Genomic DNA, 144,179 nt, shown 5'->3' on the forward strand with positions numbered 1-144,179 from the left:
GAGCCACTGTGGTTTTCCAGGAAAAGAGTTCACAAATAATTGTGAAACAAAAAGAATTAAATCCCTGAGAAGAGGTGCTTAAGAAGAGAAGTTATTTACTGCAGCAATATCTGAAAAAGTTTTCCCTATGTTCCAGACACTTATTTCTCTAAGGCTAAAATAATTCCACATTCAAATAGACAGTACATGAAGATGGGTTAGCTGTTCAGCAATTTGGGGGAAATATATATCAATTTAGATTCAAGAAAAAATACAAATAAATTTTAGAAGTCAACTGAAAAATAAAACCATAGAAGAGATAGAAGAAAATATAATTATATAGCATTTTACAGAATTTTGGAGGTTGGAGGATATAGTATTAGTTTGCCAGGGCTGCCATAGCAAAGTACTACACACTGGGAGGCTTTTCAACAACAGAAATTTATTTTCACAGTCCTGGAGTCTAGAAGTCATACATCAAGGTGTCAGCAGGGAACGAAACCAATCTTCAGAGGCTTCTCTTCCTGGCTTGTAGATCGCCGTCTTCTCCCTGTGTCTTCACATGGTCCTCCCTCTATGTCTGTCTATGTCTTATCTTGTCTTTTTATAAGCACACCAGTCATATTATCTCATTTTAAATTAATTACCTCTGTAAAGACCCTATCTCCAACTATAGTTATAGTCTGAGATACTGAAGGCGAGGACTTTAATACGAGTTTTGAGGGGACACAATTCAGCCCATAACAGAAGGAAACTGATCTCAAAAGGAATAGAAGAAACCACAAAGGAAAAAAGCAGATACGGTGGCACATGCCTGTAGTCTCAGCTATTTGAAGGCTGAGGCTCAAGAAGATTGCTTGAGCCCAACAATCCAGCCTGGGCAAAATAGCAAGGCCCCATCTCTAAAAAACAAACAAACAAAAAACTAACTTAAAAAAATGAAAAGTAAAGATAAACATTTCAATATGTCACAACAATGTTTAGATGAAAACAAAAATATAGGAGAAAAGAGTTAATATCTTAAAAAATAGTTCATACAAATTAATAATGAAGAAATACTATGGTTCTAATAAACAGGTAAAAAAAAAAAAAAACAGACAATGCTGGCAGTGCTTACCTTCCATTTAACAAGTGATGTCCACTGTTTAATTAATTGTGTAGAAGGAAAGTAAGAGTTTATTCTGGAGCTCAAATTTATTTTAAAACAGTGAAATGAGGCTATGATATAGCATCAAAACAATATAAAAAGTTTGCATAATATGATATTTGGAATTCTTTGATTTTGCACCTAAAAATGCAATTTATTATTTTTAAAGTACATACTATGTTTTGTTTCTAAATGATTAGTAAAGATTTCAAACTACTAGTTTTAAGTATTCCTCAAATAATTAATTAGCAGGGTGAGGAATTTTTATTCACAATAAAGAAAATGTCAAGTTAAATTACCACTGTGTGTCCTCGTTTTAAAGATGTTTTAGGGTATCAGAGATATCTTGGTGGTCTTTATAAAACTCAACAGAAGATGACTGCCTCTCAGACGTGACAAAGACCACTTTAGAGACAAATTTGCAGAATTACCATGCACCTCAGTAATTTATAACCTTATGTTATGGTGCTAAAGCAACCATTATGAGGAAAAGTTAAACGACTCATGGCTAAAAATAAAAGCAATTTAAACTGCATTAAAGTTAAAACCATCAACACGCTAGTGGTGGTCAGCTGAGTGACTGAGTCATGAGTAAAAACATTAGTTTCCCCTAACACATGGTATAAATTTAGAAATTCTCAAACCCTTTTTTAAACTGAACAAAGTTTTAAATACCCATTTTAGATTTTTTTTTGTTGGGGGGGGCGGTTCACTTTGTCACCCAGGCTGGAGTGCAGTAGCGTGAACCAGCTCACTGCAGCCTCAACTTCCTGGGCTCAAGTTATCCTCTCACCCCAGCCTCCTGAGTAGCTGGAACCACAGACACATGCCACCATGCCCAGCTAATTTTTTTTTTTTTGTATTTTTTGTAGAGACAGTTTCACCATGTTGCCCAGCTGGTCTCGAACTCCTGAACTGAAGCCATCGACCTGCTTCAACCTCCCAAAGTGCTGCGATTACAGGTGTGCACCACTGTGCCCAGCCTGATTTTGGGAGGCTGAGGCAGGAGGATCACTTGAGGCCAAAAGTTCAAGACTAGCCTGGACAACATAGTGAGACCCACCTCTAAAAATATATTTTAAAAACTTTATTTAAAAAATTTAAAAAGACACAGAAAGAACGAGTACCACCTTGGATGATGACATTAACCTGCTGAAACACCTCTATGAGCTCCAGGGACTAGGAACCCCTGATGTAGCATAACCCTGTTTGCCTGAACTATTTATGAAGACCAGAGAAGTTGAACGGTTTGTCCCATACCACAGTCATTAGTGTGACTTCAGTTCTCTTTAGACATTGTCCATAAGACAATTTATCTTCCCATTTACAAAAGCTGCTTTCACTTGGCTTGCACATTTGAAATATAAATATATTGACATATTGGGTAAGACAGTTATCCTACATTGTACCAAATTTGCTTTTAATAATCACAACATGTCATTTTCGTTTTTATTGTGCATAAACTCTGTAAAGATAACTGTGTACAATTTTTCAAAGTTTTCTCATTTCAAATCTAAGAACCCAAACTTTTCAACAGATTGTGACTTCCATAAAGTCACGGGTGCTCTGTAAATTCAATACAGCAGGCACTTACAAAGTACCAAACTTTTCAAACAGTAAGAAGCAGTTTGAGTGTTGCTTTCTTTTCTTTATCTGTAACTGAGAAAAAAATAAGAATAGCAAAGAGGTAAAAAAATGAGAGCTGTCCCAAGGAAAAAAGAGTCCTGGGGCTTTGACAATCCTTTAATTAATGTTTTTTTCTATAAAGTTGTTTTTGGTCCTGTTTAAATGCTCCCTTCTCTGAGTTGCCCCAATAAGTTCTTTGAGCTTTGTTTTCCCAACGGTACCTGTTAGAAGTGACTAGGGAAAAGACTTGCTGACCCAGAGCTATCTTTATCCTCAAGTGAAGGACTAATTCTGACAGCAATCCCCTCGACTAATCCTCATCTCAACCGTATGCTACCACATTAATACCTTATGCCTTAGTGTGAGTTCCCTAAAAGCAAAACCTAACAAGATTTGGATGTGGTGACTCACTACGGGATGCTCTCTAGAGAAAGGAAAGGAAGGAAACTCGAAAAGGCAGAGGAAGAATCTAAACCAGGATTTCATCTCAGCTTGAATCTGGCATCACTCTAATCCTTTCAGGAGCTCTGGAGCATGAACTGCACCAAATAGTTGGCCCCACCTTGAGACAAGGGGCCAGCCTTTTGTGCCCCCACCCATCAGTCACTGGCCATGGGGAGGCGGAGGCATCACATCCCCAGCAAGGCTGCTTCTTTTTAGCTGAGGGCAATTCTCCAGGGGAAGCGATTAGCTAGGAACTGGACAGGAGAATCTGGGAGACGGGTGCACTGGTCCAGTAGAGGGCATCTGGGCAGGGCATCAAAAACATCAACCACACTTACTACACCTTGTCATCACACCTTCTTCTGAAACAACACCTTGAAATGAATAAGGAAAAAGATGAAATATTAAAACTATACCAGTTTATACATAGTAAATAAAGAAAAAATGCCTGTTAGCTCTACAGTTGTGAGGGGCATGGACAAAAAAAAAAAAAAAAAGTCAGCTTTTTATCCACATGGTGTGGATACCATGAGGCTTATCTTTATACTTCTCTGATCTTCAGATTCCAAGGATCTTAGGCTGAATGTCCCCAGCTGAATCTGCCACTTTTTCATTCAGCATTTTTTCCAACCCCAAAGAAGAAAATTACAAAATATTCAGTTCCATAGCTATAAGCAAAAACTTTTCACACTTGGAATCCTGGACCATACTATAAAACTATCAGAAACATCTATTATAGAAACTTTGTATCTTTACTATCTTAACATACGGTAACATATAACAATAGAAAAATTCAATATTTTATTCAGTTCTGAGACACAACATAAAGTACATAAAGTTTGAAAAATGTTTAAGACAAATACTCTTAGCATGGCACAAAAGTTAATGAAATGTTCTACAATGGTAGCAAAACATTTATAAAGTTCCTTTCTTAACTCCCAAAAAGTAGAAATTAAGAAATAATCTTTAAAGAACTTTATGTAGTTCCATTTAATACTTATTTCTGTCTTCATGTCTAAAGAGCTTTTCCATGTGACAGCAATGATTTTAAAGTAGCATGTACTTAGTTGGTTTTAAGGACCTCTGAAAATCTTTGAGCTATGATCACAATTCATATTCCTATAAGACTTGACAGCAACTGACTGAAGAGACTCAGGATGTTAAACATAACTCTATGAGAGATTTAAACCTAGCTGGTTAAAAGTACTTTGAGTGTTTTATAGTCTCTGAAGTGACTGGGGAACTTACTGGTCTGTATGCCTTTTCCCATTAAAGTCAAGAGGCATTGCGGATATTACCAGCATTCAGCTCAATTATGTAGTAAGGCATATGTAGATATATCACAATATATTTTATATAGAAAGTGAAATTGGAATCATTTGATAAGAAACAAAGATGTCAATCATTGTAAGCAATGATGGCAAGAAATGCCTCAAAAGGAACTGAAACACACCTGGGGATGCTTGGCCATGTCTTTCCAAGTACGCCCATAGTCATTGCTCTTTCCTATTTCTTCCCATGAGCAGACCCTCCAAAACTCAGCAGGGAGCTCACGGGTGAGATATGAAGTCAGCTGTTGATATCTCATTTAGCATTAAAGCAGCAGAGGCAGAAATTAGATGGTTATAACAAAATGACAACCCTGCATAACCCCCAACTTAAAGGAAAATCACATTACTGAAAAACAACAAACGTAAGTCTAAGACAGAAAGCAAGCAGTCTATATTTTAGAAAAATCTTTAATGTGTTGTTTTAAATAATTCTATGAAACTTAAATATATAACGTAATTATATTTTTCATTAACCCATTTTATTGTTAAATTCTTCACTCAGGGCTCAATGGTTCTAGGATTATCAGTGACACCTAAAATTCTAAGAATGTCTTACCAAGTCATAGCTGGTTGTAAAATTTCTTCAGTTTCTATTAATAAAAAAAAAGATCTCTTCAGAACTTGGACAAGGGAAGGTATGCTACATAGTGAGGACTTTTTATTTTTATTTTGTTGGCAGTTCAGTTCAGTTGATTTCAACATTTATTGAGCACCTACTATGTACCAGGCACTGTACTAGATGCTGGAGACACAAAGATGAATAAGACATGGTCCCTGTCCCCAAGGAACTGATAGTCTCTTGGAGGCAAACAGATAGTGCAAAGATGTGGAGTTTACTCTAAAATGAATAAAAATTTCAATAATATAGTAATATTGGGCTTTTCAACACAATGGTATGTCATTGTAATGTCAAGGCAGACAAATAAAATGCATTTTCATGTGATAAAACAATAAAACCATTAAGAGCTAACTTTTAAAGATTCACATGATAAAGGTAGTTAATACTAAAAATTTACATCATAGTTTTTCAAGTATTTCATACTTAGAAATATTATTGCCCACATTTGTGCTATAGTCAAAGCCAAAACCAGGTTGCTGCATCATTCACATCTCAGCATGCTGGGATTCAGTTTCTCACTAAGTTTATGAATTAGAATGGCTAATTCCTCAGTTGCTTGGCTCTTGTCTTCCAAAAGTTCATAACGAAGGCTGGAAATATCTTGCTTGATTTCTTTTAATTCACCTACAGTATTGATATTAAAAAAATTATTGGTAAGTTGCTCTTTGGATTTAGAAAAGAACAAAGAGTGAAATTCTTACAATATCAATGTATTTGCTTCATAACTTCTCCAAGGTAGCTACTTCAAAGTTTTTTCTTTAAAATATTTAAGAAACATCTGTCTTTAAAGGTATACTGACCTTTGAAAAAAGCTATAAAAATAGCCCAGCTACATGTTTTAATAGTAACACTCAGCTTAAAGTATTGTCCTTTTGTTGACCCACATTTTAACATAAGGTGATTCTCTGTTAACTCATCTATAGCCAAGATACCTCCTTTCTGACTACAAGGGAGTCCCTTTGTTTCTTTCAAGTGTAAAGGTTGACACCTGCATCAAATATCTCCCATTGCTAGGATCAAAGAGAATCCTAGAAAAACTAAATTTTACTAAAAATGAATCAATCTATCTGACAGGCAAATAATTTTAAGGCAAATATGAAGTAAGGGAAAGAAAGAAAAAAGAGTAAGGAGTGTTTATTAGGGAAGGCAATGGCAATGGACATGAAGACATTAGTTTGTCCAGCACAAACGACTAATGCATAAGGAAGTAACAAGCAACAGTGCAATTGAGGAGTTTAGATATGATATCACTGACAATATATTCTTGAAGAGAATAGGAGAGTTTGGGCTATAAAAATAAATTGCTCCCATAATTCAGTTTGGCAGTATTTTGAGCACACGTATACTGCAATTAAAAACTGGATTCTCTTCAAGGAGAGGCAGTATTTGGTTAAAAAAGAAAAGAAAAGAAACACTGGATTCTCTTGCCAGTGACTGTAATGTAGATAAACCACTGACCTTCAAAAGTGAATGTTGGAGCAAGAATTTACCTTGAATCTAAGAAATGATTCTTCAAACCATTGACTTAGCTTTTTATAATAGAATGGCATTTAAAACACACCTTTGATGATATTTCCTGGTATCTTTAACATGCTTTAAAGTATAATTTCAATATTCTTCTATTACATAGAAGTCAGAGCCTTTTTATTTGAAAAGAATTCTAACTCTCAGGAATACATACAAAACATTTGAGGAGCCCTTTCCTGGCAAAAAAAAAAAAAAGTGCTTCCTTTGGCATACGGCAATATAAAAGGAATAAACTGATCTTATTTGAAATCATGAGGCAGACTTCAGTGGAAGGAGTGGATTCTCACACCATTCAGTACTGTAGAGGACCCCCCTGCCCCACTTCACCTTCTACTATCCTTTCTTCCTTGTTTCCGACTCATGGGGAGACTACAACCTATGTGTTGTATTAAATATTTAATCTGCCAATTCAGGAAACACAAGTTACTCAAACTCTTCAGATTTTAGTTTCCTCATTAATTAAATGAGGTTATATGACACACTTTCTTAGTAAGAACTTTGTTCAAAACTCCAAATTCTCATTGACTTTCCTCGTTTGTGCAAGGGCTTGGGAAATGCTTCTTGTTTTTTATGCCGTTTTGGCCATACAATTCTTCCCACTTTGTTCCTCCCTTCCCACCCCCCATGGAGGTTACAGTACAACTCATCAGACTTCTGCTTTCTAAACTACAACCTCATTCCAATCCTTTCTCCTGAGACAGTTTGATTAGGTCACCATGATTAGATTTTTGCTAGTTATCAATTATAAATTCACAGGTTTCTCTTCTACATACATACACTATTGGATTGATTTACATTTAAAATGGATTCCTTGTATTAATCAAGTAATGGCTTCAAAGCCTATGAACAATTTTATTAAGTTTAGCCCTTTCCTCTTTTATCAGTGTAGATAGATTTAGTGGCATCTCATTGGTGTTGGAAGGTACAGTTTCCATTTTTAGGGCAACTTATTTCTCCCTGGTTGATTTCTTTCCAACTCTGGGCCTGTGTTTAGCTCTACCTCCTAGACTTTGGTAAAAAATTTTTATAGTCCAGACAGATGCCCTGTCTCAAATATGCCTTAAAAAAATAAGCTTGCTTAAAGTAAGGAGGCAGGGGGGAAAGTGAAATTCAAAAGAGAAGCACTAGACAAGAAAAACGGGTTAAAAATGTGTTTCTGAACAACAAAACAGAGGTTTTCCTGAAGACATGAATTCTGTTTGAGTCACTGTTCTTTTATCTGCTTAACTGGAAAAATGTTAACACTAATGTGAGCTCATTGAAAATGTAACCACTACTACTGACTACCTTATGTCGGAAGGATTAAAAAACTCCTAGAAAGATATCAGTCTTTACATTCTAAGAATCAGGGCACTATGAGTAGAGATAAATTGCCTCTGATCAATATTGTAAATAACTGTTTATTTTAAAAGATGAAGTTTTAGAAACGTAACATAAGATCCTCCTCCCATCTTAGAGGCATCCAAACTATAACCTGGGATTGGATTTTTAAAATATGCCTCAACACGAAGTTTTCCAGGTTCATTAAGTTAGTTAAAAAAGGATATTTCTTAAGCTGGAGATGCTTACCTTCATTAACTTCATCATTTTCTTTGTCTACTTGTGCTTTCAAAACATACCGCTTTATAAGTCTTTTCATTATCTGCTGTTGGGCAAAAGTAAATGATTAGATCTCCAATGATACACATAAGTGCCCGAATCCTATTTTCCAAAGAGGCTTACATACCTGTAAAGCAAACAACTCAGGGGAGAAAAAAATTTTATAACTATGTATAGAAAAATTACGCAGGTTTCAGAACTTAACTCTCTTAATGCCTTCTACTGAGACTTACTGCATAATCCACCAATACTTTTTTTTTTTGCCTCAGAAATGGAAGAAGCTTTTAAAAAGAAGTTAAACTTGAAGATTTGAATTCATGGCTTCTCTTTCAATTAATAGTTTCTTTTTAAGTTACATTGACACTACATTATCACCCGTAGACACTACCTTATTTCCCAGTATTTAGAAAAATACATCAATGTATACTCTATATAGAGAATTTGGAAAATATACAGAAGAACAAAATAAATAAATGAAATCATTGGCAACCTCACCATCCAAAGATAATCACTGTTTTCATTTTGGTGTACGCCCTTCCAATATCTTTTCTTTAAATTTTGTATATATACTAATTACTGTATTATATTTTATGTTTTCTAAATACCATATATTTTGTTATATTGCAGGCTTTTCTCTAATAGCAATATATAGTGACTATTTTCAGTCTAAATAAATGCTCTTCTAGGATAACTGTTTACCCATATGGAAAAAATTAAATTGGAGCCCTATTTCATACCATGAACACAAAAATTAATTCAATTTGCATCTTAAATGTGAAAGACAAAGCTTCTGAACCCTTAAAAGAATGTATTATATAAGACAGTATATTTACAAATTTGGGGTAGACCTGTATTTTTTTAAAAAACAGGATTAAAACTTCTGATTACAATAGAAAAGTGATAAATTCAACTTCATTACAATTTAAAATTTCTGTTTAAAGAGATACCATAAAGAAAGTGAAAAGGCAAGCCATAGACTGGGAGAAAATATTGGTAATGCTTGTAATTAAAAATAATTTAGATCCAAATATATAAAGAACTTTAATTCAATAAAGAAAAACTCAAATAACCCGATTTTAAAATGGGCAAAAGACAAACAAATGTTTCACAGAAATGGAAACGTGAAGGGTCAACAAGCTTAAGAAACAATTTCAAACTCTGTTGCAGGGAAATACAAATTATGACTAAAAGGAGACACAATTTTACATCTAATAAAGAGAACGATTAATAAATCTGGTTATGCCAAGTATTGGAAAGGATATGGATCAGTGGGGACTTTTATATTTTACTGGCAAGACTGTAGACAACTTTGAAGACAATTTAGTACTATCTTTTTAGTTTTTAAATTGATTTCTATTAAAAAAATTTTAGAGGTGGAGTCTCACTGTATTGCACAGGCTTGCCTCAAACTCCTGGGCTCAATGCTGTCCTCCTGCCTCAGCCTCTCAAACAGCTGGAGCTATATGCATGAGCCACTGCATCCAGGTGGTATTATCTTTTAAAGTTGGACATTTGCATACCCTTTCACCTAGAAAGTCCACTTCTCAGTGTAAGGCCTAGAGAAACCTTGCAGGTATGAACCAAGAGACATACAACAATGTTTGTAGCAACCCTGTCTGAAATTGCAAAACACTGGAAACAATCTAAACAAATATTAACAAGAATAGACAAATTGTAGTATTTTCAATGTAATGTTATTGTGTTCATTAATGAAATTAATGCACCATAACCACACACAACAGCGTGGATGAATCTTAGAAGCATAATGTTGAATGAAAAATTCCAGTTGCAGAAGACCACAAAGTATGAAGCTATTCTTATGAAGCTCAATAACAAGTAAATCTATAGAATATATTTTTAGGAATACTGACACATATAATAAATTATATTTGAAAAGAAAATCAAAGCAAGAAGAGGAGAAACCCAACTTCAAGATAGGGATTAACTCTTAGGTGGAGGCAGAGGAGTAGGTAGGGAGGTGCATATAAGTAGAGGCAATGGACGGATAATGTTATCATTGTCAGGTCAGTGGTGGTTTCATAGGTGTGAATGTAATTATGCTTCATAATTTATTTTACATTATACATATTCTTATGCATGTAACAAATATTGTATATAAAAGATAACAAAGGAAAGGGAAAAGACCTGAACTAAAATGCAGACATAGCGAGAGTAGAAAATATATACTTCAATTTTAAGAAAGTAGAAATTATGCCAAGGTCAAGCAAAAGAGAAGAATCCAGGAAGATTCAAAATGTTATGCAGAGAATAACAACTGAGAGGGCCCATGCTACTGAAAAGGAAAAGCTCATTTTACCAGTCACTGTAAAGACATAAAACCTGTTGAATTTTGTAGAAATCTAGATCCCAGGACAGACTCACAGCTGGATGGATCTTAATCTGGACTGATTCATTCATTCAGCAAATATTTATTGAGAGCCAATTCTGTGGCAGGTACTGTACCAGGTGCTAGGAATACAACAGTGAACACAGTCCCCAGTCCAGTGAAACTTCATGTTGATATGGAACAATTCACAATAATGGGTGAAAATATCAGGGATCTGGTTAAATTTAGGGGACAGTGAAGACAGATTCCTATAAAATGAAAATACAAAGTTACGTGTATCAGTTAAAAGCAGCTTGAAAGGCAGTAATACAAATTGGTGGAAAAGAAATGACTAACAAGTAGTGCTGAGACAAGTTGAGCCTCTGCACAAGGCAAGAAGGTACCTGAGATTAGACAGAAATCAGTTTCCCCACACATGACACTACCTGGTAATAGTCCATCCCTTTGTTCATGTTGGAAAGACAGTTCATGAGAATTCTAAAATGATTTGCAGCTCAGAGAAGGAGACAAAGATTGGCCATCCCCATTCTATTAGGAAGCTTGTCTAGTAAACTCAAGACAGTATTGTGTAATAGGCAACAAAGACTCTTGAGGTCTCTCTCCCCCTATCGCAATAGTTCCCTAATAAAATCTGTTTTTCCTACTTTAGCTGTCTGGCTCTGGTTTTCTTTAACACAGTTGAGACTGTGAGTTGTAAGAACAAATCATGTAGTTTTGAGTTGTGACTCCATCATTCACAAGCTCTGGAACCTTGGTATCTTAATCTGTGTAATGGAAATGCTAGACTGTGTCTTGTAAAAGAGACAGTACATGTAAATTACATAGTAGGTGCTCAAATAATATAACTATTATTCTTTCATTATTATCTATGCTTCTGTAAAGCAAATCTTGATAAATCCATCTTAATGATGGTACCATAAGCAGGGACCATGAAACTCATATGTAACAAGTAAAAGTACCATTTTAAACACTACCTTTAACTAAATTTCCAACTGATTCTTTAATTAAAGCTAGTACCAAAAATTAAACTGACAAATAACAGATTCATCTTTTTACCCTCTTGCTCAAATTGCTAACTAACTAACACAATAGAAGTCCATAGATTAACTTCCACATTCCACAAACCTCCAGAAATTATGTAGCTTTCTTGGTACAAGTCTGTGAGTCACTCTTTAAGGAAGCCATTCTAACTCTATAAAGACTATTGATTTTCTCTGTCCAGGGTATGGAAATCCTAGAGAGAGTTTCCAAAACTGAAATTGAGTGGTAACCAGGTAAAGATCCCAGGTGGTACTTACTTCAAACAGTCCTTCCTGCAAACAAACCCAAGTTCATTTTTCAACCCTCCATTAAGACTGAGAGAAGAAATAAGATGTGGGCGGTTGAGTAGCTGCGGGGTGGTTGGATACCTTCCTTCCCGAAAGGAGTGAAAGCTTTTCTTCTCACTTGGTATTTTTTACTGATTCAAATTCAACTAATAATTGTTAAGCACTCTATCAGGTACTTTTACATTCATTCTCTCACTTAATTCTACAGAGAAGCCAAATTTGACTGTCATTAGTAGATTTTGTACTATAAATTTTAACAATCTAAGAAGTGCAAATGAAGGGTAATAAGACCAATGTAGACAAATAGAAAAAAAACTCAGAATTATAGAGTAAAATTTTAGAATGGAAAAGGACCTTGGGAATCATTGTTTTTCATGTTTTTATACCACTCATGAAACTTTGTAAAAGATTACCATTACACAGGTTCTGTATAAACTTCTGTGATTGAGGGCCTGCTATTTTTCCAGACAGCTGGTTTAATCTATTTTTGGACAACTATAGCTGTTAGAAAACAACTCCTTTGTATTGAAGCCAAAATAACCATCAGCCCAAGTTCTGTTCTTTGGGGCAACAGAGAATAAATTTGTTTTTTCTTCTGCTTCATTGACTTTTACCTGTTACTTTTTTCTGCGTTTTTTTGTTTGTTTGTTTGTTTGTTTTTTTGAAGAGGGAAATGCAAACCTATTGATTGACTTTAAAATATCTTCTCTTCTAGGTTTCCCAGTTCTGTTGACCTAAAGAAAAAATCTGAGGCAAACTAAATATATAAGTAGAGAGTTTATTTGGGCCAAGTTTAAGGACTGCAACCTGGGGAGCACAGATTCAAGTTGCCCTGAATATGTGCTCCAATTCGCTGCAATTATTAGTGGGTTTTTAAAGGAAAAGAAGAGGCAGTTCCTAAGTTGTTTATCAAGGACTTACATTGAAATAACATAAGCTTTTGACTGGTTATACATTGTTCTTTGTATCACAAATTCCAGGTACATGAAGATAACAGGTGAGGCCGCAAGTCAGGAACAAATGAATTTAGACAACTGCCCTCAGGTGTGGGTACAGGTAGGGGGCTGTGACTGAAAGTCTCATACTCATGTTCTCTGGGCCTGCATACTTCACATAGTGCAGACTGCTCTGAGCTATTTTTGTTTTCTCTATTCCCAAACCATTTTATTTATATTTCATTGCATTTATATTTATTTCTATTTCATATATAGGCATTACTATACTACATAGCATATAGTGTTATGTGAATATTTGTTTACTTATTCTTTCCTTTCCTTCCTCCTAACCTCAACACTGCCATTCTACTTCAATGGAGAGATTCTTGAAGGCATGACCTATATCTTTGTATCTGTATAACCTAACATCATATATAACAGGGGTTGTCCCTGAATGTGCCTGAAGCTTACTGTGAGTGGAGTTCAGGAACATCTCATTTTGCCCCATTTAGAGAAAAACTGTCATGTGCTTCCAGTAAAAACAAGCCATCAATGATATCCTTCATGGATTGTACCAGAGTCCACCACCTGGGCCAAAGACTGTCCAATACTGTATTTGTTTGGACCAAGGGTGTTACCAAAGCAAAGTCATCTGTGAAAGCAGATCTGCCAGCAAGAGACAGCAGAGAGAATAAAACTCATGAACGCATAGTCCAGCTCCTGTGGAGTCTCACAATAAATTCCTATTTCTTTACATATCATAGCATATCTGCGTGCTTTTAACTTGAAATAACCAAACACAAATATCGTTATAATAAATAAAATAATGTTAAAATTAGCAGAATTTAATCATGGCCATCCTCCTGAGAATGTTCTTGAGAAAAAATCACACCCAGTTAAAAAAAAATTCTTTACACACATAAAAGAATTACTTCAACAAGCTATTAATAATTAATTTTAATATAAATACCATTATTGATCAAAATATTTTTGGTATTTTTGTCTTTTTTTGAGAGAAAGGGTCTCGCTGTGTCACCAGGGCTGGAGTTCAGTGACATGATCATAGCTCATTGCAGCCTCAAACTCCTGGACTCAAACTGCCCTCCCACATCAGCCTCCCAAAGCACTAGAATTGTAGAAGTGGGCCACCATGTCTGGCCCTGATCAAAACATTTTTGAAACTCTTCTGCTGTGACCCCTTGGGGCATATTTGAATCTCTGTCTTTGAAGAAATTGTTTTGGAGAAAAAAACCCTCATTTGGATATAAAACACATAAGGTGATGACCCTATTGGTGATGGTTGCATGTTTGTTGAAGTTGGATGTGATCATTTTTTTAAAAAATGCAAAGTCATGGCGCTAAGTCTTATTAATAGGAATAATTAGCTAAGTTCAGTAACTAAAAAAAATGAAATATTTTTTGAGTCTTATGGACTAATTATAAAAGTAATTCTTTAAAGATATTCTAAAAATATTCTGAGTTGTGATAGCCTCATTAGAATTAGTACATTCTAAGAGTTATCACTTTGAAAGAAAAATCCCTATTTAGCAGACCAAGTTCTGATTTTTTTTTTTTTTTTTTGTAGTAGAGACAGGGTTTCACCATGTTAACCAGGCTGGTCTCAAACTCTTGACCTCAGGTGATCCACCCACCTTGGCCTCCAAAGTGCTGGGATTATAGGCGTGAGCCACCACGCCCACCCCCAAGTTCTGTAATAGTTTTAAAGGTAAGTCTTACCTATTATAATCAGGCTGCATGAAAAAAATCTCTAACAACTAAACAATTGTTATTATTACTCATTGTTATGAACTGAATGTTTTGTCCACCCCAGACTCATGTGTTCAAATCCTAACCCTCCAATGTGATGGTACTAGGAGGTGATTAGGTTCCACCCTTACAAATGGGATTAGTGCTCTTATAAAAGAGACCTCACAGAACTTCCTTGTCCCTTTTCTGCCATATGAGACAGAGTGAGAAGACAGTTGTCTATGAACCAGGAAGCACTTACAGCCACCTGATTTTCAACAAATGCACCAAGAACATACATTGGGGAAAGGACAGTCTCTTCAATGAATGGTGCTGGGAAAACTGGACATCCACATGCAGAAGGATAAAACTAGACCTCTATCTCTAACCATACACAAAAATCGTTTCAAAATAAAGTCTCAGGTGTAAGACTCAAAATGATAAAACTACTAGAAGAAAACATAGGGGAAATACTTCAGGACACTGGTCTGGGCAAGGAGTTTTTGGATAAGACCTCCAAAACACAGGCAACAAAAGCAAAAATAGGCAAATGGGATTACATCAAGCATATTTTCAAACTATGCATCTGACAAGGGGTTAATATCTAGAATATATAAGAAACTTAAACAACTCAACAGCAAAAAACAAGTAATCCAATTTAAAAATGGACAAAAGACCTGAAGAGACATTTGTCAAAAGAAGACATACAAATGGACAACAGGCATATGAAAAAATGTTCAACATCACTAATCATCAGAGAAATGCAAATCAAAACCACAATAAGATTTCACCTCACCCTAGTTAGGATGGCTATTATCAAACAGACAAAAAATAACAAATGCTGGTATGGATGTGGAGAAAGAGAACTCATACACTATTGATAGGAATGTAAAATTAGTACAGCCATTACAGAAAACAGTATGGAAGTTCCTTAAAAAATTAAAATAGAACTACCATATGATTCAAAAATCCTACTACTGGGTATATATCCAAAGGAAATGAAATCAGTACATTGAATAGATACTTAAAAAATTAAAAATAGAACTACCATATGATCCAGCAATCTCACTACTGGTATATACCTAAAGGAAATGAAATCAGTATGTTGAAGAGACATCTGTACTCCCATGTTTACTGCAGCACTATTCACAATAGCCAAAAATGGAGTCAACCTAACTGTCCATCAGCAAATGAACAGATGAAGAAAGTATGGTTGTATATATACACACAGTGGAATTCTATTCAGCCACAATGACATTTTGTCTTTGTAGCAACACAGATGGACCTGGAGGACATAATGTTAAATGAAATAAGCCAGGTACAGAAAGGCAAACATCATATGATCTCACTCATACGTGACATCTTAAAAAGTTTATCTCATAGAAGTAGAGAGTAGAATAGTGGCTACCAGAAGTTGGAGAGGGCAGGGGGAATAGGAAGTGGGGAGAAGTTGGTCACCAGGTACAAAGTTATAGTTAGATAGAAGAAGTAAGTTAAGGTGTTACAGGGCACAGTAGGGGGACTATAGTTAACAACATTGTATTGTATGTTTTAAAATAGCTAGAAGAGAGGATTTTGAATGGTCTTACCACAAAGAAATGATAAATGAACAAGGTGATGAACATGCCAAATACACTGCTTTGATCCTCACGCAATGTATACATGTATTAAAATATCACATTGTATGCCATAAGTATGCATAATGAGTCAATTAAAAATAAAATTAAAAAATAAAATAAAGTTTGAGAAAAAAGGAGCCAAAAATAGAAATGGATGAAAAATTCAAAACGAATAGGGAAAAAATGATAGATATGGAAGACAGTCAAGAAGAATTCAGTAGGCTTTAAATTGGTGTCTTTGAAGAAGAAATCTAAAATAATGGAGCAGAAAAAATATTTCAAGATATTTCAGTAAAATTATTCAAAAATTAAAAGAAGACTAAACGTACATATTGAAAGGCCATAGTGTGGCCGGGTGCAGTGGCTCATGCTTGTAATACCAGCACTTTGGGGGGCCGAGATGGGCGGATCATGAGGTCAGGAGATCGAGACTATCCTGGCTAACACAATGAAACCCCATCTCTACTAAAAAAATACAAAAACTGACCAGGTGTGGTGGCGGCACCTGTAGTCCCAGCTACTTGGGAGGCTGAGGCAGGACAATCGCTTGAACCTGGGAGGTGGAGGTTGCAGTGAGCCGAGATCACGCCACTGCGCTCCAGCCTGGGCAACACAGCAAGACTCTATCTTAAAAAAAAAATAGAAAGGCCATAGTGTATGCCAGGAAAAACTGATACAGATCCATCTATAGAACAATCAATACCAAGTTGTAGGATTTAAAAGATAAAGATATTTGGGGCATTCAAACTAAAACCTCAGGTCAACTATATGAGGAAAACAATCAGGCTGGCCTCAAACTCTTCCACATCAACATTCCATTCCAGGAGGCTCTGGAGCAACATCTACACATACATTAAAAATAAATTATCACCTAAGTATATTACAGGTAGTCAATATAAACATATCGAAATAGAAACTAATTTAGAACATAAAATAACTCAGAGAACATAGTTCCCATAAACTCTTCTTGAAGGAACTACCAAAAGACAAAGTTAAGCTAAGAAAGAGATAAACAGAAAATTATGGCAAAAAAGACTGGTGGTGAATACTGACTATGTTTAACTGTGGGACTAAAACTAAACGAAATGTTGGCTATAGTCCTGACAAGGTAGTGAAGTGGATCAGAATATGTCACCCCAAAATATGCCATTTTGGCATAAGGATTATTTTGAGCTGAAGGCAATTAAAAAGTAGCAAACACAGAAAGAGTTCTCTGCCCCAACCCATCTGCCTAAAATCAGGACATACATTTCCCTTTGTGAAGGTCTTCCTCCTCTCCCCCTCCCAGATTAGCAGGAGGAAAAACAATCATTACCACTGGGGACAGAAAGTCAACACCAAGGTTGTTCTGCACAAGCAAACCTTACTAAAATAACCTGTATCTTCTATCAGTTTCTCCCACATATTTACCTTCCAACAATTTACTACCTTTAGCAACCCAAACACTTTTTCCTTTGTCATATCACTTCTCCACAAACTTCTTGTCCTTTGTTAAGTTGGTATATAAGCCCCAAATGCTAACTACCCCTTTGAGCCACTCATCACTGAGTTTTTCTAGAGGTATGTGCACTGCATGCATAAATAATCCTTTTTTCCCCCTCCTGTTTATCAGTCATTTGTCAGTTTAATTCATAGCCCCCAGGTACTGAACCTAAAGGGATTAAGAAAATTATTATTCTTCCCCCAACAAACACATTTCTAATAATTTAACAAGCAGGAGCTGGGAGAGGAAGGGGGAAAATGGTGTAAATAAAATACGGATATTGATTTTCTTCATAGTTTAGAGCTGAAGGATCAAAATATAAAACTTGAAACATATCAATCAATTAACAGAGACCTAAGTATGTTTAAAAATATTAAGATAAACACCAAGACATATAGTATAATCCACTTCAGCAGAGACTGCCACTTCTCTTCCACAGCTTTTTAGCTTGGCACATGGCCACTTGATATTAGGACTTTATTTCCCAGGCTCCACTGCAGACAGGTGGTTTGTGCAACTTTACAGAAGTTTCTTATAGGAAGGAACTTTCTTCTCTATCACTTTCTAACTGTATTTTGGAATGTAGAAATAATAAGCAGAGCTCTAGAAGCTTTCTTGGAACATGAGATAATGTTAGACTGAAAGCCATTCATGATGCAGTAATACGATGGAAAAAGCCTGGGTCCCTGACATTGTTAGGTGCCACATTAGGAACATGAGAGAGAAATAAATTTCTATTTTCTTTTAGCCATTTAAAGGTTGGTATATGGTGGTTTTGTGAGAACTGCACCAAATTAATCATAATTAATATAAACAATAAGGGGACTACTTTAAAATGTCACTGAATACACAAAAGCCTTAATAAATCGAAAAGTATCATATCCTTAGAAAAGAAAACACAACATTATAAAACATCAATTTGCCTTAATGCAATCAAAATAAAGATACCAGCAGACAAGCTCACCTTAAAATTCAAATAGAAAAATAAGGAAGAGGTTGGGTGCTGGTGGCTCACACCTGTTATCCTAGCATTTTGGGAGGCCGAGGCAAGTGGATCACTTGAGGTCAGGAGTTCAAGACCAGCCTGGTCAACATAGTAAAACCCAATCTCTACTAAAAATACAAAAATTAGCCGGGTGTGGTGGCGAGCGCCAGTAGTCCCAGCTACTCAGAAGGCTGAGACAGGAGAATTGCTTGAATCCAGGAGGTGGAGGTTGCAGTGAGCCGAGATTGCACCACTGCACTCCAGCCTGGGCAAGAGAGGCAGACTCTGCCACAAAAAAAAAAAAAAAAAGGAAGGAAAAATAATAGGAAATTCTGTAAAATAAAAACTCTTAAGTAAGGATGTGTATGTGTGTGTGCGTGTGCATGTGTATGTACACACGTGCAAGTATGCACATGTATGTGTGTATTGTTTGTTTGATTTTTGTCTTAAACTATAACAATTATGATAATGTGGTTCTACAGCATGAATAGATCAGTGGAACAGAATGAAAAGCCTAGAAATAAATTTATACAGGAATTTAGTAAATTATTAAAGTGGCATTTCAAATCAATAGAAAAGATAGATTATTCAACACATCCAGCTGTACAATAATCTGGAAAGACAACATATTTGGATTCCCATCCTACAGGTTAAATGAAAATATATTCTATATGAATCAAATATTTTCAGAGTCCAAAGAAGTGAAAGAACTAAAGAAATATGAGTTAAAAATATTAAATAATCTCCTATGGTGGAAAAATCTTTCCAAGTAGGACACAAAACCTGACGCCATAAACAATTTGTAATGTTGACTATACAAAAATAAAAAAAGTTGTGGATGGGAAAAAATACTTTAAATATTAAAAAGACACACAATAACCTGGTAAAAACATTCTTAAGTCATAATACAAAGGCTAATATTATTAAAATATGAAGAATTCTTCTTCACTGATAACAAAAAGCCCTTCAAGAAAAGCAAATATATATGGAGACATAAGTATATATAACATTAAACATAAAAAAGAAGGTAAAACTCATTCATGATAAAGAAATGCAAAGCAGCACATTTTAACCTATCTGGTGAAGATAAAAACCTTTGGTAACACACTGTTTGTAAATTAAGGAGGAAATAGGTGCTCTCATATATTTATTGTAAGAATGTAAGTTAGTACAAGCTCCATCAATTTGATAATAGCTAAAAAATTAAAATTCAAATATACTTTAACCAGACAATTCCATGTATTTGTTCATGATTGAGATGTTATATATACAAAATGACTTACTACAGTATTGCTTATAATAGCTAAATATTAGCAATATCCTCTATTTTCATCAATAAAAGAATGATTAAATAAGTATAACCATATGATGGAATACAATGTAACTACTAAAAGTAAAACTTTAACTTTAAAAAGAGACAAAGAAAGGCATTATATAATAATAAGGGGATCAGCTCAGCAAGAGAATATATCATTTATAAATATACATGCACCCAATACCAGAGCACTCGGATATATAAAGCAAATATTATTAAGTCTAAAGGGAGAAATATATCTTAATATAATAATAGTTGGGGACTTCAACCTCACTCTCAGCATTAGACAGATCATTTAGACAGAAAATCAACAAAAAACCATCAGATCTAAACTACACCAAGACCAATGGACCAAAAATACATTTACGGAACATTTTACCCAACAGCTGGAAAGTACACATTCTGGTTTTTTTTTTTTTTTTCTTTTTTGAGACAGTGTCTCACTCCGTCCCCTAGGCTGGAGTGCAGTTGTACAATCATGGCTCACTGCAGTCTCAACTTCTTGGGCTCAAGTGATCCTCCTACCTCATCTTCCCAAGTATCTAGGATTACAGACATGTGCCACTATGCCTGGCTAATTTTTTTCACTTTTGCAGAGACAGGGTCTCACCATGTTGCCCAGGCTGGTCTCAAACTCCTGAGCTTAAGCAATCCTTCTGCCTTGGCCTCCCAAGGCAGGTGTGAGCTACCAGACCCAACCCCAAAACATATATTCTTTTAATCAGCACATGGTACATTCTCTAGGATTGACCATATGTTAGGACATAAAACAAGTCTCAGGAACTTAATAAAATCAAAATTATATCAAGTATTTTATCTGACCACAATGGAATAAAATTAGACATCATAACAAAAGGCACATTTGAAACTATGCAAATACATGAAAATTAAACAACATATTCCTGAATGACCAATGGGTCAAGGAAAAAATTAAGAATGAAATGTTAATATTCCTTGAAATGAGTGAAAATAGAAATACAACATACCAACACCCATGCAACACAGCAAAAGCAGGATTAAGGGGCAAGTTTATAGCAATAAATGCCTACATCCATCAAAAAACTAGAAAGATTTCAAATAAACAATCTAATGATGCACATAAAGGAAAAAAAGCATAAAAAATGCTTGAAAAAGCATGAAAGAAAAACATGAACAAATCAAACCCCAAATTGGTAGAAGAAATAATAAAGACTAGAGCAGAAATAAACAAAATTGAGACTAAAATAAATACAAAAAGTCAACAAAACAAAGTTTTTTTAAAAAAGATAAACAAAATTGACAAATTATTAGCTAGAGTAACTTAAAAACAGAGAGAGAAGACTCAAATAAATAAAATCAGAAAATGAAAAAGGAGACATCACAATGGATAATAGAGAAATATGAAAGATCACTAGAGACTACTATGAATAACCATATGCCAATAAATTAGAAAACCTGGGAAAATAGATAAAATCACAGACACATTCAATCTACCAAGATTGAACCACGAAGAAATAGAAAATCTAAACAGACCAAAAACAGGTAACAAGATTAAATGAGTGCATAAAACATCTTCCAAAAAAAAAATAATAAAGTCCAGGACCAAATGGTTTCACTGCTGAATTCTACTGAAACTTTAAAGAAGAATTAATACTAATTATTCTCAAACTAATCAGAAAAATTAAAACAGAAGGAATTCTTCTTAACTCACTTTATGAGACCAGTATAACCCCAATACCAAAATAAGGACACAATAAAACTACAGGCCAATATCCCTGATGAACATATATGTAAAAATCCTCAATAAAATACTAATAAACCAAATCCAAAATTACATCAAAATCCCACTTGATAGTGGGATTTATCCCAGGAATGTAAGGATGTTTCAACATGCAAAAATCAATAAACATCATACATCACATCAACAGAATGAAAGATAAAAACTGTATGATTATCTCAACAGATGATAAAAGCTTTTCATAAAATTCAATATTCCTTTGTGATAAAAAATCTTAATAAATTAGGTATAGAAAGAAAGAATCTCAATGTAATAAAGGCATATAACAAACCCACAGCTAACATATTACTGAACTGGGAAAAGCTGAAAGCTTTTTTAGAACTGTAACAAGACAAGGATGCCCACTATCACCACTCTTATTCAACATAGTACTGGATGTTCTGGCCAGAACAATTAGGCAAGAGAAAGAAAGAAAGGGTATCCAAATTGGAAAGGAGGAAGTCAAATTGTCCCTGTTTGCAGACAACATGATCGTATACATTGAAAAACCTATAGACTCTACCAAAAAACTTTTAGAACTGGTAAACAAATTCAGTAAAGTTGCAGAATACAAAATTAACATACAAAAATCAGTTGCATTTCTATACACGAGCAACAAACTATTTGAAAAAGAAAATTAAAAAGGCAATGCCATTTACAATACTCAGGAATAAATTAACCAAGGAGATGAAAGACCTCTTCAGGAAAACTACAAAACACTGATGAAAGAAACTGAAGAGGATACAAACAAAGGGAAATGTACTGCATGCTCATGGATCAGAAGAATTACTACTGTTAAAATGACAACAGTACTCAAAGCAATCTACAGATTCAATGCAACTCCCATCAAAATACCAATGACATTATTCACAGAAATAGGAAAAATATCCTAAAATTTGTAGGGAATCATAAAAGACCCCAAATAGCCAAAGCAATCCTGAGCAAAAAGAACAAATCTGGAAGTATAACACAATCGGACCTTAAAATATATTACCAGGCTGTAGAAACCAAAACCACACAGTACTGGCATAAAAGCAGACACATAAACCTATGCAACAGAATTAAGAACTCAGAAATTAATCCCTGTATCTATAACCAACTGAGTTTTTACAAAGATGCCAAAAACACTCGTTGGGAAAAGGACAGTCTCTTCAATAACTGGTGCTGGGAAAACTGGATATCCATATGCAGAAGAATGAAACTAGACTCCCACTTCTCACCTTGTATAAAAATCAGCGCAAAATGGATCAAAGACCTAAATGTAAGACCTGAAATGATAAAACTAATGGAAAAAAAATAGGAGAAATGCTTCAGGACATTGGTCTGGGAAAATATTTTATGAACAAGACCTCAAAAGCACAAGTAACAAAAGCAAAAATAAACACATGGGATCATACCAAACCAAAGGCTTCTGCACAACAAAGGAAACAACAACAGTGAAACGACAGCCTACAAAATGGAGAAAATATTTGCAAATTGCTCATCCAATAGGGGATTAATATCAAGAAAATACAGGGAACTCAATCATCTCAACAGCAAAAAAAAAAAAAAAAAAAAATCCAATTAAAAATGGGCAAATAATCTGAACAGACATTTCTCAAAAGAATACATACAAATGGTCAACAATATATGAAAAAATGCTCGACATCACTAACCAAACCACAATAAGGTATCATCTCATTCCAGTTAGAATGGCTACTATCAAAAAGACAAAAAAAAAAAAAAAATGCTGGCAAGAACACAGAGAAAGGGAACTCTAATATGTTGTTGGTGGGAATGTAAACTAGTACAACCACTACGTAGAACAGTATGGAGGATTTTCCAAAAACTACAAATAGAGCTACCATATGATCCAGCAACCCCACTACTGGGAATTTATCTAAAGGAAAAGAAATCATTATATCAAACAGACAACTGCACCCACGTTTTATTGCAGCACTATTCACAATATTCAAAATATGAAATCAACCTAGGTGTCTAACAGCAGATGAATGTATAAAAAATGCGGTATATATACACAACGGAATGCTATTCAGCTATAAAACAGATTGAAATCCAATTATTTGCAGCAACATGGATGAAACTGGAGGACACTATGTTAAGTGAAATAAGCCAGGAACATAAAGTTAAGCACTGTATGTTCTAACTCATATGTGGAAGCTAAAAAAAGTTGATCTCACAGAGGTAAAATGTAGGACAAAGGATACTAGAGACTGGGAAGGGTAGGGGGTAGGGAGGGATATGGAGAGATTTGTTAAAGGATACAAAATTACCGCTAGATAGGAGGAGTAAGTTCTAGTGTTCTACACCAGGAGTCCCCAACCCTCAGGTGAAGGACTGGCACCTGTCCGTGGCCTGTCAGGAACCAGGCTGCACAGCAGGAGGTGACAGGCTAGCAAGCGAGCATTACCACTTGAGCTCCACCTCTTGTCAGATTAGCAGCAGCATTAGATTCTCCTATTATTGTGAACCCTATTGTGAACTGCACATGTGACAGATCTAGGGTGCGCACTCCTTATGAGAATCTAATGCCTGAAGATCTGAGGTGGAACACTTTCATCCTGAAACCATCACCCCACCCCATCCGTGAAAAAATTGTCTTCCACAAAACTGGTCCCTGGTGCCAAAAAGGTTGGGGACCACTGTTCTATACCACTATAGCATGACCATAGTTAACAATGATATATTAATATTATCTAGTTTCATACAGCTAGAAGGAGGATACTGAATGTTACCAACACAAAGAAATGATAGATGTCTGAGATGATGGATATGCTAATTACCCTGATCTGATTCCTACATATGTATCAAAACATCACTATGTAGACAATGAATAAGTACAATTATTTATCAATTAAAAATAAAGTTAGACAAAACTATTAGTTTTTGTTCTATTAGAACAAAAATAAACAAATATGTAAAATTTACAAAAATTTTCTAAAAAAAAGAAGACTGATAATCAGTGGGCTGAGCCATTTTGCGGTTTCCTGCGTCTAAAAAAATTGGATAAGGAATAGAGCAATACGCAGTAACTGACATCACCAATACATTATAAATTCCTTGATCTTCACTTTTGTGAACTTATACACATCAGAAAGTCAAAGACTTGATGATCGAAATGATCAACGAGATGAAAAACAAAGGGCTATAACTTCCCCTGAGTTGGAGAATAGTGTTCAAATGTCACATCCAGTATCAAAATGCAAAAGATATTTTAAAGTAGTACTCATGAAACAGTATAGCCAAACAATCCATTTAAAAAATGGATCACCTGAAAGAAAAACCTAGAGAAAAAACAAGTTTTCCTGCTGTGGGAGCATTATTCATTCTAACATACTCTGTCTTCTACTGCTTTCTCCAGTTTAAGTTATACATTATTTGGTAATTGTAGCAACACTTTGCTTTCAATATTGTGAGAGGAACTCTTAGTTAAAAAGAAATGAAGGACTTGGACTCTGATTTCTAAAGTCTCCTCCAACTAACATACTATTTTCTTTTATTTTTAATTATTTTTTTAAAAATTTCACAGGTGTTGAATCATTTTCTTTGTCCTGAACTATCCTCATGGTATAATGGTATATCTCAAGAATATAATTCAACTCATGACACACACACAAACACACACGCAGACATATATGGAATCACATAGAGATCAAGAGATACGTCTAATGAATGCTTACCTGATAACGTGTTGGCTGATTGAGAATGCTGTTAAAACTGTGTGATTCAAAAACTCTTGAGTTAGACTGAGTGAAGAGGTTTAACTAGGAAAAAATACAATTAACCTAGTAAATTAGAATACATTCATTTGGAATAAAAAATATAATCCATTTATTCTCCTTGATAACATTTCTGGAGTCAACATTCCCAAGAAACATTTTGTGGAAGTTGAGCTTTGTAAGTGATGTAATATATTCCCAAAGGTTAAAATTACTGTGAGCAATATGCTCACATTTATCAAAATGTTGGCAGGATGTACTGTAATAGAACTATTTAATGGAAAATATATGCTAAAAATTGGCTCATAATAAACATAATTTTTCCTGGGGACCTTGTATACTTCATCAAAATGTACTCAAGGCATCTAGAAGCCAAATTCCATAGAAGTTCGATCTGTTCCTGAGCCTAAGTTCCTTTCCTAGATTTGAATAGAAACACATTGCAGGTTCAGATGGCACCATTTGGTATTTTGCAGCCCTAAAATATTAGCCAAAATAACACATCTTCCAAAGTATCTTGGCCTTATACTGAGCCAGGTTCACAACTTTGGAGAGAATTGGGCTAAAGAATTTTGGTTTCCTTTTCTTTTCTCTCTTTTTAAGGTTTAGCTTTTGAGTGGGTAGGAACAGGAAGCAAGAGGAACACAGGTACTATCTAGTCTTCATGTATATGAGCAGGGCCTCTTATCTGTGGCCAAGCTCTGCCACTGTAAGGTGTGATTCAAACACATGGCCCTCTAGCCAAAGAGATGATTCACCTCACCACCTAACTTCCCACCATTATAACTCAGGAAGGTGTGGGATGCTAAAAGAGAAGGAAGTGGCACTGATAGGCAAGGACCTTCCTTTGTTCTCTTACAATTGTGCCTGGAGAAAACCTTAGCTAACAAAGTTAATTCTTGAATCGGCCACTGGAGGCCAGTATCTGATTGCTGACTGAGGTTAGCTGTCTAGGTTAGCCGGAAAGATTTCTTGAGGCTCCTTCCTCTCTTCTAAAAAAGAGAAATAGAAAAGTATAATTTCTCCAAATTTCTGCTACATTCAATATATGAAGAGTATCTATGAATATGAGTAATATTAAAGAGAGGTAAACAGCTATATGCAAAATTTTAAAAAATGAAATCAAAATTTTATTTATTTATTGTGGCAGTTTTTAACCAGATATGGGAAGAGTGGGAAGTCAAGGAGCAAGCCTCCTGAGAGATCAGTATCCAACTTTCTATTTCCAGCATCTTCTCTGAGAAAAGCTATTCTTTCCTGTCAATAGTACAATACAGGCAGGAGAGGACAGCCTAAATGTAATGCTTCCTTCCTGTTCCTGTGAACAGGCTGTGTTTTCTTTACAGCGGTCTAGGTAGCCGCAAGCCTACTGTGTGTGCTCTTCTCAACCTGACGTTTAGTGTTTCTCCTTCTACATTATGATAATATCAGGAATGAAGTCAGTGAGACCTGTTGCCTACAGAAAGAAAACTCAAGGTGTTCTGTGAAGTGCGAGAGTTGTGAGCTCCCACACTTGAGAGACTTCCTTTTTTGCAATAAAGCCTCAGTTAATAAATCACCAGAAAAACAAAGGTCCCTCAAAGCAAAGTCAATTTCAGTAGCAGCAGGAGCGCCCAGGATGACAACTAGAGCCTGGCTCCTTTAAGAGACCAGCTGCCGCACAGCTGAAGGTACACCTCGCTGAGAGGAAGTGGGCCGGTAACCAAGGGTGGACTCAGGTGCTGAACATGAGGCATCCAGGTGCCGCAGAGAGAGCGAGGCATCTGATGCTAAAATACTTGAATTCTGCACCTACCCCACACTGGTCAGTTAATGTGACCTTGCATAAGCAAATTATCTGAATAGCTTCAATTGTCTTATCTATAAAATGGGAATAATGATAATACCTACCTCACAGCCTTGCATGAGGTTCAAATGTACAGGAAAGCACTTTGTAAACTGTGAGTGAGGAAGGGCACTGATATTTGTTGAGGCTGGAACTTTGTAGATCTCATATAATCCTCATAACAACTCTACAAAGTTAGACAATGGTCTACAATTGGTGGACAATTAAGGCTCAGAGTAGTGAAGTGATTTATCCATGTTCCTTGTTAATAAGCCCTAAGTGCCACAGTTCAAATCCAGGTCTAATGTCGAAGCTCTCTTCTTTGTGTTACACTGCTTCTCACTGCATACATGAGGTATTATTTTAAATCATGGGCTGTCACAACCAATCGCTGACTTGTAACTCAATAGCCTTAAGAGCCCATATCCAGGTCAAACAAAAAAACATTTAAAAGGTCACTTTCTTAAAGAATACAATTCTTGAAGATTCACAACAATTTTAAAAGGCAATAAATTAAATTGCACGAATCTTAACTTTTTCACCTAGTTTCAACTGAGAAAAAATATCTACCTTCGCTCAGGAAGGCCTATGCTTTATGGCGATAATGTTGACATCTCGTAGGCTTTCAGGATGTTATAGCTACAGACCATTTTCACAATTTTAGAAAAAGTTGTATTTTAACTCTATACATTTGTTCCTGTCTGCCTCATTCCCTATTATTTAGGTTCACTCACATCCTTCTATCTATATCATTCTATCTCTGAAAGTTAGTTCATGATAACAAAGTATGATCATGAAAATTACCTTCTTTGTTAAAGTTAAAGTATGACTCAACTGAGATAACTCAAGGGTTTCTTGCTTATTTATAAAATGAGTACTTATGGTTATTTGAGGATGCTCTTGGGCCTGTATCTATTTTGTGACACTAATGGAAAAAAGATTATTTAGCCAAATAAAAAGTTTCTACAAAAAAGGAGAATATGGTGGTGGTGAACTATACATAAATCAAGAGGAAGGCTGGAAGTTTAAACTATTTAACTTCAGAATAACAGTTGAGAAGCATGGAACACACAAAAACAAAGTGGTTTCTAACAGTGACTTTTCTGGTTACTTTTAACAAGTTAAAGGCTTTTTTGTTTGTTTTTAATCTGGCAGTTTATATGATGTTCTGATCAAAAGCAGGGCCTCGACTCAGTGACTTCTTGAAACATCATGAAAATATTTAGTATTAGTCTGTGAAAGACTGTGGACTAGACAGTTACTTTTAACATCTTCTAAGTTCACACATAAAAATTATTGAACAAACATCAAAAGACAAGAAAAAAAAGACAGAACATTTATTTTAAGGTCTTCGTAAGTTTTCGATACCTACCCTGGACTTTGAGTTACCCATTCCCATTTCTATATCCTTCTGAAGCCTTCTCCTTCTGCATTTGGGAAAGTTAACGATTCGCATGATGAAATAAACAAACGATTTTGGACTCGGAACTAGACTGAAAGGTGGAGGTAATGTTTTTCCATCATCAAAATAGGATAACCAAAGTTTTGAACGAGCAAACTTCCATTCTACATCACTGTCATCCTGTGTCACAAAAATAGAAAAAATCTAATTTTAAAAGCTAAATATTCTAGTGACTGATGCTAATAGGTTTTTTACAATGAATCTAAGTTATGTTTTTGAAATAGATAACTTATACACATTTATCTACATATATTCTATAGACCTACATAATATTCTCATTTTTCAAATAAAAGATACTCATTCTTTTTCATATGCCTCTACCTGTACCCACTGAAATTTAACCAGAACTTCCTGTCTACCATCCAAAAACAAGGCAAAAAAGACAAGAAAAATAGAGTGCCAAGGAAAGATAAAAAGATTAATTCCTCCCTCTGTCCCCCATCCAGTTAATTCTGCATGTTTGACAATAGTTGCCTATTTCCCATCCTCCTTCCTCACCTATACCTATCCAAGCCAGGTTGTAGACACAGCATATTATATTTCAAGGGCAAGGGGAAAAATGATTCTCAAATGAATTGCTTTTTGGCATTTCTGTGTTTACCATATGTCCCCAAATGTCACATAAGCCCCTGAGTACCTGAACTTGTCTTACATCTCCTTCCATTCTCTGTGCTGCCCACAGTGATGGAGATAACCACCCTAACTGATAGGAGAAATGAAGGGAAGGGGGGCCTTACAAGGAGGAAGCTGGCTCTCTCAGTTCACACAGCCTAGAAGGCCATTAGGACCGAAACTTCTACTTTGAGAACACTATGTTATGAGTTTCTAAAACATACATAGAGATTTGGTGGAGTTAACAAACTGCAAAGCACTAAAAAGATACTGAACACTAAACTGAAGGACATAAGAAAACATATATACAACAGTGAAGAGAGGTACCAAACCCAGCCCAATCCAAAACCAAGAATCAAGTGATTTCTAGAATACTCAAAATTTTGACTGGATAAAGAACACCATTAGTGTTTGCCAAACATCTGGTCATTCTACCAGGTAGAATGGTGGGCTGGCTAATTGAAGAGAGAGTAATTTCCTTAGGGCCAATACTTCTTCTAGCCACTAATTTCAAAACTTCTGAAATATACCCTGAGAGAAGGCAGAGCAGCAGTAAATTCATGGGGACCCCTGCTGTGCAGCTAGAAGACAGCAGAATGTGTAGAGCTATCTATTCAGGTAGAAAACACAGGGAAAGGCCCAGGCTTTCTGTGGATATAAGCCTCCTTGTTACATGAGCTGGAGCTCAGCCACAGGGTACAGAAGCAGATGTATACTATCAGAATAGGATGACAAGGATAGACACTACGGATAGAAAACAGATTTACCTCAATTTCTTGATATGAGCTATTAATCATAGCAATTAGCATGTTGAGTAAAACGACCACCATAGTTACATTGTATATTCCATAAAGAACGTATCCAATATTTTCTATGAATTTGTGATCATATTTGAGCACAACGGAAGTCACTTCAGACAACCCAAATATTGACCAAAATAAAGTCTTGAAACTTTCTTCTACACTGTTGAAAAAATAAGGTACAAAGTAAGTAAGTTGACAGTTTTCAATATCTAAGAGTGAAAAGTAAAAAACAAGTTAGGGTTTAACTACTGTACAGATGTAAAATGCCACCATAATACACTCCAAGAGAAGAATTACTTTGTTATGACATTTCATAGAAAAATTATTCTTTCAGGTTTTCAGGAACTGGTGATTAAATTGGGTGCCAATGCCCAGCTTTTCTGAAGTTATCATCAAGTGAAAATTCTCTGAACTCCACAGGAGAAAGCTGAAGTCAAGTCACAATAACCATTCCTTTCTCTTACAAAAATGGGAATTTGTTGTTTGATTTTGTATGTGATTTAGAAATTTAAATCAGGTTTTCTGTAGTAGAACAGGGTTGGGATTAAAATTATATACCCAATTTTTTAAAAGTATGTAAAAATATATTCCTTGCAGCACCATTTGCAGTAGGGAAGAATGAAAGTAATCCAAATATCCATCAATAGGGAACAGACTAAATAATTCCGGTATATCCAGATGATGGAATGCTATGCAGCCACTGGGAAAATGAGACAGATCGAGCTTTGTGTATTTATGTAAAATTATATCAAAGATATAGTAAATGAAAAAATAAGATATAGCAAGTGTGAAATATTCTATCATTTAAATAAAAAAGATGGGCATACAAATACTTATATTCTTTTTTATATAAAAAAATCTCTGAAAATATCCAAAAGAAACCATTGCCTCTGGGAACTAAGGATAAGTAAGAGACTGGGCCAAGGGTAGGGAGAAGGACAGGCATTTCCCTGTAGACGCCTCTCTATTTAAATTTTTTATCATAGGAATGCATTACCTACCTAGAAATACTTAACTGGAAATGAAGAGGAGGCAACAGAATGAAAGATTCCTGTTCTTTTCCCTTAATTTATATAATGTACTTCCTGATTCTTCCACCACAACAATTAGCGCTTAAGCCCTCACCAGACTAATTACCTACTTTTCTCCCTTAAATGATCTTTGGGTGGTTTTGTCACAGAACCAAATTGTAATCACTGGTGAACTAAATTAATAATCATTAAAGATTTACACACATAAAATTCCATTACACCTTCAAAAGTAAGTCTTTTTTTTCCTCAGAGAAAGATTTGTGAAAAAGTACATTTTAAGTTTGTTATAACACATCCTAAATAACAATGAATTTTATAGATTTGTAGGTTTTAGTACTAGTTTATTCATTCACTCATAAAACAAATATTGACGGAGCACCTATTATGTTCTAGAAATTTTGCTACACCCTGAGGATGGAGGGTTGAATAGAACTCTACTCCTATAGAGTTACTCGCTATTACGAAACATTTGGCTGTGTGATATTATGGCGTAGACACTGACAGGAGAGTAAGAAAAACTATAACCTTTTTGTTCCTGCCATTTATTTAACTGTATCACAAAATTCTCCTGCTCCTTCCTCTTGCTCCTTTGCAAACCTTGCTGCCCCTAGCTTCTCTTCGAATCTATATGGAGTGCATGTGTGGGAAGAGGGGGATAGTAAAAAAGGAAAGGACACTGGCAGTTCTGAGCTCCTACTGTGGGCAAGAGGCTTTATATAACTCACCTTACATAATCGTCACAACGACCTTATTTAAACTTTATTGTGCTTATTTTAAAAATAAGGAAACTGACACTGAGAAATGTTCAGGAACTTAACCAAAAGCCACAGCTAGAAACAGCAGAGATTGCATTCAAATCCACGTCTGCATGATTTTCAGCCTATGTCCTTTCTACTACATTGAATGGTCACATCCCTAGACAAAACAGTGAAGAAAATAGAATGTATAAAATGAGTTACCATAGAGTTAAAAGGAAAATGGGGGCAGGGATCACATTGTGTGCAAGATCTCTTTGTAATTTCCCTGCTGGGTTCAAACAGGTTTTTTTCATTACAATAAAGTGAGTTTCAAGTCTCTTTCACCTCCAAGACCTGTTCTATATTAACTATTAAAAAATTCATTTTAGAACAATTGAGATGTCTACAAGGGCTTGATATGCTACTTTAGTCTATAGAGTACTTACTGAGTGTATAGGTTGTTTCCAGCAGTGGCATTATCGGGAACAAAGGGAGAGCAGGGAGGGTTTATGACCTTCCCACCTGGAAGAACTGCAGTAGAGGGGGGGCCCTACATTCATGACAACCAAACACCACTGGGTGAGAAAAGATCTCACAATCTGAGTGTCTCCATGCTGAAGGAACTTAAAGGGAAAATGACTAAGAAAATTTGATCAAGGAAGACTTCATGGAAGAGGTGAGTCTCCAGTGCAGAAACCAGTATGGCCAAAGGAAGAAACTGGTATTACCATGATAGTGGGCTATAAAATGTTTAGCTATAACTTCCTCTTACTCAACTCCCTGTACCCATCAATGAATATATTAAAATAAAAGCTGATGCCTCCTTTTTGAAAGAAGAGTACTGGCTACAAAATGATGAAACTACTTTTAATGTTATACATAATATAAGAGACACCCAGTATTAGAAATCTGTTACCCTGTTTTCTTAAAATAGCCAGTTTTGTCTAGGGTTTTTCCAAATTCTGACCCATTCCGTGGTCAAACTCTCACTAAGCTCAGAGATGAGCCTTCAGAGCAATGTAATCACACACAAGCACTAACTGTTTTTGATGGATTATTTTCTGTGCTTAAAAACATCTTTATTACAATCAGAGAAATTTTTCCTTTGCTTCCTCTAGATTGGTTAGAATTTCTCTTTATCATACCTTTATAATAAGATATTTTACTTACGTGGTAAAAGCAGCATTTACTTTAGCCCCAAGGTAGTAAGAATAAAGTATGAACATGCCAATCATAAAGGCAAAAAACACCATAATGAAGAGGACCATGAACTTGAATATGTCCTTTACAGTCCTTCCAAGAGAGATCTGCAGGGGGCCAAAGCTCTCATTTGCAGGGAGGATGTATGCAATCCGAGAGAAGCTGAGCACAACAGCTATGGCATAAAGGCCTTCAGATATAATCTGAGGGTCAGAAGGGAGCCATTTATCTCTAGCTAGAAAAAAGAGAGAAAGAGATTTAAAATGGAGCTTTCTATTCATTGCCAACTACGCAAAGCAAATACCTTAAATAGGATCTATCTTGTAGTAGGTAGGCGGTTACCATTTCAGTTGAAACTAATCTAGATTTAATTAACTGTCCAGGGACTATTTTCATCTTAAACCAGAAACGTAAATTCTATACTACTTTCGATGGAGGGTACACTATTATAAAGATACTAAGCTGACTTCACATTGAGCAGAAACAGAATAAAATACAAAACATAAAGAGGTTAAAACACTTCGTTAGACACAGACCGTATCCAGGATGACAAAACAACTGACTTGACTGATTTGTCCCTTCAGTTATTAGATTTACTGACCAGTTATTTTGTCATCCTATAGGCACAGCCGGAGTGTAACTTCTTTTCCATATTTTGTGGGAAAATTAGTTCAGCCAACAATTTATGCAAATCAAATATTTCGAGGAGTGAGAATGTCACTGAATCACAACGGTGCTGACGATGTGGTATCTCAGCAATATAACTTGTCCCTGAAAAATGTAAAATGCCACCGAAGTAAAAGAATTTTGGATACAGATTCAGAATGAGGACCCCTAACAACCCTTTCAAGGTCACTTATTAAGTCTGCAGCAGACCTGTCAGGTCAATGAAATATTATGTGGTTAATTTTGTGCAAACTTGCAGACATCTGCAATAACAACAAAACTTAACATTTATCGATCAGTTCAGCCACTGTGGAAAGCAGAACTACCATTCAACCCAGCAATTCCATTAGTGGGTATATATCCAAAAGAAAACATATTGTTTTACCGAAAGACACATGCACTTGCATCTTCATTGCAGCACTATTCACAATAGCTAAGATATGGAATCAACCTAGGTGCTCATCAGTAGTGGACTGGATACAGAAAATGTGGTACATATACTCCATGGAATACTATGCAGCCACAAAAAAGACCAAAAATCATGTCCTTTGCAGCAACATGAATGCAGCTGGAGGCCATTATCCTAAGTGAATTAATGCAGGAATAGAAAACCAAATACCGCAGGTTTTCACTTATAAGTGGAAGCTAAATAGTGGGTATTCATGGACATAAACACAGCAACAATGAAACTGGAAACTACTAGAGGGAGGAGGAAAGGGTTGAAAGACATCTATTGGGTATATGCTCAGTACCCAGGTAATGGGGTCATTCCTAGCCCTAAACCTGAGAATCATGCAATATACTCAGGTAACAAACCTGCACATGTACCCTCTGAATCTAAAATAAAAGTTTAAAAAATTAACGTTTCTTGACTATTTAATATGTGTCAGACACTGCTTTCAATGATCCTATGGATTTGATATTATTATCCTCTTTTTAGAGATGCAGAAACCAGACTTAGAAAGATTAAAAATTGATCAAAACAATACACATAGGAGATAGGGAAGCCTGAATCCATCCCTTCCAGACAACAGTCACTAAATATACACGAATAAATTTCAATAAATAGGTTATGAAATAGTCAAGGTACATAAAATACAATCTAAAATTAATTCTTTAATTACAAATGGTGATCATTTGCTCATTTGAACAAGTCTCCTTGGTATATAAAAATCTTTGCTTGCTGAGAATAATAGAGGTGCTTAATTACATCTTGTATTTTGGAGAGGAAGTCCAGCCTTCAATAACGTTAACATGCTGCTTGTACTCATCACAATGTGCCCCGATTACACCTATAAAAAATTATTCTTCGCAACCAGATCACAGTTAAACTCTGTGCCTGGGTTCCCTTACCTGTAAGATGAAGATTAGACAACACTTTCCAAAGTCTTTTCCAGATTTCAGATTTTACAACTATATACAAATTTGCTAACTGTGGCTCCTCAATTTGGCCTCAAGGGAAGGGAGGCTAACATTACTTACCATTGGTTTGTACGGGGCAAGGAAGGCATCAATGTTCTTTCACACCGGATGTCAGCTGAGGTCTCACTGCTCTTCATAATATAGAGATATTTGACATAAACCCCATTCCATGCCATGTGAACAGGACAACATCCTCCCCCAATATTTCTGCTGGTTCTCCAGAGCTTACATTCTCACGGTCACTTTAGAACCTACTTCCTGCCTCTGTTGAATTACTGTTCACTTTGCCTGCACAGCAGTTTGGCAACTTTTATTATCTTATCTCCTTGAACTCATGCTCTCAGGGACTTATCTTCCACATCAAGCAGTTTATCAAACGATTTTTTCCCTAATTAAGACAGTCTCCCAATAGTAATTATCTTATAGGCTTAAAGGTAATTTTCTTCCACCTTGCAACATTGTCTTTTTATAGCTATGAAAACTGAGGCACAGTGAAACAAATTGACTTGAAGAAGTTTACACAGCAAAGGGGGTCAGAGCCTTGAAATGAATCCAGTTTTGTAAGTTCCAAAGTTCATGCTTTCTCCACTGTCCATAAACAGTCAATTCACCTCTCATACTAAACATACTCTAATTGGCATTTCCTTCCAAAATGTGGTTCCAATACCTTTCCAGAAACATCAGGGGACCCTGAAGCTAACAACTTACCATAAGTGAAATACTGTATCTCTGGTGGGAGTGTCACTTCACTGAGGTCGCTCTCTTGGACGTAACTGTCCACATACTGTTGTGCCTTTGTTGCCTGAAGGAAAGCTAGGAATCTGGCTGTGAAAGCAGCAATGAAGATGGAGAGCATCCCAAAGTCGAGCACATTCCACAACTGCAAAATGTATTCCCTAGGTCCTTCCAGCCAGAGCTCTTTACACTCAGACCACATCATTCCTGTCACAACAAACACAGAGGGTGCAGGTCAGATTTTACAGGCTAGACCGAGAAGGCATTATTGTGTCCACCATCAGGTCACATCTCTACCCTACACATCAAGCACAGCACTACGCATCACAAAGCATTGACTGACTGACTATGGTCACTGAGGCCCCGTGCAGAGTTAAATGGAAGAAGCTCTTGCTAAGAAAATAATTCACCCCACCACACTAGAATTTGGAGTAGCAGTCTACATGTGGCACCAGAGATGTCTCTACTCATGTAGAGGAGGTGGTGGAGGGGGGTGAGGAGAAGAAAGAAGGAAAGGAAATAAGCAAGGAAGGCTCTTCAAGTTATCCCATAAGACTTTTGGAGAAGAAAATATGTTCTATACAATCACAATGGTTAGTTATGAAACCATAGTGATTATTGGAGAACTAAGTCCACAAGATTTTTAACAAGAAGAATGGTTTCCCAATGATACTCATATCACACTCTTATCCTCTCTTCTCATTTCCATGTCATGCTAAAAAGTGAGCAACATCATTTGAAAAAGACGAAACCCTTAAGTGAGAGGCCCTAGGACACTCTGAAGAAACTGAAAGCAGAAAATGCCATTCTGGGACAAGAGGACAAAATAGTACAACTTAACAACTTAACAAATTGTCCAACTTAACAAATTGTCCTGACTACATAAAGGGAAAATATTGTAGAATTTTTAAAAAATGTAATGGCTTAAAAGAAAATGTATAAAATAATTACTTGACCCAGGCTGAGGCCACAGGAGTGAATGGGAGGAAGAACTAACCTTCTAACTCAGAAAATGAGAAGACACCAAGACTCACACTGGATAAAATAAATACAAAAATGACTTTGGATTAATCACAAATAAACAACCTGGTTCCAATCTCCATTTCTTAGCAGAGAGCACAACAAATTCTTTTACTCACATTACTTCAAATTCTTATTTTAACACAGCTATTCAAAATGTGTTATTGTAAGATGAAACAGGTTGGTGCAAAAGTAATTGCAGTTTTTGCCATTTTAAAAATAGTAAAAACCACAGTTATTTTTGTACCCAACCTAATAACAAACATTCTGAAAACGAAAACTCTCCTAAAATCTCTGGAACTAAAACAACAAAGAAAATATTTGTCATCAGTTGATAGCCACTGGGTTATTTCATAAGTATTTCAATTAAATAATTAATCACAGTGAGTTACATTTTAAAACTTACATCTTGTTCAATAATTGAAGTTAGATTTCTGAAACATGGTATATTTGTAATTAAGGTCATGTTACTCATAAAAAATTTTATTTAGTGTTAAGGGACACCTTTTAGCATTATCTAGCTAGAAAATTATTTGGTTATTTTGCTATTTAGCTTATCTTGCAACAGTGATGTCACCATATAAGATACAATAACATTTTTTTCAATAGAAAATGACAATTATTTCTATAATTACTTTTTGGTAGAAATTAGGGTATTTAAAATAAAAGGCTTACCAAGAACCCAGACCATAATTAGCATTTCAGTCCATGTAAACTGGGTGGTTTTCACTCTGAAGATCTGTTTGGGATAGTCAATAACTGTGATATTGGGCAGCGTGGTGATGCCTTCGAACCTGTCTGAGGCATTGAACACAAGCAGACCCAGGAAGATGATGAAAGAAGCTGCGTGTGCTACAAACTTCATAAAAGGGCTTCGCAGAATTTTCCCCAGCTGTAACAAAACAAAGAGGAAAAGTTTGCTTCAGAAAACCTGGCTTTCACTTGTGGAGATTACAACATAGGATTAAAAAAAATAGATGAAAGGAGAACACTCAAAATTCTGCTTCTGTTTCCAAAAAGCTCTACATTATGAAAAATATTCCTTTTTAGGGGAATGCTTCCTCCAAAAATAATTTAATAAGTATTCCAAATTCATTGTTTCTAAATGTCCAATTTGTCTTAGGGTAGACTGCATTCACAGATGCACTTCTGGAAATCACAGGGATACTGGTTCTTGCTCTTATTTTTACACAAAAGTATATGCAAAGTTCGGATTTTAGGGTCTAGAAAAGAAACTTCAACTTTGTATTGTGTAATTCTTTATTGCTTTGTAATTGAGATGTTATGAGGATCTTAAAGACCCATATAAGACATTAAAAACCCTTTGAAGATTAAAAAAATTACTACTACAGAAGTAAATTTTAGTTCTCATTTCTAAACATTCCAAAATCAAGTTATACCTGGTATGCTATAAAAAAGGCAGAAAATATTAGAACCAAGATGAATATTGTATCTGTTACTGCCCCTAATAAGAAGAGGGAGATACACAATAATTAAAACCTCTAAGTAGGTTAACTTAATTGAACGTGATCTCCGAGTTGGATAATCATGTAAATGGTACAAAAGGACTTCCAAAGTTCAGTTTATAATTATTTTAAGGTGACTCCTTTAAAATCCCCTATGATATAATGTCCTTAAAAGTCCCATGTTCCTGTGAAAATGAAAAACCATTCCTCCTGTCCCAAGGGCCTCCACAGTCCAAGAATTAGGTACATTTGGTAGATTTATACACTCTTCTACACTCTCAGACCCTGCTTTTTAACTCTGTCTGTGACCTTATAAAGTACTGAGGTTCACATTTAAGGGACTGTAACTCTGAGCAAATGTTTTTGTAGGTCTAGAACCTTAATGTGATGTCCATAAATGATGAAAGAGATGTCAGGTATTTTTGGGATTGAACATGAATACACACAGATGAATGTCACATTTTCCATGTTAGACACAGAAAAATAAACAACACATTTACACATCACCTTGTTGTTACACAGCTACGAAAAGGGCATGTTTGGGGGTAGCTTATCCACAGCACATAAAAATTTCTTGGGAATTACCAAGTCTGTTTCTCCTAAAGGTCAATCTTTTAAAACTTTAAATAACATGAAAAGAAAGCAGAATGCCAATCTCAAAAATGGGACATACATGGAAAATTCTTGCTATGTTGCCTTTTTCCATAAGATAGGTGGTATACGGCAGCTCTAAACATGGGCTCTGGGAATGGCTCAACTTCCACGTTTCCCTTCTCTGCAGAGCATGCCACACTGTTAGTTGTACTTGTAAAAGTGCAGGCAAAAAAGAAGTGGACTCCAAGATGGCTACTTCAAACCTGATGGAATGTTTTAACTGATTAAGTTCCCCTAACAGACAAACACTTCTAAACCTGAACTTTCCAACTCATTTCCTTCAGAAAGGAAAATTATTTGGGTAGGATATGATTTTTTGTTTTATTGCATGCCCTCTCATATTATTTATAGTTTTTCATCTTTAGTGTTTACGTATTTGAAGAATCTTAAAGTAATTTTCCATGATACGTAACAAAAGAACTTGGCTGAGTCATCAAACATGATCAAAATGACAAACTTTCTGCCTTAACTTGCATGGGCAACTCAATGATGAAATGAGATGGATGAATATTCTCACACATATATGGTGTTCGCAGAGCAGAACTCTGCCGGGGGAGACTGCTGAGCCAGAGAGATGACAGATTTCCAGGATCATTTGTAAGTGCCCTTGACTCATTTGCCTTGAAACTACCTCTGACTTAAACAAAACCAAATTTCAGAATATAAAAACAGGATTAAAGGATCTCAGCACAGCTCCTTCTCTCTGGCAGTGCCTGTAATAACTGGCATGAATAGTATTCCTTTCCACATCTTGCTAGGGGATCTCTTGGACACAACTAAATTGATTTTACATTGGAAAGTTGAGAGCAGAATAAAGGTACTAACCAAAATGATCCAAGCAAAAACAAATAAACAATCTAAAAAATTCCAAAACCCCTGAACCTAAATCCTACATTTTTAAGAACTGTCTGAATTAACAAAGGGCTAGGGGAACCTGACATGCATTTTCTTGAAGACTTTGGATACCACCGCTGTTCTCAACTGTGCTTCACCCACTTAGCCTTGGATTTCTTCTGACAGGTCCAAATGGGTTGCCCTTCTAGTTCCCAGCGGAACTGTTTCTTGGTACTGCTGCAGTAGTGCTCTCCATTCCCCAGTCTGTTCACAGGCCAGTCCAGTCGACACTCTACTTATTAAGCCGTCAATAAAATCAGTACAAGGGCTACTTCACTCAAGCAGCTTTTCCTTCTCTGTCTACCATGAGGATTTTATCTTAAAAGCCTAAGTACTTTATGCCTGCAAATGTGGTATATTCCACTGGTACCAAATCCTTTTTCATCCCTTATTTGAATTGATCCAGTAATTAAAAAGGAGAATCTGTGTTCTTGAGTCAATTAACATTCAGGGTAAAACTGAGAAGATTCTTAAGCATGCAGCTTTTTATTTTTTTATCCCAAAGAGACACAGCACACCACCACAGAGGAAATAGATGTAGAAAGCAAGTACCCTGCTGCAAGGTGCGATCCAGTAGCCAATGGCCAGGAATGGAAGGCCCAGGGCCACGACCAGCACAACGAGACACTTGATCGCTATGGTCTGCTCCCTTAGGCCTGAGAGGTTCTCATACCAGATCGTCAAGAGCTGCTGCTGGCAGTTGGGATGAGCCACAAACTATTGGGAGAGAGAGAGTTTGAGAAGGGGAGAGAAAGGTAAGTTACCACACCATTGTCAATAGTTCAACTATTAAATACACATGCATCCTAAAGATATTAAAGCATATTTTTTCTAGCATATTGGTACTGGAAGGTTCTGGTAATATTCTTCTTAGCTTTCCCTCCATTTTTCAAAATTGTTTCAGAACTAATAGAAGAATCAGAATGGAAATGAGAAGGTAAAATTGGTGTTGTCCTTAATCATGGTTCTTTTTGATAGAAACCCTCCATGATTCACAGATTTCTCTGTGGAATCTGGGTGACATCTGGCTTCTTTTGTAAAAATGTGTCCCATCTTGCTGTTGGCCAGCTTACTTGCATTCAGTTCAAAATGGAAAAGAAGAAAAGTTACTTGGTTTATTGTAGGCTACAGCTAAAAGAGAAATGTGTGAAGTTTCGCGAGCAACCCCTAAAATGCTACGTATAAAAAAATGCATAATGCACCCTTTGTGTAATTATGCACTATTACTGCAAATCTGTAAAAGGTCTGAAAAATAATCAATGAACTTGCAAATATTATGCTGGGTCTACACGTGCACTTCTTCCAGGAACTGGCACCAAATGCCACTTCCCTCCTGTCCTCCTTTTTATTGCTTCCTTTATCAAAAGGTCAAAAGAACACGACTACTTATCTTCAGCAGTTCTTTAATAAATACAATTCTAATCAGGAAAAATGAGCAAATTATACTTATTTCAGCCCAGCCATTTGATTTTTTTTCCCATTTGATTTTGTTAAGTTATCTGCCTGCATCATTTAGAGGGACTGGGATTTCTTTAAAGCCCTGTTCTTATTCAAGAAGCAGAATGTATTTGTAGTCAGGCCCATGTAAAGGTCCCTATGCCAAAATCTGCCCATTTGTAGCTAGACACACCTTTTTTTGAATGGTTATATGCTCTTTGTCCAAGCTCAGGAATTCAAAAATCAACTATGAGTGACAACATATTTTTTAAAGGAGTTCTTAGCAACACAAAAATCAAGGTGTCACTGTCTTCTAAAAAACAGAATAAACAATAACAATGAACCTGTTAAGAAACACCCATGAAATGTTTTTGGGAACTGAGAAACAAAGAGAGTAGCTGCAGTTCCCATTTGTCAAAAGGTTCCTCTTTGATCAAGTTCTAGTTAATGATCCTGATGATTCTTAGTAACTCCAGGCAATTCCCAGAGTTATTAATATTTGGCTCTTTATCAAAGCCCCCCTACAAGGAAATGCACAGGTTTCCACTGACTGGTGCATAGTTTCTCATCAACAATTTTAATTAAAAAAGAAAGTCTCATCTCCCAGGACAGGCAATGTAGGTACAATTTCCCCCAAATCCCTGCTTTTGCCCCCAGAGTGCACCCAGTGTAGAAGTCGACTGATGGCTGCACTGGCGGCTGCCTCTGCACCACCATACATGCACACTCAACGACCCACAGACAGAGGTGGTGAGAATAAATTTACGAATATTAGATTTGAAATAATTAACTGAGTTATTATGTTGAAATTCTAAGCCTCAGTGTGATGGGTATTAGAAAGCTAGGCTTTCGGGAGGTAATTAGATCATGAGGGAGGAGCCTTCATGAATGAGACTGGAGCCCTGACAGGAAGAGGTGGGAGAGCTCGCTCTCTTTCCACCATGTGAGGATATCAATGAGAAGTCAGCAGTCTGCAACCCAGAGGAGAGCCCTCATCAGATCTTCACCATGCTGGCATCCTCATTTTGGATTTCCAGCCTCCAGAACTGTAAGAAATAATTTTTTTTTTTTTGAGATGGAGTTTCTCTTTTGTTGCCCTGGCTGGAGTGCAATGGCGCAATCTCGTCTCACCACAACCTCCGCCTCCCGGGTTCAAGTGATTCTCCTACCTCAGCCTCCCAAGTAGCTGAGATTACAGGCATGTGCCACCATGCCTGGCTAATTTTTTGTATTTTTAGTAGAGACGGGGTTTCTCCATGGTGGTCAGGCTGGTCTCAAACTCTCAACCTCAGGTGATCCGCCCGCCTCAGCCTCTCAAAGTGCTGGGATTACAGGCATGAGCCACCACGCCTGGCCGAGAAATAAATTTCTGTTGTTTATAAACCACCCAGCCTATGGTACTTAGTTACAGCAGCCTGAACTAAGAAGCATATTTTATCATGCTAGTTCCTTTCCATTCAGTTTTCAAAATCCCAGGTCCTGATTTTCAGTAGCTGCTAGTTGCTAAGGATGTATTAGATCTTCTCTCCAAACCCAGGATTTTGTCACTTTTCCATGGTTCTAAGTTTAGAAAACAGCATTTCACAGACCAACGCAATCATTATTTGAACTCATGAATATCAAAGTTGAAGGCTTCCTGGGTATATGTGACAACTTTCTAGGATTCTTGTTGAGAACTTCTCCAAACTTCCACTTCTGCTCCTGTACTATATTTAGATCATTTCCTTCCTGCTTCACCTCTCCCTCTATGGTCCCTAAATGTCCTTTATTCATTCATTCATTTATTAACTCATCAAAATGTCTTAAGCCTCTCCTATGATCCAGGCAGTATATTGGGCAAGTATATTTGTACAAGAAGATAAAAATGGAAGCATCAGAGTTGAATCAAGTGATAAGAGGTCATTGTTCTAGGGTACACAGTAAGCTTTGAATAGACAAAAAATAAGCTATTATAACTGAGACTTCAACTCATAGGCTTATCAAGATGCCTAATCAGAATTTAAAAGAGTCTTAATTTGAATGTTGGTACAAGTATCTTGATATTTGGAGGATCTGCATTTGTGGGAAGTTAGACAGATATAAATAAAAGGCATCCCTGGTGGCTGCAGCCAGGCTAAGCTTAGGACAGATAATGGTGCATTCAGGGTAAACTACAGGTGGAGCATATAATGTCGTCAAATCAGATTACCACTTAGGAAATCAACAATGCAGTTTTTAGACCAAGAGTTTCTGTAGGAAACAAAATTCCCATGAAGTTAAGAGACAGGTGGGCATGTGTCTATATGGAATTCATGGACAAATTTCCCTTTTGTGAGTGTCTGGTAGCTATCGTTTGAATGTGTCTCCTCCAAAATTCAGGTGCTGTCAATGTGGTAGAGTTAACAGGTGGGGCCTTCAAGAGGTGATTAGGCCATGAGGGCTGCTCCCTTCTTAATGGTATTAAGACGCTTATAAAAAGGCTTCATGCAGCATTTCAGCTAGCTTGCTCTTCTACTCTTCTGCCATGTGAGGACATAGTGTTCCTCCCCTCTAGAGGATGCAGCCCTCACCAGACTACCAAACCTGCTGGTGCCTTGATCTTGGACTTCCCAGCCTCCAGAACTATGAGACTAGAAAGTTTTGTTCTTATAAGTCTCTCCATCTCAGGCATTCTATTATAACAACACAATCGGACTAAGGCACTAGTCGTTCTTAGGTTTTAAACTCTTGAGGACAGAAATATTAATGTTATAGTATATCTCCCTTTCCTACTCCTCCTCCTCGGACTAATTTTTAAATTTGAAGATGTGCTTTATGGCATTAATTACATATTTATAAAGATTGCACAGCTTCAAAGACTTGATGGACTCAATCCTTTCCATATGGCATATATGTGACGGTCAATCTTTAACTTGATGTAACCTGTACTACAGTGCAAACACTTAGTCTACATTAAGTAGTAACCAAAATTGTGGTGTTTGCATTTTGCCTGTTACACTTTAAAATTCAGCTTAACAGGTCTATTTCCTATGCTTCTAATTCTACTCTTTTTTTTGAGATAATTATACACAACTTCATGGATTCTGTCGATTCCATTTAATCCACACAAACAGATTTTCCTCCAATGATGTAAAATCCTAATGCAAGTACACAAGGAGCATTTCAAAAAAGTAAGTAAAGCCAGTACAATAATAGCTTGTGAAGGCAAAAAAGCTAATCCCTTTAGGAGATGAGTTTTGGTCTTTTCAATGACTTCAGAATAGGGCAGTGACCTTTATACCTGAAAAGTATTTTACCTCCTGAAAAATCTCCTTATGTCACTACACCAGTTATGCCCAACTGGATAACATTTGTATGCTGTTTCCTAACTTCAGTGGACCAGCAAATTGAAGTCATAACAAAAATAATACCCTTATTTTGAGTTTTCTCATTTAAAGAGAGAATGCTTGACACAAGAAAATCTCAATCTTTCAATTGGACAGTCAGCACTGAGAACAAATGAAATGTTTTTTCTTGCCAAATGACTAATAGATTATAAACTGAACCACTGATCAGGGCAGGTTAGGGAAAACAATCAAATTTTAAACTTAAAAATTAATTCATGTTACACTGTTTTTCATCAAATCAGCCTTCACAAGAACCGTCTTCACGGGAATACTGTTGTATAAAACATGGCAGGAACTCTGGATTTGTTTTTAATGATACTGTTAGAGCCACAATTCATACAACTTAAAGGAAAATATTCTTGTCAATAAAAACTAGGCAATTCAACTTCTTTTTAAAACTCAATGAATTGTGAAATATAAACCTAAAACTTACATTGCACACGTTTTCTGGATTTTCAACCTTGCTGAGTGTAAAATGCTCTGTTATCTCTTGGTGGCTGGGGAAGACCAGGACAAGAGGCCACACAGTGCAGGACACAGAACTGTGCCGGCCAGCACACCCATTCCAAAGTCTCAGTGATGTATTTACCACTCTCTCATTGCATTTCTTTAATTCTGGGCTTCCCCTGCACACTTTTTACACAGAAAGTGGATACATAATGGATGCTTTTATCCTGTTCATACTGCTGCATGTTTCTTTTTAGGATGGCTTTTCTACATTTAAATCTAATCCTACTATGGAGGAAATATTAACAGGAGAGCAGAAACGAAGAACTCAGGAAATGTTCTCCTTCTCTTTCTGAGAGCCCAGTTTTCCAGATTCGATGGTCTACCAAGCTCTAGTATCTTTTGTCAAAAACTTTCTCACGATAGACATAGCTCACGGTGAAGTAGGTAGAACTTTGGTTATTTCTATGGTGGGGAGTGGATTAATGTTCAGCTGCACATCACAGAGCAGGATAGAGGTAGAGTCAGAATTAGAACTCAAGACTTTTGGAGGTGGGGCAAATAGTCCATTATTCTAATTAAACAAAATTAGTGTTTTTGCCTAAAAATTAATTTTCTTGTACCCATTTTCAGAAAATCAAATTTCATCTTCCAGTCTATTCCATTCTCTTTTCAAGGAATAATATAGGTATTTCTATAAATAGTGATAGTGTTTACTATCCTTCCAGTTTTATAATTTACCTTAGAGACCCCTTAAAAATGATTTTAGGCTGGAGGCAGTGGCTCACACCTGTAATCCTAGCACTCTAAGAGGCTGAGGTGGGCGGATCACTTGAGGTCAGGAGTTCAAGACCAGCCTGGCCAACATGGTAAAACCACATCTCTACTAAAAACACAAAAATTAGCCAGGCATGGATGATGGGCGCCTGTAATCCCAGCTACTCGGGAGGCTGAGGCAGGAAAATTGCTTGAACCTGGGAGGTGGAGGTTGCAGTGAGCCGAGATCTCACCACTGTACTCAAGCCTGGGTGACAGAGTCAGACTCCATTTTAAAAAAAAAGAAAAAAAAAAAAAGATTTTAGGATGAATAATCTTCAAAATCCATTCCCTGTTAGTAAAGATGCAGGCAGATGGTTGCTGTTTTACTATCAGCATTGAGAATTGTAAATTTTTATTCTTTGTTAGTTTAAGAGAAGGAAAATGGTATTTGTACATTAGTATACTTTTATCACTAAAACGTCTGAAAATTTTAAATATGCATGTTAGCCATTTGAATTTTCTCTTCTGTGACATGCCTATTCAAATCTTTTGCTGATTTTTCTACAGGGCTCTGGATGTTTTCCTTACAAATTTGTTTGAGTTCTTGGGATATTAAGAAGATCAATCTTTTGTGAGTTATAATAGAAAAAACATGTTTCCTAGTGTAGCCTTCACTTTTTTGTTTATAATCTTTCTGATGTCATACAGAGGTTTTAAATTATATGTGGCCAGATCATTTGCATTTTTGCTTGGAGATTTCTTCACTTTTATACGAGAAAGTCCTTTCTGACATAAACATTAAATTCATGGTCATGTATCTCCTATTCTGGTGTTTTCTATATTCATTTTCTGGATTAACTGTCATTGAGTTCTGTAAGGCCTGGGTTGAACTCATGCTTTGATTTCTAGCAAAGACCAGAGCTCTGGGAATCCTGAGCCCAGTTAGAAGACAATAGACTCAGAACCAGAGCTGGGAGTAGGTCTTGGGCAGAGGGTAGAAAAAAGACTTCCTGAGTCTCATATGCGGCCAATATGGCTTACAATTAGGTAAGAATGGTTTCCCTGGTGGAATTATTGGTTGATTTGAATAAATATGAGTTTATTATGTTATCAGGGGGTGGGGGAGTCCATAACATATAAAGTTACTTTGAAATCCCAATGGCTTGCATATGGCTGTGGACTACCTCTGTGCCAGAGTGGGCAGGGTTTGTGCATCATTATAACCCAAGACGTGGTTTTGCTTGGAGACTAGAAATGAGATGGTGGGAAAAGGAAGCAGCAGGAGTGGGTGGGGTGATATTTTTCCTCCTTGTGAGAGTGAAGATGGGTGAGTGTTGACTGAAAATGAAGGAAGGCTTTGTTTTTTTTTTTTTGTTTGTTTGTTTTCTGTTTTCTGTTTTTTTTTTTTTTTTTGAGTTGGAGTCTCGCTCTGTCGCCCAGGCTGGAGTGCAGTGGCGCGATCTTGGCTCACTACAAGCTCTGCCTCCCAGGTTCATGCCATTCTCCTGCCTCAGCCTCCCTAGTAGCTGGAACTACAGGCACCTGCCACCATGCCCGTCTAATTTTTTTGTATGTTTTTTAGTAGAGACGGGGTTTCACCGTGTTAGCCAGGACGGTCTCGATCTCCTGACCTTGTGATCCACCTGCCTTGGCCTCCCAAAGTGCTGGGATTACAGGTGTGAGCCACCGTGCCCAGCCATGAAGGAAGCCTTTGAAAGGAAGAAAGAAAGGAGGAATTGGGGCTTTGCAAGTATTCTAGAATAGAATTCTTACACACATTTATTATTCTAGAACAGAATTCTTACATACATTTATTATTCTAGAATAGAATTCTTACATACAGTTACTGACTGAAGATTCCAAATCAAAGAGTCTAACTAATACTCCTTTTATAGCATAAAACAAACAAAACCAGAAAAGTTTGCAAAAGTCCTAAATCTCCTTACAGTTCTAATTTTTTTTTTGTTGCCTGATGGTTGACTGACACCAATTTATTGTTAACGACACCTCATACATTGTAACCTACATGCCAGTTTATTTAAAATTGACATGCAGGAAGACATAAACTCTGCAAGGGAGTTTAGTTGACAGAAGCACAAGTGTAGATGAGCTGTCTCTGCTCATACAACACTTCCAAAGCAATGATAAAAAACCAGTGACAACTGAAATAAATTCTCTCAGGTGCCAAAGAAAAGAGATACATATTGCAGGATGTGTGAATATATGTCCAGACAGTTTTCTAAAAAACAGTTTACTATCAGTCTTGCTCAAAACTATCCTTTTCCCTCAATATATTAATAACAAAACCTCAACTAGCAAGAACGCTCTGAGAGGAGGGCAATCTAGCCAATTTTATTATCTTGTAACATACTTTCCTTGAAAAGTCATTTTATTTCAATCTTTACTGAGAATCTTCACATTTGACTGTCTTATGAAGTAGAGAAGAGATCTGCCATTAATGGTTGACCAAAATCTTGCAAATACTATGTGTAGAAGTTTTCTACATTGTGGTAATAGAATTATGTGTGTCAGAAGAGAGAGAGACAGAGAGGAGGGGAGAGAGAAAGAGGAGAAAGAGACAGAGACAGAGAGAGAGAGAGATTTCCCCATCCTCACTTGCTGCTAGGGTGCAAGCATTGGCTTAGGTTCCACTGATCAGGGGCATTTTGACCAGTGGAAGGGGCCATATGAAAACAGGCAGGATTCAGAGCATCCTCTCTGTGCTGATATGGGAGCAGCAGAGGCAGAATTGTTCTGTTTGGGCCACAGAAACTCCCTTAACAGGTCAGCGCGGTGCCTGGTTCTGGGTGAGGTTTTTGGAAGCACAGCTTAGGTAAGCTTGTTCCTCTACCTCTTCTTAGGATTCTGTGAGCTTCCTCAATATCACTTACTAAATTCCTTCCTGCTTAAATCAACTCCTCTTACTAAGGACTTGATTCAGTACAAGGGGCATGAAATTGGTCTTTGATGAGTGAGGATTAACTAGCTTAAGAGTCATCACTCTGGGTATGAATTTTCATAATGTAGAAATGTTATTATTAATAGCTGATACTTATTGAGCAATCACCATGTACTACTGTGTGCTAATTACATGCATTATCTCATGCAATCCTTAAACAAATGAATAAGTAGGTACAACTATTGTCTTCACTTTACTAGTGAGCAGATGGAGGCTTGGATGGTTAGGTGACTTGCTCATGGTCACACAGGAGCACATGGTGATGTTAGGACCTGAATCCTTACAGATTAGCTCTAGTGCCTGTCCTCTTAAGCACCATGTCACACTGCAGAAAAGACAGAACACTTGGCTCTTTGTAGATTGACCAACTTCATAAAACCAGAGCTGATAACAGTTTATTTCTTTGTGATTATCAGTTTCTCTTAAAGTACAAAAATGTCTGTTATATAACATGTATAAAATATTGGATTCTGGATAACTGAGATATTTATTATTGTGAAACATTATAACTACAATTTTTGTGAATTATTTAAAAGCCCCATGCAAGTTAGCAAATAGATACACATAACAGTTTTTCTGCAGTATTCAGAGTAAAAAATCATAATTTTTATTTCTGGCACCTGCATGACCAACTCCATAGTTATGTGACCTTAGACATGTCATTGAAGCTTGGCAATCCTCAGTTTCCTTGTAGAAGAGAAACCCCATCATCTATCTGATGTATTTTATAGATAAAATGAATAATAATATAGACTTGCTGCAAGGATTCACATAACAATGTAAAAGTGCCCTACAAAAATGTATACAAGTAACAGCATTATTAATTGTATTGTAATTAACAGTTTACAGAGTGCTTTTGCATATCTTAACCCATTTAAATTCCACCAAAACCCTGAGATAGATAGGAGATATTGTCCTCCTTGTACATGAGGGAACTGAAATTTAAAAATTTATGACTTATTCAGGGTCCCACCATGGGTAAAAACTAGAAAGGATCAGAAGCTACACATTTAACTTGCAACTTTACCCCCCACAAAAAAATCTTTTATCAATAGCATCTATTTTTTTATTTTATTTTTTGAGACAAGGTCTTGCTTGCTCTGTTGCCCAGGCTGGAGTGCAGTGGTGCTATCATTGCTCACGGCAGCTTCTAATCTCCTGGGCTCAAGTGATCCTCCTGCCTCAGCCTCCCGAGTAGCTGGAACTACAGACACGTGCCACCTTGCCTGGCTAATTTTTAAGTTTTTAGTAGAGACACGGTCTCGCTGTGTTGCCCAGCTCGTCTTGAACGCCTGGCCTCAAGTGATCCTCCTGCTTCAGCCTCCCAAAGCGCTGGGATTATAGGCCCCAAAGTGCTGGGATTACAGGCACATGCCATCATGCCCAGCTAATTTTGTTTATTTTTTGTAGAGACACAGTCTCATTATGTTGCCCAGCCTACTAGCATCTAGTCTTATTATTTTAATAATTTTCCTAGGATCATGGCAGAGTTTGTATCACATGTTTATCCTAATATGGCACTAGATGAAAGTAGGCCCACTCACCTTTTTGACTTCATACTTAATGGCAAGTTTGACACGACTTAATGAAGCTTTGTGCCTGTGTACCTCCAGAGGCTCTGCTGATTCCAGATCTCCATTTAGAATGGCTTCTACCTCTTCTGAGTCTCGGCAGAGATCCAGCACACCCACTACAAAGTCTTTGCATTGCATGGAGAGCTTCCGATAGTCATTCTAAGAACAAGAGGTTTAGTGTTTTAACACAAATAATTTGCTTTTATTCAATGGAAAGTATTTGGGTGAATTAGAAAAAGGTATCCCTTCTTTTGGGGGTAGAAAGCTGCAGCCTACCTGGATGCAAGGCTTGTTGAGCTGAATACAGGCTGGATTTGCACCCACCCAACCCTTTAGCCAGGTTTCCTTCTGCTGCAACCAGCCCAACCATCTGAAATAGTTCTGAAAATGGCATGATCATAATCTCACTTATATGTGGAATCTAAAAAAGTCAAACTCAGAGAATAGAAAAGTGGCTACCAGTGGCAGGGGGTGGGAGTAGGAGGTAGGGTGAAGTACAGATGGAATGAGGAGATATTGGTCAAAATGAACAAAGTTTCATTTAGATAGGAGAAATAAGTTTTTGAGATCTATCTGCATGGCACAGTGACTATAGCTTTAATACTGTACTATATACTTCAAAATTGATGAGTAAATTTCAAATGTCTCACTACCACAAAAAGTAATGTGAGGTGATAGATATGTTAATTAGCTTGATTTAATCATTTCACATTGTATACATATATCGAAGCATCCCATGGTACCCCATAAATATATACAATAATTATTTGTCAATTAAAAAATTTAAAAAGCATTTACTCAAAAAAGTATATGCCGAAAGACCAAGGGATCAAAGAGTTTTCTCTCTTTTGTACAAACAATAGTTCTTGTAAAGCCAAAACAAGACCATTTCTACATTGGAAATTTTTCTATAATGGCAATTTTTCTAAAATGGCAATTTCATGTAGAAGATCAACTATATGTGATATGAAAGTTGTCAAAACTAAGTCAACTGTGTTAAAAACAACACAAAACAAAAAAACCCTGACTAACAGAGTCAGAGAAGGCCATGAAGGGAGGGTTCTCACACATAAAACTGTCACAAAAGACTGCAAAAACCATAACCTTGCATAAAGGCCATGGCAACCTTACACAAAAAATGCCTCTGTGAGGACATCTGCCCAGCAACTGCCTGTACAACTTTGGACTGGCTCCGCCTTTGTTATTGTTCCTGGAGTGTAGCCCTCCTCACTCTTCCTTTAAAAACCTTGTCTTTCTTTACCTCCCTGAATATACACATAGTTTACTACGTCACTTGTATTTCCACTGCAATGTTATATTCCCAAATAAATATGATTTTCTATTTTTTTCGCTTTCTTTTTTTTTTAAGATGGAGTCTTGCTCTGTCACCCAGGCTGGAGTACAGTGGCACGATCTTGGCTCACTGCAACCTCCCCCTCCCGGGTTCAAGCAATTCTCCTACCTCAGCCTCCCGAGTAGCTGGGACTACAGGCATGTGCCACCACACCCGGCTATCTTTTGTATTTTCAGTAGAGATGGGGTTTCACCATATTGGCCAGACTGGTCTTGAACTCCTGACCTCAAATGATCCACCCACCTGGGCCTCCCAAAGTGCTGGGATTACAGGCGTGAGTCACCGCACCCGGCCTCATTTTCTTTTAGAGAACCTCTCTCTCTGTTATTTTAGGTTGACAGTGAAAAATAACTTGTCCAGTTCATCATCCCTTGCCTCACTGGAGACATTGCTTCTCAAAGTGTAGTCCTCAGACCAGCAGCATCAGCAGCACCTGGGCATGTGTTAGAAATGCAAATTCTCAGACCCCAGCCCACATGTCCTGATTTAGAAACTGAGGAAGGGCCCAGCAATCTTTATGTGCTTTCACACACCCTCCAGATGATTCCGATACATGTTATGTTTGAGAATAACTGGTTTATAGTGAATGTAGAGAGGTAGACGGATACCCACCTGTATACAGAGGGTTTTTTGTTTGTTTGTTTGTCTGAAGGGCATATTATTGTGCCCTGCAGAACTGGAAGAAGAGAAATATCTCATTGTATGTAATTGAATTCTCAAGGGTTACAGAATTCAGTACCTGAGAGAAAAATTTCCAGGCCACTGGAACTAACACTTTGCTAAAAATAATCCGTGAATCTTTAATTTCATTTGCATATTTATATACTGCCGTGGACTGCCATAAGGAAGTCAGTTGGTAGCATTCCTTGTTGCCTTCTGAATGGAGCTTTATTTCTAGTCCATTTGTTCTAATGAAGGTGTCAATGACCATCTCCTGAGAAAGTGTCTCATTTTTGGAGACCCCAGTTCTACTTTTATGACTTTCACTAAAATTCTAACCTATTAGGAAAGCTAACCAGATAATAATCTAATGTGAAACACTTGAGGAAAACAGAATTCCCCATTGTAACATGTCCTGAGACACTGTATGTGTCTATATAACTAAGTAATATTTGGCACAGCAGAATTACTGGGCTTCCAAAAATCATACTTTAAAAAAAAGATGTGAAAAATTCCAATTTTTTTTCCTTTAAATAATTAATGTGATTTGATGGGCAAAACCACGTCACCAGCTAAAATAAACAAGGACAGACTGTTTAAAGGCTACACAGATTAGAATAGTTTCCATTTCAGATATGAGAAATTCAGATAAAGAACAGTTACAGTTAATCCTTTTCCCCTCATAAGGGAACAGATAAAATGAATAAAACCTCAATCTTTAGTTTCCATTCAAGTTGGTATCATGCAACTGATAAAATTAATAAAATGTTCAGTCTCTGGTTTCTGTGCAGAGTGTCAGTTAAATATCCATCTGCTTTCCATTCCTGAAAGACTAATGAAATATTTTATTATAGCATCCAGAAGAAGTATTAAATCCATGCCTGTTTCCATATAAAGCTTCCCTTTTAATACCATTTTTTTAGATGAAATTTCCTCATGTTATTCTTCAGTTCAGACTGTTCTGTCAGATTTGGTACAACATAGGGTGGTCATTTCTCCATTGATCAGAAATAAAAAGAGGCTACTTTCCATGCTTTGAAGAAAACTTAGTACCCACATCTGCAGTAATACCTAAATAATGACTCATTATCTATAAAATTATGGTCATAAACTGTTTAGTTTTAAGGAAAGCTTTTTTTCACATCCACTGAAAGATCAATAAAGATCAAAAAAACTGATAATCAAACATGTTGCAAGGACAGCACTATTTGTTTTTATAACAATTTAAACATTTTCCACTTGAAGAAGTCTGTCGCCAGAGTGCAGAAAATAATCAGAGCTGGAGATACTGGTGATTTCTTTTGTTATAGTCATTGGATACCATTTTTTAAACCTATGCAGAGCTCCGTGGGAAAGATGGAGAACTCCAGCTAAGAACAGCCTCTCTTCAGCTGCAAAAGCAACCATCTATGTAAAGTCCGCATTGACTGTTAATTCCACCATGAGGCCGCATTGACTGTTAATTCCACCATGTTACTTCACAGATCAGACCATATGTCTGGTCTACATTTTCTAATAATTTTATCTTAAGTTAGTTTTGCATAATGGTCTTTAATATACCACTCATCCATTACCACAGCCCTCCACAGTTAGCTGGTGGACCTACTGCACACCTTATAGAGCAGAACTTAAAACCCTAAGTATCTGCTCAAGCCAGACGAAGAACAATGAAGTTCAGTCTTCATCACAATCTATCTACAGGTTCTGCACACTCCTTTTAATGTGTATGTTTAATTATCATTCTAATCCTTTTTTATCCTGAAGAGGAAAACTGAAATTCAACTCATAACAGGCTTGGTTCTGCCAGGCCCTTTCCCTAATAACAAAAGAGGCAAGTCATCATAGTGATTAAAAGCATAGAGTCTGAAGCCAGACTTCCTGGGCTCAAATACTGCTTTACCACCTACTAGCTGTGTGATATTGTGGAATTCACTTTACCTCTCTGACATGAATAATCCTACCCAATATTGGTACTATGAGGATTAAATGCTTAGAATGTGCTTGGTACAAATTAGGTGCTAAGAAGTGCTTCAATATTACCAGGTACATTATATTAGGTATAGTACCTACGACTGGGACTCAAGACACTCAAATCTAGGCTTAACATATGAAACGTTGCCTATAGCCTTTGTTTTCTCTTTTACAAAATGAAAGATGATTCCTAGAGTATTTTCCTGCTATAAAATGTCATCTTGCTTTTGAATTATATTCATTTTTTTTTTCCTCACAGCTGTAGTGTGCTATAAGGTGAAATAGTTTTTTTACTTTAAGGAGAGGAAAACTGAGGCACAGCGAAGGAAACGCCTCTCCCCACTTCTTTATTTTTACAAAAAAGGTGCGTCATTGACTCAGTCAGAACTAGAAAATTTCAATTTGCGTTCTCACAGCTTAATAAATGACTGGCTTCCTTGCCACTGACATTTTGGAGGATTAGACCTAGAGTCTATCCTTCCAATATTCTGTTTCTCAGAATAGCTTCAAACAGCATTTGCACATCCAAAATATTTCTTTAATAACCTGTCACCGAGCTATCCTCCATTAATTTATCTAAATCTGTATCCTAGAATATTTGACCTCTTAGGGATTTGACCTTCATACGTTTTCAGCACCATGCCTACTGTATTCCTCAAAGAAATGTGAAAACTGCAGAGTGGCTGAGAATCTTCTCTGAAGCATCTAAACAATGGCAATTTCAGGGGTGAGATACTAGATATTATAGGCCAATGATAAGACAAAATAAATATAGGTGTCTTAAAAGGAAAAAAATCACCTCTTTTTCAATAGGAAACTATTTGTTTTTATTTCAAGGCTAATACTTTGAGCTCAAAGTCCCCATGGGAAGAATATAGCGAACACCATGGAATAGGGCAAATTAGGTTACCTGCTTGTCTCAGAAATGAGCTTCACTTTCGCTGCCCTTTCAGAGCTCAGAGTCTCTGGGTCAGTGCTATGAAAGCACTATTTTCTCTGTCTGTCTAAAGCCCTGACAGATGGACATGAACATGGGATAAGAGGGGAGAAAGGTGAAAGAAAGGCAGATAAGAAAGGAGTAACAAGGACAGGTAAAAATGAGAAAGAAAAGGCACATTGAGTTAGGGGAGAGAGACATGAAGTCCTTGGAGACTATAATTTCTAAAGAACTGTCCTAATTTTGGCTCAGAGAGGGCTATCTTGCTATACAAGCACTTTCCATATAATCTAGAAAAAAGAACTGGGAGATTTAGATGATTTTTGCTTATCCTTATAGATATTTGGCAGCTTTATAGATGTTCTCTAGAATTCAACTGTGTTTTCTCTCTTTTTGCCTCTTTATTTGTGATATTTCCCCACCCCTGAAAGGTTATCAGAGGTGACTCTTTAAGTCAGAATAAGAGAGATTCTAAGCATTACCAATATGGACTTAGCCAGCTTCAGGGTAAAACTATGAATAACAAATTCTCTTACCATGGTTGCACTGAGCTGACGACTCTGGGTGGAATTGCAAACATCACCATCTTTAGTAAATTATTAAAACACGATCTTAGAAAATATTCTCTTTTATAGAATCTCTTGCAGACTTTCAGTATATATCAAGAAAAATGTGTAAAAACAAGATTTGTGTGGCATTTGAAATAGTGGCAAATAAATATGTTTAGAATTATGTTTTAATTACTGTTTCAGAATAACAAAGTGATATTTACAAGTGCTTTACCTAAATGCTTTTCTACTGTCTCTAAACGGAATTTGGAGTTTTCAACTTGCTCTGAGTTCTATCTAAAAAAAAAAAAAAGTCATTTTGGGTCCAGGTAAATAAATCTTTTCAAATACCACATAATGAATCTCTTCAAATGGATTAGATATAAGGTAAGACTTACTTTCTTCTTTGTATTTTCCCTTTTTTGGAAAAATTTTACAATAAATGTGTGTAGCTTTTACATCAGAAAAAAATTTTAATGGATTAACAAAATTATAGTAAGTCCAGATCTCCACTGGGACAAAATGAGCAATGATGGATATCCAGGGAATTTTGTGTGTATGGAAAAGGGATGGGACCACTTTCCCACCATTTTCTTGCAACACCAGGGCAAAGTATATTTTCTGTAACCTGAATTATATTGCTAGTTGCATTTGTGTAAATCTCACTAACTATAAAAACCATATTTAGATGTGAAAGAATAATCACTTTTTCTGTGATCTGACGCCACAACACTAAACTAAAAAGATTAACTTAGCATCTAGAAAATAATTCAAGGAATTGATGTCTACAATCATCTTTTTAGATGAGAAATGGGAGACAAGAACCTGCCAAAAACAGTCTAAATGATATTGATCAGAACTATGAAATACTCAGATTTAGTAGCTAGAACCAATCAAAACGCATAGGAGGAGGTAGCAACTGATTAAAAAATAAAATGATCTGTCATTAATATATAATTTTTATACAAATAAGTAATACTGCTTGATTGAAAATAATGTCCAGAAAAAAAAGTTCACTCATTTAAAAAATCCCTTAAAGCAAATCACTTTGCTGTCCTCATATTTCTAGATTGAACTGGCATCTACGGCTCACCACTCTGAATATACGTTTGTGGAATTCAGGGAGAGGCATTTTGTCATATCAGTGAAGTGACTTTAACAGTATTTTTTATTGGTCTTTTGACTTTTGATTCTAAAGGGATACACAAATGCTTGGGCCAATGAACAGAGCATTGAAAACTAACACTATCGTGGAGATGGAATGGGAGCTTGCTCCGTCCAGTCCACCACAGACCTAGTATTACAGGACCTCCAGACACGGTACACTCCCTCAGGGGAAATAAAGCAAACTAATATTACTTATGTGCTACCATACAACTAACTACAAAACAGGAGGAAGGATTTGGAAGGCAAAAAGTCACACCCAAACCCTCCTTTTAGCAAAACGGGGAGAAATCTTGAGTTTTATTTAATGCTTACCCAGAACACAGAGCGGCACCATAATTATAGCTCTCTGATCCAGAATACTGGATCCCCAAAGAGAATTTGTCACAGCACCATCATTGAGAGGGAGAAAGAAAACATCAGATGAAGTCTGAATGACGCTCTCAGTCCCTTGCGATTTCACATTCACTGGGCAAAACCGAATGTGGAGCGAACGGTGGCAGAACGGGCCAGGCAGCAGCGGGGAAGTAGGTGAGCACGCAGAGCAGCCGGGGTAGAGCGCAAAGCTTACCTTGAACTCCTTCTCTATGTTGGCCAGCTTGGCCAGCTCGTTGCTGAGCTCTAGGGCCGTAAGCACCGGGTCCTCACTGGACAATGAGAGGTATGCCGGGCTGGCCAGCCCCTTGTAGGCATTGATCCTCGAGCGTGAGTGGCTGAAGGAGTCGTGCCTCTGCTTCTCCGTGCAGTCCCCGCACTTGCAGAAATAGTCGTGGGGCCGCTCAATCCTGGCACCCTTCATCAGCAGCATGTGCACCACTTCGTATTTCTGGCAGTGCGCCGCCAGGATGATGGGGGTGATGTCCGGCGAGAAGCGCGTGCCGTCCTCGTCGTAAGCGTAGAAGTCGTCGTCCTGCAGCTCCTGCTCGCAGGGGCTCAGAGTGAGGCGCTTGCTGGCCGCGAAGCCAGGGTGGTTGAGGATGGCCTCTACGATGCGCACGTAGCCCTTGCTGATGGCGAGCAGCAGGGCGTCGCCAATGCGCGCCAGGTTCTCCTTCTTGAGCAGCAGCTCGGTCACCTCCAGGTGCTCGTTGCCCACAGCCAGCTGCAGCGCGTTCTGGCCCATGTAGTCCACGCAGTTGACGTTCAGCGTCTTGGACTCCTCCAGCATCTTGCGCACCACTGGGATGTTGCCGTACTCGGCGGCGTCGAGGAAGCGCTCCTCCTCGGCGGTGAGGCTGGTGCCGCGGTCATTGAACATGAAGGCCGGGCCCCTGACAGCCTGGCGCCGGCCCTTCTCCCGCATCACCGTCATGCGTCTCAGGGATGGGCTTCCCTCCATGGACCTAATCAGTAGCAACGATAAAACAACTGTAGAATATTAGGGCATATTCCTTCCTTTCACATGTCAGGGCCCTTTCTGGAATACACACTACCCACTGCAAACCTCTGGCTGCAAGGGCCGGCTCAGTTGCTAGCGACACCGTTGCTAACTACTTGCCTGAAAATGACACCTGTGATCTAACCCTGGCTGCTAGATCCCAGAAGGGAGCCGGTAGCCCTTCAGAACAAAAGCTCCTGTTCTCTAGAAAATGATATTCAGATGGAATAATAATAAAAATTTCCATATACCCATGCCTTCCTTGTGACCCTAGTAAAGATGGATCTCATCGTACCTTCCGCTCTTAAAAGTCTTGGACATTGAGGCTTGCAGGTACTTGACATTCAAGTACTAGGCCTGAAGGCTAAGGGAAGTTAATTTTTTAAAGAATGAGGCCAAAACACTCCTGCCAAGTCATTGCATCCTTTTAACTAAATAAAATTATTGACCCTCAGCCTCCTAAAAAAGCACAGGATTTAGGCCAAGTATCATGTTGCAGGATCTTAGTTTCATCTTTTGCTCTTTATTTTAAAATTTTTGTTTATTTAAATACTTTTTTAGAGACAGGGTCTCTGTGGCCCAAGTTAGAGTGCAGTGGCAAGATCACAGGTGCAGCCCTGAACTCTTAGGCTCAAGAAATCCTCCACCTCAGGCTCCCAAGTAGCTAGGACTACAGGCACATGCCACTTGCCCACACACCCTCCACCTTATACGTTTCTCTTAAGGGGATTCAGCCATCCCCAAGTTATAGGATTTATCTTTTCAAAGATGCAGACAAGATTTAGCAATTATAAAATTTGAGCATCAACCTAGATTGATTTTATTGAAAACAACTGTGCCTTTGTAATAAGAATTATTTAATTACTAGTATTATATATTTGGCTCTTGGAACTGAAAGGATAAGGTTTGATTATGGTTTAAAAATCACTAGAATTACTTTGTGAGTAAAGCAGCTGGGCACTAATTGTACATCCAGATCAATGCGCACTGAAATCCTAACACAACCACATTCGTTAAGATTTATTTAGCTGCATTATCAAAGTTATGTCAATTGATGTGTACAGTGATTTGAGTTCACATCTTAATTTCTGTGATGTTAGGTAAATAATTTCATTTCCTTGTGCATCCCTATGCCAGGTATAAAATCGAATTTTATAAAGTTTTCCAGATTTTCCTCATGAATAAAAAGCTTTTTCAGAAATTCAGAGTCTCTGAAAAACAATGCTAAATAAACACTTTTAACATCGTGACTACAATCTTTCAATAATCTGTACAATATTTTGGTGGCTATTAAAATATTGCACAAATATTGTATAAATCTGTATCTTACCTTACCCAGTTCCACGTTCAAGATAACTTCCTTTTAAAAATCTGTGATTTTTGGTGGGATGAATTGTACCAAAAAGTACCAGATAAAAGCTTTTTCCACATTACTGACTTTTGAAGCAAATAAGTCAAAGTTAAAAGTGAATGGCTAGAAAAGAAAATGCTTTATTTCTAGAATATATATTCCAAAAATACCTCCTACCATTGAAAAAACTGTATTCGTGGAGTCAGGAGTTGAAAATTAACTAGAGAGGACACTGGCCTCCCTGGGTGCCTGGGGTGGATGACTAAATTGGGAAGCTTCCCAGGCAAGAGGAATCAGAGGCAGCTACCAGTGTCCACTCGGTTTTCAGCTCTGAGGGCCCCAAACAGAGAGAGGAGCACCGAAGCCACTGGCAGAAGGTCTCCCAGATAGGGACTAAGGCAAATGTGGCCAGGCAAGCCTGACTCCATAGAGGTATGGCAACTAAAGGGGTCCCCAGAGAGGCTTGTTGGCTTATGCAAGGACACAGCACTGTGACTGGCACCCAATTCTAATGGCTCAACTAGTATCAAGTGATCAACTTTTAAAAATTAAATAAACATATTTTATATACACATATGTGTTTGTAGCAATTTCTAGAAATCAACATATGAAGCTTTTGAAGTTATATCTGGACTGGGACTAAGAAGTCATAGAGGAAGGGGGACTTTCACTTTTCACTTATACCCTCTTGCATATTTTGAATAGTTTTAACCACAGTGTGAATCTCTTTATTAAACATAAAATTAATGTTTTAAATTTTTATTTATTAAAAATTTTATTTTTTATTCCTTAGTTGACAAAAATGTTAAAATGTAAGTATTTATTAGAAACCATTACATTATAATCTTTCTGAAGTGAAATAAATGTCCTGTGTTTGGCTGTTATGAGTAGGGTATGATGTGTAGGGGAGGGTGTAGAGTAGAGTGTATGTGTGGTATGTGTGGGAGACAAGGGAAGGGTGCAAGTCTGAGTTGGGGGACGTGTGTGGGGTGTGTGTGTGTGTGTGTGTGTGTGTGTGTGTGTGTATAATAATGACTTTTAGGTCATCATATACTTCAGGTATAGAAGAGAACTTTGTTTCAAGACCAAACTCTATGACAAGGATTTTAAACAAATCTTGTAAATATTATAGTAATAAGTATGTTTTATGACTATTAGTGGTACTGACTTCATTGGGTTAATATTTTTATTATTAATGTATGAACTGATATTCTTCAAATGGCTAGAAATTCCATGTTGTATAAAATATTATATATTGATGAGAGGAAACACATGTGGAGTATATATGTCAGAATTTCAATACTCAGAGGGGTTATCTTTGGGAAAATAAACGCTTATTAAAGTGTCACATCTTGGTGGAAAGGCTTTTAATTTAATGATTGCTATCTACAGGGAAAAATCACTTATAAAAATCCTACTATTTCTCCCAAAAGACACCAGGTTGAGAATATTAGGACACCATTCTTTCATCAACATTTCCTTTGTATTTCTTAGTATTTTAAGTTTTTTCTTAATACTTCTTGTTCCTTCAAAAGCTATACCTCCATACTATATATTTGAACTGAAATGTGTCATTTTAGAACAAGTCACATGTCATTTTTATCTTGTCTTTAAAAACTTCTGACACTGAGAAGTCAGATATCTCAATTAGAACAAATTATACTGTTGTTTCGAAATACAAGAGCTGACTTAATATCACTCATCTTATGATAAATTCACAAATGGAAGTGTCTTTTTGTTAACTTTCCTTATAGTACTAAGATAAATTTCATGAATCTGAACTGATGGAACGAGTCAATATTCACATCATCCACAATGCATAAACATAATCTCAGCTGGCCTTGACAATGTATCTCTTCTAGCATGAAAAATAAGGAAGGAATGTGGGTGAATAGGAGAGAATGTTTAACTCTAGTAATGTTAACACTAAAATTATTTTGCCAGGAATTTCCTACCCTCAGATCTTCATCCAATGGGTCATTCAACACTGCCAGAGTGCATTCTGCCGGGACTTCTTTCTGGTAAAAGCATTGGAGTACCACTGACCTGCAGATCTATGAGGGCCATGTTTAAGCTCCTCTTAACTAATACAGATAGCTAGTAATATCCAATTGCTATGGACCAAATTGTGTCCCCACAAAATTCATATGTTGAAGCCCTAACCCTTAATGTGACAGTCTTTGGAGATAGAGCCTTTGAGAGATTATTTTGAAATCATAGGATCATAAAGATGGGGCTCTGATGATGGGATTAGTGCCTTTATAGGACAAGAGGGCTTGCTCCCCTCACCCTGCTACCTCCTATGTAAGGAAACATTGAGAAGGTGGCCACCTACAAGGTACCTCTCTAGAAACTGAACATGCTGGCACCCTGATTTCAGACTCCAGTCTCCAGAACTGGAAGAAAATAAATTTGTGTGTTTTTTTTTAAGCCACCCATTCTATGATATTTTGTCATGGCAGCCTGAATGAAGACACTGACAATACCTTTTAAGGCAAAACTTTTTTTTTTTTCATGCTTTTTGGGATCCTAGAATTTGTCCAAACACTTAAGCAGATGAAAGGCTCTTCAGAGAAATATTGTGGTGGAGCCATAGGGAACCCTCTGCTCTACTCTATTCAGAAGCTAAAATACAAGTAACACTCCTCAGTTTTCCTAACTTTGCTATCAACTCATCTGACCTCCAACGGGGTTTCTCTAAGTGTGACCTGAGTACCACCTGCCTCAAGGTCACTTGGACTGTTTGTTGAGATCGGATTTCTGGGCCCCATTCAGATGAACTAAATCAGAATCTCTCACGGTTGGACCCTGAAATACGCACTTTAAATGAAAGTTCTTTACAATTCCTGGGAACCTCCAATATAAAAATAATGGAGCATCCTGAATCAAGGACCCCCGACTATGAGGCCTTCAAGCAGTTGTCACTCTGCTCCTGCCAAAAATGAAGTTGAAATAATATGTTCGAGCAGCACGGGCTAAGGGACAAGTAGCCTCCCATTCATTTAGTTTCTCTAAACTTTATTAACTATTTAAAATTTGGTCTCCAGGAAGCTATTTACCTAAACCACAGCACAGCAAGTAGGCAGCCTACAGAAATGCCCTCAGCAGTGACTATTTAATGTCAAGACCTTGCTTTTACGAAGGAGTGATATTTTTAAAAGGTTATTGTATCTTTTCAAAAACAAAGAGTTAAAGAGACTGTTCACCATAGTATTCTTTGTACCTTTTATGAGGATTAAAGTGCCAAAGTCAACCTATAATTGCAAATCAAGAAGCCTCTCTCTTCAGATAAGTTTTTGTCCTTTAATAATAAAAACTGTATAACCCTCACTCCCCTGCCCCCCTCTTAGGGGGACTGCTCAATTGTTATTACTATCTTATTCCAAATTTCTGGCACAGTCTTTCTCCTTTTTTAAATTATTTCTCACACAGATTTAAAACCAAATATCCTATATTCCATGTGTTTTAAACCTGTTTTAAGTTATTTCAGACAGTCTTACTCTGTCACCCAGGCTGGAGTGTAGTGGGAGGATCTCGGCTCGCTGCAACTTCTGCCTCCCGGACTCAAGTGTCTGAATTTATTTAAAAAAAAAAAAACCAACCCAGAGTATTAATAAATACCCTCTCATATATGCCACTACTGTACACGTTCATAGATAGTACAGTCATGTTTTATTTATCATTATCCACAGAGTTCTACCCAGTGCCCCATAGAAAATAAATATCAATAAATATCTTAGCTGAGTTTCCAAATCTCTTCCTAGATCCCATCCTCTCACCTGACCTCAGGTCCCACATGTACTGTGGTCTGTCCCCTGGTTACGCTAAAATGCCCCAACTCACCTTCTTCCTTAAAGCAGCTCCCACTCCTAACATTTGCATCGGAGGCTGATTATTCAGGTTTAGAAATTTCAAGGTCATCTATGACTCACTGTTTTGATCATGTCAGTCACAAAGTTCTAAAGCTTCTGCTTTGGAATGTTTCTTGTACTGAATGCTTCCTTCCAGTTCTCATTGCCAGCACCAGCCTCCAGATCTTTATCAAGTCGTAGCTGGGTTGTTGTAACAGCTTCCCAGCAGAGATGGCATGAGGGAAGGCAACTAAACTTTTCTGAGCACCTCATATGTATGTAATGTTTTCAATGCACTATCATATTTAATTCTCATAACAATACCACGAAGCAGGTATAATTTTCTCTGTTTCATAGATAACAAAACTGAGCTCAAATGAAATTGCCAAAGGTAATACAAATTGTAAAATAACAAAGAACTGGGATTCAACCTGGAATCTGTCTGACTCTTATTTTCCATCGCCTCCGGCTGTACCTGATTCTCCTTTTTACACGTGACAACCATGCCCAGCATCTTGCTGTTCGTAAACTGTTTTCACCATATCACACTTCTCTTTAAAAAAAGAAAAAAACAGGAAATCATTACTAACCCCCCTACTGCTCTTTTCATCAGTCGAGACTCGTCTGTATGCCTTTCAGGGATGGTCACAGCCCACCCCACCCTGCCTAGCCAACCTTCCTTCTCTTGTTCCTCAGATTCATTCTTCACTATCCTGTAAACATAGTATTCTGCTATTTCTGTACTGTCAAGGGGTACTCCCGTACTATTAAGGACACTTGTTGAAAATATATTAAGGTGCTCTTCTTTTTCGCCTTTTCAAACACAGGATCTTTGCCCTGGTTGACTCAGGACATCTCTGCCTGGAGGGTGGGTGGTGCAGTATAGAGTTGGGTAGAAGATACATTTTACAGGAGTGATAAGAAAAGGATTATGGAGAAGTTCAGTTTCTTACAAGCAAAAAGTTATGGGATTTTTCTATTTTTACTGAATGATTTTGAGGATTTTGCAAGCAGCATTTGAGAAAAGGGAAATTGTCTAATGAAAAGATTTTATCAATTCCCTTATTCCTCTAATTCATCCTGAAGGACCCTGATCATAAAGTGCTCTCATCATGCAGACAAGATGGCTCTCCCACTTTTGACAGCAAAGCCGTGATGCTTACTGTTCTGGGAGGACAAATAACAGAAGGGAAGTAAAAGTCAAGATGTGGATTCAATAAGGTGAGGAAGTACCTTAAGTACTGGTTAAGTAATGGAATGCTATGGGAAAAGCAAAGAGCTTTCTCAAGCCACTCTCAGCTCCCCTGCAGTGTGGACCCTGCTATGAGAGCCAGGTAGCCTGCACTAAGGCTTGGGACAGACTGCTGGTGCTGTAAGCTGGATGGAGGATGTTGCAGGTGCTGGGATTTGTAGCAGTGGGAGCTGAACTGAAACCAAGTACTTGAGGGAGCATATCTGGGTTTCTAACAAAAGAAAGTCAGCCAAGATCCAGTTACTTCTGCTGACAAGCAGCACTCAAGTAGACATAGAACAGTGCCCAGAGACCAGAAGAGTTAGAGGACACTAACTTTTTCCCCCTCCAGGGACACATAAGCTCCCCTCCCCCAAGGGCCAGATGTGACAGAGAAGAGCAGGGGAAAGGGTAGTTCCCGAGAGCCTGAGCAAGTTTATCCAAATAAACATTTACTTTATACTATCGAACTAAGATAAAAGAGGTCAGCCTCCCAGCCTCTTTCTGCAGTGTGCTGAATGCTCGTAGACAGACAGGCCACTGAGACTCTGAGCCCTTTTGAAGATTGGGGGACAAGAATCAGGAAGCAAAAGCCACTTCCACACAGGCTCAAGACATGGGGAGACACTGTCCTAACTGACCAAATCCCTGCAAAATGTAGAGCAAGCCTTCTCTCCTTGTCAATTCACATAACTGCTTAATTGCTTAATTGACTTAATTACTTAATTTATTGATTGCACTATTCACTTGTTGAGTATCTGTGTAGTAAGCAAAAACAAAACAAAATTTAAAACACTAACGTGAACCACAGATTGGGCATTTAATTTTTTCTCTCCTACTCAGTAGGTGGGAGGCTCAGGAGACAGACTTTTGTTACAGGCAGATTACTGGAGCTACACGTTGCTGCCCATCCAAGTTGTGAATGATTTCTTGACCCTTTTACACCTACCTCCGGGATGTTCCTCTTATGTTTCCCTCTCTGAACATACTGTTACTTCTGCTCTTTGCCAATTCAAATCCTTCTTACCATTAGTGGTCCAGTTTACATTACACTTCAGTATACAGAGGGTCAAGTTTCACAGGGCAATGCCAATATGACCCACAAGATTCTGTTCAGTATGAAATGTTGAGTCTTTTGATCCTTTCTGAAGCCATTCCTGACCACTTCAGCCTGAGCTTTTGTAATATAGGTAGTCTACTCATAAATATAGACACTTAATTTTATCTCATCTCCTTGATTTTTGTCTCCTTGATTATTGTCTCCTGTGACACTCATGTCCTCAGTTCAATTGAGGATAAATGTTTTATGCTTCTTATCTTATGTTTTATTCTTGATATATTGTCTCTACTGTACCTAATACAATGTAGTATATGTTCAAAAATACTTGGCAATTGATACTAATTCTGCAGATTAAAAGACTTCATCAGAATGCTACCTCCCTTAAGGTCACTGAGGAGTACAGAACTAGAAGCTTAGAGCTCAGAGGTCTTCTTCCTGGCTACTTTACTATGATGCTGCTAGGGAATAAGAAAATGAACAACTGGTTATAAATCCAAGTATTATTATTAAAATGCATGCTGAGCTTACGTGTTGGAACATTTTGGTTCTACAAAGAACAGCTTCTAACATGGCTGTTTGGGTTGAATCACAAGCTCCTTAGCACGCTGCAATACATGAGCATTATTAAGGAAGTCACCTCAAATCCTTTATTGAATGAGGTAAAGATTAACCAACTATTCCACCCACGTAGCAAGCAAGCGAAGTAAGAACACCATCAATGTGAGTTGAGTTAATGAGAATGACATCCAAAATGTTTGGATGGAGCAGCTCACCACGCTGAAGAAAGTGACTGTGCGAACCAGCCAGGATCCTGTGCGTCAGTTTGTGAAGGGCAAGAAGAGCAGACGGAGCCACAGAAGATAAGTAGTGAGAAAAGCACAGAGGTGGGGGAAAGTGTTAGAGAACAGCCACCATGTTAGTTACACTATGGAGATGGTGATAATTGGAAATGGTAATGAGGGTGGGAAGCAGCAGGTACTGACAAAAGACAAGAAAGTCAGAGAAGAAAAGTCAAAAAATAGAAAAATCCCATAATCTCCCTGGCAAGCAGGCACCTGTCAGTCAATGTGGCTACCTCTGGAGACATCTGACATCTACACAGTAGGCTTATGTGTATGTGGTTCGAAGGAGGAGACAGAATCTGACAAACAGCCTTAATAATATCATCAAAAACACACATTTTGAACACCTCTTAATATATACTTTTTGGAGGGGAAGAAGTGGAGTGGGGACACTCTGAACCCCAGTAGCCATTAAGTACACCAGCATGCAAGGCTAGAGAAAGCTAGCCCATCAGTTAAACTGTCTAGTTAGAGGGTACATGGCCACAGGTAGTCCACAAGTATCTCATACCTACTTCTCAGCCTGCATCTACCTACACATCATAGAGCTCAGTAATACATTGTCACAGTAACAACCAAACCAGCAAGATAAGGTGCTTCACTGAAGAAAGAGGAAAGCGCAGATTTCATTTCTAAAGATTCTCATCATTCCCACCGCCTCCCTGACACACACACACAAAAATTTAAAATATAAACATTCCAGCACTTATAAGCCCAGAGAGATATTTAGGTCTCCACAGTAATGAATTCCCTGATAGTTTCTGTTGGTCTGCATTATATTCAGAATTCATCATGTATAATTTTAATAAATCTTGGCCAGGCATGGTGGCTCATGCCTGTAATCCCAGCACTTTGGGAGGCAGAGGCAGATGACTCACTTGAAGCCAGAAGTTCTAGACCAACTGGGGCAACATAGTGAAACCCCATCTCAACTAAAAATACGAAAATTAGCTGGGCATGGTGGTGCATGCCTGTAGTCCCAGCTACTCGGGAGGCTGAGGCACAAGAATTAAGAATGGCTTGAATCCGGAGTCGGAAGTTGCAGTGAGGCAAGATTGCGCCGCTGCACTCCAGCCTGGGTCACAGAACAAGATCCTGTCTCAAAAAAAAAAAAAAAAAAAAAAAAAAAAAAAAAAAAAAAAAAAAAAAAGAAAAGAAAAGAAAAGAAAAAAACAAACTTAAAAACAATCTATTAGATATATGCTAATTTTGGCATTTGCCCTAATGACTGTCAGAATCAGAAGCTGTTGTGTATTTAAGGAGAGGAACCCTGGTCTATCTCCACTGCTTTATCTCTTACTCTTTTCATGAAAGCATGAGTAGCTCTTTGCCAGATTCCTCAGCAGCTAAAACCAGAAAAGCAAACAGCTACCTCACAGCGCATTGTTCCCTCTAAAAGTACACTGGAGCAGAAGTGAGGACCCTTAGCCATTGCCTGCATGACTTTTTGGTAATACTTCTTAAATATACGTGCCCAAGAAAGTACTCAAGCAAATGCCTTCTAGAACTTAGATGTTTATGCTTCTAGGAACTGTGTTTTGTGTATAACTCCATTAAACCAACTACTGTATTGCTTTGCAATTGTCTGTCTTCATGCCTATCTCCCCAATGATATTAAAATGTCCTTAAAGGCAAAGGCTGCCTCTTTCATCTCCATATGCTTGGCTTTTTGTATATGGTGATGAATATCTATTGGAGGGATGAGTGCACAGATGCACGCATAGTTAAACCACATCACTGAAGACCTAAGGAACAGATAATTCCCTCCCCCACCCCCGCCAGATTACAGAATACCCCTGGTCACATATGGTTATGTGTGGAAGAAGCAGTGGTGGTGGGGAATTGATGTGATTCGTCTATAAAAAGAATGTCACGAGTAATGTAAATTAATAATAAGAAATAAAAGTAATGTCAACAATCATTCTTTCAAAGCAAATTTCTGCTTAATAACATTTAATTCTTGGTTACACCACAAAAGTATTTGGTGAATTCTCTATCTCTTGATTTTGATTTTACATAGTTATATTTTATCAGGATAATCTAGAGGCAAACAGGAGATAAATCTTAAAATTAATAACCTTTAATAATTAATTAGTAATTAAACAAATCTCAAACTCATCTTCACAATGCTTTTTAAAACTAATTTTTATTATTTCAGGAAGACTAGTGACAATGAAATTAAAAGTTATATAAATTCAGTCTATACTTGAACAAGAATTCAGACAAAATGACCTCAGATAATAAAATTAAGGAACTTCTACTGACCCAAGAGAAGTTCATATTTAAATACATTAGTCACTATCAATTATATATATATAGTTATTAGAATAAAGAAATCTGGTTTTCTATCATTATCATCCATATCTAAAGTCAAAACAAGTCACGCATTTTCCTTAACAAGTCATGCATTTGTGGACATTTAATTCTCATTTTTTAAAAAGACCTAGGACCAAATCCACATTATCACCTATTATTTGAACAGTGCAAAGAAAATAGTATTTTTAATAGGGTTTTTTTTTTAACTAGATAATTGAAGACAAATATACCTGACCTAAATGCTAAATTAAACACAAAATGCTATTAACAATACTAATTATTCTCATAAAGTCACTGCTGAGCCCCTCGTGCATAAGTGTGAAGTCAGCCATCCCACAGTCTACATCTGCAGACCCTCTGTATGGGGCCAGACTCCTATGTGTTCACCCAGCACAGCCCACTGACACAGCGCCCCTTCTGGGCGGATGTTATGCAACGTTGAGGGCAGTAGAGGGGAGAGGGTTGAGAAGCAAGACTTCTGGACAAGCAAAGAGCCTCCCCTCCTTAGAAGAATGCCCAGCAGCCATTCATCATTCCTTAGCATCCTCCCTGAAACAGGAAATGTCAATCCTGAGCTAGGAAATTTAAAGGATTCCTTCCTACCGAGGGCACAGCAACTCCATAAAGTTTTCTTCCTCCCATTACATTTCCCATGGTGTTTGATTGCCTGTTATAAACTGGGGAGTGGGGGGAGGGTGGGGGAGTAAAGGTTTATGGGATATTGTAGGCAAAGGAAAAGCTCAATGTTTAATAACAACTTTAAGAGAAAGAGAGAGGGACAGAAGCACGGACACATTTTCTATCCCAGCACAATAATGAAAAATCCTTAAAATTCTAACTCAGTCCTCAGAAGATGGTCTAGTGCTGGAATGGGATCCTCTCACCTCTTTAATATTAATAAAAGGGATAATCATAAATAATATCTGGCAGGGGGTCAACTGTGCTTTGCGATAACCTTTTTTCCTCTTTCCCCTTATTCTTAGACCTCCTGTTTAGCTCACCAACTTTCTCAAATTGATCTGCCATCAGCAGCCAAATTTAAATGATGAATTAATTGGATTTCATAAATAAATTAATACTAATTAATAGTTTCCTGTATTGCTCCTCCCAAGAGTAAATGCATTTTAAAATTTCTTTGAGGAAGAGAGAAATGCTTAACCAAAGGAGGCCACAGTGCGAACAGCACAGTCCCAGAAAGCTGGGGATTTCAGATGGCCTGGGGCTGCTGTGAATTAGATGTCAACCTGCAGCTTCAGTTTCTTAATTTGTAAAATAAGAGACTGGAGTAGATGAAATCCTTTCAAATTCAAACACTCTATTATTCTTCAAAATATTCTATAGTGTTAAATTTCAGAAGTGTGGTACTAAGATGATTTTAGGTGGGGAATTCAGATGACCTTCTTATCACACAGTGTAAGTTACTATCTACTCCATGTGCCTAATAAGATCAGTTACGAGTAAGAATGTTCTTCCTTCTGCCATTCTTGGTTATGTTAAATAACATTGCCAATGTTAGGGCTTAAATAAACACAACACACAATCATAGGGATGTTCAGTCTCAAGATGGTGGAATAAAGGCCTTTCTCACCCCTTCTCCTTTTCAAAATTACCTCCCTAAACAAGGAGAACAAGGAACTGCAACACAAATTTCATCTTCCATGAAACCAAGAGACATTTGTAACTCCAAGCTACAATATATAACGGTGGAAAGGAGATAAGTTGTTAAAATAGTAAATCATTTAATGGAGAGAAAGAAGTTCCAACTAGAGTGGCTGTTACAGAAAACAAGCTGATCCACCCAGCTCAATGCCAGAGAACGCCCAGAAATTGAAGGCAAAAAAATTTCCAGAAAGTAGAGATGAGGCTGGAACCTAAAATGAGGGAATTGGCTGTATAACAAGTGCGTAGAAACCCTCCCCCTACATCCCCACCTGCTAATTGATATGGTTAAGTGACAACCCTCCTGCACCCCTATGGGAGATAGGATACGGAATCTCTGGAGATACAGAAACAGAAATGCTCTAGACGTGGGGATACCAGGCCTACGGGAGGGCAGGAACTAGGAACAGGGGGACTCTTGCCCAGTTCGTCAATACTAACAGCCAGGTTTATTATTTCCTAATCTCTTCTCCCCTGAGAAATATTAGGAAAAAACCCCTGGATCTCTGAAATAAAGAATGCTATAAAAAAGAATACTCATAAGACAAGAAAGAGCTCTTAGAAATTAAAAATATAGTCACTAAAATGGAAATAAATTCAGTGAAAGAGTTGGGAGATAGAAACAACGAAATAGAAAAAACACAAAAAGCAAGCATTGCTTTGGAAAAGCATTGGAAAACAGAAGAGAAGAGATATAAAAACTAGGGGATCGGTCAGGAGGTCCAACATCCAGAAAATAGAAATTCCAGAAAAAGCAAAGAATAAAAATAGTGGTTAGGAAAACTTCCCAGAACTAAAGGACATAATGTCCAGATGGAAAGTGTTACCCAAGTGTCCAGCTCAGGTGATGATAAAAGCATCCATACCAAGGCACATCTTCAGAAGAGAGCTAATGAAGAGACAATTCTAAGAGCTTCCTGAAGCGGGGGGGAAAAAAGACCTCATACAAAGAAAGTTAGAGGGCTCTAGAAGGGATAACTTCAGGAAAACACACATAGTTAGACACTGTAGAAGATTTAGCTAAGAAACAAGGACACGATGTGACAAATACTTACTCCAAGGAAAACAACCAATTATCAAAGAAAATAAATGTAGTCATACTATACTACTTGACTTAGCAGTGAACAGTGATTACATGGTCATATTAATGAAGAACTTAAATAAGATACTAACCAGAAATTGTGATAAACCATCTTGTGGAAGATGGGGGAGAATAATAGATACATGTGAACATAAATTCTCACCTGAGACTATTGACAACACCTAAAATATGAATAAAAAGATAGCAGTATATAAAAGAGTGGAAAGTGGAGTAGACAGAAAAGGAGAGGGGACCAGGGAATTGCTGGGGGCTTGCTGTTGTTCGTAGACGTCTTTTAGCACCATCTAACTTTTAAAGCTATTTGATATTACATAAAAATAACTTAAAACAAACCAACAAAAATGATGACTCATTGTACACAGTGAAATTGCTATATACAACTGATAATATAAAGAAAAGTTTCAGAGTATTAAAGGCCTCAAGGCTGGGTGGTGCGGTGGTTCATGCCTATAATCACAGCAACTTGGGAGGTAGAGGTAGGAAGACTGCTTGAGCTCAGGAGTTAGGGACCAGCCTGGGCAACACAGTGAGACCTCGTTGATACGAAAAATTTTACAAGTAGCCAGTTATGGTAGTGTGTGCCTGTAGTCCCAGTTACTTGGGAGGCTAAGATTTGAGGATCACTTGAGCCTAGGAGTTTGAGGCTGCAATGAGCTATGATTGCACCAACTGCACTCCAGCCTAGGTGATACAGTGAGACTCTGTCTCAAAAAAAAAAAAAAAAAAAGAATTAAAAAAATAAAGTCCTTAAGTCTAATGCCATGCTGTGCTGTTCTTAAAAATTAAACTATAACTGTAAAGAAAGCTGCCTCTTTCTTAATAACACTAGTCAGTCTGGACTCAAAGTCCAGACTCATGTCCCTAAGACTCAACAATCACTTGGAGAATCTGATTCCCTCCAGGGTTGGGAGGGAGGGAAGTCCTGCTTCCAGTCTAATGCCTGAGCCAACACACACACTAAGCCAAGACTGGAACATTTATACAAGACCAGTGCCACAGAAACTAACATACAAAGTGTTTTAGGTAATCTGAGTTACAAGGCACTGTGGACTCATTTTTGGTTCCTTATCATATAAAGGTGAGTATCAGAAGATCTATTATTGATTTGCCAGGGAAGCGTTAGAACATTACTTTACATCTCTGTGTACTAATTTCCTCATTTGCTAAGTGATGACAATGATTAAAAAAACTGCTTTAAAGAGGAGCGATTTAAGTGAATGAGTATAAACGACAGCATGAAGTAGTATATAAACACAAATTAACTGCTTTTATTATGACTATTTTTTGGCAGCACTTCCTCTGAAGAAAAACTAAACAGGATTTTTTTCTAGAAATCTTTCTCTGTAAAGATAACATTGCTGAAAAATCTAATGATTTTGTGCATGTATGCTAATACGTACAAGGACTGATTCTTCTAACAGTAGAGTCATAAGTTTTTCTCTTGATCTTTTCAGTTTTTGAAGAGTGTGCATCGATGATATTTCTTGCTGCTTTTTCTCCCTGCCCTCTAAACAAAAGCTTTTTCCCTCAAAATCTAGCTTGGACTCCCTTCGTTTCTCTCTTCACACTCCTTTGAGTAATCTCATGTAGTCACACAACTGTGTAACAATTCCCATCAGACAGCTTTAAACTGATATTTCCTTTTCCCTGCTTAACACCTCTATCAGAAATATTTGATCATTCACTATTCCTTTAAAAAGAAAAAAAATAACAACAAAAAGAGAACTACCTGAAAAATCAGATCCTCACCTTTGCTTTTTTCTTGTCAGCAATGGCATCAACCATGTTGGTTATCTGGATCAAAAATTACTAAATTGTCTCTGATCCTGCTTTCTCTTTAAAGCCCTCATGGATAGTGAGTTGCAAAATTCCATAGATTCTAGTTGGTTTTTTTTTTCCCTCAATTTCTCCCCTTTCCATTCCACCAACGCTACACTATTACAGAGCCTAATCTCAGCATGGACAGTTACAGTCGTCTCCTAATTTGTCTCTTCACTTTCTATTAATTGCCACTTCAATTCAGAGTGGGTTTGCTCAAATTACTGCTACTTTAAAATAATCAGTGGCTCCCTAGTGCCTCGTCCTGGCATATAGGGTCCTCCGCACTAATGCCTCAAACCAACATGTCCAGCTAAATCTCACTGCTCCCCTATACATATCTATGTTCCAACCAAACTCAACTAACATTCCTTAAACATGCCTGGCATTTTGGGGGAAGAGAGGGCTTGAATTAAGTATTTACCTTGTCTCTGCTTCTTGTCCTATCTATCCTTCAAGGCCCATAAAGATTTCCTTGATTTCCCCACAACCTAATGTTGTCCTTCTCTTCTTCGCACTTGACCCTTTATAATTCTTTTTGTTTTTTTGTTTTTTAAAAGGAACTGATTTTACTCTAATTTACAGCATAACTGCTCATGCCCAGTCTCATTCCCACCTCTCCCTCATGAGATTTTAAACTTCTTGAGTACAGGAAAGTTGTCATGCTCATCTTTGTGGCTTGCTGTACCTAGCCTACACTTTACAAATATGCATGCTTGAGAAACGCTTGAATTGAGACTCATGAAAACTGCCTTCCACAATTTTTAGAATTCATCACATATACTGAATAACTGAAACATTTTTAAAAAATGAGGCCGTCACTACAATGACATATTACTTGGTCCTGGGTTTGCAACCAATTGGGATGAAAGAAGTCTTGGTTTGAATCTGTGGTTGAATCAAGAGTTCTATCAACAGGTAAAAATCATCTTGTTAGTGATACAGCAGGTGACACTTTTCCTCCCAAGTCAGTCTATTTAAAATTTCCACATGGAATAGGGCAGCGTGGAGCAGTGAAACCAGCAACAGAAGTACCCTGAGGAACTATCCTGGTAAAGGTGGGATTGTATCCTCAGCAACCTGCTGAATTTTAAATTCAGCTATGCTGTTCCGTCTCCTGAAATGACCCTGCGAATCCTTCTCGGAGTCCATCCTAGGGCTGTCGTGTTCACTTTTAAACAACAATAAATAAACACTGTTTATTAAACAGTGGCCGGATTCTCCTCAAAGGTGGAATAAACAGCTAATCTCTGTTACAGAGATCAAGCTAGTCTCTGATGTTACCAAGTGACAGGCCTGAAATAAACATGAAGAGCTTGCTGCCCTGCCTCTAGAAGAAACGTTTTTAATGTGTATCTCCTTAAAAAATGACTGGGTCTTCTTCTCGACCTCTACAAAATAAGTATACCACAACATTTACTTGTTGAATTATGTAAAGTTAGCAAACATATACAAAAGATGTTCTATTAGCAGAGAGACAGCAAGCCTACAATAGAATTTGCCCCAGGGTTTTGTGTAATTGACCTCAAATTTCAGAAGGCAAAGTGAATAATCTCTGCTCCGCCCTACTTTCTCAGATAAGAGTTCAGGTGTTTCATGTACTCAGGATTTAAGGTTTTTAAAAAAGAAGAATTTTAAAAGGAATAAAAAAACCAGCTAGGTTATAAAAACCAATTTGGCAAAAGGAAAAATGGACAATGTTTTAAAACCTTAGGGAGACGGGGAAGTGAGCTGGTGGCGCTTTAATCCCAAAGGATATACCTTCCCTCCATTTCCTGGGCCATTTCCATTCCATGCTTATCTTCAGCAATAACTGAACCACATCAGGATGCGTCGCTCATTTAAAATCAGAACTCGTCCCTATGGGATCTACTCCCAGCCATTGATTGTGTTTCTGTGTTCTACCGGCAGGTCCAGCCAAACCAGGCGCAGACTCTGCGCGCGCGGAGCAGCGCGCGATCCTGGGGGTGCAGGGGTCACCCCGGAGGTCTCGACCTCGGGCGGTGGGCCGCTCGCCGACAGCAGGGGGCGCTGCAGAACCTCGGTCCCCACCCTGGAGAACCACCCCCCCCGCCGGCTCAGCCCGTCTGCGCCGCCCGCCACCATCCGACCCCAAGTTCTTTACCTAGTTCTGAGCGTTCTTCCTAAAAAAGACAGTAAGCCCTGCGGCACTCCCAGTGTACGTGACAGAAAAAATACAGAGCATCTCACCCTGTGAAACCAATCACCCTCTTTTTATCTTCTCTGCGTCTCGCACTGATTAAAAGCTGTCTCCAAGATTGGAAATTAAGAAAAGTTGCTCTTTCTCATGCATTAGCGCGCCGACCGCTCCTTCGTTTAGAAAGAGAGAGAGGGAAAGAAAGAAAGAAAGAAAGAGAAAAAGAGAGCCCGCGCGCCGGGGCGCGAGCCGCTGACCCTGCGCCGCCTGGGAACCGCAGCCAAAGTTATCACTAAAGCGGTTCCCCAGCTGCCCGATGCCCACTCTCTCCCTCAGGGGACCCTATAGGGCTTCGGTTCCAGTTTTACCCCAACTGTGACTGAACCACAGAGAGACGAGGCGTCTGGGCAAACCTTCAACCCACACCCTGTATCGCACTGTCCCCTCCCTACTCCCCACTTCTCTGCCCCCGCCCCCGACGTCCCAGAGCGTCGGAGGGGACCCAAGTCCACGCTGGGACGCCCGGGAGGAGTTTGGGGTTCAAGTGCGCGCTTGGGTCTGGGCACATCTTCCCCTTCCTCGGCCTCCCTGGGTAAGCTCGGGACCCCGGGGTCCATCTTCCAAGGGGTGCCCAGCCCTGGCAGCAGTCGTGCGAGCTCCTCGGCTCTAGGACAGGAAGTGGCTGCTCGCCAGGATGCTTGTCTGAAGTCAGTGTGCCCGCCTGCGGGCTGTTCCGTGTGCTTGAGCCGGGACAGAGCCCCTGCCACGCACTCGGCAGCCCCTGTGTCCCTCCATCGCGCGGGACCGAGGGGGCGAGCCTCCGGCCGAGGTCTGTCCCCTCCAAATCACTCCAAATCGAACTGCCCGGTCGTACCATGTGGGTCTCGGAGGTCCCGGGCACGTCGTGGAGCCGCCCGGTGCGAGCCTTCCCGCCCCCCCGCCCGGCACCGCCCTCCGAGGCGCGGGCCGCGGCCAGGCCCGGTACTCACAGGTCCGGCCCGTGGGAGAAGGGCGGCGGGCAGTAGCCGTGCGGCTCCCGCTGCGAGGGCGCCGAGCGCGGCTCCAGCCCCCCGTTGACGCCCCTCCAGCCCCGGCGGCGGCGCTGCGGCTCCGCGCCCTCGTCCTCGCCCTCGTCTTCCTCCTCCTCCGGCGCGGGGAAGGTCACCCTTGCTTGTTCCTTGCACTTCCTGACCTTGGTGGACATCGCGCCGGCTGCGGTCCGAGTGTGGGGGTGCCGGCTGCCGGCCTCCTCCGCCTTCGCGGCCGTGCAGTCCTTCCGCGGGGCCCCTTCCCCACCTCCCGCGGCTTCCGCGGCCCCGGGCGGCCCAGGGCGGGAAGGCAGGAGCCGAGAGCGTCGCGGCCCGCGATCCAGCAGTTAGAGGCTGGCGCCGAAGCCGAGCTGCCGCCGCCCACCATCAAACCGTGGGAGCAGCTGCCGCGGCCGTGGCTGCGACGAGGAAGCCCGGGGCCGAGCGGGTCGCTGGTGCTGGGAGAGGCTCTCCAGCCCCGCGGCGGCGGCGATGCCTCCTCGGCGCCCGTCTCCTGTCTCCGACAGCATCACTTGCTAGGACAGCATCGTTACTCAGGGAGAAGGAGAGGGAGGGCCGGAGGGGGAAGAGGAGGGGGAGAATCAATTCCTTATCAGACAGAGCTGGAGAGGAAATCAGACAGACCGCAGGTGGGGAGTAAAGAAAGAGAAACTTCCCCTCCCCACTCTCTTTCTCTTCCAGAGGATCTAGGGCCCTTTTTGCATCTACAGAAACAAGTTTCCTAAGGAAGGGAAAAGGAAATCCACTGGCTTGTTAATTTTCCTGCAGCCAACTCTCCAAATTTGTTTCAAAAAGCATCACTTGTTCGTTGGGTTACTCCCAGTAAGACTTGGTTGAACCTACGGAGGTTTAAGTACCTTCCCCTGAGTGCCTTCGTACTCCATCCAGCCTGGTAATGTTTTAAACGTGCATGATGCTTCGGTTCTTTTAATGACTCTCAAAGGCATCTAATAAGATTTATATACTTTCCAAGGAAGATTTTTCAGCGAAATGCAGTCTTCTTTTTAAAACACACTTACAAAAATTGCATTTTAGAATTCAAGACCAGTCATTCTTTTGGGAGGAAAGAGGTACAGAATCTTAGCAGGAATCTTAGGGATCAAGGAGTCTCTTGGTCCTTTTAAATAAGAAACCCTTGGCCTAGAGAGACTGAAAAAGGTACTCATGATAGGTGGGTAGTGAGAAAACTTAGATTAGATCCAGAAGAGTGTGTTCTCCTAGACTTTCCCTTGCTTCAAATAGACGGCTTTCCAGCAAGTCCAACCAGGAAAAATCACAAAAATACTGGACACGCTCTGATGAGATAAAATTTATTTAACTGTATCCAATTACACTGTACTTTTTAGAGGAACAATTCTTCCCAAATTTAAGCAAAACACAAGAAAATGTAGCTCCTTTGAATTTAATTCTTAAAAGTAAATAAAATATTGTGTATTAAATTGGCAAGTCTATATGTTTAAAGAAGCAATAGCATTTATACATCTAATATAGGAAAAACAAAAACAAGTAAATATTGTATAGTGCTTTATGTTTGGAAGTGCTTTTCAGTTGTTAGTACATATGCAAGTGTTAACGGTTTCACAGTGTAGGTTAGCAGACCTATTCAGTTTCACCTCTGGAATATCTCTACAGCAGGACTGCCCTTCTCCACCCGGTACCACCGCCTCAGTTCAGGCTCCCCTGCTTCTCCCTGCTATCCAGCCTTTCTGCAGCCCACCTCTCCCCATACTGTTTCATTCTTTGTACTACTGGAAAGACCATGCTTAAAGCAAAGTCTGATCACGACTTTTCTCTATAAAAATCTCTGGTGGCTTCCCACTATTTTCAGGTTAAAATCCAAATTTTCAATCTCTCCTCCCATCCTTTTTCATACACATTCTAACTGCAGTTACCCTGAACTCTCAGTCATCAACTGACATGCTAGATACTTTCCCATTTCTCTGCCTTTGTCTACGGCATTCCTGTCACTGAAATGTCTCTCTTCATTCATCTGCTACACTGACTTTTCCTTAAAGAACTAGGTTAGCTGTGGCCTCCAGTCAGGCAGCCCTCTTGGGTCCCAGTGGATTTCCCACAGGCTCTGGTCCTTACCCACACTGTGTATACCACAGTCTTACCAGTGATCACATCATACTGAAATTCACTCTGTATGTGCCTGTTTCCTCTAAACTATGAATCCCTTGAGGGTGATGTGGGATCTTATTTATTTTGAGCTATTAGGGGCTCATCTTTTTGTCCTTGCTATTTAGCTCAGTACCTGATGTGCAGGACAAGCTAAATAAATGTTTGTTGGATGAATTCATGAAGTTTATAGTTTTTTTATAATTACATTAATATGTTTATAAACTGCCCTTATAGGACCATGGATAGAAGCTCTATAGCAATGCTGGAGTCACCAGGGTTTACTCTTACACAATGTCTTAGTCTTCTGAGGCTGCCATAACAAAGTACCAAAGACTGGGTGGCTTGGGTGGCTTAAACAACAGATACTTAATTTCTCACAATTCTGGAGACTAGAAGTCTGAGTTCAAAGTGTTCACAGGGTTGGTTTCTTTTGAGGCCTCTCTTTGTGGTTTATAGATGGCCATCTTCTCCCTGTCTTCACAGGGTCTTCCTTCTGTGCCTGTGTCTTGATCTCTTCTTATAAGGACACCACTCATATAGAATTAGGGCCCACCCTGATCACCTCATTTTACTTAATTACCTCTTTAAAGACTCCATCTCCAAATACTGGCACATTCTGAGGTACTGGGGGTTAGGACTTCAACATGTGAATTCTGGCAGTACACAATTCAGCCCATAACAGAGGAGAACTTCCTGATCTCAAAAGGAATAGAAGAAACCACAAAGAAAAAAAACAGACATGAAAAGCAAAGATTAAACACTTCAATGTATCACAAAAATTTTAAAATATAAATAAGGTTATCTGTAAGAATTACTGCTCAACAGTGTCTTCTTATTAGACACAGCACAGAAGTTAGACTTAACAATTTTCTGAAGGTAACAAGAGCACAGAAACAGGTAAAGTGTTCCCAACAGTGTACATTTCTTTCCCTTCCTTAAGAGCAGAAGTTCTTGGCCGGGCGCAGTGGCTCACACCTGTAGTCTCAGCACTTTGGGAGGCCAAGGTGGGCAGATCACCTGAGGTCAGGAGTTCGAAACCAGCCTGGCCAACATGGCAAGACTCCGTCTCTACTAAAAAAAAAAATTACAAAAATTAGCTGGGCATGGTGGCAGGCGCCTGTAATCCCAGTGTAGAGGCTGAGGCAGGAGAATTGCTTGAACCCGGGAGGCGGAGGTTGCGATAAGCCAAGATCACGCCACTGCACTCCAGCTTGGGCGACAAGAGCCCAAGAGCGAAACTCTGTCTCAAAAAGAAAAAAAAAAAAAAAGAGTAGAAGTTCTCCTATAAATGCATTTGCTTGCTTTTTAAAGTAACCTTAACTGATTAATTTGTTACCAGTATAAATTAAGAAGATACAAGCTGCATATCAGAACAATCAACCCCCCCTAAATTAGGATTCCCAAACTTATGATGTGGTAATTAACATTCTAGTGCCTTTTACACAGAACTTACAATGTCCCATAAACTGTCTTTCACTAATGCTTGCTGTTCTCTTACAGTCCAAGGAGTTCCCAGGCAGCTTCCTCACTCAAAACATGTGTTTTGAAAATTTCCTCTAGTCAGAAGTTTGGAACTTGTATTGGTCTGTTCTCATGCTGCAAATAAAGACATACCCAAGACTGGGTAATTTATAAAGGAAAGAGGTTTCATGGACTCACAGTTCCCTATGGCTAGGGAGGCCTCACAATCAAGGCAGAAGGCAAAGTAGAAGCAAAGGCACGACTTACATGGTGGCAGGCAAGAGAGCTTGTGCAGTTCCATTTATAAAACCATCAGATCTCATGAGACTTATTCACGACCATGAGAACAGTATGGGGGATCTGCCCTCATGATTCAATTATCTCCACCTGGCCCCACCCTTGACACCTGGGGATCATTACAATTCAAGGTGAGATGGGTGCGGACACAGCCAAACCATATCAGGACTCAAAATTTACTTTAACATAGAAATAAGTTATAAATTATGGTTATACTTCCTGGAAAGTTAGCTTGAACTTGTTTCAATAACAGTGTAGAGAGGTATTTAAGAACATAAGGTCAGAGGCCTGGAATCAAATCCCACCTCTGCTGCTCACAGGTTATGTGACTTTGAGAAAGCTACTTAACCTCTCTGAGCCTCAGTTTTTTCCTCAGTAAAATGAAGATATAGTCGTTGTACCTACTTCATAGGGCTGTTGTAAGGATTCTGTGTTAATGGCACTTAAAACTGTACCTGGCATATAGTAGGCACTAGTAAGTATTAGCTACTATTAGTTCACTATGTGAATTATAGAACTAACAATAGAAATCAGAAGTCTGTTTCCTAAAGCAAGGATCTACCCTATCTGATTTAGATGCCATTCTATAATAGTATTTGCTAAGTTGTACCACTGGGCTGTCAGTTCTTCTAGGGGCAGGGACAGTGTCTTATTTGACATTGTCACACCAGTGTAATCATAAAGCTGGCAACATAGCGAGTGTTCAATAAATGGTAAGTAGTAATAACAGCAGTGGCAATTGAAACAGCAGTGGCAGTTGGAACAGCAGCCATTCAATAACTATTTGTGAAATGAAGAGATCCCGTAGTGAGGAGGGGGAGGGAGCAACTTTTCTTCTTCTGCTTTGGGTACAGTGCCAACCCCAAGTAAAATCTGAGAATGGGCAAAACCTTTCTTTGGCATCTCTCTACTCTTTCTCTACAGCTTTGTCTACCTTATAATGCCATGTTTCCTGGCACCTATGAGCTCAGTGACATCGTATTGTTTTAATCCTTCCAGGATCTTATCTCTGGCCTGCCATTACCCCAAAAGGGCTCCATGCTTCTCAATGACCTTTCTATTCCCTGCCAGTCAAAAACTGCTGTTCCTTCAGGGCAGTCAGTCTCAGTTAGCTGGTAAAGGGAAAGTATTTTATACAAGTTTGTACTAATGTGTGTGAGCCCCTAGAAGTCCTTAATGCTCCAAGGGATTTACATCTTTCAAAAACAATAGTAACTGTCCATTTAATGGAATTACCAGCTGTGTATTAAAGTGAAGTGAAAGGAGGATGCTTTTAGGGGAAGGGAAGATATGAGGAGCTGCCTACAACTCCCCTGTAGGGTTTCTGACTTTTTTCTTTCTTTCTTTCTTTTTTTTTTTTTTGAGATGGAGGCTCGCTCTGTCACCCAGGCTGGACTGCAGTGGCGCAATCTCTGCTCACTGCAACCTCTGCCTCCTGGGCTCAAGCAATTCTTCCGCCTTAGCTTCCTGAGTAGCTGGGACTACAGGCGCCCGCCACCACACCCAGCTAATTTTTTGTATTTTTAGTAGAGACAGGGTTTCACCGTGTTAGCCAGGATGGTCTCACTCTTCTGACCTCATGATCCACTCGGCCTCCCAAAGTGCTGAGATTACAGGCATGAGCCATCATGCCCAGCCGACTTTCATCCTACCCATTACTAAAAGTTATAATTTTCTACCATTTTGAATTTGCCCCACCCCCCACTCCATTAACATCTACCAATAGCATTGTCAAGATGGGCTCCCAATTTGAGGAGGGAGTGGAAAATGGGCAAAGGGGCAAAGCTAGGGGATTTATGTATAGTTTCAATCTTGAGCAAATAGAGACAGAAATTTATTATTTTGGGGAGACAATTCTCCATGAGTGCTTCATGTTTCTGTACACCTTGAAAGCAGAGGCAATGGTTACCTTTGTTCTGGAATATCTTTTCAAGGATGTTTGTATGGCAAACAGCAAAGAACTAGTATGTGTACTGTTCTGTGTAATAAAGATAACGCTCTCCTTAGGGCAAAGGTCAGGCATGCCTACTGACTGTTATAAAAGATTCAGGTTACCTAAGCTCCAGGTTCTTCTCTTGTAATGCAACCCGCTGCATGTGCAGGTGTCATCTGCCCCTCTCCATGTCATTCTGTGGGAATTGAGACTCAGGGAACTGGCACAAATACTGGCACTCTGGATACTGCTATTGCTATGAGTAATAAACCATACTTTGCGTCTGGCCAGGGAGTTTTGTGCCTTCTGCCAGCATTCATGAAACTGTGGCTAACTACCTTGTTAGCTTGCCAGTAGGGTAAAATTTCAGATCCTTCATAGTTCTTAACAATTATTACATTCTATAGGCCAGGCATGGTGGCTCATGTCTGTAATCCCAGCACTCTGGGAGGCCAAGGTGGGTGGATCTCTTAAGTTCAAGAGTTCAAGACCAGACTGAGCAACATAGTGAGACCCTGTCTCTACAAAAAATTTAAAAAAAAAATTAGCCAGGCACAGTGACACGGCATGGCTCGTGCCTGTAATCTCAACCCCTCAGGAAGCTGAGATGGGAGGATCACCTGAGCCTGGGCTGTCAAGGCTTCAGTGAGCCAAGATTGTGCCACTGCACTCTCGCCTGGGTAACAGAGTGAGACCCTGTCTCAAAAAAAATAAAATAAAAAAAAGATTACGTTTTATAGATGGAAAATTCACAGCTCTCTCCAGATCAGAAATCTCCAAGAGTAAATTATGGTCTTAAAGGGGTTGTAATAACTTTCCTATGTGACTAAGTGCATTATTAATCAATTTTTCTATGATCATGTACTCCTTTACATACCTGCTAATACAATTTTTGATATGAAATCAGTCCTAGAGGGAATCAATGTAAGATACAGACTTGATGAGTGCTTGCAGTTTTTTATTGACAATCTGAAGAATGACTTGACTCTAAATTGCAGCTCAAGGCTTAGAATGCTATTGTGTTTGGAGATGTGAGGAAAGTGGGTGTGAAGACTTAGTGTTCATTTCCTCAACCTCTCTCTGTGTGAACATACAGAAATCAAATCTGTCTAGCCTCTGTTTTTGGCAAGGTTAAGAACAATTTCACTTCATCCTAATCCCAATGATTCCTGCCGACCCTCTTCCAAAAACTATTTAAAGACATGTTCTTCAAAGTTATATTTGTCTTTCCTTCAGGGAGAAAAAGACTGCCAATCACTTATAATATGGAAACTAGCAGAAATGGGTCACATAAGTCACCTGTCAGAAATTGGGAAAATAGAGTAGGTCAGTCTTTCCAGTCATGGTACTTTTACCTTCAATCAAATGAGATACAATAATTTCTTATTTATATTAATCCTACCCAGGCTGAATTCTTAAGACATATTTAAAATGTTAATTAAAAACGTAAATGCAATTCTCTTTACTTTCCCTTTTGTTTTATGTCAAATTTATTCTGTGCTACATGCACACCTCTTACAAGTTCCAAATGCAACCCCATGCTAAATTCTAAATTACTAATAATGGACTTAGGATAAGGTTGTTAGTGTCCATATTACTAGGTTAGTGGTTAACCACTTTAACGTTGTTTTGTTTAAAAGCAGAAATATCGACTCACCACCATTGATTGGAGAAAGACCTGACTTACTGATGCCCTTAGTCTAACCAGATACGAATTTCGAGAAGTGAGGGTGAAACTCACTTAAACACTCTGTATATATAAAGGACACTGTTTCCCCATTGACATAAACCATGCCCTTCCTACCTCCCATTAGCCAGCTCTAATCTTCAAATGTTACTCCTTTATCCTATAACTCTTAACTTTAGGCAAAAGTGTTAAGATAAAGCAAAAAGAAAGAGAAATAGAGAAGACAAAAAAATTAAAATGTTATCTTTTCTCCCAATATTCACCTGGAGCGTTGCTGATGTACTGGTATCATGCAAGATTCCCCTATATTCACCTGGAGTAAATTATCTTGAAAATGTATGAAACACCCGTACAAGATGCTCAATGGCCTCATTTTAATGCAAATTTTGGTTAAATAATTAAAATTACAAGATATTCACATGGCAACATAGAAATATGTAATTCAACTGTTAATCCTTTTGATATGACATTATGATTATTATAATGTCTTTAAGGATTTTAGGGATAAAGGAAAGGGAGGAGATTGTACTGTCCAGGTAATCATGAACTATGTGGGGTCGAAACATTTTAAAGGACATCTAGTCTGATCAACTTACAACGTTTGAATCCCTTTGCACAATCCTGACTAAATGTTCATACATATACATTAATATTTTCATCACTGAACAGTTTTTAAGAACATGATTCATTTACCTCTATAGATTATTTTTTAATGTAATAAATTCTATTTTTTCGTTTTTATTTACTTTTTTTTGTTTTCTATAAGTCATTTCTTAAAAGAGATTTGGATGCCAGGAAAAAAATTTCATAGTGTGGCTTACATCTTAATCAATGAGTCAAGTCTGTGAGTAAATGCCCTTAGAAAGAAGATTGTTGTATACCTTAGTGATGAGATAAGCACTCAAAGGGGGACTTTAAGTGATGTCTTTGAGGGTTCCTGGAAGGCATTGATGTCCAACACCATGTATATCTACAAGAAGTGGAAAAGTCCAACTGGACATGTGTATTAGGCTGTTCTTGCATTGTTATAAAGAAATACCTGAGACTGGGTAGTGTATATTAAAAAAAGAGAGGTTTAATTGGCTCACAGTTCTGCAGGTTTTACAGGAAGCATGGTGCTGGTTTCTGCTCAACTTTTAGGGCGGCCTCAGGAAGCTCACAATCATGGTGGAAAGTGAAGGGGGAACTGGCAGGTCACACGGCAAAAGCAGGAGCAACAAAGAGGGAGAGAAGGTGAAGGGAAGGTTGGTGGGAGGTGCCACACACCTTTAAACCACCAGATTTTGTGTGAACTCAGAGCAGGAGCTCACTTAACACCAAGGGGTGGTCCAAGCCATTCATGAGGGACCCATGATCCAAACACCTCCCACTGGGCCCTACTTCTGAGATTGGGGTTACATTTCAACATGAGACTTGAGCAGGGACATACATTCAAACTATATCAATGTGTAAAATATAAAAATTCAGTAAACAATAGAGTTCCTATTGAAAATGTGTGCCTTTTAAGTTCAAGTCTTGGATATAACCAGTCAGAACTTCTGTTATAATTATGAGTTGGGGATGGGGATAGAAGGCATAATAAAGATCTATATTGTTGTGAGCCAAGAAGGAGACAGGTTATACCTCTTTGCATTCAATAGATTTAGGCTTGACTACCAAACAGGAGAATGCTCTAAAATATAATGGAAAGTGAAAGCTTTGAATCTTGTCTTAAAGGTGATTTATTCTGCAAAAGGAACTCTGTCCAGTGGACTTTTCTGGCACCCTCTGAAGGCTGACACTTTCTATAGAGCCCAGGAAAAATAATAAAAGACTTAGTATCTACATCAAACAATTCCTGCACACTAACATATTTCTTCTAAAAATTATCCATTAATCTTGGCTACTGAACAACAAAAAGAAGTCATTGCTTTAGGATGTTTTGTTTGCTTTATGAGGACTTTCCCCTCACTCAGCTGTTTACCTAGCAGCTTACAATTCTGAAATCCCCAAGGAAAGAGAGGCTTCTCACACATCAGAAAGAAGATGGCAGGCTACCAAACCATAAATGGCTCCAATTTTCATGTAAAGTCAGCTGAGTGAATCACAGGTGGATTTTTACCAAAAATGCACTGAAGGGCCTATGCCACCAATAATACCTTATTTTAAAAAGATCAGCTCATCCTTGGCTGGAAATATTATGCATACTGCAGCCAAATATATTAAAATATAATAAAACAAAGACACCTCTGGAGATAGTTCAGCAAAAACCCAATATCCAGAAATAAATTGATTTAGGAGGAATAGTAAAAGCTCATAACAGGCAGCAAGGGTGCAGTAAGGATTTATGGGTTGGAACTGTTATGGGGGAAAAATAGATTGCTTAGCTAGAATGACTTTTTGGGAACACATATAAGAAGATTTTATTCATGACTCTAGATCTTTCAGAATATACTTTTATATAAATGCAAAATATACAATTCAGTCAAAAGCAGGAAAAAAATTACCAGTACCTAAGGATATAAAAAAATCTCAAGATAGGGCTGGGCATGGTGGCTCACACCTGTAATCTCAGCACACTGGGAGGCAGAAGAGAGGATGGCTTGAGGCCAGGAGTTCGAGACCAGCCTGGGCAACAGAGCAAAACCTTTTCTCAAAAAAACAAAAACAAAAAAACTCAAGATAGTAATGTGGCCATGAATGAAATGATCTTAAATATACAAAATATAAGATAGTAGATGATTTGCGACAGTCATAATTACAGTCCACATACTTTATTTCCCAGAATCTCAAATCCTCATCATCTTCATTAGCAGCAGCAGTGGTTATTCTCTTCTGCTATCCCTTACCACTTAATGTGCAGTAAGCACCTGTAAGATAATGCCCTGGAAACCTAAAATAAACCCAAATATATATGATCTTTCTCCACTTATACCCTTCGATGTCTCCTCATTGCTTCCAGATAATGTCCTTTACTTAACACATAAGGCCTTTGGTGATCTGGCCCTTGCCTATCTCTCCAGCTTTGACTCCTGCTACCTTTCCTTTGAGACTTTGTATATGTGTTCCTTCTATCTAGAATCCATTCATTCAAAAAACTTGTTGAATACCAACTGTAAGTCGGGCGCCATGGCTCAAGCCTGTAATCCTAGCACTTTGGGAGGCTGAGACCAGTAGATCACCTTAGGTCAGGAGGTCAAGACCAGTCTGGCCAACATGGCGAAATCCCATATCTACTGAAAATACAAAAATTAGCTGGGTGTGGTGGCACACACCTGTAATCCCAGCTGCTGGGGAGGCTGAGGCAGGAGAATCTCTTGAACCTGGAAGCAGAGGTTGTAGTCAGCCAAGATCGCACCACTGCACTCCAGCCTGGGCAACAGAGCAAGACTCTGTCAAAATAATAATAATAATAATAATAATAATAATAATAATAATAATAACAATAAAGAACACCAACCATGTGCCCTTCCATGAATGTCTACCTGGAAAACTCTTCGTCCTTCAAGACTCAAAATCTCCTCCTCGAAGTTTCCTTCCTCGAGGAAAGTTCATCCCTACCCTTTTTCCTTTTTAAATAATGCCGCCATTGTGCCTTGAACACAAACCTGGTACAGACTGGAACCACAATGAATGTTTTTTTAAGGGAGTAAAGCCAAAACTATACAAGTGAATATATTCTAATTATCAAAAGTTTAAATGAGCATGAAGTAGTGAAAGTAAAAACTAACAATGTTCCTTACCTTTTACCTCCTTCAATCCTACTCCCCCCTCAGAAATAATTGCAGTTAAGAGTTTGGGGCCGGGCGTGGTGGCTCACGCTTGTAATCCCAGCACTTTGGGAGGCCGAGGTGGGCGGATCACGAGGTCAGGAGATCGAGACCATGGTGAAACCCCGTCTCTACTAAAAATACAAAAAAAAATTAGCCGGGCGTGGTGGCGGGCGCCTGTAGTCCCAGCTACTCGGAGAGGCTGAGGCAGGAGAATGGTGTGAACCCGGGAGGCGGAGCTTGCAGTGAGCCCAGATCGCGCCACTGCACTCCAGCCTGGGCGACAGAGAGAGACTCCGTCTCAAAAAAAAAAAAAAAAAAAGAGTTTGGGGCATATTTTTTTCAGGCTTTTTTCAATATGTGTCTATAATAGCCAATTTTACATGTTTAAAAGCAGAACTCCTGGAGCCAGGCTGCCTAGAACAGAATTTGAGTCTGCCTTTTAATATTTTTGGGGTTTGAGGTGAATTATTTATCTTTGCTGGGTCTGTTTCCTTATCTATACAACAGCAATAATAATAGTACCTAGCTGATTAAGTGAATTAATACATAAAGCAACTACAGTGCCTAACATGTAGTAAGTTTTTAAGAAGTGTTTGTTAGTTAGATATGCTGTGCAAGTATAGGATTTTATGTTGCTTTTAAAAATACACAAGTGAAATTATACTGTACTTACTGTTCTGCAACTTGTTTTTATTTTTGCTTAACAATATATCTACCTCATTTTATAATATGGACATACTATGCTGTATTTAACCATTCATTATTTAATTTGTGTGTAAATTGATTGCCACATGAGAATATTTTCCAGAAAATCCCTAAAATTTTTGAGTCATAGTATATACACACTTTGTTTATTTGTGCACTAACAAATTGCCGTATGAGGAGGATGTTTTTAAATTCCCATCAACAGCCCTAACCAGCAGGAGTCAAGAGTGAATCAAGTACACACTGGGCAAGATACATCCCCCTGGTCACATAACTTCATGAACAAGTGTCAAGAAACCTTGGAGGGTCAGGCTCAATGGCTCATGCCTGTAATCCTAGCACTTTGGGAGGCCGAGGCGGTGGATTGCCTGTGCTCAGGAGTTCGAGACCAGCCTGGGCAACACAATGAAACCTCATCTCTACTAAAAATACAACAAATTAGCCGGGCATGGCAGTGTGTGCCTGTAATCCCAGCTACTCGGGAGGCTGAGGCAGGAGAATTGCTAGAACCTGAGAGGCGGAGGTTGTAGTGAGCCGAGATCGCGCCACTGCACTCCAGCCTGGGCGACAGAGTGAGACTCCATCTCTTAAAAAAAAAAAGGCAACCTTGGAGTTACCTTTTGTCACAGCCTCCTTCTTGTTTCTAGCTGCCGAGGTCATGAAGGAACGTGAATATCCTTAATATCTCCTTTCCCTACACTCAGCAATTCCAGCCTTCCCATGACCCCATTGTCTGCCTTGAATCTACCAGGACTGTCTTTGTTAGGCCCTGTATTGGTTCATTTTCACACCGCTGATAAAGAAAGACATACCCGAGACTGGGCAATTTATAAAGAAAAAGAGGTTTAATGGACTCACAGTTCCACGTGGCTGGGGAGGCCTCACAATCATGGAAGAAGGCAAAAGGCACATCTTACATGGTGGCAGATGAGAGAGAATGAGAGCCAAGTGAAAGGAGTTTCCCCTTATAAAGCCATCAGATCTCATGAGACTTATTCACTACTATGAGAACAGTATGGGGGAAACTGCCCTCATGATTCAATTATCTCCCACCTGCTCCTTCACACAACACGTGGGAATTATGGGAGCTACAATTCAAGATGAGATTGTGTGGGGGCACAGCCAAACCATATGAGGCCCTTTACCTACATGTTTATAAGACTCACTGTAAAAGCTCCAGACTCCAAGCCACCTCTCTTCTCCCATCATATCTGCCCATTTCTACTTCTAGCCCCATCTCCCACATATTCTTTTTTTTTTTTTTTTTTTTATTTTTTTTTTTTAGGTGAAGTCTCACTTTGTCACCCAGGCTGGAGTGCAGTTTCGCAATCTTGGCTCAGTGCAACCTCCGCCTCCTGGGTTCAAGTGATTCTTCTGCCTCAGCCTCCTGAGTAGCTGGGACTACAGGCACATGCAACCATGCTTGGCTAATTTTTGTATTTTTGGTAGAGATGGGGTTTCACCATATTGGCCAGGCTGGTCTCAAACTCCTGATGTCATGATCTGCCCGCCTCGGCCTCCCAAAGTGCTTGGATTACAGGTATGAGCCACCACACCTGGCCCACATATTCTTTTCCAAACTCTTGAACCCTTTTCCTTTGTTTCTTCTGGAACTCAAGATCCTTCCTCAGCAAAATCTGCTACATATTCAACCCCTTTTCTGAAGGGAAGTTTCCTTTACCTTCTTGCTCTGCAGAAAACCTGGTTGTCTGAGGATGCTTCTTCCTTTACAGTCTTCTCAAGTCAGGGCTGATTTTTCTACTACATCCTTCTATATTTATGGGCCTGGAATGACTTTAAGTCTCTTTGATCTTTTTTCTTTTTTTCTGCTTCAGACCATTCTCCCTCCTTTCTCCCCAGCTCTGAATGTAATGTCATCAAATGCTATTACCAGCTAACCTTGTTGTTGCAATGTCTCTCTGTCCCTGAGCCCCTCCTAATTTCTCTGTGACTTTAGCTCCTGACTCATTATCACTCTCTTCCACACATTTTCTATATTAATTTTTGAAGATCCAGCATATACGTAGATGATCTTTCTAACACCCTGGCCTCTCAGTTTCTTGAATTCCTTTCTATCTTGTCCTACACCCTACCCCAGTCATTATGCGTGGTCACACCCTAGAAGTTGTCACAACAACCAACTAAAACCCTTCCATAATCTTAATTTCATGCACCTTTCTCTCCGACCTTATCACCTCCTGTAGTTGCAGGTCACTCCCTCTATTAGCACAACTCTAGCAATCCTTCAATCTTTTCAGAACCTCTAATCCATTGATCTACCCTTTTTTGTTTATCCCGATGACCCCTTACCCAGCTTGAAACCCACAACCATCATCATAACGATTCCCTGCATAATGTGCTCAACACCCTTGCTCCCTCTCCCTTCCTTATATTCACTTGGCAAAACCAACTGTACTCAGCCATGCTTCTACTTGTGCAGCTGGATGAGCCTGGAGGAAAACACACAGTGGCACTGTCTTGCCCCACATTAAAGCAGGACCAAGAATGTCAAGTGGGTTCTTACGCTGCCTGGCCATCATAACACAGAAGGCATTAGGGGATGGGGGTGAGTAGAAATATGTGAAGAGTTGTACCTTGTTTCAAGAAAGGATAACAATATGGATTAACTCTATGAGGTGACAGAAAAATATACACTGAAATATATGTTATTTATGAACAACTGCTATTGTTTTTATAAATTATTTTCCCTTCAGGATGTTACTCTTGGGGATAGGGAATACCACTCAATAAATTCTTGGAGAATTTAATTTTGACTAGAATTTTTTTTGTTATAGGTAATGATGTAAACTGATAAAGATGGTAGTAGGGGTGGGAGTGATGCTGATGGCATGGACCTAGGTATTTCCTAAATGCATTTTATCTATACACCATTCTCCTTAACCTTGATAGTCTTTATGTTCTTGGTAAGCAATAACTGAATGTGCTTACAGGGCTAGACTGAAGTTTTTAGTTCTGAGAACATTATGGCTTCTTCAGAGCAGAAGTCATATATTCTTTGTGAATCTCCATCCCATGGCCCAGATCCATTTTGTTTCTTTTCCAATTGCTATTTTTTTATTACTGATATTTTTGGCCCATATTTAAGGTATAAACCTACTTTGGAAGCAAGGGATTAAATTGGATAAGAGGTAGATAATCTTAGTAATAATCCTTTCCTTAAAACCTTTTTTAAGTGAATAATCTGGCCTGTAATCCTAGTACTTTGGGAGGCCGAGGTGGGCAGATCACATGAGGTCAGGAGTTTGAGACCAGCCTGGTGAACATGGTGAAGCCCCGTCTCTACTAAAAATATGAAAAAAAAATTAGTTGGTCCTGGTGGTGGGCGCCTGTAATCCCAGCTACTCAGGAGGCTGAGACAGGAGAATCACTTGAACCCAGGAGGTGGAGGTTGCAGTGAGCCAAGATGGTGCCATTGCACTCCAGCCTGGGTGACGAGAGTGAAACTCTGTCTCAAAAAAAAAATTAATAATCTGATGTATTACCTCCTATAAAAGTTTTGGATTTAAAAAAAAGGTTACTAGGATGCCTAACCAATGAAAAGGAGTACAAATAAGTAGTCCACGAACTGATTCCTTTAAATGGCACATTCTGAGATTTTTGTTTTTAGTTTTTGTCATCATTTGTCTTGGTAATAGAATTATTTTAAAAAACTGATTCTGATAAGGGACAGATTTTGGCAGTCTCATGTTTTATAATTAAGTAAATATGTTATTATAATTTAGAATTTTAGAGTTTTTAAAAAGCCACACAAGTTTTTGCATATGACACAAGTCAAGATTGAGACCGATTGATGATCACTATCAGTGTATTAAGCATGTATTTATGTCATTTATCTAGCATGTACCGCCTTCAAACTTTTCTGAATTAGCAAAAATTCTTCCCCATATTTCTTTTTAGTAACTCACTGATATATGATAAATGATGAAGAAAATAAATGTTAAGCCTTTTATTTTTGCCATTGTTAAATGGTTTAAGGCTTTGATTTTCTATAATTATTTTATACTCTAAGAAAAAAGACAAGAATTTTTTCCTATAAAAATCTCAGTATCTTATTTCTTAGTCACACTTTAAAACTGAAGAGATTAGTAATTTTTTCTATGTCAATATGTGAAATATGCAATACAAAATTGCACAAACCCATTTAATTCCATTCTCTATCTTTTGTCAATCAAACATCCTCCCTGATAAGAGCTCAATCAATTATTTGATTAATTATAAATCGCTATTTTTTGATATGATATTCACAGTAATTTATAATAGACAAAATTACAAACAATAAGATCTTGGTGTTCAATAGGATTTATGGTGTTTTCATGCAATGGAATACCGAACTGACACAAAAGTCATGTTAGAGAAGAATATTTATTGATGTGGGGAAAAGTTTATGATATCCATTACACAAAAATTGTGAGCTATGGAACTTTTATGTATAGCTGCACGCTGTATTTTTTCATCAAACCAACATAGCAAAAATGCTACAAAAACACTTATTCCTGGGGGCAGGAAGCGGAAGAAGGCATTTAGGATGTTTTATGATTCTTAAATTTTTCTTTAGTTTTTTTCTATGTTTTTCAAAGTTTCTGCACTGACCATCTGTTACCTCAGTAAGTAGAAAAAACCTTTTTAACCTATTTGCTCAAATTTAAATGGTTTTATTTAATTTCATTATCCAAATCAGCCAATATTTATTGAATGCCAGCCTAGTGTAAGACACTGTAGGAAGACATTTTAAAAACAATTTTCCGTGCATTCAAAGAGCTTCCAGATTCCAGTGTTAGAAGAATTAGACGTAAAAAATATAAAATGTTAAAAAAATCAATAAAGTTTAAAGAAGTAAATCCAGGAATAGAAAAGTGATAAGTGAAATATGATTGATTATAGGGACACTTATTGCTAGAGGATCGCTTACTCTCTGTTTAACATTCTTGTGTTAAATCTGATAAAATACGACTCTAAATAATCCATGATTTTTCTTTCCTATTTGTGCAAAAACCTGATTGTATTTCACTGGTGACCTCATCATTAGTGAATAACCTTTTCTTGAGTTTAATTTCAGTGGCATTTAGTAAAGGAAGCATAGGTTTGGAACCTCCTAGTTCCTTGAGTGCAGGAGTATACACTTATCATTTCAATACCTACCCTTTGTCTGAGATTTTTATTTAGATATAGACTATAAAATTTTCTTCCTTCCCTAATTCCTGATGTGGATTAAAGGATAGAGGAGGGGGAAAAGACACATTTTTTTGCTATGGAGGTCTTAATATCTTTTCTAAGCAATAGAAGGGAGAGTATAGTAAGCTAATCAGTCATTTAGTCAATGGCTATTTTTTGAGAGCTACGTAGAAATGTACTAGCACCAAAGCACGGTGCTGCATGCCAGTCAGTGAAGTGGCAAAATAAAGAGGATGGAACCAAAGGTATTTAAATAATTTCAAATAAGGATCCTAACTTTATTTTTCCCCCTCAGTACTTAACCATGTTTGTTAATTCCTCCCATGGGAAACACTGGGAATGAATTATTGTCATTCAATGAGGCTAATTCTACTATAAAGCAATACGCTACTTAGCACCATTAAGAAAAATAGTATTTTTTAAACCTATGATAACAGCAACTGATGGTTTAAGTTTCCCTGAATGTTATCTATGGGTAGGTAACACAAATAATTGTTGAATCATATTCTTCTGTCACACCATATAGATTTTCCCAGATCTCCTTCTAGAGTGAGTTTCAAAACCATGTGTGAGAATATGTATCCCCCAGAGGGGACGGAAGCACAGGATAAATTTTAAAAGTGGTACAATAAAAGTGATAACAGGGTCTTAATGACATTTCTTCATGCCTGATAAGTGAGAATGATGCAGGGATAATTATTTCTCCATAGCACTTGTGAATTATATTTATCTAAAGAAAATTTTAATTTTTTTCTCCTTATTATTGATCCCTCCCTCCTTTCCTCTCTCCCTTCCTTCCCTCCTTCCTTTTCTTCCACTGTAAAAAATTGTGTCTTTTTTCTCTCCCCTATCTTTTTCCCTCCCTCTTTCCCTCCCTCCCTCCCCTCCCTCCCTTTTTTCCTTCCTTTCTTCCTTTAATAATTTGCATAGATAGGTTTGAAATTAGATTTCTACAGCTACTGATGGAGAGTGAGGGGGTCTTTTCTTATCAATTTAACAGATAAAAAGGTTTATAAGCCATGTTCTCTGAGACAAAACAAATATAGTTGCTCGTTGAAAAACAACAGTAACCTCCTTATTGAAACAGACCTCTTCAACAGCTCCTTTAAAAACTAAAAAATAATTTATTTAAAATAAAATAAGTATATTCTAACAAATGAATACTTTATTCAAGTAATAAATTTGGTGTAAAAAATTTACATAACTGGTGGAGCCAAGATGGCCGAATAGGAACAGCTCCGGTCTCCAGCTCCCAGCCCCAGCGACACAGAAGACTGGTGATTTCTGCATTTCTGCTTGAGGTACCGGTTTCATCTCACTAGGGAGTGCCTAACAGTGGGTGCAGGACAGACGGTGAAGCGCACTGTGCGCGAGCCGAAGCAGGGCGAGGCATTGCCTCACTCGGGAAGTGCAAGGGGTCAGGGAGTTCCCTTTCCTAGTCAAAGAAAGGGGAAACAGACGGCACCTGGAATATCGGGTCAGTCCCATCCTAATACTGCGCTTCTCCAACGGGCCTGGAAAACGGCACACTAGGAGATTGTGTCCCGCACCTGGCTCGGAGGGTCCTATGCCCACGGAGTCTCGCTGATTGCTAGCACAGCAGTCTGAGATCAAGCTGCAAGGCGGCAGCGAGGCTGGGGGAGGGGCGCCCGCCATTGCCCAGGCTTGCTTAGGTAAACAAAGCAGCCAGGAAGCTCGAACTGGGTGGAGCCCACCATAGCTCAAGGAGGCCTGCCTGCCTCTGTAGGCTCCACCTCTGGGGGCAGGGCACAGACAAACAAAAACTCAGCAAAGAACCTCCACAGACTTAAATGCCCCTGTCTGACTGACAGCTTTGAAGAGAGTAGTGGTTCTCCCAGCACGCAGCTGGAGATCTGAGAACAGACAGACTGCCTCCTAAAGTGGGTCCCTCACCCCTGAGCAGCCTAACTGGGAGGCACCCCCCCCAGTAGGGTCAGACTGACACCTCATTCAACCGGGTACTCCCCTGAGACAAAACTTTCAGAGGAACTATCAGACAGCTGAATTTGTGGTCTCACGAAAATCCGCTGTTCTGCAGCCACCGCTGCTGACACCCAGCCAAACAGGGTCTGGAGTGGACCTCTAGTAAACTCCAACAGACCTGCAGCTGAGGGTCCTGTCTGGTAGAAGGAAAACTAACAAACAGAAAGGACTTCAACACCAAAAACCCATCTGTACATCACCATCACCAAAGACAAAAAGTAGATAAAACCACAAAGATGGGGAAAAAACAGAGCAGAAAAACTGGAAACTCTAAACAACAGAGCACCTCTCCTCCTCCAAAGGAGCGCAGTTCCTCACCAGCAACGGAACAAAGCTGGATGGAGGATGACTTTGATGAGTTGAGAGAAGAAGGCTTCAGACGATCAAACTACTCTGAGCTACGAGAGGAAATTCAAAACAATAGCAAAGAAGTTAAAAACTTTGAAAAAAAATTAGAAGGATGGATAACTAGAATAACCAATGGAGAGAAGGGCTTAAAGGAGCTGATGGAGCTGAAAGCCAAGTTTCGAGAACTACGCGAAGATTGCAGAAGCCTCAGTAGCAGATGCGATCAACTGGAAGAAAGGGTATCCCTGATGGAAGATGAAATGAATGAAATGAAGAGAGAAGGGAAGTTTAGAGAAAAAAGAATAAAAAGAAATGAACAAAGCCTCCAAGAAATTTGGGACTATGTGAAAAGACCAAACCTACGTCTGATTGGTGTACCTGAAAATGATGGGGAGAATGGAACCAAGTTGGAAAACACTCTGCAAGATATTATCCAGGAGAACTTCCCCAATCTAGCAAGGCAGGCCAGCATTCAGATTCAGGAAATACAGAGAACGCCACAAAGATACTCCTCGAGAAGGGCAACTCCAAGACACATAATTGTCAGATTCACCAAAGTTGAAATGAAGGAAAAAATGTTAAGGGCAGCCAGAGAGAAAGGTCGGGTTACCCACAAAGGGAAGCCCATCAGACTAACAGCTGATCTCTCAGCAGAAACTCTACAAGCCAGAAGAGAGTGGGGGCCGATATTCAACATTCTTAAAGAAAAGAATTTTCATCCCAGAATTTGCTATCCCGCCAAACTAAGCTTCATAAGTGAAGGAGAAATAAAATACTTTACAGACAAGCAAACGCTGAGTGATTTTGTCACCACCAGGCCTGCCCTAAAAGAGCTCCTGAAGGAAGCACTAAACATGGAAAGGAACAACCGGTTCCAGCCACTGCAAAAACATGCCAAATTGTAAAGACCATCGAGGCTAGGAAGAAACTATAGCAACTAACGAGCAAAATAACCAACTAACATCATAATGACAGGATCAGATTCACACATAACAATATTAACGTTAAATGTAAATGGGCTAAATGCTCCAATCAAAAGACACAGACTGGCAAACTGGATAAGGAGTCAGGACCCATCAGTGTGCTGTATTCAGGAAACCCATCTCACGTGCAGAGACACACATAGACTCAAAATAAAGGGATGGAGGAAGATCTATCAAGCAACTGGAAAACAAAAAAAGGCAGGGGTTACAATCCTAGTCTCTGATAAAATAGACTTTAAACCAACAAAGATCATAAGAGACAAAGAAGGCCATTACATAATGGTAAAGGGATCAATTCAACAAGAAGAGCTAAATATCCTAAATATATATGCACCCAACACAGGAGCACCCAGATTCATAAAGCAAGTCCTCAGTGACCTACAAAGGGACTTAAACTCCCACACAATAATAATGGGAGATTTTAACACCCCACTGTCAGCATTAGACAGATCAACGAGACAGAAAGTTAACAAGGATATCCAGGAATTGAACTCAGCTCTGCACCAAGCAGACCTAATAGACATCTACAGAACTCTCCACCCCAAGTCAACAGAATATACATTTTTTTCAGCACCACACCACACCTATTCCAAAATTGACCACATAGTTGGAAGTAAAGCTCTCCTCAGCAAATGTAAAACAACAGAAATTATAACAAACTGTCTCTCAGACCACAGTGCAATCAAACTAGAACTCAGGATTAAGAAACTCACTCAAAACCGCTCAACTACATGGAAACTGAACAACCTGCTCCTGAATGACTATTGGGTACATAATGAAATGAAGGCAGAAATAAAGATGTTCTTTGAAACCAACGAGAACAAAGACACAACATACCAGAATCTCTGGGACACATTCAAAGCAGTGTGTAGAGGGAAATTTATAGCACTAAATGCCCACAAGAGAAAGCAGGAAAGATCCAAAATTGACACCCTAACATCACAATTAAAAGAACTAGAAAAGCAAGAGCAAACACATTCAAAAGCTAGCAGAAGGCTAGAAATAACTAAAATCAGAGCAGAACTGAAGGAAATAGAGACACAAAAAACCCTTCAAAAAATTAATGAATCCAGGAGCTGGTTTTTTGAAAAGATCAACAAAATTGATGGACCGCTAGCAAGACTAATAAAGAAGAAAAGAGAGAAGAATCAAATAGATGCAATAAAAAACGAAAAAGGGGATATCACCACCGATCCCACAGAAATACAATCTACCATCAGAGAATACTACAAACACCTCTATGCAAATAAGCTAGAAAATCTAGAAGAAATGGATAAATTCCTCGACAAATACACCCTCCCAAGACTAAACCAGGAAGAAGTTGAATCTCTGAATAGACCAATAACAGCTTCTGAAATTGTGGCAATAATCAATAGCTTACCAACCAAAAGGAGTCCAGGACCTGATGGATTCACAGCTGAATTCTACCAGAGGTACAAGGAGGAACTGGTACCATTCCTTCTGAAACTATTCCAATCAATAGAAAAAGAGGGAATCCTCCCTAACACATTTTATGAAGCCAGCATCATCCTGATACCAAAACCTGGCAGAGACATAACCAAAAAAGAGAATTTCAGACCAATATCCTTGATGAACATTGATGCAAAAATCCTCAATAAAATACTGGCAAACCGAATCCAGCAGCACATCAAAAAGCTTATCCACCATGATCAAGTGGGCTTCATCCCTGGGATGCAAGGCTGGTTCAACATACGCAAATCAATAAATGTAATCCAGCATATAAACAGAACCAAAGACAAAAACCACATGATTATCTCAATAGATGCAGAAAAGGCCTTTGACAAAATTCAACATCTCTTCATGCTAAAAACTCTCAATAAATTAGGTATTGATGGGACGTATCTCAAAATAATAAGAGCTATCTATGACAAACCCACAGCCAATATCATACTGAATGGGCAAAAACTGGAAGCATTCCCTCTGAAAACTGGCACAAGACAGGGATGCCCTCTCTCACCGCTCCTTTTCAACATAGTGCTGGAAGTTCTGGCCAGAGCAATCAGGCAGGAGAAGGAAATAAAGGGTATTCAATTAGGAAAAGAGGAAGTCAAATTGTCCCTGTTTGCAGATGACATGATTGTATATCTAGAAAACCCCATTGTCTCAGCCCGAAATCTCCTTAAGCTGATTAGCAACTTCAGCAAAGTCTCAGGATACAAAATTAATGTACAAAAATCACAAGCATTCTTGTACACCAATAACAGACAAACAGAGAGCCAAATCATGAGCGAACTCCCATTCACAATTGCTTCAAAGAGAATAAAATACCTAGGAATCCAACTTACAAGGGATGTGAAGGACCTCTTCAAGGAGAACTACAAACCACTGCTCAATGAAATAAAAGAGGATACAAACAAATGGAAGAACATTCCATGCTCATGGGTTGGAAGAATCAATATCGTGAAAATGGCCATACTGCCCAAGGTAATTTATAGATTCAATGCCATCCCCATCAAGCTACCAATGACTTTCTTCACAGAATTGGAAAAAACTACTTTAAAGTTCATATGGAACCAAAAAAGAGCCCGCATCGCCAAGTCAATCCTAAGCCAAAAGAACAAAGCTGGAGGCATCACGCTACCTGACTTCAAACTATACTACAAGGCTACAGTAACCAAAACAGCATGGTACTGGTACCACAACAGAGACATAGATCAATGGAACAGAACAGAGCCCTCAGAAATGATGCCGCATAGCTACAACTATCTGATCTTTGACAAACCTGACAAAAACAAGAAATGGGGAAAGGATTCCCTATTTAATAAATGGTGCTGGGAAAACTGGCTAGCCATATGTAGAAAGCTGCAACTGGATCCCTTCCTTACACCTTATACAAAAATTAATTCAAGATGGATTAAAGACTTATATGTTAGACCTAAAACCATTAAAATCCTACAAGAAAACCTAGGCAATACCATTCAGGACATAGGCGTGGGCAAGGACTTCATGTCTAAAACACCAAAAGCAATGGCAACAAAAGCCAAAATCGACAAATGGGATCTCATTAAACTAAAGAGCTTCTGCACAGCAAAAGAAACTATCATCAGAGTGAACAGGCAACCTACAGAATGGGAGAAAATTTTTGCAACCTACTCATCTGACAAAGGGCTAATATCCAGAATCTACAATGAACTCAAACAAATTTACAAGAAAAAAACAAACAACCCCATCAAAAAGTGGGCAGAGGACATGAACAGACACTTCTCAAAAGAAGACATTTATGCAGCCGAAAAACACATGAAGAAATGCTCATCATCACTGGCCATCAGAGAAATGCAAATCAAAACCACAGTGAGATACCATCTTACACCAGTTAGAATGGCCATCATTAAAAAATCAGGAAACAACAGGTGCTGGAGAGGATGTGGAGAAATAGGAACACTTTTACACTGTTGGTGGGACTGTAAACTAGTTCAACCATTGTGGAAGTCAGTGTGGCGATTCCTCAGGGATCTCGAACTAGAAATACCATTTGACCCAGCCATCCCATTACTGGGTATATACCCAAAGGACTATAAATCATGCTGCTATAAAGACACATGCACACGTATGTTTATTGCGGCACTATTCACAATAGCAAAGAGTTGGAACCAACCCAAATGTCCAACAACGATAGACTGGATTAAGAAAATGTGGCACATATACACCATGGAATACTATGCAGCCATAAAAAATGATGAGTTCGTGTCCTTTGTAGGGACATGGATGAAACTGGAAAACATCATTCTCAGTAAACTATCGCAAGGACAAAAAACCAAACACCGCATGTTCTCACTCATAGGTGGGAATTGAACAATGAGAACTCATGGACACAGGAAGGGGAACATCACACTCCGGGGACTGTTGTGGGGTGGGGGGAGGGGGGCACCTAATGTAAAGGACATTAATGGGTGCAGAATCAACATGACATGGATACAATATAAAAACCTGACATTGTCACATTTGACATATAATAAAAAAGAAAAAAAAAAAAAAAGATAGAATACATAATACAAAAAAAAAAAAAAAAAAATTTACATAACTATTTTTCCGTAATATTAGAAAATTATTTCTCTGAAATAAAAGCGTTTATTAAAGGATAACTTCATGGCAGGGCGCAGTGGCTCATGCCTGTAATCCCAGCACTTTGGAAGGCTGAGGTGGGCGGATCACGAGGTCAGGAGTTCAAGACCAGCCTGACCAACATGGTGAAACCCCATCTCTACTAAAAATACAAAAATTAGCTGGGCATGGTGGCACGTGCCTGTAATCCCAGCTACTCAGGAGGCTGAGGCAGGAGAATCGCTTGAAACCGGGAGGCGGAGGTTGCAGTGAGCTGAGATAGCACCATTGCACTCCAGCCTGGGCGACAGAGCAAGACTCAAAAACAAAACAAAACAAAAAAGATACGTTCATAACATCATACTCACTCTTACATAGTTATAAGCCTGTTAAAACATACAAATTTCTCATTTAAGTGAATTTACCATTTACATTAAATAATATTTATCGAGCACCTGTACCTTTCTCTACCTGAGGCTAGAAATTCTGCTAATCAAATTACTGACAGAATAAATGTAAGTATTCCCCTAAGTAATACCCCCTACCTTTCCAGGAGTCACTGGTCACTGTTTATATTATTAATTAGTCAGTAAATTCTGAAGTAAATTTAGGATTTTTTAAAAAAGATATGGCAATTGTTTTTTCTTTACTACATTTGGCCAACTGAATATTCTCTTTTTTTCTTTTTTTTTCACATGCCCACTGTGTCAAATGAATATTCTTGATGTTACATTTTTGCCTGAAAATTTAAAAATTCTGAATAATTTCTCATACTCTAAATTCCCAGAGGATAACAAGAAGAGATAAAGGAAACTTTATGATTTTTCCAAGGCTCCTCCCTTCCTCACAGTGATATGAGGAATAAACATAATAGTGTTTATTGAATGACTTGGAAGGAAAAGCATTCTGCTGTCTAGAGTCAGAATATTAGAGTTGGAATCCTAAGAGAATACCTTGCCCAGCACCCTCATATTACGTGTGAGAAGAAGAATGAGCTATGAAGAAGCTAACTGACTTGCCCCATGTCACATGGTTGGCTAATTCCCTCACAAATCTGCCCATCTCTCCCCTTTTCTTCTTCAGTATCCTCCCAGTTGCTGAATGAGAAACTGCTCCCCTCCCCTTCAATCTCTCCCCAGCTCCCACCAGTCGCACCTCTGAACCACCTCTTCTTTCTGTTCCCACTGCCTCCTTCCCAGTTCAGGTACTCACGATCCCCAGCCCACGTTCTTGCAGCGGTTTCCCACTGTTCTCCTGATGTCCAGTGTCCAGGTTTCTTCTTCTCCCCAGCTTTCACTTCATTGCATTTTCTGCTGCTAGAGTCATCTTTTACATCCAGACCAGATGCTATCCTTCTTCTATAATCCCTGAATGACTTCCTGACCCCTGAATATAAAAAAGTTATTTTTCTTTTCTCTTTTATTTTTAACATTTCAATTCAAATAAGAATGTGATTCAGTATGTATCATAGATACGTAATAATATAAACAGTCTCTTTTCTCAAGAGCTTAGAGCTTTATTAGGAAAAAATCCATATATTAAAAAAGAATAATAATCTTTATGATGCTTGAAATGATTTCACGTGTATCATCTAACTTGAGCTTTATATATGATTCTGTATATCCAATATTTGCAAAATTTAAGGGACTTTTTTCTTTTATGTAATATTTGACATAAAAAGTAGATACATATATATATAATGCATACGTAAATTATGAAGCATCAAAAAAAAAAAAAAAACCCTTATGTACCTACTTGTATTAGGGTTCTCCAGAGAAACAGAACCAGTAAAAGATACATGACTTCATAACATTATACTCACTCTTACCTAATTATAAGCCTGTTTAAACATACAAATTTATCCTTTAAGTGAATTTACTGTTTCCATTAAATAATATTTATTGAGTGCCTGCACCTTTCTCTACCTAAGGGAGAAATTCTTCTTTATGTAAATATATATATGCACATACACACACACACACGCACGCACGCACACACACACACATATACCCACATGTATAAAGGAGATCTATTACGAAGAGATAGATTTATTTATTTATTTTTGAGATGGAGTCTTGTTCTGTCACCCAGGCTGCAGTGCAGTAGCGCAATCTCAGCTCACTGCAACCTCTGTCTCCCAGGTTCAAGCAATTCTCCTGCATCAGCCTCCTGAGTAGTTGGGATTACAGGCACCTGCCACCATGCCCGGCTAATTTTTTTGTATATTTAATAGACACAGGGTTTTACCATATTGGCCAGGCTGGTCTCGAACTCCTGACCTTAGATGATCCACCCGCCTTGGCCTCGCCAAGTGCTGGGATTACAGGCGTGAGCCACTGTGCCTGGCCGTGAAGAGATTTATTATGAGAAATTGGCTAACACGATTATGGGGGCTGAGAATCCCACTATTTCCTTTTTACAAACTGGAGACCTGGAAAACCCAGTGATGTAATTCAATCTGACCTTTAATCAAGACAGGGTAAATCATCAGTGGGCTTCACGTCTTTTCCCATCTTATACTATTTCTTTTAAGATCAAAGCATTTGGCCCAATTTGAATGTCCTAAACTCATCAAAGTAAGGTGACAGGGAATGAAGACAAGTTCCTTTTAATAACCCTGGCTTCTTTATTCTCTGACAATCTTCAAAGAGTACTTTGCTCCTGAGGACAATCTTGTGAGAGCAAAGCAAGTAAACATCCTTATTTTTGTGTCTTCGTGTCTTTCATCAGTGATGAAAAATTATTAGCCATTTCTCTTGGAGAAGATTCTGTCCATTCTTTCATTTCTCTTTATCTGGAATTTCAGTTAGGTGTTTGTTTAACCTTCTCATTTTATTCTCTGTGCCCCTTAATACCTCCTTAATATTTTTTCATCTCCTAATACTTCCTTGCTACATTCTGGACAGTTCCATTCATTTATTCAGCAAATATTTATTTAGCAGTTACTAGTGGTAAACACTGTTTTGGGCAGTTGAGTACCTCAGGGTACAAAGTAAATGCAACCCTGCCCAGGAGGCGCTTACATTTGAAGAAATGAAATTAAGAAACAGACAATAAATGATAAATATAGTAAGCAAATTATGTAGAATGTAGAAGGTGATAAATGCCACGAAAAAAGGCAAGTAAATGCCATGAAAAAGGAGAACAAGGTAATTCCCTCTCTGTTTTTATTGGTCATTTAACATTCAATTAAGTTTTTATTTTAAACAATTATTTTTTTATTTCTAAATGTTCTACTTGATTATTTTTCAAACCTGTCTGGTCATTTTGAAAGTCTGTGGTTTTTGCTCATTTAAAAAATTTCACATTTTACTGCTATGATTATCTAAGGAATAGTAATTTTATATAATTACTAATTACAATATTAAAAGTTTCGAAGATCTCTGTATTTATTGCTTATTTCTATTTACTCACAAAGGTAGATTTTCCTTTGTGTGTTTGATAGTTTATTTTAAAATTATTTTTATTGTGAGTTTGTTTCAGATTGAATGTAGTCTGTGAAAATTCTAAGGGCCTAAAGTGAAATTACTTCAGAGAAGATTTGGATTTTCTTTTGTTGGGAGCCAGAAGGCTGTGCTGATCTGGAATGACATTAGCCCTTCTGAGAATCCAGTTGTAAATGTTGAAATCTCAGGTTAAATTCTTACCTAGGGATTGGGATTGGAGTGAGATTTAGGTGTAGTATTCTGGTCCCAATGCTAGTACAGGTGTTGCTCCTCAGATTAGTGAAGGCTTCTTAACCATTTCCATTTCAACTCAATGTTTTTGTTTTGGTTTGGAGGCAAGAGCTAGCCCTAAGCTATTTCTCTTCTTTTTGAGCTCAGCAATTCTTTAAAAAGCATGATTTTAAAAATAGTTATTAAGGAATTGGGGGTATTATAGTGGAGAACCATTCAGGGTATCTAGTCTGCCATGCTGCTAGAATTGAACTCAACCCTAAGTTACCTTTCCTATTCCTATCCTGCAGCTTCTCACTAATTCAGCATCCTTTCCTCACTGCACTCCCAGTTCAATCTGGTACCTCATATTACCACACCTAGTATCTACATGCCTTTGTTTGTGCAATAGCCTTCGTATCTATCTTTCCCTACTCCCAATAAATGAACTTCCACACCTTTTTTTTTGCTGCCCAGAGAAATTCTATCTGCCTTTTAAGCCTACTAGAAGGTCAGCTGTTCTGAAAACTTCCCCTAACCACCTTGCCTCACCGCTCCAAGGCAGAATTAATTACTTCCTCCTTTATAAACTAATATCATTACCCTTGATACTAGGGTTGAGAATTGAGATTACTTGGGTAGGGATCAGCCTGCCAATTTGGTATTAAAGAATCATATCTTAGTCATCTGTGTTTCCCTAATGCATAATGTGGCCATTCAATAAATCTTCTGAAAATTTAACCTAATTGTGGGATTCATGATTGCAGTTTTGGTTGCACAACTCCCAGTTCACTCCCCTTAGGCATTCAGTGCTCTTGGACATTGCTATTATTACCCAGGAAGATTTTCTTGGCTTTAGATGTGGGAGTTTTGTGTATATCATTTGTCCTTCACACTCAGAGAATATTCTGAAAGAGTTTTTTTTAATCATACTCCCTTCTGTCAACAGAGTTTAAATTCTTTCTTAAAAAGAGGATTCTCAGCATAAAACATTATTATTATTGCTAAAAATGGTGGTAAAACATATAGCTATGTTTACTTAATTACAATATTTCATTAGATACGGTCATTATTGGCCTGTACAAATTTTCAGAATGATTTACTTCTTAAGAATTTTGAAAGCTGGGAAAGTGGTATTCTTTACTTTTAAAAATTATATTTGTAGTATATGAAGACATTTTAATTGTTAAAAAATTATTCTAATAATATCAAAGTATTTTGAGTAAAAGTGTAAGTCCCTTTTCCCACAGTACCACTTCTACCTCATGGGTACTACTACTAACAATTTAGTGTATATCTTTCAAACATTGATATAGATGTTGATATAGAATATAGCCATTAGGTTACAGTGCTATTTCCTTTACTAGAGAGCAAAAGGTCAAATTACATTGATTTTTCTGTCATTGAGTATTCATTTGATGTCAGCAATAGAAGAATAAACAAATATATATCAAGCTCAATACCAATCACGTTGGATGCTAGGACACTAGCAATGACATTTTTATCTTGCATTGGACAGCTCATGATGGAATGAGTTTGTGAGGTTCATAAGAATCAGGAAAAAAAGGGGTAATTAAAAGCAACTCTAATGACAAAATCGCAGTACAATCATGCTTAAGTAGTTATATAAAGCCATTATTCTGTCAAGTGGGGGTAATATTTTCCATTTTTTCCCAACTTATGGAAATTAGTTATATGTTACTTTTTAACATATAGAGACCTGGCTTTAAAAAGCTTCTAGATCCCTAATTACTCTTAAAGTAACATTTTATTTCCTGTAAAATTTAGAAAAAAGCCTCTGAAAGCCTATGATCCTTTTATTTATAAAAAATAAAAAAGGGGAACATAATTTATGACCAAGAATTTGCAAATGAAGTGTGTTAAGAACACACTTATTTAATCTCTGGATGAAGGGTTTGCATTCTAATTACAGCATAGAATCTTGGAAGGAAGTGAAAAGACCTTGTAAGTAACCAAGGGCAAATTCTTCTCTTTGCCGACAAAGATGTGGGAATTTTGATCCTCCCCAGAATACTGCAGGAAGAGCACCAGGATCCCGGAAGTCCTGGGTTTGAATCTCAGCTCTGTCATTCTAAGCCTGAGTTCTCCTCTTAAACTGTGGTGAGAATAGCTATGGCACGGGGATGTAGTCAATAAGATTAGTAAATTACATGAAGTAGGTGTGCCTGCCCTGTCCTTATACCAAATTAGAGAAAGGAGTCCACAGTGTTTTTTCCCTTCCCCATTCCACCTTGTCTAAGGGTACAGATCAAAGTTGTCGGAAAAGCGGGGCAAGAGTCTAAATCATCTGACTTACAGGCCAGTTAGCTTCCCATGAATTTCTTTTAGCCAAGCCCTGATGCCTGTCACCCTCTTCATGGAGATTATTTCCGGTCCTTAGACACACAGATGCCCCTTCACTATGAATGCCAACTGTGTTCTTGGCTGATGATGGATCATGGCAGTTCCCTTCTTCCCCTTCTATGACTTTCCTTTGCCTTCAGGATAAAGTCCACCTCCTTAACATAACCTAAAAGGCCCCTGTTGACCTCTCTACCCTCTATGTTTCCTCTTCTCCTTAGACAGACCCAGCCACGGTGAACCATTCTCAAGTACTCTGTTACCTCCGTGCATTTGCACAAACCCCTCACTCCTCACTAAGCAAATTCATACTCACACATTTTGTTTTTTCCAACTTAACATGTGATCCTTTCTGGGAAGTCTTACTCGACCTTGGATCTCATGCTCCTCATCATAGAACATGTCCTAACACTGTGTAGTAATGGATGATTGACTTATGTGACTGCTCTGCTCAGCTACAACATCCTTGAATCTTGAAGAGACTGTGTGTTATTAATTTTAATATCTGTCACAGCTTGCACAATACTTTGCACTATAATTCTATTATTTATTTTTAGCTTTTTAGTTGAAGTAGACCATACATTCCAAAAGTACATAAATGATGTATGTACAGCTTAATGAATTTTAGCAAATAAAACTTCTGCCATAACTAGCATCAATCAAGGAACAGAACATTAGCCCAGAATCCCTCTCCATGCCCTTTTTCAGTCATTACTCCTCTTATTTCTAATACAATACAGTGTTTTTGAACTTTATATAAATGAAATCATACAGTACATATCTTCTTTTGTGTCTTCCTTCTTTTGCTCAATATTATGACTGTAGGATTCTAAAAGCTTTTTTTAAAAATGGGTAATATTGCTGTATCTAAGATTTTAATCAATGTATATGAGAGGTTTTCTATATCACCAGTTCAGAAAGAAGGCAGCTATTTTGAGGCATAGATGAAATCCCTCTCTAGTGGATGTGGTGATAGCCTGCTCAGCATTCTTTTTTGTGATTTCTGTCAACCCAGTTTTGTTACCTGAACACCTGTACACCCCTCCATGGAAATCCCAAGTGACTCCCAGTGGGCGGGTCTGGTTGGTAAGCTTTCTCCTCCTTGCCAGGGATTGGCTCAGGAATGGGAGTCTCCATTTCAGCCACTGAGGAAATGTTGCTGGGGTTCGAGGTATCTTTTTGCCTCCTACTCCAGGAATGCATGCAGAAGCAACCCCCTCTCACTCTTCTGGATGTGTCATGTGTGGGCAGTAGGCTCGGACACTAAGGCTACCCTGGTCCCCTTTGTCCTTGAGGATGAACTTGATACAAAGAGGAAGACAGAGCCAAGAATCACAAAGAAATAGGGCTTGCTACTGCATTAAGTCATCCTCGAGCCTGTGCTACCTCTAAGTTTCTAGTTACATCATGTCATCCAGCAAATTTCATTATTGCTTAATCTAGTTTGAGGTTGTTTTAAAAATACAACTAAAGGCACCTTAACTGGTATGTGTCCCAAGGACTCGGATGATTACTTGGAAGGCACATTTAATGGAATCGATGGTGACATGAAGCTTTGATCTTGGGAAGGGGATATGAGTCAGACAGTGAGGGATGGAGTGACATGGGATGGAGGGCTCCACCTACAACACAGGCTGAGAGGAAATCCCTCAGGAGTGAGCTATTTGTGAACTGCTCACAATGCCTTGGGTTGCCAAGGCTCCGTGGGTATGCTGCAGACTTGAGGAACCTTTTAAGTGAAGAACGGCAACATTGGGAGTGGTAAGGATGAGGGCAGCTGCCTGTGCCAGCAGGTAGAGAGGCTTCTCCTTTCCCCCTCCCATGGAGGAAAGGACGGCCAGTGCAACAGCAGTGGTAACCCTACGTGGCCCAAGGGTGTTTCTTCAGAGCACAGGGAGTGCTCTGGATGGCAAGTTGCCAGATTTTGGTAGTACACTTGCAGGAAGACAAGGTGCTCAAGTGCTGGACACCAGGCGAAGCACAGGGATGTCAGATCCCCAGTGTCTTCCCAACACTATAGCGTGAAAATGAGAGTGACAAAAGTGATAGGAAAGGGCCCCTGGGTGGATGGAGCTAGCTTCTGTCTCTCTCTCTCTCTCTCCCTCCCTCTCAATCTCTCTCTCTCTCTCTCTCTCCTCCTGGGAGATAAGAGTAATTATATTGTCCGCTAGGACTGAGAAAGCATGCCTGAGGGCACTGGAGTTACCATGGAGAGAGGACTCTCCAGTGGGAAGGCCATTCTGCATTTATGTGAGGTAGAGCTCAGAGTGATTCAAGCTGAATTTATAGAGAAAATAGTTCTTTCTGCCACCCAAGCTGGGGAAGTGGGATAGACCAGTTCTGTTCACACAGGATATCAGAGAGACTGTGGATGAAGGTGGCATCTGATCTGACTTGTGAGAGAAAGATAGAATTTATACTTGCAGTGGGGAGGATGTTTTCATTAAAGGGAACTGAAAGTGCAAAGGCAGAGGGGCAGGAAGTGCACAGTGGCTATTCAGGGTATGTGAGAATGGGAGGGGTGAGGACATTTGGAAAGAGATGAGTCTAGGTGGAGAAGAGTTGTGAATGCCTCGGAAGAGGTTCGAATCTTACACTGTAGGTAAAGGTGAACAATTAAAGGATTTTACCATGTCAATGATTTGATTTAAGTTGCCCTCAAGATGATTAAAATCAGGATGGACTAGAATAGGGAAAGATAGGGAGTGGGGAGACCAAGTTAGAGCCCAAAGCAATAGAACACAGGAAAGGAAGTGGGGGCCTGAATTAGGGTTGTGGTGATAGACTATAGAGAATTTCTGGAGGTGAACTTGACAACTGATCAGATGTGAATATGGCATGATTAACAGAAACTGCATCATTGTCACAAAATCTAGTCCCAGAGGTTGATAATTTTTTCACATCATGTTATTTTCCACTTAACCATCTTTCTGCTGAAATGATTCCCAACTTGCAGACTATTTTGGGAGTATATTGTAGCAAAATGAAACACACAAAAAACAAAGTGATGAGTGTTACATGTAAAAAGAATTTGCCTGGAACAGACTCCTTTGCTCATGGGGTTAACAGTAGTACTGTTTTGATGAAGTGCATTGTGCATCCCAGTGATGGTAATAAAAAGAGAGGAATTTTGGGGGCCCCTTGCACCTTCATGGCCCTCCCAACTCACTATCAGAACCTACCAGAAGTGAGTCAGAGCCAAGAACTGAAGAAATACTTTTTATAGTTTTTCAGAATTTGTTTTTTTGACTGGAGTGCATTCATTTTCTAAGCAAGAAAACTGTGCCTGGAACTTGACTCCAAAACATAATTCCCTTTATTAGTAAAGAGATGGAATTGTGAATATGTTCCTTAAGGAATGGATGCCAAAAGCTTTCCTGATGATAAAAAGGTAAAAATACCCCTTAAAGTAGTGTTTTTAAATGAATAACTTCATTATATTCTCCTCCAGAGGGAAGACCATAGAAGCTTTATCATAGGGCCTAGTGTCATGATCATATATTTACTCCATAAATACCTGTGAGATAAATATCAGGAACAGATTCTAAGTAAAAGACCTTAGATGGGAAAACTCCCAAGCAGTGATATAATATTAAAGCTGTTGTTGTAGGAGAACTGTCTTATTCTTGGTTAGTTGGAAAATAAACAGATCTTCAGAGAAAAAAGTAGAGGGAAGAGTGTCTACTCCTGAGGGCTGTTTGGTTCACTCATTTAAGATTTGACTCAAGAGTTGGGCATAAAATTAGAGGGAAATCTCAGTTCCAGAGATTCTAAGAAGATTTTAAATTACTCATCCCCTTCCATGTTGTTGGCTTTGAGAACATCACTGAGGACTATGGAAGGATCCTCAAGGTCCACAACTTCTTTCTCAGGGAAAGGCTAGCAATGATTTCTTAATTTTGACCTTGGCTGTTTAACAGATCTTTTGTTGTTGTTTGTTTGTTTGAGACAGGATTTCTCTCTGTCACTCAGGCTGGAGTGCAGTGGGGCAATCTCGGTTCACTGTAACCTCCACCTCCCAGGTTCAAGCAATTCTCCCCCCTCAGTCTCCCGAGTAGCTGACTACAGGCGGGTGCCACCATGCTTGACTATTTTTTTGTACTTTTGGTGGAAACAGGGTTTTGCCATGTTGCCCAGGCTGGTCTCAAACTCCTGGGCTCAAACAATCCTCCTACCCCATCCTCCCAAAGTGCTAGGATCACAGATGTGAGCCACAGTGATCATTTATTTTCCCAGATTTACATTGCTTTGTGTAATCCAACCTAGAGGTCTGGTTTTTATGGCACATAGTAATTACAATGACTAGTTAATCCTCGAAGGATGATCTGGAATATCTGCATTATATTTTACTGTATAGCAAATCCTGCACAGCACCACAAAAGGAAAGGGGGCATTTAATATAGAGCAAGTAGTAATACATAATAAAAATGAAAAGCATTTAGTAGCAATGAGATATTGTGCCCCCAAATCATCCTTCCAATACCATGATTTGATAGTACAGGGAATGCTGGAAATTTTCCAAAAGAAAATGGAAATACAAGGATTCTATTTTTATTGCATAACAAGGAAAGGAAGTGCTCAACTACCGCAGGAATATGTTGGAAGCATATGGATTTTGAACCAAAAGATGAAAGTGATATTATGCCTCTGGAAATTCAGTGTCTTCATTGTGATTTAAAGTGTCATAGCCCAAAGTAAGCATCTTGGCAAAAGCAAAAGAAAAGAATGAATAAGAAGCCTAAGTAATTATGAATCTACATTTCAAGATACGAGTAAGGAAAAAAGGCATAAACTAGCTAAAATTCTTATTCAGGCCAATTGTCTTTAAAATACATCAAGGCATTCTTAAAACTAACTTCATTGCCAGAAAAACAGCAAAGTATCACTATCCTGAGTATGATCTAAAAATTAATAATAAAAGCTCTTATCTATATAGAATAATCATTTCATTACTTGCTTCATTTTGTTACCATTCAGAAATTTAATAGTGAATTGGAAGCAACCTGAACCAGAAATCATTATTTCTCAAACCAAGGAAATTGGTGGAAAATATTCACGGACTTGCTGGCTGTATCAATTAACTATTGTTGCATAACAAACAATCTCAAAACTTGATGGTTTAAAACAATGATTTATTTAGCTCATGATATTGCAAGTCAGATTGGCAATTTAGGCTGGGCTAAGCTGTGCTCATGTGTCTGCATGCAGCTATGTGATGTCTAGTTCACTGTGCTTCCAGGGCTCATCTGGTTGTCAGCTGGGACCCCTTGGCTCTCCTCCATGTGATTTCTCATCCTTCAGCAGCTAGCCAGAGCTTTTGCTTATGGGGGAACAGGGGTCCAAGAGAGAAGGTAGAAGCATGAAAGTGTTCTTGAGGCCTAAGCTTATAACTGGCACAAGTTCACTTCTGCTGCATTCTATTAGCCAAAGCACCTAACAAGACCAGCTCAGATTCAAGACATGGGAAATAGACCCTATATCTTGATGGGAGGAGTTGCATGGTCACATTTTAAAAGCATGGATACAGGGAGGTTGTTAATTGGAACCATCAAATGATCAATCCACTATACTAAAAACTCTTCTAACATTTTAAAACATTTATTAAAGAAGTTTTTTTTTTTTCACCTGATTTTTTAAGTTGTTGTTGCTGTTTGTTTTTTTGAGACAGGACCATGCTGTCACCCAGGCTGGAGTGCAGTGACATGATCATTGCTCACTGCAGCCTCAAATTTCTGGGCTCAAGGGATCTTCCTGCCTTAGCCTTCAATGAAGCTAGGATGCTTATGTAGGTGTCATACCCATTTCTTATTCCATATAATAAATCTGAAATTAGCCAGGTGAGATGACTCACGGCTGTTATCTCAGCCCTTTGGGAGGCCAAGGTGGGAAGATCACTTAAGCTCAGAAGTTAGATACCAGCCTGGGCAACATAGGGAGATCCTGTCTCTACAGATAATGAAATAAAATTAGCTGAGCATAGTGGTGGGCACCTATAGTCCCAGCTACTTGGGAGGCTGAGGTAGGAGGATCACTTGAGCCTGGGAGGTCGAGACTGCAGTGAGTGGTGATCACAGTGCACTCCAGCCTGTGCACTCCAGTGCACTCCAGGCGACAGAGCAAGACCTTATCTCAAGATAAATAAATAAATCTGAAATTATTTGAAGACAGTTGTTTATCCTCAATGTTCTACTCTTGTTTTCAGTGTAATGAAACCATGAATACTGTGAGAAAAGGAACTAGTTCTATGTATTCTGAATCTCCTGTGCTTATGACAGTCTGGCATAAAGGAGATGTTCAGTAAATGTTAATGAAATAACATTTAGTTACCAATGTTAAATACCCCCAGTTCTTCCAAAAATCCCTTATGTAATATGGTTTTGTGCCCTTCATCATCATCCTTGTTCCATTTGGGGACAAGGTTTGGTCTAAGTAGTACAAAGAAATGTGGTACTATTATGTAGCATGATTAATGAGCCCAAGATTGAAATCGCTGTTCGTTCATCTTGTCAAAGAAAACCTTTCTTGTTTTCTTCTATGAGCTGTACTAAATTCTGTCACTCCTATATCACCTTTACTCTGTTTAATTTCAGCTTGTTTCATTTATTCCACCACACCAAGAAGTTGAAGTCTTCTTGGGTACTGACTGTCACCTAAAGTAGTCTCCCTTGTTCAAAACTGCACATGATCTACAGATTTGATAGGCTTATTTTTGTAATTTTATCTACACCTTGAATAACAGTGTTAAGATATGGCCAAGATGAATCCATTTTTCTGGTTGATATCTATTTATATATTAATATTCTTTAAAGGTTTCTCTTGTGCAGACTATGGCAATGGCCCTTATGTTGTCTCTATCATTTCCTCCCTTAAATTCCTCCTTTACAAAATAGCCATAGTGACTTTTGTAAAACTTAAATCAGATTATGTCTTGCTCAAAACTTTTAATGGCTTTGGCTTTATTAGAATGCAAATTTCTTACCATGGTCTATAGGCCCCAACACCATCAGACCTCTGCATACCTCTCAGCACACTGAAGACAGTCATTTCACTGACGGCTGTGAAGTCGGCTAACAGGTTATTGTTCTTTCAAAGGCAATCTGTCTTTTCTTCTTGGGAAGCTTTCTAAGCTTTCTCTTTGTTTTTGGTTTTCTGATGTTTCACTCTGATTTGTCTAAGGGTAGATCTCTTGGTAGATAAGTCCCCTATATGGATAGTGGATAGTACAGAACCCTATATATACTATGGTTTTTCCTATACGTACATACATACCTATGATAAAGTTTAATTTATAAATGAGGCACAGTAAAAGATTAACAATAACCGAGCTGATCTTCGTAACTTCAGCATATGATTTATTTTCTTTCCTTATTAAGTAGAGGATGTTTACATTTTCACTTAAAGGAAGCACTTTATGGTTTCTCTTTGGCACATACAAATCACCAGCATCATCATTCTTCACTTTGGGGCCATTATTAAGTCAAACTAGTGTTACTTGAACACAAGCACTGCAATACCATGACAGTCTATTTGATAACTGAGACAGCTGCTAAGTGACTAACAGGTGGGTAGTATACAGTGTGGATACTTGGATGAAGGGATAATTCACGTCCCAGGTGGGCGAAATGGAATGGAAATGACATAAGATTTCATCACGCTACTCAGAATAGCATGCAATTTAAAACTTATGAATTGCTTGTTTCTGAAATTTTCCATTAATATTTTTGGACCACAGTTGACTGCGGTTAATTGAAACCATGCAAAGTTAAACTGTGGATAAGCGGGGAGTTCTGTATTAATATTGCTTGAGATTCACTGGGTTTCTTGACTCTGTAGGTTGAGGTCTCTCATTAATTCTAGAAAATTCTTAGCCTTTATTTCTTCAAATATTGCCCCTGTGCCTCCTTTTAGAATAGCAGTTAAACCAGGGGTGTCCAATCTTTTGGCTTCCCTGGGCCACAGTGGAAGAAGAATGGTCTCGGGCCACACATAAAATACTAACACTAACAACAGTTGATGAACTAAAAAAAAAAAAAAAAAAAAAAAATCACAAAAAAATCATAATGTTTTAAGAAAGTTTACAAATTTGTGTTGGGCTGCATTCAAAGCTATCCTGGGCTGCATGTGGCCTGGGGGCCACACATTGGACAAGCTTAAGTTGAATTTATGTTAGCCTAGATCTTTTCCTAATAATTCTCTTTCATTTTCCTCTGTATTTTCCAGCCCTATGTCTCCCCATACAGTTCTCTGGATAATTTTCCCAACCTGTATTCCAGATCATTAATTCTCTCTTCAGCTTTTTAGGTTAATCTGGCATCAAACTCATTCATTCATATTTTTACGGTTTTAGTTATCATATATTGTATTTCTAGAAGATCAGTTTTTTAAAAACTCCACTTTGCAACATTTTAGAGTTTTCTGTTTCTTACAGATGTCTTCAAGCTTATCTTCATTTACATTACATGGTGAGCATAATTATTTTATTGTTTGCCTTTGAAGTCTTTGTTGGGGTGGGGGGTCTGTGTTTTTATTGTTTTTGCTGATTCTTACTCAAGTCTAGTTTCTTTATGTTGCAGTTTCCTTTGTGTGTAGGACATTGTATTTGAAACATTATTTGTGTAAACAATTTGGGTCCCACAGGTGAAGGCCCACTAATCTCCAGAAAGAATTTTTGTTTGCTTCTTCTAGGCTTCTCGGGGGGCACTTTCACCTCAAACTAAGTTGAAGTCTTGAGATAGCAATTGAATCAGGGGTTTAAATTTTCTTCCTGGGCTGACTCTCTTCTGGTTCATGCCTGCCCTGAGTGTGCAGCTCTGTGGAGGAGAGCTTCCAGTTTATTTAGGAGAGGATCTTCTACAAATTCTCCACATTGTGCCATCTCCCTTGCCCAGCAAGGCCTTCAAAACAAAGCTTCTAATTTATCCAGATTGACAAATGACTTCAGGGCAAAAACAGTTTCTGTACCCATTTCTCCTCAACCCATTTACCTTCCAGAGTTCTCATTTTCCCTTGACCTTAGGCCTTTAAAAAAACTATCTTGTTATCTCTTTGATGATTTTAAAATGTTTCTTTTAAGTATTTCAGTTGTTTTCATCAAGATGATTGATTTAATACACAGGAAACAACTTCACTTCAAATTCTCACTCTGTTATTTTGTAGCTGCGTGGCTTTGGACAAGTTATTTAACCTCCATGTAACTCAGTTTTTTCATGCGTAAAATGAGGCTTATAATACTACCTACATTACAAGATTACATGTAAAGAATAGTGCCAGCATATAAAAAGTATTTGATAAATGCTAACTATTATTAGTATTGTCATACCACCTTATTTATTTCCTTTAGGCCACTTACCACTTTCAAAAATTGTCATATTGATTTTTATTATTGTTGTTTTCTCTTCTAGTAGAACATAAGCTTTATATTTTCATATTTACCACTATAAAAATTGAATAATTATTTTAAATGAATTAATAAGTGTATTCAAGTTTTCGCTATAAAAACATCAGCTTTGGGCCGGGCACGGTGGCTTACACCTGTAATTCCAACACTTTGGGAGGCCGAGGCGGGCAGATCACAAGGTCAGGAGTTTGAAACCAGCCTAGCCAATATGGTGAAACCCTGTCTCTACTAAAAATACAAAAATTAGCCAGGCGTGGTGGCATGTAGTACCAGCTACTCGGGAGGCTGAGGCAGGAGAATCGCTTGAACCCAGGAGGCGGAGCTTGCAGTGAGCAGACATCGTGCCACTGCACTCCAGCCTGGGCGACAGAGCGAGACTCTGTCTCAAAAAAAAAAAAAAAAAAAAAAAATTAAATAAATAAATAAATAAATCAGCTTTGGCTCAATCCCAATAACTCACAAATTGAAAATAGGCCAATTTATGTGAAAAAGTAAACAATCTAAAGTCTATTCTATAGCATATTCTTTTTTAAAAGAGTAAACTAAAAGCCCACCTTAATCCAAGAAAAGTGAAATAATAATTAGACCATGTTTTACAATTTAATTTCCAAAATCACTTGGATATACAGCACATTATTTCTGTGTTCGAACAAACATGCCCCTTTTCAAGTTTTAAATAACAAGATACCTTAGTTCAAGTATTTTTAAAATTTGCATATGCACTCCTTTGCCAAATATCTCAATCTTTCATCATTTATCATAATTCTAGAGACTCTTTCTTCCATGGAGTCATTACTCCATTTACAGGGGTTCAGGGATATTCTGCACGTAATTTCTCACATTATGACCTTTTGATGAAACTGCTGCATTATGCATTCTATTCAGTGCTAGTGAAAGGAATGAACTGTAAACATGTTTGATTGTTAATGCCTCATTGTGGATAGAGATACCATTTGGTTTATCATTTGGTAGCTAAAACTTCCCTATTACCTCTGTCTTCTCCCAACTCAGAATCTCAGAAGATTATAGACCATATTAGACATGCTGTTGAGTTCGTCTTAAGAAATGCTCTTGGCCGGGCACGGTGGCTCATGTCTGTAATCCCAGCACTTTGGGAGGCCGAGGCGGGCAGATCATGAGGTCAGGAGATCGAGACCATCCTGGCTAACACGGTGAAACCCCTGCCTCTACTAAAAATACAAAAAATCAGCCAGGCGTGGTGGCAGGCACCTGTAGTCCCAGCTACTAGGCAGGCTGAGGCAGGAGAATGGCATGAACCCGGGAGACAGAGCTTACAGTGAGCCGAGATCGATCCACTGCACTCCAGCCTGGGCGACAGAGTGAGACTCCGTCTCAAAAAAAAAAAAAACAAAAGAAATGCTTTCACCCTCTGACTCAGACTTGACATCTCTCTTTGGTTCTCCATAAGGAGATTAGTGATTTCCTCTGCACGGAGAGCCCAGGAAACTCCTTCTTCCAGTTAGGTTACCTGAAGCTCTCTTCAGGTGCTTTCACTTTATTGTCTTCAAAGGTTTTTTCAGGTAGTATAGTGAGTCAATCTTAGTACAATTTTTTATATTCTTCCTGGTCACAGAACATATAGGCCTTTGCAAAGATAAATCTAAATATTAATACATATTTGATAGTATGCCCAGCTTTATGTAATATATTTCACCCCAAAAGTTTTACAGCTACTAGATCTTTATAAATTAAATTATAATCAAGTATACTAAGGGGTCTTTGTATTTAAAAATAAATCTGAGATTAATTATTTTTAGAAATCAGAGTGAAGAGGAGGAGCAGGAGGAGACAAAGTTCCACAGGTAGAGAGGGCCAAATTGTGAAGATAGTTGTATGAAATAATAAGTTACATACTGACTATTGTCTGACCAGCACTGTTTTAATGCAGGGTCCTGCTGGGGGTACTTTGTGAGTTATCTTTTCATCCCTCATGCCATCAATGTATGATAATGTATGCACTCATCCATAAAAAGTAAATGAAATTGTAACATTGAGAAATGAAACACAAATCTCAATTTCTTTTAGGGCAATGCAGTCTTAAACTCTTGAGTGAAAGAACGGAACTAGAAAAAACATTCTCTAAGACTAGCTGTGTCTAAGTAAGAAGGTTATGAAGAAGATATGGCACCAGGCATGGTGGCTCACACCAGTAATCCCAGCAGTTTGGGAGGCCAATGAGGGAGGATTGCCTGAGGCCAGGAGTTTGAGACCAGCCTGGGCAACATAGCGAGATGCCTCATCTCTACATATAAAATATATATATATATATATATATTATATATATATTATACATTTGCTGGGCATAGTGGCACACACCTTTAGTCCTAGCTACTTGAGAGGCTAAGGTGTGAGGATTGCTTGAGTCCAAGAGTTTGAGCACACAGTGAGTTATGATTGCACCACTTCACTCAACCTCTAGACAACAGAGTGAGACTCTGTCTCAAATAAAAAAGCGTTAAAAAAAGAAGATAAAGGAGAGCAAAGTACAGATAATGCTGGACTTCCCTATTGTCATGGTTTAAATATCCCTCCAAAACTCATGTTGAAACTTAATCCCCAGTGTGGCAGTATTGAGAGGTGGGGCCTTGAAGAGGTGATTGGATCATGGGAGTCTGCCCTCATGAATGGTTGAATGGATTAATGGGTTATCATAAGAGGGGAGCTGGTAGTTTCATAAAAGGAAAAAAGAAAGACCCAAGCTAGCACATGACCATACTTGGTCTCCTCATAAAGTGATGCCCTGTGCCACCTGGGGACTCTTTTTTAGCAAGAAGTCCCTCACCAGATGTGGCTCCTTGACCTTGGGGCCAAACTGTAACAAATAAATTCCTTTTCTTTATAAGTTACTCAGTTTCAGGCATTCATTATAAGCAACAGAATATGAACTAAGAGACATATCCAAGCATGTTTTTCTCATTGGTTATAGAGTGTCATCAACTGGCTTGCAGTAAAGGAGTAATGTGATAAGATTTTGTTTTATTACAATAACTCCAAGAGCCACTTGGGGGGTAAATTAGAAGGAAAAGTGACTAGAGACACAAAATCTCATGATGGAGTCATTGCAGTAGTTAAGGCAAGGAAAACAACAAGAGCCTAATATAGTGGAGAAGATGCAGAGTTATTTGGGAGGTTGAGTTGGCAGGACTTGCATTTTAGTGGCACTCACAGGTTTCTGAATTGCACTCTTGAGGGACTGTTATGCCAGTTACTAAAATAGGGAATGTAGGATGAAGGGTAACTTGGTGGCAGATGAAGAGGAATGGATTTAATGAGTAAGATACTGAGTTCATCTAGAGAATCTTGGAGGAGGAATCTGTGAGTATCCATGTGGAGTTGTTCAGTATACATATTGGATACACAGGTCTGGGACTCAGAAGAAAGAACAGGACAGAATTAAAGATCTGACCTACACCTACATTGGGCATGTAGGTATAGGTCAAAGGCATGGATGAGATGGATGAAATGACTTGGGAAGATCAGTGAAGTGAAAAGATAAGAAGAGCAAACGTAGAACCAGGAGAGCCTGAAAAGGAAGGAAAGGTTGGAGGGAAAGAAAGATAAGCAGGATAAAGTGTGTTTTTAGAGGTGTAAGGAGGAAAAATGCCAAAGGAGAAGAGTATTTCAGGAAAGAGAAATGCCAATAATACCAGAGAGTCCAGGGAAGTCTAGCATAATTGGTTTCTGAAAGGTTTTCACAGGATTGGACAAATACAAGGTCATTGTTGATTCTGCAAGAGTACTAGAGAAGTGAATTGAAAGTGGGATTCAAATTTTCTCCCCCTTGCCAGCCCTTATCCTCACCTGCCTGGGCCTCCAGACCCTCTCTGACTCACCCCACCGTGCCTTTTGTGTTGTCTGGGGTGGGTTCCTTAGCACTAAAGTTTAGGGCAGAATTTCCTCCTCAAAGTAGAAAAAGAGCTGTGTGTGTAGGAAAGAGAGAAGGGAATCAGATTATAGTCACTTAAGTAAAGCAAGATTTCAAGCCTTGGGGAAGTCAAGTTTCAAGGGGTCTAAGCTGGAGCTGCAGATTAAGGGTACAAGGTGGGAACAGAGGGTTTCAAGGAAAGCAAGTTACAACACAGGAAGAGAAATTGGGGAATTTCAGAGAGCTCCAGTGGGGTTTTCCCAATTTGCCTTCAAGGTCTGATAGGTGAGTCTGGCTGTCCAAAAGCAGGGCAGTAAAGTGAAGAAGAGGTGACTGTAAATGTAAAACAACTTTTGAGAAGTTTATCTATGAAAGAAAGAAAAAGTGAGGGTTTGTATACATTGGACTTCTGTAAAATAAAGCATGTACAACGATAATTTGCTTCCTAAATTTAGGGCTCATTACACATTTGAAATGCTGGAATCTGGGATAGTGGTGATGTTAAGATAATGGATATAATTTAGAAATATATTTATTCTTCAAAAAGTATCTGTAGTTAATGGGGCTGATTGCCAGAAAATAGACTTTAGTCTAAATGATGATTAGCAACAATAATTTTTTTGTCTGTCTTATTTTCTTTTTTATTTCTACAGGGAAGAAAGCTAATGGAACTCAAGAGCAGGTGAAATGAAAGGCTATGTGCAAGTTCTAAGGGAATAAAGTTCGTTTTCTAATGTTGCCTCTTTATCTAGATTGTTTTTTCATAACCTGATTAAAAATCTCCGTCCTTTTCACCTTCTCCCCTGCCTGAAGTCATTTCTGCCATGTATATGAGCTAATGATTTTTGGTGTAGTCACCTTTTCAATTGATCTGTGTTGTTTACCAAGTCTCACATCAATTTCAACTGTGCTGCCTCCCGGAGTTCTGCTAACTTGTGAGGACAAACAATCCTCTCCGCCTGGCAGGCAGCGGATGACCAGACCCCGCTCAGTTCTGATTGGTTGAATACCCTGGGTCTGATTAGTCCAGAGGAGTCAGAAGGCACATTCCCAAGCCTGGGCTATGTTTATTGTTCGTTATTGTTCTAAGTCTTAAACAACTGGAAAGATAACAAATAAAGTTTCCTTGAAAACACATCTTTTCCTAAAAAGTGGCTGAAAATACTTGCACGGGTATGTTGTCTAGTGGTGGCAACGATGTGTATCAGTAAGAGCTCTTTAAAATAAAAGTGACCTGATTAAATAGACTTAAATAAAAAAGAGAATTAGTTGGTTCTCATAACTGAAAGTCTGGGTGAGAGTTCAGGCTCATGTGAACTTGAGCGCTCAAATGCTGTCATTACAAATCTGTCTGTCCACTGGGGACTACTAGATAGGGGAGCGAAGAAGCAGGGGCAAGAGTTGAAAACTACCTATTGAGTACTCTGCTCACTACCTGGGTGACAGAATCATTTGTATGCCAAACCTCAGCATCATACAATATACTCATGTAACAAACCTACACATGTACCCCCTGAATCTAAAACAAAAGTTGAAAATTTTTTAAAATCTTTCTTTCTCCGCCTTTCAGCTCTGCTGTCTTCTGTGCTGCCTTCATTCTTAGGCTCTAACCAAGTCATGAGAAAAGTGTCAGCCAGCAGCCCCAGGCTTATAGCCTACCAGTTTTTGAACTCTAGAATATAGTGAGCGCCTCTTTACCAGTGGTTCTGGAAGATACGTTGGAGCTAAATTTTCCTTACGAGATGGTTGAGGAGGGTGTCCACACCTCAGATAACCAGTATGTCCAAGGACTGGACTGGACTGATAGACCAGGCTTATCTTGCATACCTGTTTCTGGAAACGGGGGTGACTCTGGGGGTCAACCACGGAAACAGCAACGAGAAGTATGCTGCATTCCTGTAGTAGGTCAGAGGATTTCATTAGGGTTCAGCTAAAGTTCCATGTTCTCACCAGGCCTTTCACATTCAGGGAAGGTAGATCCCTTTTTACCTAACAGTAGAACCTATTCTTAAAAAGAGGAGAGAGGCTATAACTGATGTGAGGAAAGCAGCCCTCTAATAGAACAACTAAAGACAGTAGAAAAAAAACGAGGAGTACCATGAGAAGGGAAACAAAGAGTTAAAAAGAGACACAGAGAGAAAGACAAAAAGATTGAAAATAAACAGAAACTGTAAGCAAACATAAGGACCATTAAACAGCTACAAAGCTAATCACAGCATTTGCCTAGACCAATTCCAAGAGAAAGCAATTTTCTTTGACGTAAACCTCCTGGGAAGGAAATGTTGGCCTGTTCTGACTCATCCCCAAGGTATGTGTCTCTCTTGTCTTTTCCTGCTCTCTGTCTTCCATCCCTTCTGTTCTCTTTTTAACTGCTCACATCTGTACTGACTGCTTCTTCTTTACATAAGTAGCTACTACCTTCCACCTTGTCTTGGCTTCTTTTGCTTCACTTCTGCACAGCAAAATTTTACTTCCCGATTCTCCAAGGGAAGATGGAAACGAAAAAGATGAAGATGACACTCTACCAAGCTCCTGGCCTAGTTATTTGATGTGCCAGAACTAAGATAGACCATATAATTTTTAGGGCCTGTTATTCAAAACTTATTAAGAATATTATGATAGGCCGAGTGCAGTGGCTCACACCTGTAATCCCAGCACCTAGGGAGGCTGAGGCGGGCAGATCACTTGAACTCAGGGGTTCGAGACCAGCCTGGCCAACATGGTGAAACCCCATCTCTACTAAAAATGCAAAAAATTAGCCAGATGTGATGGTGCATGCCTGTAGTCCCAGCTACTTGGGAGCCTGAGACAGGAGAATTGCTTGAACCTGAGAGGTGGAGGCTGCAATGAGCTGAGATTGTGCCACCTCACTCCAGCCCGGGTGACAGAGCAAGACTCCATATCAAAAAAGAAGAAGAAAAGAAGAAGAAGAAGAAGAAGAAGAAGTAGAAGAAGAAGAAGAAGAAGAAGAAGAAGAAGAAGAAGAAGAAGGAGGAGGACGAGGAGGAGGAGGAGGAGGAGGAGGAGGAGGAGGAGGAGAAGAGGAGGAGGAAGAAGAACAAAGAATATCATGATAGCAGAGCATTAAATTAAGAACAGGGATTTTCTGGGACTGGGATTTGTGCAACTGCACAAGATGCACACCCATGAAGCTGACCCTGGACAGAGTTCTTGGTTACCTTCCCACCTGCTCTCCTTGGATATTCCCTCGCCTTCATATGGCCTCTTTTTAGAGGAGGCTGGTCCCATCCCCAGTGCCAATAATGTATTCCCATTCCCTTTGTCTGCAACTGGCTTATTCACGAACACATGATACAGCTCTGGTCAATGGGACTTCATTTCTTCTTTGATGAAAACAGACACATGGGAAGAAGCGGTTCTTTTTTCCCTAAACATTGTGCAATAATGCCTAGCACTGCTTCAGGCATCTTGTTAAATGAGAGACACTTTCCCAAAGACAGCAAAGTAGAAAGAGAAGAATTCCATCAATTAGTTGTTGAATTAACTAGCCATGAAGTCCTTCCCACTTAGACATCTTGGTATGTGAAATAGATTTTTTCTTACCGCTTAAGTCAATTGAGTTGGGGTTTTCTGCTTATAGCCAAGAGCAGTTTAATTAATATATCTTAGTAATCAATGAAATTATTATATAAAAGTAAATTCTTACATAAAAACAGGAACAGGAAGGAGAAGGACAGTAATGTAAACTGTGGCGCAATACAGGAGGACCAGGCTTAGTGAAAGTATTTTTTCCTACTGAAGAGGTTCATCTCAGACAGTCCACCTTCCTTCTCCCTCTTGTGAGATGTTAAAGCAGATGCATAGAAAGTTTATAAAAAGAATACAAAGTAACAAAACATAAAATGAAATGCAAACCCAGATTTCAGAGACACTTCTGTTAATAGAAACTTTGGCTTACAAATAAGATTTCCTGACGGTAATGTGTGAGTAAGCGTTACCAACCCAGAAGTAGAAACAACTAGCCCTTGAATGTGCTTTTGTGGGTCATCTTTGAAATTTCTGTAGTAAATGACTTATATCTACTTTCAAGAACTTAGCAAAATAGAGATAAACTAAAGGGAAATCTTTCTTGAGGTACTGCCAAACAAATATGTTCTAAAGCTATTTGTTATGGTGAGAACGCTGTCTATTGTAAGTAATAGGAAAACTAACTGAAACTGACGTAAGCTTACATAATCACGGACTCCAAGGTAGACTGGATTCTGGGCCAGCTGGATCCAGCCTCAAAGTAATTAAGGCTCTTTCTTTTTCTCATCTCTTGACTCTGCCCATCCTTGAGAGATACAATACACTGATAAAATACTCCTCACATGCCCTGTCCTGGCATCAGGAGGAGGTGCTTACCTACCCCAGCCACCGAGACTAAGATGGAAGAGAATGTGAGTTTTGTCTCAAGAAGGGGAAAAGGATCCTGGGCAGGTACAAACAACAATAATTGTACATTACCTTAAAAAAGGTACATTATTTTACAATTACTACGCAACGAACTAGTATTGAAATTGTAGCTTATTAATAGCAAATGTTTCAGGGAAAGGCTAATGCTAGTCAAAAGTCTAAGAATACTAAATCCAACACGAATTTATTTCAAATTCACGCATCTAAACCTCAAATGTAAATTGAAACGGGAAATGAAATTGAAGCTAGAGACATCACGTATATTACCAAGTCAAAGTGACAGATTAGAGATAACAAAGCAAGATCTCGGCCGGGCGCGGTGGCTCACGCTTGTAATCCCAGCACTTTGGGAGGCCGAGACGGGCAGATCACGAGGTCAGGACATCGAGACCACGGTGAAACCCCGTCTCTACTAAAAATACAAAAAAAAATTAGCCGGGCATGGTGGCAGGCGCCTGTAGTCCCAGCTACTTGGAGAGGCTGAGGCAGGAGAATGGCGTGAACCCGGGAGGCGGAGCTTGCAGTGAGCCGAGATCGCGCCACTGCACTCTGGCCTGGGCGACAGAGCGAGACTCCGTCTCAAAAAAAAAAAAACAAATCAAGATCTCCGAGTGAAACTATCTATTACACTCCATCAAAGTGGCAATTAAAAAGCCCAGATGTAAAGTCACATAACTTTGATTGGGTTCATACCAACATGTCTGACTGCTCTTCAGAAAAGAACATTTAATTAGGGAGTTGACGTCATATGTTAGAAAGCAACAGCAATGTTTCATTCTTTCTCCTAAACAGTTTGTATTAAAATCTTCTAGTCACCAGATACTGAACATTCTGAGTTACTGGCAAAATTCCAAAAAGGAGTTGTAGTGAAATGGAAGGCATACTTCCAATTTCTAACTGCACCTTTTTTTCTGAGATGGAGTCTCACTTTGTTGCCCAGGCTGGAGTGCAGTGGCGCGATCTTGGCTCACTTTAACCTCCACCTCTTGGGTTCAAGCGATTCTCCTGCTTCAGCCTCCTGAGTAGCTGTGATTACAGGCGCGTGCAACCAGGCCCAGCTAATTTTTTAATGTATTTTTAGTAGAGATGGAGTTTCACAATGTTGGCCAGGCTGGTCTCGAACTCCTGACTTCAGGTGATCCACCCGCCTCGGCCTCCTAAAATGTAGAGATTACAGGTGTGAGCCACCACACCTGGCCTGCTTTTTATTTAATATAGTTTTAGGGAGTCATCTTTTTAAGAACCAGCTCTTCAATCTGCCTGAATTTGAGATTGCCTCATTTTCATTGGCACAAGGACAAAGACATTTGTTTCTTTTCCCAAAATAACAAGACATCCTTTATTTCAAATAGAGGTAACTGGAAAACATTGCAGTAATTTATAGATACCATGTAATTGTAAGACACCATGTTATTCCAAAGGCTGAAGAAAAATTAGCTATTTAAGAAGTAGTTTATATGAATCAAAATTATGACATTGCTTTTCAAGGAGTTTTCTTGCATCTTATGCAAACCAAACTCCTTTTTAAGTTATCACCTGATGAACTGTGTGATGTTAGTTAGTGCTGATGGGAAGCCATGGGATGGGAGTGAAGGTCTTGACCAAATGAAGAGATATCTAAAAAAAAAAAAGAAAAGAAAAAAAAAAAAAACCCAGCTCACTCAATATCATCTTTTTGTATCTTATTAAGCAAGCAGCACCCATCATCACAATATACAATAATAGTATGTTACTAAGAGAAAAAAGGTATCTGAAACTAAAATTGACTGTGGACAGTTTTTCCTTAGAAGGAAGAGGTGTCATAATTCATTTCAGTGGGGAAATAAATCTTTATACTGCTCCTTTCTTCTCACAGAGACTATAAAGCAGAGGAGAGAGGAGTGAGACCTGCAGCAGGGGCCTGTTGTTCACAGTCTTCCATCATTCAGGAGGGAGCTTGATACTTAGTTGGGAGACAGAAGTTAGAGCAGCAGTGTTCTCTCCAACCCCATCAACAGTAGGAAGAATCGTAGTTATTGTTGTTTTAGGTGTTGTGGCAATAAAGGAGGGAGGCAAAGCAAGAGCTAAGAAATTTGGTGGGAAGTGAGAGCTGGTGAAATAGCCAAGGGACTCCAGAAGAAAGTTAAGCATTGTATTTCAAGCTGTCTGCCCTAGAAATCTGTGATGCAACCTTTTTGCTATTCCTCTGAATTATTAGTGAAAATTTGCTATGCATTGTAATGCATTGTGTAATTATTTTTGAGGGGCAGGGTGTGGTTGGAATTCAAGGCAAGCAGCTTGAGTTCCACATAGAAGGTAGTATTAATCAGAGAAATAGAGATAAGACATTGGTGAGCAAGAGTTCTGTAGAGCAGGAACACGGTCACAAACATAGCCAAAGTTGACACAGAAATTCTGGGAAGGAAATAGGATGCAGACTTCAGTTGATATCTGGGTTACTCACATATATTGAAAGGTTTACTGTGTACTAGGCTCTGGACTAGGAGTTTACATGTACTCTCTTGTTCATTCCTCTCAACAATTCCATGTGGTTTTATTGCTTTTCCTCCTTGACATAAAGAAATTGAGGCACAGAGACATTAAATAACTTGCCAAAGGTCATAAATGCTGGCACTATTATAAATGGAGCACAGAGATCTGTATGACACAAAAGCCCACGTCTGTGTTAGTTTATACATACTCCCTTTCCAGGACCCTCATGGACTTTGCAGTACTGGTTGACACTCTTTGATCTACACTCCTTTCCCTTGGTATAAATAATTAAGTGCTGACTTTAAATGCTGCCCCAAATTTCCAGTTATGTTCAGTTTTAAAAGAAATCTCTACTATTAATAACAGTTACTGATTATCTAGTTAGTATGTTTGAAAGAAAAAAGAGGCATAATACCCAATTCCTAACCTTTTGAGATTTATAATTAAGTTGGGTAGATATGGTAAGTATTAACATAGAAATAAAAAGGCTTGTAGACATTCCAAGCCAAAAACCAAAAGGCTCAGCTAATGCGGGGTAATGTAAAGTTTGGAGTGAGAAATATACTATGGGATTCCTAGGTCAATTTCTCAGAAGCTGTGTGGGTTTGAGCAAGTGACTTGACCTCTCAGTTACAGCTGCCTCACTGGCAATATGAGATGGGGAGATCTCTGACACCTAGTATATAATAGCTCCTTAATAAATGTTGAAAGAATAGATGTATTAACACTGACTTAAAAGTTCCCCATATTAGTTTTTAAAATGACTACATTAGCAATGTTATTATAGAAGCACAGCTTGCTTGTAATTTTCTGTCTTATGTACTCAGCGTGGAAATTTTTTCAATCAGAATAACTGAAGTTGTAATCATTTAAAAGAGGTATCCTAGCTAAATGGATTCTCATGCTTAGAAAAATGTAAGAGAGTGCAGTGAAGAACAGAAAAATTCCACCAAGATATTTCTTTATCCTCATTTTCAGGTCAAATTCCCTTCTCTTGGAACTGGCAGTCAAGTTGTGACTTTATTATGGCATTACTTGTTGTGGCTATCAGCATATTGACACTGTCAAAAATATGTAACTGCGAAAACCAGTAGGAATACATGGAGCATGAAAAATGGAATGTTTCAGTACGAGAAACTCTCTAAAGGAAGAATTCCAGTGCCCAGAGACCACTATCTGGTCAAAATAGTTGCCTGACTGTAGGTATAAGTAAAAAACATTTCATTTATAGTGGGCAGGGTAGAGAGGTCAGTATGGGACATAGCTATTTTAGGTGCTTTTTTTCTGTGTAATGGCAAATATCACAGGGTTCTATAGAAAAAGTAATTGAAGTGCATTAATCAGAGACTCACTCTCTGGGAAACCACAATTTACGCTAGACTAAGTGATAACATGGAGGGGCCATTACATCAAAATTAGTCTGACTTTCTGTATCAGTGGGATTTTTTTAAAAAGGAAATTGGTAGCCTTTCCCTTTTTCTCCTAATTTTTTTTTTAGAGGCTTCCTTAAGTAGCATATCTCCTTAAAATCCATGAGTAAAGTTTTGCTTTCTTGTAAAGGCTGGGATTATTGCTCTTTCTAAAAGGACAGAGGAGACCTGCAGATGAAAGGTCAGGGCAGCATGATATCTTTTCCTTTTCCTTGACTCTTTGAGTTCCCTAGCTTGTGCCCTCATCATCCTATGACTGGATCATTGCAACTGCCTCAGGCACCTCCCATCAGCTCAGCCTGTCTTTTGCTCTAGTCTTTGCTGGGTCACCCAGCTCTGCACAGGTTAATCTTGCAGCACCTGGCACACGGTGCTCCAACCGTAAGCCTCGCACTTACAGCCTCAGAGTGTGTATGCAAGGGGGCAGGGTAACAAAATGCTCCCCTTTTCCATCCCAGAGGTGGATCTGAGGCTCTTTCTACATGAACTGCAGATGGTGCCATCAGCATCAAGCCCCAGTTACCAACTGGGTAGCACACCATTGTATTTTCTGTCCTCCCCTCTGTTTCTTGCTCTAGCAAGTTCTCCACTCTTGTTCATTGAGACCACTTCTTCAAATGAACCACCTGCATGCAAACCTTGTCTCAGACCTCTGCCTTTGGGGACGCCCAAGCTAAACCAGCCTTCAAGCTAGTCTGTAACAGACACACATTTTTCATTACTAAATGCAATGGGTAGAAGTATTTTTTTTTAATTTGTAATAATAAAGCTCAAATTTTCACTCCTATTTTGTAATGGGGGGTGGAAGGAAGTAATTATTTAGTTCGTTCAGGTAACTCAGATTCTTTTGGTTAAAAGAGTCTCTTTAGATTATGATAGTGTCCATTCCTTCAGCATTTAAGCTTCACTATTCTGGATTCTCTCTCTCCCCTTCTCCTACACTTCTCTCTAGAGACCATGTAAATTCTCAGATACTTAATATCATTCTGGCATCTTTCTCCCTCTTCAGTGTTATTTGCTTTCTTGTTCACTAGGGCAATAATCCAGACTCTCTTTGTCTAGTAATAATAAGAGGTTGTAGGGAAAAAATTACACAAAAAGACAAATATGGTTAAAAATAATACAAAGATATTATTGTTATTCCTCTTCAAGTCTCTCCCCTTTTTCCAATCAGTCTTCTACTATTATTGACTAGTGCCAGCGTTACCATGTCAGTTATCTGCTAAGGAACAAACAATGGCTTCTAATAACCTATGATAGCTAGCCTGCACCGAACTTCTCTGCTTCCAGTTGTACTTAAAGGCAGTGTCAATATCCTTTGAAGTGAAGGAGGTACATGGGGTACAAAAATTACAGTAATGTTAGGAGGGAAAAATGGGAACTGGGGAGGTGACCAGCAATTACCATTAAAGTTTGCCTCTTCTTACTGTCCTTCATATGACCCCCTGCAACAAAAACAACGCTTGGTTCAGCAAGTAAGTTTGCTGTCAGGCACACAGATAAAATATATTTCTCAGGTTCCTTGCTGTTAGGTTGGGGCTGGCTGACTGCATTCTGGACAGTGGACAGCAGAAGCAATTTACACCATTGTTGGGGCTGGCCCATAAGAACCTCCCATGCACAATTCTCCGTTCACTCATTTTCTTCTGTGGTAAACTTGGAAGCCATATGCAGAAGATGACCATGTCAAAAGATGAAATGAGCCTAGGGCCCTGAATAATTGGGTAGAGCTAGGTGGAGATGAACCCCTTATTCTCTCCTGATGCTCACCCCCACCATATCGAATTGGGATGTGAATAGCTCTATTAATTATGACATTATTGTCTGTTGCTATTAGTGTATCGACAATGTAAAAAACGTGTAACTGTGAAAACCAGCAGGAGTAAAAAGAGCATGGGAAATGGAATATTTCAGTATGAGAAACTCTCTAAAGAAAGAATTCCAGTGCATTCAAATTATTATTTAAAGTTTTAAAGATTTATTGTGTTAAGCTATTGAGATTTGGAGATTGTTTGTTTTAGCAGCTAGTTTTATTTATCCTAATATACCACTCAGTATTGTGCATGGAAATCCTCTTGCCCCAAATGGATATTCTTGTCCCTTATTTTTTTTCTAATCAAAATCCCACCAACTTTCAAAGGCCCAGCTAAAGTCATATCTGACCCACAAACTTTTCAATGATCTCTACAGCTCATGGTGACCCCTCTCTTCTCCCAACTCCTATAGTACTTGCTGTATGTCCTAATCAGACCTTAAATGTGTACGGCTTTGGTTTGCTACTTCACATTTTAAAATGTATATGTGTTTACTTGTCCACTAGATTATAAATTCCCAACTGGAAAAGACTATTACTAATATTATTATTAAACTCCCAAAGCAATTATCACCCATCTGTGTAGATGGCACACCAGGAATGAAAAGTTAGAAGTCACAGAAGGCTTCTAAATGTCCTATAAATATCATAGCATGATTTTAGCATCAGCTAAATATAAGAATTCAAACCCAGTAATGCTGGCTCACAGGTACCACAATAAATTCTCTGAGGATAAAATTAATGCCTATATGCAAATGAGCAGTTCAGAAACACATTCAGTTTGCTTTTTTTCCTCAAGGGCTAATTAATGTTAGCATTTACTCTTCCTCTCTTCTAAATGAATATTAAACAATATCCCAAACTGTGAAAGGCAGGATTAGAATGTGAGATCTTTTTGAAATTCCCCATACCACTGATTTTCTCTCACCTGTATTTAACTCCTCATTTGGAATGAAAGTCAGCAGGTTTAGCACAATCTTTGCTGGACTTTATGAATCTACTTTTTTGATAATAACAATAAGAATAATAATAATAAATAATTCTTTACATTCCTGAATCTCCTCTTTCTGACACTGAGTGTTACAAACTAATATCCACCTATTTATTTTCTTTCTCTGTGATGAAAGAACAAGTTGCCAATGTTTATATTTAGAGAATCTCCAGGTAACTATGATTTATTTGGCAATTAAGCAAAAGGGGGTGGGAAGAATTGTTTTAAATTAAAGATGAAAAAAGGTCTTGAAAAAAGTTCATATTCTAATATTTTTACATAAGTTGCTGTTTGAAGATGCTGGAAATCACTTTAAACTGAAAAAAAACTTTGACTGTAAATTTTGTTGCAGTTGCAATGTGCTGGCTTGAATAGTACAGATATCGTTGAACTCTTCTATTCATTCAGGAAGGCTTAGTGCTAGCAATTTGCTTTTCTGTCCAGTCAATGCACTTTCGTTTTGAGCTGGAGAAAATATCTGTGTAATTGTAAAGTTCATGCCCTCTAGTCTTTAGTTTCTTCTCCATTGAAGCTACTTGTATAGAGATCAGTCTCTGCTGGTTTTAACAGTGGTTCTAACAATCACAGAGCATTCAGTCTCATCCTTTTCAAGTTCCAAGAACAACATATTAATAATAAAGAGTAAATTTTCTAGTCTTTCAGGACTAACTTGAAATGATAAAGCAACATGGGACAAATATCTGAAAAGCAAAGAAACATTTTATGGACAGTCTATTATTCTTGTATTTTTATTTTTTCACAGCCGTAATTTAACCTCTGCTTGACAGCAAGGAAGACCAAGAACTACGATGTAAATACACTGGTTCATATATTTTCCCCTACAAACTCTAATGCGAGAATTGCCTTTCGATGTGTGCTTGAAGTTTATAAAAAATAGTCACCATTAAGGACTTTCAGCTGAGGTTTTCAAACTGTGTTTCTTAAAGTCTGTGGTTCTATGTGTTGGGACCTTAGGGCTGCCAAAAGTAGGCTGAGTGTGGGGTCTTTTCTCCCCTTCCAGCCCAGCGTTTTGCTTTTTATCTGTTTACATTTGGATTTCTATATAAAATTTATAATTACAAATGGATTCTGTTGAAAAAATTGAAAATCCCTGCATGATGTAATCCATCTATGGAGATGTTTATCTTCCTCCAATTGGTGCAACTCATTTTTCTGTATTAAAATAACAAAAATGTCATGTTGTGGGAACTGTGCAGAGGACATTTGCTGTTTTGTTGGCTGCCTGGGGTCTATACCCTTTCCTAGCAGCACCCTAATTTCCTTTTGAGGAACTACCTCTCTCCCACTGTGTGTGATGCTGGTGGATGGTAGATCTGGGGACCTCCCTTCAAAGGAGCTGAAGTGACTTGCTCTTTCCTGTCAAAGCCCCAGGACAACAAAGGTGTGAATCACTAACCTGTGCTCCATCAGTCAGATGCCCTCTCTTGAATCTGGAGTGAGTGACACAACAAAAGGAACACCGGGACTTTCGAGATTTTATCAGTGGTACCCTGCCCTGTCAGGAAACCATGCTAAGGTTCCTCCTTTCCCATCTTCCAGAGCTGCATTTGTGCCTGCCCATTTTCAAGTCTGAATCTCAAGCCTTTCAGCAATTAAGTGAGTCCCTGCTAATCCTTCCATCTGCACATGCTTTTTTGCACTGTGTATCTTCATTTTTCTTGCCTTGCTCTTCCTTTCTCCTTCGTGGACCAGACTGTAGACTGCAGACTGCCTTATGGCAGCCTCCTACAAGAGTTTAGCTACTCACTGTCCACTGTCCCTTGGGATGCATGCTTTTCTTCTTCTAAGGGCGTTGGTGGCTCACTTACTCTCTATCCCTTTGTACTTCGGTACCTGCACTCAGTTCTCCCTGTTTTGGTTCTGCTGTCCCGTGTCAGTGCTGATATCCAATGCATTCCTGCCTTCCTGCACAGTAAGTTACCCCAGCGACAGTGTGAAACATGTAGGCTTCACTTGTCTGGAGAGTCAGGAACTCCTGCCAGAAAAATGCAGGCAGAGAAGTTTAGGAACAATAAGAACATTGGGAATGTAGTAGTAGTGTGTCAAGACCCAGACTGAGAGACAAGCAAGTATTAGAGAATGGGCAGGAAGGTGCACAAAATTAGATACACAGAAATTTAGGACAGGGTGCCACTATAGTGAGAAAATTATTCTGAGGTAAGGTCTGGTTTGTACAGGGGCTTCTTTCACAGCAGCAACTGCTCTGGTGAGGGTGCTGATGGCCCCCACCCCCATCCAAATAAAACAATATGGACTTTTACCCAAATTCTATTTGGTCTTCACAAGACATGCCACTATCTTATTAACACAACAGTGACAATAAGACCTACTTGATATATTTTTGAATAATAATAGTAGCTGTCATTTATGGAGTGCTTACTGCATGTCAGGCTCTTTGGCAAAGTGCTTTGAATATAAGGAGAACTGAGTCTGAGGGAGGTTAAACAACTCATTCAAGATCACTCACCAACTAAATGGTAAAGTTGAGATTTGAACTTAGGTCTGCCAAGTGAGAGCACAAGTTCTTAATCACTCAGCATTTTGCCCCTAAATGCCATTCAATTGGACTGTGCTCTGGAATATACAGACAGCCATGTCTTCCAATCCCAACCTTCTTACCTAGTTCAATAAACTGGTGCTGAATAAACAAGTACAAAGGAGGCTGTTAAGTCTCACCTGGTGTAAGAATGGGCATAGTGGTCATTGTCCACAACTGTACGGCCTTCTTTCGGGAAATGCTCTTTCCCCCCGTCTACCCATAAGCAAATAGAAGTTGCCATTCACTTACAGATCTCACTCACCGGCCTGCTGTGATTGGCCCGGGTGGTGATAGTAAACCATGTCCCACTTAGAGCTGATTGGAACAGGTTCGGGCCCAGCTGGGATAAACACAAGTGAGGCCAATCAGAGGGAGCCTCCCCTCTGATGCTTAAACTGTGATCAGAGGCTAGTCTCAGTCTCCCTCTGGTGGTAAAAAGTTGGAGGTACTTGGCATAATAGCGGCTGGTGGTCGTATTTCCATGAGGAGGTGCGTCTGAAAATATACAGCTGACCTAAAGACAGACACTGAGAGGTTGAGAGATGGAAACCAGAAGGAGAGATTAGGAGAAAGTGAGAGCGACAGGTTTTGAGACCTGGTATGAATTTCTTCTCAAGTCCCAGCTCCACACTTGCCCTCGCATCACCTTAACCAATCCAAGTTGGGTTTAGTCACTTCCAACCAAAATAGTTCTGACCAAGACCATGAATTTTTAAAAACTCGCATTAACACATTAGGCCTATGTTTACCCTGAGAGAAAGGAGAAAATTCTTTGTCTTCTATCCGCACACGGCATGCGCTTCACCTCTAAACTTAGACTGTGCAGCCCTAGAAGGGAGGGTAGTGGTGAGAATTGACAGAGCAGGGAAACCAATTTTAAGAATAATTTCTCGATGGCAGTCCTGTTTTCTTGTCTCCTTTGCCAACTTTCAATACTTATTTTGGAGGAGTCTTCCCGGACCATTAGGTAGCAAGAAATAAATTTGTTATGGTACCACATATTCCTTCAGAATAGTTGATAATAAAGTTTATATCCTGAAGAACTCAGGAGCACATAGACAGAGGTTCTTTGCTACCCTGGACATGAACTAAACTGAGTTTAACTTAATTCATGCAACTATTCTAGAATAATTCAATAATTGCTATGATGTTAACTATTAATTTATGGAACAGATCAACTAGGAGATAATTCTTCACCTTACACCACCCCCCCAAAACAAAACATCATGGAATTGCTGCAAGTATTTGGTTTCAGAGTATAAGATACTGCCCTGACAATTTATAAAACCTCCCCTTATGGAGAAGCCAAAGGTCATAGTGAGTCCACATATATTTAATTAACACACAACATATTCAGACACATGTTTATTATATGAAGCCAGGCTACTAAGGACAGGTGGGCAGTCTGCTCACTGTTCAATGATACCTTGATTGGGGCACAAGTGGGAGCTGAAATCCAGTCCTCACTTCACACCCTAAGCCACACGCCCACGAGCCTGCCTCCACCCACACACAGACACCATCTAGGTCAGTGGTGGCCCTACCACAAGTAAAGCAGACCTGCCTGCTACCTAAAACTCTTTAGAAGGAAAAAGGCTTTCTTCTGAAACACAAAATAGAAAAACAACAGAAGTAACATTTTCCCTAGAAAAATTAAACACATAAGCGCCTAATAAGTACTTACTGAACTAAATAAATACATTATGGAATAAGAAAGGTAATGATTTTCTTGATAATCTGCCCGAAGGGAAGTGTTAGCAAATGCTCCTATTTCCATGCATGGCCTATTTCTTTCTGATCATTGCTTTTTGTCCACTCCACCCAACAGCATTAGAATCGATGACATCTTTATTGCATCTTTCCTCTTTTTAAATAAGGACAAAAGAAGAGCAAGAAACTTCTTTTAATTTTTAAAAAGTTTCTTATTTACTACCAGCTTCCCTCCTCCATCTCTATCCTCATAGTGCCCTGAACTGCCTCATAGCACCCAAGACTGGTGGGGAAATAGCTCCAGTGAGTCAAACAGAATTACATCCCCATCACTGGGGTTTCGGTTTACCAACATTGACAATGAATTCCTTTCCATGGTTCAGCATAGTTTGCTTTTTTATACCACAGAAAGGTTCTGGACACGCATATGGTGCTTTCTATAAATATCAGCTACACATTCCAGCTTTCGAAGGAGCACATTCTGCCAAACATAGACTGTGGAGACAAGTAATCCCTGTTTTTCTTGCTGTATATCATGGGTGCTAATTCATGCTAAGTTTTCCCTATTCCGTCTCAGTTTGGCCTTGGTTATTTTGGGCCTTTGCACAAAGGTCACTGTATTGCTTCTAGTGTCTCGTAGTTAATACCCCGACTAGCAGTATCTGCAGTCACAGGCTTCTAGAGCCACAGCTGCAATTCCCATTAACTAGAAGAACCACAGTGTTGCTAAATAGTCTCACAGAAATTCTAGTCCCAAAACCAGAGGTTTGGGAGTCTCTTGGTAATTGCAAGAGCCCTAAGCCATTCGGAAGTTGAGATCTAGATATTACTGACCTACAACTTCCCCAGATGACGCAGGAAGACTGACAATTTGGCATGAATAGCCACAGCTAGGGCAAGAGCTCTGCGGAATATGTGATTAGTACAAAAGGCTTAAAGTGTGATTGTTCAGTCCTCCCAGGCAATGCCAACCTATGGGATAACCTGGGTATTACAGGTTCATAATACCTACGGTCCAGATGTGACTTGATCGCATCTTCTCTTGCTTTCTGCTTGTTCGTTTTTGTTTTAACTTTTTTTTTCAAACTTCAATACAAATTTAGTCTTGTATGCAATTTTAATGTCAGAGTATGCCATTCAGCACAAGAAATAGAAGTCTGTTAGAGCTACTTGTTATTGGCTCTTTCATTTTGAATAAATTATTCCTTTAAGATCTTTGTCTCTTCCTGTTTATAACCTGCCATTTAGCTCTAAAATGCCCATCAGTCACACCAGATCTCCACTGGAGTATTTGTCATCTGTGCAGGGCTTTTCAGTTTACAAAATATAACATCACATCCCTTCCCTCATAGATTTCCAGAAAGACCTTGTGAGGTAGAACTTGTTATTTTCATTTTGGAACTGAGGAAAGTGAAACCAAACTGATTCTGTGACAGGTCCACAGAGGAGATCCAGAACTCAAATTACAGGCTAGTGTTCTTTCCATTTTAATCAGAATATCTTTCGCCTTTAGAACTGTCATAACTAGGTGTGTGGAGGGGGCACTGGATCTGAGCTCCAAGATTTCCTGTAAGTCATTCCTTCCAGCCAGGGGAAGTAGCAATGGTTGCTTATTGGCTCTGAGCCTCAGTTTACTTTTCTGTAAAATAAAATCTTTTTTAGCTCTCATGCCGTGTGATCCAATGATAAGCAAACAGGGCCATCAGGAATTTTTTTTCCTCCAAGTGTGATGTACACATTTAGCAGCAGAGGAAAACAGAAAAGCTGAATTTTTTTTCTTTTTTTCTCTTCTCCTTTCTCTATCTTCATTTCTTTCTTTTACCATTCCCTTAGTCTGCTACCTTTCAATACTTATTTACACCATTTAAGTCCTTATTTTGTCAGTTGCTAAATGAAGAAAATAGTACTGTTCTCACACAATTTTATTGAGATTTACAACTTCGGTCTCCATCAAGTAAGTCTTAAAACAGCAGGTCCAGGTAGCACACCAAACTCTATGGAAAGTTAGATTGAATTGGTTTTTGGATGTGTTTTTGTTTTTAGCTTTGATTTTATGTTCTTCTTAGAGCATTTTGTTGACGCCTATGTTTGTGTTGAGAATGGAGATGCCAAGATATATTTTTTTTAATTTTTAAACCTCTAACCTTGTCACGCGTGTAAAACTGGTACTTGCTGAAAACACAAATGGAGAAAAAGGCTTTCCTGGGGGATTCTCACAACAGATGGGCAACAGATCTACCCATGCAGTTAGATCAGAGGTACCCAAAGTGTTTTCCCTGGAGCAATAGCATCAGCATCAACTGAAAATATGTTAGAGATGCAAATTCTCCGGCCCCTCTCAAGACCTGGTGAGTCAGAAACTCTCAAACTGGGGACCCTAAATCTGTGTTTGAACAAGCCCTCCAGATGCTTTTGCCGCGCTCTAACATTTAATAACTACTTAGTTAGATTATTGTCTTATTATGGTATTTTTTCAGTCTTAAGCTACTTAGCATGGTTCTGGAAGGGAAACCACTAAGAGTATCTGTTATTGGAATGAAGAAACTTTACATGGGGCCAGTAAGGCACAGCTGTAACTACAGAATAACAATTAGCTCTGCTGTAACACTCCATTACCTTTTCAATTTTCTTATTGCTACCTCGGACATATATTATTAATGTCCTTCATATATTTTAAAGATATATTAAACCTTAATCTATAAATTAGCATCAATACATAATATGAAATGAATAAACATAAATCACAAGATACTTGTGATAAAAAACTTTTTGTTTGTTTGTTTTTTGAGACAGAGTCTCGCTCTTGCCCAGGCTGGAGTGCAGTGGAATGGCATGATCTCGGCTCACTACAACCTCTGCCTTCCAGGTTCAAGCGATCCTCTCACCTCAGCCTTCCAAGTAGCTAGTATTACAGACATGTGCCATCAGGCCTGGCTCATTTTTGTGTTTTTAGTAGAGACGGGGTTTCACTATGTTGGCCAGGCTGGTCTCGAATTTCTGAGCTCAAGTGATCTGCCCGCCTTGGCCTCCCTAAGTACTGGGATTACAGGTGTGAGCCACCACACTGGCCTACAGACTATGTTTGAACTCTAATTCAGTTCCAATGGGACTCATCACTTTTCTGTAATGGCCCCACTGAGCTGTTCCTACACAGTAAATTCAATTTTGTCTCTTAATCTTTGAGTAATCCTGGCCTTACAGGATCTATCCTGCTAAATATTTCTTTCACACTGCCAATTCCTTATTCCATAAAATTTTGTAAGAGGCTATGCTTGTTTACCCTGAGGAAAAAGTACCCTCCCTGAGGCATTGGATCTGGTTTGTGAAATCAGTTAGTAGCAGTACATTTCTGGAAAAGACACTTTCTGTTTTGATTAGCACTTTAATTTTCAAGGTTAATACTCATAAGCTTCCCAAACGTAGAGGACCAGCTTTTACTCATTACAAACATATATTCATCTTTGGATGGCAAGACTTTGGGTTATGCTACCTAATAGCTGTGTTGATTTTCAGCAAATTACTTAACCTCCAAGAGCCTTGGTTTCCTCATCTGCCACATAGAGGCATTGCTTCTGCCATGGACTCAGGGCCAGAATTCAGAACCTGGGGAGAAATTCCATTTGTTTTAAATGCAACTCAGTTTTTCTTTACACCTAGGTTTTTCAGCCTGTGAGAGGAGATGCAAAGCTTTTCCCCTCCCATTTGCAATGGGAAGACAATGGCATTTTGATGTCTATGTTATAGACTTTGGTGTGAATCCTAAACTTTAACATTTACTAGCCTTATGACTGGGTAATTTACTTGGCCTCTTTAAGGTTTAGCTTTTTTATCTATGAAATGGTGTAATAATATTACCTGTGTTGTAGGGTTGAAGAGATAAACGTGCAAAATGCTTAGTCCGTCACATAATACTATTATTGTAATTATTGCTACTGCCTCTCTTTCTTAGCCCATCTCAAGCTTGGTGCTTCTCTCACTGGACCAGAATAATCATTTATTTTTTTTATCATAATGAAACAAATTATAAGTCACAATTTCCTTCACTCTTTTTTCTTTATTAAATTCAGTGCAAAGCTATATCTAGCTATTGCCTGTATTGTTTGAAGCACTCTTTTTGGCCATGAAGATAGGTCTTCTCAACTGATTATTGGTTCTGAGCTCTGAATGTGGATGTTTCATTTATGGGCAAATGACCAAAGGCTTTTTCTTACGGCCTATAGCTTGTAGCAAAGCCTGTGGAGGCAATTTGGTAACTTTTCCCAGAACAGAAATTATGGGCCATGGTCTAGCCAACCACAAAATTCTTTCACCTTACATTGCTGTACATTGAAACATAAATTCCCCTCCCCTCTATTTTTTGTGGAAATAAAAGCAAACAAGAATGGTTTCTAAACAAAGGAGTTTTAAAGAGGGGCTCTGCTGAATGTAGAAATTCTCTCTTGTTGCAGTCTGTCTCTGGAAACAGCACACATATCTTGCTTAAGAACAACAGGCAATACCTGTGATGTTTGAATCCCATCAATTACCACTAAAAGAAAAAAACCTTTACGTTTCAGTATCAGAGGGTCTTAGTTCCTTTGTAGGAGATTTTCCTGAGGGCCTCTTATTATAATTCACACATGCTTGTTCTGAAAATAATAATGTGCATATACATATGAATGTAAAATTTAGGAAGTGCTAATTTCTTTCTTTATATAATTAAGAGTCCTCAAATAAGACAATTGAAGAGGGCTTGTGAAAGGACAATTTATCAAAGCATAAGCTGGATAAAGGGGGAGGTACAGGGAATGAAGAATTACCCCGGAGCTGGCAATAGCAGGACCCATTACCACCCCCGGGACTAAGAGGCAGGAGGAGGGCGCAGTTAAAGGGCCTGGAGAGAGAGCTGGCCTTTGGTAGAAAAATGCAGCAGCTGCCTGCATAGTCAGGCTTTTTCATCCTCTCTGATCTATGGTACCTCCTACAGCTACCTCCTGGCACACTGATTCCATCTATAAAGGTCAGTGGATTCATTTCTTAGGCTGCTGTACCACAAACTGGGTGACTCAAAACAACAGTAACATATTGTCTCACAATTCTGGAGGATGGAAGTTCAAAATCAAGGTGTCATTAAGGCCACTGTCCCTCTTAAAACTGTAGCATAATCCTTCCCTACCTCTTCCTAGATTCTAATGGTTTGCTGGAAATCTTTGGCATTCTTTGCCTTGTAGAAGTATCACTCCAATCTTTCATCTTCCCATGCTGTTTACTCTCCCTGTCTCTGTCTTCACATGGCTGTCTTCTTATGAGGACACCAGTCATGCTGGATTCAGGGCCCACCCTACTCTAGTACACCTTTATCTTAACTAGTTACATCTGCAATGACCCTATTTCCAAATAAGGTCACATTCTGAGGTCCTGGAGATTAGGGACTTGAACATATATCTCTTTTGAAGAAACAGAATTGAGCCCATAACAGTCATCCTTCCAGAGCACAGGCAGATGGAGAAGGGTGAAAAGTAGTGAATGGAGAGGAACAAGCAGAGGAGAATTAGTACACTCTCCTTTCATCATGTCCTCCTTGGTTCACACTCCACAGTGTCCCAAACTTTGACCTCTCTTCTTAAGCTTTATTTCATTTTTTATTGAAGTGTAAGGTATATACGGAAGTAGACAAACAATAAATGCATAGCTTGAGGAATTTCTCAAAACTCGACATACCCATGTAAACAGCATCTGGATCAAGACACAGTATTAACACTACAGAAGCCCCGACCTACTCCCCTCCAGTTTCTATCCCTCCATCCTCAACAGAACAATCATCACTGCAGCTTTTAACACCATAGATTCATGTTGCCTGCTTTTCAACTTCACATAAGAGGAATTTTACATATGCACGCCTTTGTCTCTGTCTCTTCACACAACATTATGTTTCTATGAGTCATCTATGCCATTGTGTGTAGTTGCAGGACATTCATTCTCATTCCATTATGTGCCTATACCACAATTTATTTACCTTTCTACTGTTATAGGTTCTTAGATAGATTCCAGTTGGGGGATCTGATGAATTATGTTGCTGTGAACATGCTTGTATATACCTTTTGGTGAAAAGTGTTTACGACTTTTTGACAAACATTCTCTAGGAAGTCCCGCTCATTCCCTAGTCAGAATTATGTGTGTCCTACTTGTTGTTCTCAAAGTGAGCACTTACTGGAGCGTCAAGCATGAGTTATCGACTTCTGTCTCCTCCCTACCCACTAACGCCTCTGTGAGTGTGAGCTTTCTGGGGCAAAGATTCTGCTTTATGTCTCTTCACATCCTAGCATGTGCCTGCTACATAGTAGGTCCCTAATCAGTTTGTTAAGTGAATGAATGGGTGAATGAATAAATGGGTAGCATAGAGACACCATGAATCAGGATTGGAGGATGGAATAGGGTCTGATGATAGTCAGCTCACCTTCAAGAGTCTGGCACACTGGCATCATCTGATGTTGTTATCTCCTGGCTTCCACCTGCCTTCCTTCAGAGTCCTCTCATTTTAGGAATAGGTGTCTCTGCAGATCACATTTTCTTTTTAGTGCATTATCACTAACATGGATTCTCCTGACCAGGGCCTTTGTGCATATTGGGAATTCTTCCCTATTCTCTAATATTTCACATCCATTTTCCCCTTATTTCTCCCTTTGATATTTAGACATGACTCAAGTTTTCTTTACCATGAAATATTGTTTTATTTTCTGAATCTATGACTTACATCTTTTGCTCTCATTCTGTCTGCTCTCCAAATCTGCAGCTCTTTCAAAATGCTCTATGAATGCCAAGGCCTCCACATTCTCCTGGGACTCCAGGCTTCCAACCTTGGAGTTCATCTTAGTTACTGCTTCTGTGACCTGTTCTTATCTTTCCTTCTTACTTAATCTGCTGCCTCACCTCATTCAGTACTTCCCCTTTAATGTCTTTCTTACTAATTCCATAGTTACTACATCAATCAATGTCCTACTCACCTCACACTTATGTTCATAACAGCCTCTTAGCTGGTCTTCCTATCTCCTCTATTTCAATTTGTCCTTCACATATAGAATAGTTTTCATCACTCGCCCACGAAATGAGAGACTTCCAATTGCCAACCAGATCCACCTCAATTCTCTCCAATCTTATTTCTCCTTACTTAGTGTCATAACTATACCTGCCTTTGTAGAACCAGCTCCCCACATTTTTCCAGCTGTCATTATCGTGTCTTTTGTCATTGCTCATTTAACAAGAGCTCTGAACTTCTGGTATGAAACAGAAATGAATTCTAAACTGGCTTTCCAATGACAAGGTAGAGAAAATACCAAAACACAAGGCAGAAAGGGTGTTTTGATAACATTTTCCCTTTTGAAAGCATCTGTTATTTTCATAGCTCTATTAACCTTAATTTATAAAAATTCTAAAATTTGGGATTCAGCTGGTCAAGCTGATATTTTGCAGCCTTAAAAAGTATGTCCTAACACTGCAGCCTCTGCTTCACACAAGCATATTCCCAGAGTTAGATAACAAGCTAAGTTTTAATAACATCAATCATTTATAAATTATATGGGCTAAAGTGTGACTAATAGCTCCATTACTAAGTGAAGAAGTATATTGAAAATTGAGTCATTTAATAGTTCCCAAAGTAAGTAATCATTTGGTAGTAAACTCATGGCTAGTTTAACTGCTGCGTATAATAAGACATTAATATTTTTGTAAAATGACTTCAACATTAAGAATCAAAGGTTAGAACTCAGTGGTCTTCTCTTTTGTCATGAACACATTTTAATTTTTACAGCAGAAACAAGAGACTATTTTTATTATACTATTTATGGTAGCCAATTATCTCTTTGTAAAAAGAGATTTCATATAACCTATTTTAGGGAAAAGAGTTAAGAATCTCTTTTGGTTTTCAGTGTCCAGAGATT

At 38.7% G+C, this 144,179-nt stretch overlaps 1 protein-coding gene across 4 annotated transcripts; it reads right to left on the reverse strand.

The window, feature by feature from the left end:
• Positions 1 to 351: 351 nt before the first annotated feature.
• On the reverse strand, positions 352 to 77,557 carry TRPC3 (transient receptor potential cation channel subfamily C member 3). Of its 4 annotated transcripts, none has more exons than XM_032146684.2 (12): positions 76,963 to 77,557; positions 57,779 to 58,550; positions 50,544 to 50,732; positions 40,585 to 40,749; positions 37,694 to 37,910; positions 35,972 to 36,205; positions 33,146 to 33,410; positions 30,172 to 30,367; positions 28,703 to 28,912; positions 25,467 to 25,550; positions 8,243 to 8,318; positions 352 to 5,770 (listed from the first exon to the last, which is right to left on the reverse strand). In XM_032146684.2, exons 1-12 carry the CDS (start codon positions 77,175 to 77,177, stop codon positions 5,628 to 5,630), a joined length of 2,766 nt encoding a protein of 921 aa, XP_032002575.1. In that variant the 5' UTR covers positions 77,178 to 77,557; the 3' UTR covers positions 352 to 5,627. The 4 variants fall into 4 exon arrangements, with proteins under 4 accessions (XP_032002575.1, XP_032002586.1, XP_058292701.1 ...); XM_058436718.1 differs by having other exon boundaries at positions 4,011 to 5,770; positions 8,243 to 8,315; positions 76,963 to 77,334; XM_032146695.2 differs by lacking the exon at positions 25,467 to 25,550.
• Positions 77,558 to 144,179: the final 66,622 nt, after the last annotated feature.

The sequence above is a fragment of the Hylobates moloch genome, unplaced genomic scaffold (genome assembly GCF_009828535.3).
Source record: "Hylobates moloch isolate HMO894 unplaced genomic scaffold, HMol_V3 SCAFFOLD_3, whole genome shotgun sequence".
NCBI classification, from domain to species: Eukaryota; Metazoa; Chordata; class Mammalia; order Primates; family Hylobatidae; genus Hylobates; species Hylobates moloch.

Coding starts and splice junctions, on each gene's coding strand:
- TRPC3 (XM_032146684.2), bottom strand. CDS start 77,177: ATGTCCACCAAGGTCAGGAAGTGCAAGGAACAAGCAAGGGTGACCTTC. Junction 28,913..30,171: donor GCTCATATCAAGAAATTGAG/GTAAATCTGTTT, acceptor TTTGTGACACAG/GATGACAGTGATGTAGAATG. Junction 5,771..8,242: donor AAATGATGAAGTTAATGAAG/GTAAGCATCTCC, acceptor TCAATACTGTAG/GTGAATTAAAAGAAATCAAG.